Source organism: Erythrolamprus reginae, chromosome 9, assembly GCF_031021105.1.
Source record: "Erythrolamprus reginae isolate rEryReg1 chromosome 9, rEryReg1.hap1, whole genome shotgun sequence".
Taxonomy (NCBI): domain Eukaryota; kingdom Metazoa; phylum Chordata; class Lepidosauria; order Squamata; family Dipsadidae; genus Erythrolamprus; species Erythrolamprus reginae.
Genome location: NC_091958.1, coordinates 9,371,414 through 9,515,592, shown reverse-complemented (window position 1 = coordinate 9,515,592; position 144,179 = coordinate 9,371,414).

Sequence of the window (144,179 nt, the reverse complement as noted above, 5' to 3'; positions counted from 1 at the left end):
AGCATGTAACAATCCAATACTAAAACAACTAAAAACCCTTATTGTAAAACCAAACATACACACAAACATACCATGCATAAATTGTAAAGGCCTAGGGAGAAGGAATATCTCAGTTCCCCCATGCCTGAAGGCAGAGGTGGGTTTTAAGGAGCTTACGAAAGGCGAGGAGGAATAGGACTGCCCCCATCCTCCTTGCCTTTCATAAACTTTTGAAAACTCATCTATGTCGCCAGGTATAGAGGAATTGATATATCCTTAGCTGCCTTTGATTTTATGGATGGTGTGTTTGGGTTGTATGACTGTTTTAATAGGGGTTTTTTAAAGACTGTTTTAACATTGGATTTGTGTTCTGTCGGGCTCTCTGGTAGACTCCTCCCGAAAATTCACAGGTACAAATTTCAGACACACACACGTTTGAAAATTCAAAACAATGTTCTTTATACCGAAAATGCAAATAAACGAAGCACTCTTTTTGTATAGCAAAGAGCACTCGTCTCCAAACAAACTGGTAATTTGTACAAGTCCCTTATCAGTCCTGTGATACTTAGCTTGTAGCTGTGAGGCAATTCACAGTCCTTCTTCTTTCACAAAGTGAAACACACTTTGTTCTGGTTTAGTTTCAAAGCGGGGAAAAATCAGCATACAAAGGTCGAAGTCAGCAAGGCAGTGACAAAACACAATGATCAGATAATCCTCCACAATGGCCAAACCCACAGGCTGCTCTTTATAGTAATTACCACAGCCCCATCCAACCACAGGTGGCCTCATTTTCTTTGATAATAATCTCTCAGTTGTTGCTGCCTATGCATCGCTCTCCGCATGAGTGGCTGTATCATTAACTCTTGTTCCGAATCCAAGGAGGAGAGAGATAATTGATCTCCTTCTGAGCTGTCTGCCACACTCTCCTCCTCCCTGTCACTCATGTCTTCTTGGTCAGAGGAGCCTTCATCATCAGATTCCACCAGGAGCAAAACAGGCCTGCGGCATGTGGATGTCTCCCCCACATCCACAGTCCTTGGGGCAGGAGCTGGGGCAGAGCTAACCACAACACAAAGTAGCACTTGAAAAGAAAATAAGAGGAAGGAAGAGAGCTTAAGGACAGCCCAGTGGGACTCTAAATAATAAAATAATAAAGACGATTTTTGCATACTTTTATGAATATTCTCTGTCACTTACTACTCATGCCCTGGTAATGACATCAAGTCTCAAGCTTGTTGGAAGAAGTAAAGCACCTCCAGCAAAAATTAAATTGAAAGGCACTAAAAGACTGTGACGAAAAGCCGAATAATTCTTGGCACTAATTTCACTCCTGATGTTATTCTCCCTCCACAGTATTCTGCGAGTATTTTTATTGATTGAATTCCTTTGTTTAGTAATTTGATTTATCCTCCTCTCAATACTCAAGGCAATGCCAAGATTTTAAAAATGTAAAAAATTAAAATAACTGAAAACCTCAACAGTTCAACTCCATGAATTCCAATGATGGTTAAAACTAAAGCTAATTTTAATTAGCAATTATATTCCTGGTAGAAAAAAGCATCTGGATAGAGTGGCTAAGAGATGAGGGGAGAAAAGCTTAGACATAACTCAATAAAGAGAATAGTCCAGAATAGTCCAGGACATAGGAGAAGGGCAGGCAAGAATATCTGCAAAGTATGATTTCAAAAGTCATGATGGCAGTGGGAAGGTGCAATATAAGTTCTGTCTGTTGCTATGGGTGTCACATGTGACATCTTGACACACAAAACACAGGCAGAGCTCTGATCACACTATTGACATCTGCCATCATGACTTATATTGGATGATTTTCTACAGACAACCCTAAATGCAGGAGAAAACTGTCTGTTACCTTAAAGCTTCTCCTCCTCCTCCTTCTCCTCCTCGTCTTCTTCTTCTTCCTCCTCCTCTTCTTCTTCTTCCTCTTCTTCTTCTTTTTCCTCTTCCTCTTCCTCCTCCTCTTCTTCTTCTTCTTCTTCCTCCTCCTCTTCTTCTTCTTCTTCCCCTCCTCTTCCTCAACCTTCACCCCCTCCTTCTACTCCACCTCCTCCTCCTTCACCTTCTCCTCCTCCTCTTCCTCCTCCTCCTCTATCTCTCTCCTCTTCTCCTCCTTCTCTTATCTTCCTCCTTTTCCTTCACCTTCACCTTTCTTCCTCCCTCTTCCTCCTCATCTGCCTCCTCCTCCCTCTCCCTCTTCTTCCTCTCCTCTTCTCCTTTTCCAATTCCTTCACCTTCCCCCCCTCCCTCCCTCCCTCCCTCTTCTTCTCCTTCTTTCCTTATCCTCCTCCTCCCACCACCACCACCACCACTACCAAAATTTTAATGGCAGAATGCCTTCCAATAAGAAAAGTGGTCAAGCCTTAAATTCTTGAGAATTCTTTAGTTCAATACAAATCCTTTAAACCAGTGTTTCTCAACCTTGGCGATTTGAAGATATCTGGACTTCAACTCCCAGAATTCCCCAGCCAGCATTTGCTGGCTGGGGAATTCTGGAAGTTGAAGTCCAAATATCTCCAAGTTGCCAAGGTTGGGAAACACTGCTTTAAACGATCCCCAAGTAAGCAACCTGCTCACAAATAATAACTTTTCCTAGGTGTTTGGTTTCTCGCACCTAGCAGGCTCCTCTTACACCACTTTAGACTTCCAAACACTTTTAAGGGGGAGCCTCAAGCAAAGTATGTTAGATTTAGATTTAGATTAGATTAGATTAGATTTATTGGATTTATATGCCGCCCCTCTCCGCAAACTCGGGGCGGCTCACAACAATAATAAAAAACAGTACATAATAACAAATCCAATGCCCACCAATCTAATTACAATTTAAAATTAGTAATTTCATAAAACAATCCCAATATATATAAAAAACAGGCACACAGTCAATCAATCAACAAAACAACATGGGCAAGGGGGAGGTGTTTTAGTTCCCCCATGCCTGACGGCAGAGGTGGGTCTTAAGGAGTTTACGAAAGGCAGGGAGGGTGGGAGCAATCCTAATCTCAGGGGGGAGCTGGTTCCAGAGGGTCGGGGCCCCCACAGAGAAGGCTCTTCCCCTGGGTCCCGCCAGATGACATTGTTTAGTCGACGGGGACCCGAAGAAGGCCGACTCTGTGGGACCTAACCGGTCGCTGGGATTCGTGCGGCAGGAGGCGGTCCCGAAGATATTCTGGTCCGGTGCCATGAAGGGCTTTATAGGTCATAACCAACACTTTGAATTGTGACTTGTTACAGTAGTCAGGATCCAATATCACCAGAGCAGGAATAGCCCCCACCCAACTGGCTCTTCCTCCTGTCATTCCAGGCCCAGGGATATGAAAGCTCTCCTCCCGCAGCCTCTGTATGTAGAATCAGTGGTGGCTCTCCAAGGCTGTCGATGTGCCGTTTCAAGCGAACGAAGTCCCACTCTAAACAAGCTGGACCTTGTCTGGGTATAATTCCAGCTCGTGCTTCCCTATTGAGTCCATGATCGATGGCAGCCCATGCTCTGTCACGCAATAGTTTCAGCTGCTTTTCTTCTTCTCCCCAATCCATCAATCGGGCACGATAGCCTGTGATTTACGGCACGTATCATTTCCAACCCATCCCTGTACATCTTTTTAAGAGGCCAAAGGAACAGGTCCATTGGTGGTGGGGGATCTATGTTGCCATTTCATGCCTCCGCTAACAAAAGGGTATTTGCATTATTTACACTTAGCTGAAGTCTCATCCATTACGGCTTTTGTTTCTGAAATGGCACTTTCATGTTGCAGCGTTGCTTGAAGAATTGACAGATGAAAACAGATGCACTTGTTCTGCATTAAGCCAAGCGGGGTGGGGGGAGAAGAGGACTTGCCAGCAAGTGAAACAGATGAATGGCTTCTGAAATGGAGAAAGAAGGCAGTTCATTACCAAAGACAGATTAAGGAAACGACTCCTTTCATCGCATATTTGCTACTGCAAATCCTGATTCTAGCTTGATATTTTAGATCTTGGGTACGTTCTTGTCCGTGGATAGCAATAGCCCTTGGATTTATATGCAATGATGGGCTGCCAAATTTTTTACTGCCACACTCTGGGCGTGGCTTATTGTGTGGGTGTGACTTGGTGGTCATGTGATTGGGTAGGAGTGGCTTACCGGCCATGTGACCAGGTGGGAGTGGCTTGACAATCATGTGATTGTGGTGGCTTAAAGGTCATGTGTAGTGATGGGCGAACCTAACCCGCACAATTCGGGTCCATATCGAATTTTGCAGTGTTCCATATGCCGAACACGAACCCAAAATCTTTTCAAACTTCAAACTTCAAAGTTTGGGGTCGTGTTCAGCATTCAGAGCTTTGATGTCACCGGCAGGTTGCTAAGGATGCCAAGGTGATCACTTCCTGGATTCCATGGAATCCAGGAAGTGATCACCTTGGCTTCCTTAGCAACCTGCCGGTGATGTCAAAGCTCCGCCCCCGGAATCTCTTCGTAGTAGGGATTCCCCGTTCAGGTTCGAGCTTGGGTTCGGTTCGGGTTCGGCCGAATTTTGCCTAAAGTTCGTCCGAACTTGCTGAACCCGAACACCGTTGGGTTTGCCCATCACTAGTCATGTGACTGGGTGGGAGTGGTTTTCAAACCAAGGTATGTTTTCTTTTTTTCTTTTTTATTTAAAAATAATATTCATTAAGTTTCTACATATAAAAAACAATCTAAACAAACAAAACATACAAAGGAAAAACTGAAAGAAAATAGGCAGACAAATCAGTTTATAAACTTATAGAACATATAAAGTGTTCATTTTCAGGGGTGTTTGATATATGCACATAGATAGTTATTTGCTTATCATCAATTAATATTTTCTTTCACTACATACATATATTTGTTTGTTATATAGAACGGTGTTTCCCAACCTTGGCAACTTGAAGGTATCTGGACTTCAACTGCTGGCTGGGGAATTCTGGGAATTGAAGTCCAAATACCTTCAAGTTGCCAAGGTTGGGAAACACTGATATAGAAGACATATTTTGTCAACCATATTGTTGACTATCACTATTAAGTGACCTAATATTAAGTATTTGTATCTAGTGTGTGGAATTGTGTGTTTGTTTTCTTTAGTTCTGTATTCATTTTGGGTATTTCTGAGGAAGATACAAATTCGTTTTTAGGGGTTTTATTTCCATCGATTTATGGTGCAGTGTTTCTATATTTTCACATGACCTTTAAGCCACCCCTGGTCCCATGATCGCCAAGCCACTCCCTCCTGGCCACATGGCCGGCAAGCCATACCCACAAAATAAGCCACACCCACAGTACAGTAGTAAAAATATGTGCAGCCCCTCACTGGCTATAATATTTTGTTCCGGACCAGAATTGATGATTGTTTTTATTAATTGTTTTACTGGGATTTTAATTGTTGCATACTTTTTATCATTGTATGCCACCCACAATCCATCAGGAGTTGGGCAGCCTATAAATTCAATAAAACTTAAACTTAAATCCACCTTCAGCCTATTGTGGGTTTCCTTATATTATTTTTACCGGTGGTGTCGAATCTTTTCTAGGCCACATGTCGCAACTCGGTCGACTTCTCTTTCCTTAAATTGGATACAAAACTGATAAAAAGAGACAGTGGAGAATTTTCGAGGCACATCACACGATCAAGAGCCTACTTTTCTCCGAGGAATTCAAGGTGATATTCATTAAATGCCCTCCTCCCTTTTTCTTCTCTCTCCAGGACACACTTATGAAGAAGGTTGGGTTGAAGGTCTTGCCTAGTTCAATGAGCCTGGATGGGGGGAAAGTAGCGTTGAACTCAGTCTTGGGTCCTTAAGGCATCACATCAGCTGATAACAACAATTCATGCTAAATGTGCGAATTGCAACACATCTACTAGATAAATAGTCAAAGCAATAGAAACTGCAGTTTAATGTTTCCAAATGTAAAATAATGCACTTGGGGAAAAGGAATCCTCAATCTGAGTATTGTATTGGCAGTTCTGTGTTAGCAAAAACTTCAGAAGAGAAGGATTTAGGGATAGGGATTTCCGACAGTCTCAAAATGGGTGAACAGTGCAGTCAGGCAGTAGGGAAAGCAAGTAGGATGCTTGGCTGCATAGCTAGAGGTATAACAAGCAGGAAGAGGGAGATTATGATCCCGCTATATAGAGTGCTGGTGAGACCCCATTTGGAATACTGTGTTCAGTTCTGGAGACCTCACCTACAAAAAGATATTGACAAAATTGAACGGGTCGAAAGACGGGCTACAAGAATGGTAGAAGGTCTTAAGCATAAAACGTATCAGGAAAGACTTCATGAACTCAATCTGTATAGTCTGGAGGACAGAAGGAAAAGGGGGGACATGATCGAAATATTTAAATATGTTAAAGGGTTAAATAAGGTCCAGGAGGGAAGTGTTTTTAATAGGAAAGTGAACACAAGAACAAGGGGACACAATCTGAAGTTAGTTGGGGGAAAGATCAAAAGCAACGTGAGAAAATATTATTTTACTGAAAGAGTAGTAGATCCTTGGAACAAACTTCCAGCAGACGTGGTAGATAAATTCACAGTAACTGAATTTAAACATGCCTGGGATAAACATATATCCATCCTAAGATAAAATACAGAAAATAGTATAAGGGCAGACTAGATGGACCATGAGGTCTTTTTCTGCCGTCAGATTTCTATGTTTTCTATGTTTCTATCTAACTGAACCGCCGATAAAACTCAATTTTATTGAGAAGTGTCATTCAATTCCGAGACATCCAGACTCCTGAGAATGGTGCAGAATTCCTTTGATGAAGAAATGCAGACTGTTAATGGGGCATTTAATGTGGCCTTGGATCACACGTTCAAGTGTCTTAGAAACCAATCCACCATCAGTTTTTTTCCTTCCCCCTCACCCTTATAAATGTGTCTACCATCCACACCTATGTGTTGTAAGGACAGATTCTGAATTAAAGCCATAACTCAGATATGGGGGGGGGACACAAAAGATTAATTTAGGGAAACATCGTTAGAGCATCCAGTCTTAATTTCTTTGCCTTTTTCTTTCCTTTCATCCTTGGGAAAAGAAAGAAGGTTCAAGTTCAACAGCTGTTAACAGAGCCAAGGTTAGAGTGCAGCACTGCAGGCTACTTCCACTAACTGCTAGCTGTAGTTCAGCAGTTCAAATCTCACCACCGGTTGACTCAGTCTTCCATCCTTCCAAGGTGGGTAAAATGAGGACCCAGATTTATTTATTTATTTATTTATTTATTTATTTATTTATTTATTTATTTATTTATTTATTTATTTATTTATTTATTTATTTATTTATTTATTTATTTATTTATTTATTCATTCATTCATTCATTCATTCATTCATTCATTCATTCATTCATTTATTAGATTTGTATGCCACCCCTCTCCGGAGACTCGAAGTGGCTCACAACAACAAAACAGCACAAATCCAATGGTTAAAACAATTTAAAACCCTTAATATAAAAAACAATCATACATATCATACAAACCATACATAAAGCGGAAATGGCCCAGGGGAATCAATTCCCCCATGCCTGATGACAGAGGTGGGTTTTAAGGAGTTTACGAAAGGCAAGGAGGGTGGGGGCAATCCTAATCTCCGGGGGGAGTTGATTCCAGAGGGTCGGGGCTGCCACAGAGAAGGCTCTTCCCCTGGGTCCTGCCAGACGACATTGTTTAGTCAACGGGACCCGGAGAAGGCCAACTCTGTGGGACCTAACCGGTCGCTGGGATTCGTGCGGAAGAAAGTGGTCCTGGAGATATTCTAGTCCGATGCCATGAAGGGCTTTATAGGTCATAACCAACACTTTGAATTGTGACCGGAAACTGATCAACAACCAATGCAGACTGCGGAGTGTTGGTGTAACATGGGCATACCTTGGGAAGCCCCTGATTGTTCTCGCAGCTGCATTCTGCACAATCTGAAGTTTCCGAACAGTCTTCAAAGGTAGCCCCGTGTAGAGAGCAGATTAGAAACATAGAAACATAGAAACATAGAAGTCTGACGGCAGAAAAAGACCTCATGGTCCATCTAGTCTGCCCTTATACTATTTTCTGTATTTTATCTTAGGATGGATATATGTTTATCCCAGGCATGTTTAAATTCAGTTACTGTGGATTTATCTACCACGTCTGCTGGAAGTTTGTTCCAAGGATCTACTACTCTTTCAGTAAAATAATATTTTCTCATGTTGCTTTTGATCTTTCCCCCAACTAACTTCAGATTGTGTCCCCTTGTTCTTGTGTTCACTTTCCTATTAAAAACACTTCCCTCCTGGACCTTATTTAACCCTTTAATATATTTAAATGTTTCGATCATGTCCCCCCTTTTCCTTCTGTCCTCCAGACTATACAGATTGAGTTCATTAAGTCTTTCCTGATACGTTTTATGCTTAAGACCTTCCACCATTCTTGTAGCCCGTCTTTGGACCCGTTCAATTTTGTCAATATCTTTTTGTAGGTGAGGTCTCCAGAACTGAACACAGTATTCCAAATGTGGTCTCACCAGCGCTATATATAAGGGGATCACAATCTCCCTCTTCCTGCTTGTTATACCTCTAGTTATGCAGCCAAGCATCCTACTTGCTTTCCCTACCGCCTGACTGCACTGTTCACCCATTTTGAGACTGTCAGAAATCACTACCCCTAAATCCTTTTCTTCTGAAGTATTTGCCAACACTGAACTGCCAATACAATACTCAGATTGAGGATTCCTTTTCCCCAAGTGCATTATTTTACATTTGGAAACATTAAACTGCAATTTCCATTGCTTAGACCATTTATCTAGTAAAGCTAAATCATTTACCATATTACAGACGCCTCCAGGAATATCAACCCTATTGCACACTTTAGAGTCATCGGCAAATAGGCAAACCTTCCCTACCAAATTGTTGGGGGCAATAGGCTGATTCTTTAAACTGCTTAGAGAGGGCTGTAAAAGCACTATGAAGCGGTATATAAATTAAAATGCTATTGCTATTGCTATTCTGCTTTCGCAGGGTGGGCACGGCGATATTGAGTGTAGCCTAGTCGGCCTCGTGCACCATGGGTCTTAGATTTTCATGGGAATGAAGAGACAAGATATAGAACGGTTCAGCACTTTTATTGTAGGGAAGAATTAACAGGCACAGAACTGGCTGTGAGCAGCAGGGAAGCCTCTTTTAATGGCTTCCCTGCAATCTAGCCAGCCAGTCACAGTCGTTTAAATCTGCTGCCAATCAGCAAAACTTTGTCAGGAATGCGGGTGTAAATTTTGCATTTCTTCAGACAGATAGCATAACTGCAGCAGTGTTTCAAAATGGCATCTGTAAGTGATGTACGTTGCAAGCAGAGTGTCGTCATTGAATTTTTCACTGCAGAGAAATAGGGAACATTCAAGGACATTTGAGTACAGTTTATGGAGAATGTGCAGTCGACAGAAGTACGGTTAGTCACTGGGCACAGAGGGAGAGGCTATTTTGAAGGTGGTTTGGCAGAGCTCCAAAGCTTTGTGACCAGAACAAGGAGTAGTACCGGCAGGGCATACATGCCCTTGTGTCTCACTGGAGGAAAGCCATAGAATGGGATGAAGATTACGTGGAAAAATAGGGAGTATAGAAAACACATCATTCTTTCTTGTGTGTAAGTTTCATTGTCTTCAATAAATAATACCCTCAAAACGTCGCTACAGAGCACTGCACACCAAGACAACTAGACACAAGAACAGTTTTTTTCCGAACACCATCACTCCACTAAACAAATAATTCCCTCAACACTGTCAGACTTTCTACTAAATCTGCACTTCTATTCTACTAGTTTTTCTCATCATTCCTTTCACCCATTTCCTCCCATGTTGACTGTATGACTGTAACTTGTTGCTTATGTCCTAAGATTTTTATTAATATTGCTTCTTCATTGCTTATTTGACCCCTATGACAATCATTAAGTGTCGTACCACATGATTCTTGACAAATGTATATTTTATTTTATGTACGCTGAGAGCATATGCACCAAGACAAATTCCTTGTGTGTCCAATCACACTTGGCCAATAAAATTCTATTCTATTCTATAACTGTTGAAGAAAAAAAATGTGGTGCATTACTTTCTGGGCGACCCTCATACAACGGCATTGGGAAAAAAGGAGACTTATGACCAATTTTTACACTTACAACAAGCATGGTCACATGATCAAAATCCAGCCGCTTGGTGACTGGCATGTATTTATGATGTTTGCAGCACTCCAGGGTCACGTGATCCCCCAGCCAGCCTGTGACAAGCAAAGTCAATGGGAAAAACTGGATTTGCTTATCAACCGCACCGTTCACTGAGCAACGGCAGTGATTGGCTCAATGGAACAGTAGTACAGGGGTCATAAAGCAAGGCAAAATATGCCAATCATGTTCTTTCCTCTGCTTGCCTTTTTAGAAAATCCAAACAACTGCTAGAGGGCAGCAAAGAAAATTTTCTGCATTTAGAAGAAACAAAAATTAAGGAGGAAGACAGCATGAGTTACTCCTGAAGACTTGCAGTGCTGTGCAGGTTTGTATTTTCTTTTGATAGCTGAGGGCACATCGATGTTGCAGTAGATTGGATGTTGGTTTAAGCTACTAAATTCAGCCCTCAAGCCTCTCTTTTGTCTGGTTTCTCAGGCAGACTGTTTGCTCTCTGAGACGGAAGGAGACAGGTGTGTTGTGTTATATTGCTTGCCTTATTCTCTCCCGCCACCAAATCGTAACAGTGTGAAGAAGACGGATGGGGACAATAACAGAATCACAGAGTTGGGAGGGAGTTGGGAGGTCTTCTAGTCCAACCCTCCTACTCAAGCAAGAGAACCCTATTCCGCTTCAGACAAACAGCCAATTTTTTGTTAAAAGCCTTGAGTTATGGTGCACTCACAACTTTCCACTGATTAATTGTTCTCACTCTCAGGAAATTTCTCTTTAGTCCTATGTTGCTATACATGTTCGCCCTAGAACAAGGACAGAAGCACCAGCCTGAAGATGACGAGTGGGACCTCGTCGAAACGTCACCAGAAATTTCTGAATCCTACACGGGAAGAAACCCGAATATACCAAGACCGTCATATATACATACATACATGTATACATACATACATACATACATACATACATACATACATATATATGCTGAAGGGATTGGATACTGTAGCCTAGAGGATAATTCTCTGCCTTACAAGGCAAAGGTTGCAGGTTCAAGTCCCAGTGGGTATGGCTAGCTGATGAGGCCAAAATAAGGCCGAAATCTATCCTAGTCTCCCTTAATTTTCAAATTCAGCAAAAAAAACATGTGACATATATATATATATATACATATATATATATATATATATATATATATATATATATATATATATATATATATATATATGGGTGGGTGTGTGTGTGTATGTTTTCATAGATTTTCACGGGTATATATATATATACATACCGTACATACATACATACATACATACATACATGCATACATACATATATGAATCTGAATGAATGAAATATTCTCATTGAATATTTCACTTGAACAATAGCATGTGAAATTGACTGTCAATCAGTGTTGCTTCCTAAGTGGACAGTTTGATTTCAAAGATGTTTGATTTACTTGAAGTTATATTCTGTATTTTGAGTGTTCCCTTTATTTTTTTGAGCAATGTGTATATACATGTGTGTGTGTAACATATTTTTGCTGATAATGAAAAGGAAGGGAGACTAGTAAAGATCTATTTTGAGCTTATTATGCTCTCATTAGTTAGCCATACCCTTACCAGGATTTGAACCTAGAGCTTTAACCCCTAGACCACAGGCTCTCCTCTCAGCTTGTATGTATGTATGGTTCAAAGAAGGCACCATTCAAAGAATGTTTGAAACTAGCCATGAATATACATAAGGCTATCATTTTTCCCATCGATGTAGGATAAACACGGATGCCCTGCGGAGAACAGAATAGCTGGGCGCCCTGTTTGGATTCAACGTTCAATGTTAAAAAAAAAAACCTAGGTTTGGAAAGTTCACTGTGCAGTGCTCCAACCTGAAATGAGGCTTTATTTTTATTATTTAGATTTGTATGCCGCCCCTCTCCGCTTGATGCACCCCCAGGTGAATTTCCAAAAGCACTAAACCAAGTTGTGTGATAAAATTAAAAAGTGACATTTTCTCATCAGAGCCTCCCTGCGTATGGCCCCAAAAGCTGATGGGGGCATGATCTATAGCCTCAGGTGTTACAAAGGAAGAAACAGTCGTAAAAAGTGGAGGAAAGAAACCCGCATCGGGCGATTAAATAGCGGTAGGGCAGTTCTTTCACGGGAATCAACAAAGGATTACAATGTAGAAAGCAAAAGGCCTTTGAATTGAGCAGGGTGCTTCTTTGGCATTACTGATAAGCAGAAACGAAGGGAGGGGCAGGAGGGGAAATGGTGCTGCTAAGGCGGCTGCCAAGGGAGGCTAGATATTTTTAATAGGGAGGAGGAGGGAAGAGGATTTTTCCCACCATTGCTGGGTTAGCAATACTGCAAAAAGTTTCCTCCCACACAAACACACACACACACACAGAGAAAGAAAGAGAATTTTGGATAGAACAAAAGACAAATAAAATTGCAAATAGGAGGAGAAAGTTGGTGTTCCCTCACTGAAGGATTTCAAGAAGAGATTGGACAGCCGTTTTCCCAGAATGATATAGGTCAGTGATGATGATGATGATGATGATGATGATGATGATGATGATGATGATGATAATAATAATAATAATAATAATATTGCAAGTGAAGCAGACAGTGGAAGAAGAGAAGCATGCATTAGCTAACTATGTGAAGGAGAGCAAAGAGTCAGCGTTGTTGGAGGTCAACAATAGGAAGCTTCTCAAGGTGAAGCAAACTAAGGACCAGTACAGAAAAACTGTAACTCAATGTCGTATGGAGAAGATTGAAGGCAAAGTGGATAAAGAAAAGACCTGGTCATGGCTTACAAGCGGAACAATCAAAAAGGAGACAGAAGGACTAATACTGGCGGCACAAGAACAGGCCATTGTTTCTTTACAGAGTCTGCACTTTGGGTGGTCTGTTGATTTTTCAATTCTGGCTTTCACAGCATTTGCTGATATAGGTTGCAGGTTCAAGTCCCAGTGGGGTATGGCTAGCTGATGAGGCCAAAATAAGGCCGAAATATATCTATCCTAGTCTCCCTTAATTTTGAAATTCAGCGAAAACAAAAAACAAAAAAACATGTGACATATATGTGTGTGTGTGTGTGTGTGTGTGTGACATTCCTTCAATATACCAGGGTGACATAAATATATATTCAAAAGCAATATAAAATTGTAGAAGTTGAAATAACAAGCACCTCCCCTCTCTTACAGTCTCCATCCTTCTCCCTTCATTAAGTTTTACGGTCAAAAGGATACCAGTTCTAGCCCTGAAATTTGACCAGGAGAGATGCTTCATAAATCCCACCTCCCTTTCCAGATGTCTGGCTTGCATGCCGGTAGAAAGAGGCCTCTCGTTGTTAGAGAGACATGCACTCGACACGCTGTTTGATCTCATCTTGCAGAAGCTCAATTTTTTCTTCTTCTTCTTCTTTCTCGCATTCGTGGCGGCAGAAGCTCGGAGGGTCTCCTTCCCAAGCCTGGCTCCGTTTTGACTGCTGCTAACCTTTAATTGAAAGCCAGAACTGCTGCTTCCCTCCTTTAGGATATAAGTGACAGCTTCATTCTGGTCCCAGCTGGCACGTTGAGCTGTACGCGGAAACACTTGCTCGTTTTTACTCTCCAGACAAAAAAGAAATCCATGCTCGATGGAAAGGATGGCACTCTCATCTCTCTGTCTCTCTCTTTCTCTGTTTCTCTCTGTTTCTCTGTTTCTCTCTCTCCCTCTCTTTCTGTTTCTCTCTCTCCCTCTCTTTCTCTCTGCCTCTTTCTTTCTCTCTCTCTCTCTCCGTCTTTCTTTCTCTCTCTCTTCTTTCTCTCTGTCTCTCTCTTTCTCATTCTCTCTCTCTCTCTGTGTCTTTCTCTTTGTCTCTCTCTCCCTCTCTTTCTCTCTGTCTCTCTCTTTCTTTCTCTCTCTCTCTCTCTCCGTCTTTCTGTCTCTCTCTCTGTCTTTCTCTCTATCTCTCTCTTTCTCATTCTCTCTCTCTCTATGTGTGTCTTTCTCTTTGTCTCTCTCTCTCTTTCTCTCTCTGTCTCTCTTTCTGTGTGTCTGTGTCAGCGTTCTAAATAGCATCTGAGAAATAAAACAAGTCCCAGTCCAATTCTCTCAATCAGGGCTCGATTTATTAACAGAACCATGTTAGCTACACCATTGTCATTCCGATTCTGAGTACTTCCCAGAATCCCACCTAAGTTAAGGTTCATCTTACATCCCCCACACCCACAAATGCATCACGAGAGCCAATCTGTGTGCAGGGGCTTATCAACTTCCTCTTCTCTTCAGTTGAGGCAGAATAAATGGCTTGGAGAAAGGAATCTTTGGTTGTGTCTAGTAACTTTCCCCTCTGACTACTCACTACCCCTCCCATCCCCCCTTGTGTTGTGTCAGGCTGAACTCCACATGAAGACTTCGTCCTGACAGTCTGTCTATCTCTCTCTCTGTCTCTCTCTTTGCTGGAAGGGGCAAAAGCAAGCTTAAGCATTGATGCCTTGTCAAGCCTAGACTTTGCCAAGAGGCTCACCAAACAACTAAGAAGTCATAAAAGAGGAATTCAAACACGACAGAAATATCACCAGGCTCTGAGAAGCCACATCTCTGAGGTTCAGCAGCTTGTTTTTGCCACGAGCTAGATTTCCTCTCTTAAGTGACATGACCTGATGGAGAAAATATGGATCCTTTGGGTTAGGCAGGAGATAGAGACGTAACAATGAATACTGCCTCTATCTTTATGTAAAGATACAGTGATAGAACAATGCATAATTTTTTTCCTTTTACTCCTTTGAAAACTAGGGAGAGGTTTTCCATACTGTCCCTCCTTCTGTGGGCTGAGATATCTTTACATAAAGTTTGTCTAGTCTGGAGTTTTTCATCCTGTCTCATGAGGTCATTCCCACATACCACCACAGGAAATAAATTCCATCATTCTATCATCTATCTATCTATCTATCTATCCATCCATCCTTCCTTCCTTCTTTCCTTCCATCCATCCATCCATCCATCCATCCATCCCCGAGTCTTCGGAGAGGGGCAGCATACAAATCTAATAAATTATTATTATTATTATTATTATTATTATTATTATTATTATTATTATTATCCATCCATCCATCCATCCATCCATCCATCCATCCATCCTTCCTTCCTTCCTTCCTTCCTTCCTTCCATCCATCCATATCTATCTATCTATCTATCTATCTATCTATCTATCTATCTATCTATCTATCTATCTATCTAATCTACCCACCCACCCACCCATCCATCATTTGCCATCCATTATCCATCCACCCAACAATCTGGGTCCCCATTTTACCTACCTCGGAAGGATGGAAGGCTTTGGAGCCGGTGGTGAGATTTGAACTGCTGAACTACAACTAGCTGTTAGCTGAAGTAGCCTGCAATGCTGCACTCTAACCACTGCACTACCCCACCTCAGGGGGAAAGGGCAAACTAGTTCCAAAATCTTCCCAAGAAAACTTCAGGAACTTGTCCAGACAATCACTTGCAATCCTTGGAATCTTATCCTTTTCAATAATAAATATTACTAATCAAAGCTTTGAGAGGTTTGTTCTTTAGATCATAGACTGTTGTCCATGGACCAGACATCTACAAGAGAAGGACATTTTTGAAATTTGGCACCCGGTGTGTCTTATTACTATCCTATTCTGCCCTCCACAAAGAATTGCCTTAGAGCTAGGTATGGAATGAAATACTGAAGCGAGGGACCATCTAAGCGTAGAAAATAGATCCATATTTAACAATAGATAGGATCAGATAAAAATGGGGCAATTAAAATGCTTTGGTACTGGTGGGCATTTCAACTCTGATGTTTCTCCACAAGCTTTAGATTTACAGACATATAAAAACGCCTCTGCTTATAATATCCTGCTGTCCAAGTAATCAAACATTTTGCCTCCGTCTAAGAGGCATTTTAAATCAGAGTCAAGGGTTTGGAGACAGAAAGTCTGGTCAGTTGGAAGAATCTAAAGCTTTATTTCTAAGCGCGATAATGAATTTGCTGAAAACAAAAAATAAAATATTTTGTAGTAGATTTTTTTTTAGTTTCTTTATCATCTAGGTACATAAAATAAAAAGTGTAAGTTTTCCAAAGACCTCAAAAACAAGAGTAATTATTTTAAAAGCTGGGTTATCAGCAGAATTGGAGATTATATAAGTAGAGTATTTTCTTTATCAAATATTTTTCCTGCAATTAATAGGGCTTAAAGGCACTTAATATTTGCTGGTTCAAATTTAGTCCACTGAACGCATTTAAGATAAAATTTAGACTTATATGCCACCCCATATGGCACTCTCTGAGTAGTTCACAAATGTTGTCCTATTGCCCTCAACTATCTCCGTCCACATTTTATCGACTTAGGAAGGATGGAAGGATGAGTCAACCTTGAGCCAGTGAGGATCGAACGCCTGGCAGTGAGTAGAATTAGCCTGTATTCTAACTATTGTGCCACCATGGCTCAGTTCCTGATTGGTTCAAAGAAAACTCAGCCATCCATCCTTCTAAGTTGGGTAAAATGAAGACCCAGATTGCTGAGTATGTTTTTCCTATCAAAGTAAAAGAGGTTGAATATGTATAATTTTAGAAGAGCTGTCCATGTGTGTGTTTGTTTGTGTGTGTGTGTGTGTGTACTATACAGTTTATATAGTAGATAATGTATATTTTTGTGTGCCTGTGTGTAATGTGTATGCACACATGTGGCACATATACATAGAAATAAATAGTATATTTTGGATGTTTAGTAATAGTAAATACATAGGGAAATTGTATCTCTTTGAGGCGAGGAGAGGCCAGGGACCCTAACCCTAACCCTTGACATGAGTGACATCATGTTGGCCACCTTTAAGCCAGTCACATGACCTTTAACCCACCCCCGGTCACATGATCATCAAGTCACTCCCACCTGGTCACATGGCCAGCAAGCCACGCCTACAAAATAAGCCACACCCACAGTGTAGTAGTAGGTTCATCATCTCTAGTCTAAGGAAAGGGCAGATGGTACAAAAATCTCAGAAGAGAAGGATTTAGGGCTAGTGATTTCTGACAGTCTCAAAATGGGTGAACAGTGCGGTCAGGCAGTAGGGAAAGCAAGTAGGATGCTTGGCTGCATAGCTAGAGGTATAACAAGCAGGAAGAGGGAGAGTGATCCCACTGTATAGAGCGCTGGTGAGACCCCATTTGGAATACTGTGCTCAGTTCTGGAGACTTCACCTTCAAAAAGAGATTGACAAAATTGAACGGGTCCAAAGACGGGCAACAAGAATGGTGGAAGGTCTTAAGCATAAAACGTATCAGGAAAGACTTCATGAACTCAATCTGTATAGTCTGGAGGACAGAAGGAAAAGGGGGACCATGATCGAAACATTTAAATATGTTAAAGGGTTAAATGAGGTTCAGGGGGGAAGTGTTTTTAATAGGAAAGTGAACACAAGAACAAGGGGGCACAATCTGAAGTTGGGGGAAAGATCAGAAGCAACATGAGAAAATATTACTTTACTGAAAGAGTAGTAGATCCTTGGAACAAACTTCCAGCAGACGTGGTTGGTAAATCCACAGTAACTGAATTGAAACATGCCTGGGATAAACATATATCCATCCTAAGATAAAATACAGAAAATAGTATAAGGGCAGACTAGATGGATCATGAGGTCTTTTTCTGCCGTCAATCTTCTATGTTTCCATGTTTCTTTCTATGTTTCTATTATTATTATTATTATTATTATTATTATTATTATTATTATTATTATTATATTTTTTCTTATTTAATTTCATTTGGATTCCTGCATCTGAAAACACGATCAACCCCTTTATGCCATTTAGAAATGTGTCTATTTTAAGTTAACGGACTCAGTTTTTTTGCAACCTTAACATTTGTTAGCCAGCTTTTAATTGGCTCAAAACATTGCACCATTTATATTCCAGGAATAGAGGTGTTTCTTGCTTCCCTTCAACGCATTCTGGTTGGTGGAAAGATTACTGATGACTTTTGAACTGAATATAACTGAGAGGCAGTTGTCCTTCTCTCACCATCAGTTCAGGTGAGAATATTCGGATTGTTATTGTTTGCAAATTACACCTAAATGAATGTTTCATAGATAGCCTTTTCTTACTTTTGACGTGTTTCCAACACTTTCTTCCTATGCGGGGTTCATTATAGATTGATCCTCCACTCAATTTCCATTTTTTTTAAAGCTTGGAAATCTTTTAGCAATTAATACTCCCTATTTATTTATTTGATGGGCGAATGAGAAAGACAAAGGATCGGCGCTCGAAAATAAATAGCTTTTGCACGACTCTCTTATGTCAATGTATTTTTTCCCTATGTTAATTGTGTTTTTCATATACTGCGATGGTCCATTACTTTCTCCAAAAGTGTTGATTTCAGTACATAAAGTAATTTGTCTCAAGAGAAGAATCAATTTCCAAAGGCCTATTTTGTTTAAACTGTACTCTGTGAAAAAACAGAGTTTTTTGTTTGGGTTTTTATTTGCTTCTTTTGAATCCTTGGGGAAAACAATAGCCCACATCCTATCAAAATATGACTTCAGCAATAGAGTGATCAACATGTGGAATACACTACCTGACTCTTTGGTTTCTTCCCCAAACCCCAAAATCTTTAACCTTAGATTGCCCCAGAAGCGGAGTAAAGACGCTGAGACATATTGTGGATTAAATAAGGGTCATTTTATTAAATTAACATAAATTTAAATAACGTAACTTTAAATACGTAAATTTAAATATTTAAATTCAACCTAACTAAGGACCTGCAGAGGCCAAAACTAACGGGGCGGAAATTCCTACCAGAAACTTCCTTGGCAACATTGGGCAAAAACTCCTTGCTGAACCAGGTGAAGGTAGCCACCTTCACCTGGATTCAAGCCACGCCCCTTCGGCGTGTGGGAGGAGTTCAACCTCCAATCCCCATGGGAAATTGGATCCGGTGATTCCCATGGACATCCTCTCTCCAATCCCCGACGTTGTTCCAACCTCTAGTTCCTGGAGAGAGGCAGTCCATCACCCTTTAAAGGATGCCCAAAGGAGCATGCGCAGTCGCTTCTAATTGCCCATTTCCGCCCCTAACCTGCCAAACCCCAGTGACCAAAGGGAGGCCTTTTCTAACATCTAAATGCACCGCACCTCCTAACCAATGCAGTCCGCACCGTCAGTGTGGAATAGGTGAAAAAACGGCCGCCTCTAAAGGGGAGGCCGCAAAAAATTCCTATTCGGCCCCGAGGCGACCTCCTTAGGACACACTGTTATTAGCGGAGGGTGGGCGGGTGTTCACTTCAGCAGAAACGAAAGCAAGGAGGAGGTCCTGTTCAGATCGCCCTTAAATAGGGCAATCCAGGACCTCCCCCAGCAACCAGCAGGCGACGTGCCGACCTGGCGCGCTGCCAAAAGCCGAACTTCCGGGTTTTTCGGAACCCGGAAGTTCAGGGCTCTGTAGAGCCGCCCACAGCGTCCCCCTGCTCTGGGGGCAATTTTGGCCGGCGGTTTAAGCCGCCAGTCGTGCATTTGCCTACAGTTGACATCTCCCCTTTTCTAAGAGGTTTGTAAGGGGCGTACATAAGCGCACCATTGTGCCAACCATCCCTGTCCTACTGTCCTATTGTTTTCTTATTTTATCTATTATCTAATACATGCTTGACTGACTAACTGAATGAATGAATGAATGAATGAATGAACGAATGAGGTGGCTGGATGGAGTCACTGAAGCAGTCAATATGAGCTTAAATGGTCTCCAGGGGATGGTAGAGGACAGAAAGGCCGGGAGGAACATTGTCCATGAGGTTACAATGGGTTGGACATGATTTCTTGACTAACAACAACAACAACAATTTGGGAGGAGAGCTTGTAAGTAGACACCATTTCAATGCTTTGCCTCTAAATGGACTCCTCTAATTTTCCAACTTTTGGTTGACTTTCTCTGATACATTACCACTTCCTTTCTAAATTTGATCGTTTAATTGTGCCTGATTATTAAAGGACTCCTCAGTGACTGGCCGTTTTCAAGTAGTGGTTAGAGTTTCTACCGTTCTGTGACTCCAGACAGCAGCCAAGTGGTGATTAACCCTCTGATCCTAGTTGAACTCACTTCGGTAGGCCAGGGTGGCACTTAAAATGAAGGACAATCAAAAAGAGGCTAAGTGGAAAAGTGACGCGTAAAAGTTCAGAGTTGCAGTGGGCTTTGCAGAAAAGTGTCTTCGGTGGTGTGCGAGGCTGTTAAATTGGAATTTTCTATCTCATGTCCCTGTTGTGAACACTGAACATCAATCTAGGAAGGACAAAGCATCTTCGAAGAAAATTCTCCATACCCCTTCAGGATCAGACCTTAACCTTAATTCTCCTATTCAAAAGCTCAAACTCAATGTAGATATGAGTCTACATCACATACTGTTTTTTAAAAAACACCCTGCTCAAAAAAAAATAAAGGGAACACTCAAAGAACACACCCTAGATCTGAATGAATGAAATATTCTCATTGAATACTTTGTTCTGCACAAAGTTGAATGTGCACGACAACATGTGGAATTGATTGTCAATCAGTGTCGCTTCCTAAGTGGAGTTTGATTTCACAGAAAGTTTGATTTACTAGGAGTTATATTGTGTTGTTGAAGTATTCCCTTTATTTTTTTGAGCAGTATATTTCTTTTGGCTCATATGGGGATCACACTAAGTTTAGTTCCTCTTCCTTCCTTCTGTGAAATGATACATACACCATAACCATGCAAAAGATGTTTGATCATTATTGGGGGGAAGAAATATACAGCGAGTGATTGTTCAATTTGTAAAAGATAAGAACCACCCATAAAAAGAGCCATGGTGGCACAGTGGTTAGAGTGCAGTACCGCCAGCTACCTCTGCTGATCACCTGTTGCCAGCAGTTTGGAATCTCAGTAGGCTCAAAGGTTGACTCAGCCTTCCATCATAGAATCATAGAGTTGGAAGGCATCTTGAGGGTCATCGGGTCCAACCCCCTGCTTAATGCAGGATACATTAAACCATCCCAGAAAGATCACTGTCCAGTCTCTGTTTGAAGACCTCCAGTGAAGGCGAGCCCACCACCTCCTGTGGCAAACTGTTCCACTGGTTTGTCACCCTTACTGTTAGAAAGTTTTTTTCTGATATCTAATCTAAATCTACTCCCTTGCAGTTTCATTCCATTTTTTCTAATCCTTCCATATTTTACAACTACATCGTCTCCAAACTGATTTAACTGTTGTTCATAAAATCATACATAATAATGTACTCCCTGTCAGTGATTACTTCATCTTTAACAACAACAACACAAGAGCACGTGATAGATACAAACTGAATGTAAATCGCTCCAAACTTGACTGCAGAAAATACGATTTCAGCAATAGAGTGGTCACAGTCCTTAAGTACTTAGCTAGTAGCTGTGAAGAAACATCACAGCCCTCCTTCTTCCCACGAAGTGAAACACACACAGACTTTACTCTGCTTTGGTATCAAAGGCATGAAAAATCCACAAACAAAGTTCAGACACAGCGAGGCACGATCCTGAAGAACTGCGGTCAGATAATCTTCCACAACGGCCAAACTAGCATGCTGCTATTTATATCAGCAGCTCTAATTACTGGAGCCCCACACAAACACAGGTGGCCTCTCTTATCTCCTGTAATATGTCCTCAATTGGTCTCTTCGATGCATAAGTCTGCGCCTGCGTGGGTCTAACACTTCGTCATCCGAATCGACCGAAGATAATGGTGATTGGCTTCCTGGGCTGTGTGCCAAGCCCCCCTCTTCCAAGTCACCCCCACCTTCTTATTCGACCGAGGAAACTGCACTCCCTGACTCTGCCGGCAACAAAACAGGCCTAGGACATGTTGACGTTTCCCCTGCCTCCACCTCCACATTCCCTGTTCCGTCGGGCTCTCTGGTAGAATCCTCCCAAAAATTCACAGGTACAAATTTCAGACACACACACGTTTGAAAATTCAAAACAATGTTCTTTATAATGAAAATTCACTTAAACCAAGCCCTCTTTTGGTATAGCAAAGAGCACTCGTCTCCAAACAAACTGGTAATTTGTACAAGTCCCTCATCAGTCCTGTGATACTTAGCTTGCAGCTGTCAGGCAATTCACAGTCCTTCTTCTTTCACAAAGTGAAACACACTTTGCCCTGGTTTAGTTTCAAAGCAGGGAAAAATCAGCACACAAAAGGTCAAAGTCAGTAAAGCAGTCACGAAACACAACGATCAGATAATCCTCCACAATGGCCAAACCCACAGGCTGCTATTCATAGCAGCCTCACTAATGACCACAGCCCCACCCAACCACAGGTGGCCTCATTTTCTTTGATAATAATATCTCAGTTGTTGTTGCCTATGCATCGCTCTCCTCATGCGTGGCTGTATCATTAACTCTTGTTCTGAATCCCAGGAGGAGCTAGATAATTGATCTCCTTCTGAGCTGTCTGCCCCACTCTCCCCCTCCCTGTCACTCATGTCTTCTTGGTCAGAGGAGCCTTCATCATCAGATTCCACCGGGGGCAAAACAGGCCTGCAGCATGTGGATGTCTCCCCCACATCCACAGTCCTTGGGGCAGGAGCTGGGCCAGAGCTAACCACAACAAAAAAATGCTTTTGGATTCAGGAGAGTAATTAACAGCCTGGAGCACAAATCTCTGAAACCCAAAACATCATTTCAGGTCAACATAAGCTGATTCAAAGTGATATTGATCTCTGGGCATTGAATCTTTCGCTTAGCACTTTCCTGTTACTGCTCTGGGCCCTTCTCATTTTTAAACCTATAGTTGCATAATCTTAATTCCCATCAGTAAACAGATAAGTATGTAGGATAGGCCGTTGCTGGGAATAATAATAACCATTATTTCTTACTTGTAAAGCAGGTTAACAGATCCCTTGCAATTCATTTTGTTACACTACCCTCTGCAAGGTTGTGTTGTAAACTCATGTAAAATAATGCACTTGGGGAAAAGGAATCCTCAATCTGAGTATTGTATTGGCAGTTCTGTGTTAGCAAAAACTTCAGAAAAGAAGGATTTAGGGGTAGTGATTTCTGACAGTCTCAAAATGGGGTGAACAGTGCAGTCAAACAGTAGGGAAAACAAGTAGGATGTTTGGCTGCATAGCTAGAGGTATAACAAGCAGGAAGAGGGAAATTATGATCCCACTATATAGAATGCTGGTGAGACCACATTTGGAATACTGTGTTCAGTTGTGGAGACCTCACCTACAAAAAGATATGGATAAAATTGAACGGGTCCAAAGACGGGCTACAAGAATGGTGGAAGGTCTTAAGCATAAAACGTATCAGGAAAGACTTAATGAACTCAATCTGTATAGTCTGGAGGACAGAAGGAAAAGGGGGGACATGATCGAAACATTTAAATATATTAAAGGGTTAAATAAGGTCCAGGAGGGAAGTGTTTTTAATAGGGAAGTGAACACAAGAACAAGGGGACACAATCTGAAGTTAGTTGGGGGAAAGATCAAAAGCAACATGAGAAAATATTATTTTACTGAAAGAGTAGTAGATCCTTGGAACAAACTTCCAGCAGACGTGGTAGATAAATCCACAGTAACTGAATTTAAACATGCCTGGGATAAACATATATCCATCCTAAGATAAAGTACAGAAAATAGTATAAGGGCAGACTAGATGGACCAAGAGGTCTTTTTCTGCCGTCAGACTTCTATATTTCTATGAGTGGTTATTTCAGCTCGTGGGGCCTTCAGAGCAGAAATGATCTCCCAAAAGAAGCAGCCAAGGCAGGACCTAATGAGAGATGGTCAGAACATCCTGAAGATATCATTTTTTAAAAATTACAGTAGAAGAAGATGGCAAAAAACCTGGGTATATAATGGTTGTCAAATAAATTAATTCTTGTCCAGCCCAGCCCAAGAATGGCATAGAACAATCCAGCCAAATCCAAATCTTTATTTGCTGATACCCAATAGACAGAATCTTGCCAGAATAAAGAAATTCTTCTCGCGCCTTAATGGATATACTCTGGCAGGTTGTAGGGAGTGGCAAACCTCCAAGAAAAGAAAAAGGCATTCGTACTAAAATAATAAATAAAAATAGTTTTCTCCGAATGCCATCACTCTGCTAAACAAATAATTCCCTCAACACTGTCAAACTATTTACTAAATCTGCAGTGCTATTACTACTAGTCTTTTCTCATCATTCCTTTCACCCATTCCCTCCCACTCAGGAATGTATGACTGTAATAATAATAATAATAATAATAATAATAATAATAATAATAATAATAATAATAATTTATTAGATTTGTATGCCGCCCCTCTCCGAAGACTTGGGGCGGCTCACAACAATAGTAAAAGACAATATAACAGTAAGACAAATCTAATATTAAAAGAAAAAGATATATAAAACCCCAACAATTAAAAAAATATCCAACACATACATACCAAACATAAAATATAAAAGCCTGGGGGAGATGTCTCAGTTCCCCCATGCCTGGCGATATAGGTGGGTCTTGAGTAATTTGCAAAAGACAAGGAGGGAGGGGTCTGTTCTAATTTCTGGGGGGAGTTGATTCCAGAGGGCCCGGGCCTCCACAGAGAAGGCTCTTCCACTGGGGCCCGCCAGATGACATTGTTTGGTCGACGGGACCCGGAGAAGGCCAACTCTGTGGGACCTTATCGGCCGCTGGGATTCGTGCGATAGAAGGCAGTTCTGGAGGTATTCTGGTCCAATGCCATGTAGGGCTTTAAAGGTCATTGCCAACACTTTGAATTGTGACCGGAAACTGATCGGCAGCCAGTGCAGACTGTAACTTGTTGCTTGTATCCTTAAGATTTTTATTAATATTGATTGTTTCCTCGTTGCTTATTTGACCCCTATGACAATCATTAAGTGTTGTACTTCATGATTCTTGACAAATGTATCTTTTCTTTGATGTACACGGAAAGCATCTGCACCAAAGACAAATTCCTTGTGTGTCCAATCACACTTGACCAATAAAGAATTCCATAGTATTCTATTCTATTCTATTCTATTCTATTCTATTCTGTTCTGTTCTGTTCTGTTCTGTTCTATTCTATTCTATTATCTAGAGCAGGGGTCTCCAACCGCCGGTCCGCGGACCGGCACCGGGCCGCTGGGGGTTTTCAGCCGGTCCGCGGCGCCAGGGCCCCCTCGGCCTTTCCGCGCTGCCCACCGCCCGCCCGATTTGCCCCCTCTGCTCCTCTGCCACCTCCTGCCTTTCACCGCAGCTCCTCCCGCACCCGGAACGCACGCCCTGCCCGCCTCACATTTGCCGAGAGGACTTTCGCCCCGGGCTCTCAGCAAGGGGGCTGCATGAGAGGCAGGGCCGGCGGAAGGTGATATTCAATGTCGGGGGCGCACGGGCGGTCTTGCGCGCGCTCCCTATCTCCCTGCTAGCCCACTCGGAATACTGTATTCAAAATAAGAAAAGCCTTCGCCGGCAAAGGCTTTTCTTATTTTGAATACGTATTCCGAGTGGGCTAGCAGGGAGATAGGGAGCGCGCGCAAGACCGCCCGTGCGCCCCCGACATTGAATATCACCTTCCGCCGGCCCCGCCTCTCATGCAAACCCCCTTGCTGAGAGCCCGGGGCGAAAGTCCTCTCGGCAAATGTGAGGCGGGCAGGGCGTGCGCGCGTCACCGCTGAGAAGAACGGAGAGAGAACGAGAGTGAGTGAAAGCAACAGACAGCAAGATAGAGAGAAAGTGAGAAAGAGAGAGTGAGAGAAAGGGGGGGAGAGAAAGAGATAGCAAGAGAGAGAGAACAAGAGAGAGAAAGAGCGTGAGAAACAAAACAAGAGAGAAAGAGAGAGAGAGAGAAAGCAAAAGAGACAGAAAGAAAACAAGAGAGAGAAAGTGAGAAGAAGAGAGAGAAAGAGGGGGAGAGAGAGAGAAAGAGAGAGGGGGGAGAGAGAGAAAGAGAGGGAGAAAGAGAGGGAAAGGGGGGAGAGATAGCAAGAGAGGGAGAGAGAAAGAGAGAGGGAAAGGGGGAGAGAGGGGGGAGAGAAAGAGGAGATAAAGGAAGAGGAGAGAGAGAAAGGAAGAGAAAGAAAGAAAGAGGGATAGAAAGAGAGAGAGAGTGAGAGATGCTCAGTGAGCCTTTCTTTGAAGTTGCCTTTCTTTCTTTCTTTCTTTCTTTCTTGCTCTTTTTCTTTCTCTCTTTTACCTTTCCTTCCTCTATTTCTTTTCTTTCTCCTTCCTACCTTCTTCCCTCCCTCCCTCCAGTCCTTCCTCTCTTACTCTCCCCTTTCATAAGTTTCCTTGCTTCCTTCCTCTGTTCCTGTCCCTTCCCTCTTTCCTTCTTTCTTCCTTCCTTCCTTCCTTTCCTCCCTTCCTTTCCTCCCTCCATTTCTTGCTTTCCTTTTCCTTCCTCCCTTCTTTCCTCCCTCATTCCCTTCTTTCACTCCTTCCTCTCTTACTCTCCCCTTTCACACCTTTCTTTGCTTCTTTGCACCCTTCTTCTGTTCCTGTACCTTCCCTCTTTCCTTCCTTCCTTCCCACCCTCCGTCCATTCATTCACCCATTCCTCTCTTGATCGCCCCTTTTACGGCGCCGCTGACAGCTAGCTCCCCCCCCCCCCACCGGGCCATGGAAAACTGGTCTAGTTGAAAGCCAGTCCCTGGTGCAAAAAAGGTTGGGGACCTCTGATCTAGAGCACATGTGTACATCTAAAAAAATACTTTTCCAAAGTCAACTTGCATATAAAAACCACTCTATGCATCAAGGTACATCTTTAAAAACCCAAGCCTTTCCTTATTTTCAGACTTTCTCTGCCCTGGTTTAACCGTTCCATGAACTTTAAATACATCCCCGATGGAGAGTGATTTCCCCGAAGGCATCTACATTTCATTTCCATAACAGCGATGCAAGTAACTTCAGACGTTTTGATCGGCCTTCTGGATTTCTATTTACAGCATCAAGCTTAGGCATCAAGGTGTGAATCGTCTTCAAAGGAAAGCAGAAAGTGTCGCATTGTAACTGTGTTATGTCGGATGCGCTCTTGTCCCTTGGCAAACATCCAGCGGAAAGTCCAAGGCTTCAAGGAACAAGACACAACAGTAGATTGAAATCTGCAGACGCAAAAAAAAAAAAATTGGAGAGGATAAAAAAAATGGTGAACTCGTGGGAATTAAAGATTATTTTTTAAAGCCGAGATTGTATGTTAAAAATAGAGATGTGACATGTCTACCAAACATGTCACATCTCACGTCTGGAGGAAAGACAGGTGGGTTTTCGTTCCACTTTGGAGAATCTGTTTTGCAGGAATATATTCTAGGTTCAATCCTTCTCTGCTCTTATGCTTGATAAACACCCTTCTTTGAAATTCTGGAGCCCTGAAGGGGCCATCAGCGTAAACTAGATGTGGATAATACTGCTGTCTCTGCATTGCCTGGAACTTGATTCTTTCGGTTATGAAGTCCAAGGATCTGCGCATGATGCCCGACATTAGGGAATATGATTTTAGATGTTTACTTTATCAAAATGAAAAGCAAGAGTAATGTATTAGAGTTAGGATTGTATTAGACTCCAAACTTCTTCACACGCTGAAGTGGATTGGCCAAAATTTAAAGACGACTGACTGACTGACTGACTGACTTATCGACTTATCTATCTATCTATCTATCTATCTATCTATCTATCTATCTATCTATCTATCTATCTATCTATCTATCTATCTATCTATCTATCTATCATCTATCTATCTATCATCTATCTCTCTATCTTCTATCTATCCATCTATCTTCTATCTATCTATCTATCTATCTATCTATCTATCTATCAATCATCTATCTATCTATCTATCTATCTATCTATCATCTATCTATCTATCATCTATCTCTCTATCTTCTATCTATCCATCTATCATCTATCTATCTATCATCTATCTCTCTATCTTCTATCTATCCATCTATCTTCTATCTATCTATCTATCTATCTATCTATCTATCTATCAATCATCTATCTATCTATCAATCATCTATCTATCTATCTATCTATCTATCATCTATCTATCTCCCTCTCTATCTTCTATCTATCCATCTATCTTCTATCTATCCATCCATCTATCTTCTATCTATCTATCTATCTATCTATCTATCCATCCATCCATCTACTATCTATCTATCTATCTATCTATCTATCTATCATCTATCTATCTATCTATCTCTATATCTTCTATCTATCCATCTATCTTCTATCTATCTATCTATTTATCATCTATTTATTTATCTATCTATCATCTATTTATCTATTTATCTATTTATCTATTTATTTATCTATTTATCTATTTATCTATTTATCTATTTATCTATTTATCTATTTATCTATTTATCTATTTATCTATTTATCTATTTATCTATTTATCTATTTATCTATCTATCTATCATCATCTATCTATCTACCTCTCTATCTCCTATCTATCCATCTATCTTCTATCTATCCATCTATCTTCTATCTATCTATCTATCTATCATCTATCTATCTATCTATCATCTATCTATCTATCTATCTATCTATCTATCTATCTATCTATTGGATATGCCACCCCTCTCCGAGGACTTGGGGCAGCTTACAACCTATCAAAACAATATACAATATAAATATCTAAAAATCCAATTAATTTAGCTAATTACTTTAAAACCCTAATAACATTAAAACAAACACTCATTCCCATTCGAACAACAACCGTACCCTCACTCGTTGGCCAGGGACCTAGAGTCTAATGGCCCCAAGCCTGGCAGCATGGATCAGTTTTTAGACTGTTACGGAAGGCGAGGAGGGTGGGAGCAGTACAAATCTCTGGGGGGAGCTGATTCCGGAGAGCCGGGGCCCCCATAGAGAAGGCTCTTCCCCTAGGACCTGCCAAGCGACATTGTATAGCTGATGGGATCTGGAGAAGGCCGACTCTGTGAGACCTAACCAGTCACTGGGACTCACACGGCAGCAGGTGGTCCTGCAAGTAATCTGGTCCAATGACATCAGTGATGGGCTCCTACAGGAACGGTCAGGAACGCAGTTCCGGTAGCAAAATTTGGAGCTTCACCCCAGAGCACCCAATTTGCATTGAAAGATATTGAAACAAAATGCATAAGCCACGCCCACAGTGTGGTAGTAAAAAATTTGGTAGCCCATCACTGGATGCCATGTATCTGATACCTGGGGGCATTTTCAAAAATTTCCTTTGATTTCAGAGAGTTTTCCAAGTCTCTAATGCAGAGATACCAAAAACTGGAATTTGTAAATCTGTTCAGTAGCTATGAATCCTCCCTCCCTCCCTCCTTCCCTCCCTTCCTTCATAAGGAAAACATACAGATAGGGGGTAAGACTTAAATCTCCCCCCACTTACTGTCAACTGTTAACAACTACTTCAGCTTTAACCGCAATAACACAAGAGCACACAACTCACAACCTAATATCAACTGCTCCAAACTTGACTATAAAAAATATGACTTTAGCAATCGAGTTGTTGAAGCGTGGAACTTATTACCAGATTCCGTGGTGTCAACCGCCAACCCCCAACATTTTTCCCTTAGACTTTCCATGGTTGACCTCTCCAGATTCCTTAGAGGTCAGTAAGGGGCGAGCATAAGTGCACTAGTGTGCCTTCCGTCCCCTGTCCAATTGTCCCTCCTATATTTTATGTATCTTTTCTCCCATCCATATATCCTTCCTCTACTCTTCATTGATGTATTCTAGTCTCATATCTCTTCTTCTATCCCTTCCCTGATATTTACTACCGTGTTTCCCCGAAAGTAAGACAGTGTCTTACTTTCTTTTTACCCCCAAAAGCCCCACTACGTCTTACTTTCAGGGTATGTCTTACATTGGAAAAAAATTGAAAGGATCCTTTCAGTGGCGCAGCAGCGAGGAGGCAAAGATTGGGGTTTTCCCCTTTGCGTGGGCGGCGGGGAAGACCCAGGGAAGGTTTCTTCGGCCGCCCAGCAGCTGATCTGCTTGGCAGCACGGCAGCAGCCCTGGCGGCGGTTCCCTCGGCAGCGTGGGTGGCAGGGAGAGGCTTGCGGCCGCCGAGCAGGTGGGAGAGCTCGGCGGCAAGGCACAAAGGATTTCCCTCGGTGCACACGTGGAGCCGCAGACGCGTGTCGGGGAAGCGTGTGTCTGGAGGGGAGGAGCTGCTCTGCGCAGTTGGGCAGCCCCACCTGCCTGTCGGAAAGGAGGCGGGGCGAAGGAGGGCGCAGCTCCCGCCGCTCGCCTCGGAGCCGGTCGGCCTCGCTGGCCGCTTGCAGCCGAGCCTCGGCAGGACTCGGTTGCTGGGACGAGCGCCTTCGCTGCAAGCCGCCGCCCGCTCGGCTCGCTTTGGACCAGCGCCGTCCCGCGCTGCCGAGGGAACCGCCGCCAGGGCTGCTGCCGCGCTGCCGAGCAGATCAGCTGCTGGGCGGCCAAAGAAACCTTCCCTGGGTCTTCCCGACGTCATCGGGCTCCCCCCCGGCAATACCCCCGTGTTTCCCCGAAAGTAAGACATATGTCTTACTTTTGGGGTATGGCTTATATTAGCCGACCCCCCTGAAACCCCCGATACGTCTTACAATCGGGGGTGTCTTACTATTGGGGAAACAGGGTACTACACGTTTTTATTCTCCTTAACTTTCAATTTGTATTGGACTAACTAACTAACTAACTAACTAACTAACTAACTAACTAAATAAATAAATAAATAAATAAACAAACAAACAAACAAACAAACAAACAAACTCTGAAGCTGGCCTGACTGAGGCCATCTTGGAGGCTTCGGTGTTGCGACTGTGGTGCTGAGGGATAGGGAGGCGGGAATAAAGATAGCTGGGGTTTTAGCCAAAGCAAAATAATGTCCCCTGAGAACCAAGGATATTCCCACAGGTGGCTGAAGGGAGGAGGAGTGAAGTTTCCAAGCAACTGGACACGATCTTGATAGCTCATAAATTATGCTTAGAGGTTCTGCTATGGCAGTGAAAAGCATTTTTAAGAAGTAGGCACATAATAATAATAATAATAATAATAATAATAATAATAATAATAATAATAATAATAATAAAGGTGCAACCCTCCTCAAAAAAGTTGCACACCCCTAAAGGCAGGAATTCTTCACAACTAATTATTTCTTTTCAACAAATGACTATCGCAAAGATCTATATTCTGACTCCTACGTTCTGCTTCAGTAGCTGGTTCATAATTGCCAAATAATAGGGTAAACCATGGAAACAAATAGCAACTCCAAGAATCCAGCTCACCAACCGCTTCTATTTGCAAAACGGGAAAGATCTTAGGTGTGATACCTTCTCAATGAATGAATGCCGCACAATCTTTCTTTATTTCTTCGCTTCCGATTTTTGTTCAGTTTTGAAAGAAGACAATTTGCTTTTGAATTTTTCTCCTGGAGGTTAAGAGCATTTCGCAGAAATTCTTCCAAGGCAAAATGAGTTGCCTTAGCAATGACAATGGGGAAATCTATCTGCATTCATATTTTTTTTTCACTTCTATTTTTTTCCCCCAGTTGCTGCACCCTTCCATGGTTTCCCAAATTTCGAATAAATCCTTGAGATGGAAGTCCTCTTGCAAAAGAGATTTCATCCTTCTCCTGAAGAAAAAAACCCCCAGAAGTTATTCACTCAAGTTCTCTACAAATTTGGTGGCCCTTTATTCCTGTCTCTAAAATCAACCTTACCTTGATCTTGATTTTTTTAATTCGGGCTTTACAGTTCCTTATTTTTCTATTTAGAAGGAAAAAAACCTGAATTTTGTAAATGTTGTGTTTGGGCCTGGGCCAGCCGTTGCTCCCACAGATGGGAGAGACGCGGCACAAAGTGAGTGCAAAAGCCTGGCTGACAGCCAGGAAGATGTGGCAGACAGCCAGGAAGACGTGGCAGACAGCCAGGAAGACGTGGCCACTGGTACGCAGGATTCAGCAGACAGCCCAGGGGATTTGGCATGCAGTCCCTCAGACAGTCTTTCGTCCTTGGATTCTTCTGCAGATCAATATATTGATCTGCGTAGCCGAAGAGCTATGCAAAGAAGGGATCGATTGAAGGAGTATTAGTCATCAGAGTAGCACCTGGGCTGGGTGTGGTTCTTATACTGAGGGCTGGGTGTGGTTCCCTTAATTAGGGCTAAAGGTATAAAAGGGAACAAAGGCACAAGGCAAACTGTGGCTGTTTATCTGTGTTATTTTGTGATTCCTGCTCTGAAGTTTCTGTTCCGTGCCTTTGGAGTTTTCAACCCAGCTTTTTCAGACAAGTGGGAGGTGAAAACTCTGGGACTTGCTGTTTGCTCCAAAGATTCAAAAGGACTCCTGAAACGTCTTTGCTCATTCCAGGTTGTCTTTGTTTGTTTTTTCCTGTGTTTTTGTATGCGGCTGAAGTAAGCCTTGCATTATCATTGTTTCCCGACACTAAGGACTGTTTTGAGTAACCCTTTTTTGTTTATTTAATACAAGTTTGCTGATTAGCAGAGCACGTGTGTGTTTGATTTCTTTTCCTTGGACTGTTACGCATTGCCTGAGCCTAGTCAGGCAGAACAGTAAATATACATTCGGGAAGAAAAATATTGCTTTTACTCTTGGAAGTAGCCCATAACACCTCCATCAATGTGATAAATGCAAATGATGTTCCATCTATCTGCTATTAATTCAACTTGTTTGAAATGTTCTTGAAATAACCTGGTGTAATTTACTTCTGTGGGTTAAATTTTGTTTTGGATAAAGACTCTGGACTGCCCCTCCCTACCAACACTTTTGAATGCAATTTTCTTATCCTTTGCATTTATTACATTTTGTGCCTGTTCTTCATTACCATTTTTTTAAATTTATACACTGCTAATGGACTTCCTCTGTGTGAAAACTGCCAAACAATCGTGTATAATGTTGCTATGCCCTACGAAGAAATTCTAGTGATGGATTCGCCCATAATCTGTAATCTGTCCTTTAAACTTTTAATCAGGAAATTGAAATGGGAGAGGCAAGGGATGATGGGAGTGAAGAGAAAGAGAGGAAGGTAACTCATATTATCCAAATAGGAGGAGAAAAACAATGGGTACATTCTGATTAGCACTGAAAATTAAAAACACAGGCTTAATAACAGTAACTTATGAGAGGGATCTTGGAATCTTATTTATTTTATTTTTACTTATTTATTTTGTCCAAAACACAATGAGGGTTTTAGTGGGTATATATATGGCAGTTGCAAACATTTTCACGGGTACAGGTATGATGGGTTTCTTCCCGTGTAGACATCTGGAAACCAGCCTTCAAACATATCCCAGCCATAGAAACTGAAACCAGACTCAGAACACACATTGCAAAACAATCAAGTAGCCTGCAAGCTCCAACTACTCAGGATATCACGCCTAATCTACAACCATTAACTAATCAGCATACCTCAGTTACATCAACGACCCCAGGTGTTACCCCACTGACTCACCAGGAAGTTTCTACACAGCAGGCAATTGCTGAGCCATCAAACCACACCCAGCCACCAGTATTTATAGAAGGAAGGCAGCTCAGGTCTCGCTGTGTTTGCCCTAGAACAAGGACAGAAACACCAGCCTGAAGATGATGAGTGGGACCTCGTCGAAACGTCGCCAGAAATTTCCAAAACCTACACGGGAAGAAACATATATATATATATATATATATATATATATATATATATATATATATATATATATATATATATATATATATATTTACAACATTTACAACAACACAAAGATTGGAACCTCAGCCTACATGCAAAATATTACACAGGGCAAAACCCGAACTCAGAACAATCTACATACATACACACACACACACATAGTAAAATACATGATGAAGGTTATAGAGGAGATACTCATAGTAAAATATGTCTAAGAAAGAATAGAAAAGAAGATATAGGAATAGAACATATCAATGAAAGAATAGAAGAGAAGATATAGGAATAGAAGAAAGGTATAGGTGATATAGGAGAGCAATAGGACAGGGGACGGAAGGCACTCTAGTGCACTTGTACTCGCCCCTTACTGACCTCTTAGGAATCTGGATAGGTCAACTGTAGATAATCTAAGGGTAAAGTGTTGGGGATTTGGGGGATGACACTATGGAGTCCGGTAATGAGTTCCATGCTTCGACAACTCGGTTACTGAAGTCGTATATTTTACAGTCAAGTTTGGAGCGGTTAATATTAAGTTTAAATCTGTTGTGTGCTCTTGTGTTGTTGTGGTTGAAGCTGAAGTAGTCGCCGACAGGCAGGACGTTGCAGCATATATCTTAGTGGACAACCAGTTAAATATGAGTCAGCAGTGTGTGGCAATGGCCAAAAAAGCTAATTAACAGAGAGAAACAATCAAGATCAATACCACTCTGTAAAGCCTTAGTAAGACCCCACTTAGAATATTACATGTTTTGGTCAACGCATCATTAAAAAACATGTTAAGACTCTAGAAAAATTGCTAAGAAGAGCAACCAGAAAGATTAAGGGACTGGAGGCTTAAACATTTGATGAACAGTTGTAGGAACTGAGCATGGCTGGTCTAGTGAAGAACAGGACCAGGAAGAGACATGATGGTGAGACCACACTTGGAGTACTGTGTACAGTTCTGGTCACCGCACCTCAAGGAGGATATAATGGAAATGGAAAAGGTGCAAAAAAGGGCAACAACTATGATCAAGGAAATGGAGCATCTCCCTTACGAAACTAGGTTGCAATGCCTTGGTCTCTTCAGCCTTGAAAGACGGCGTTTAAGGGGTGACTTGATCAAAGTGTATAAAATCACACATGGGATAGAAAAGGTGTATACAGAAAAAATATTTTCTCTATCACACAATACTAGGACAAGGGGACACTCCCTAAAGCTCATAGGTAAGAAAGTGAGGACAAATCAAGGGAAATATTTCTTCACCCAGAGGGTCCTTGGTTTATGGAATTCACTTCCAGAAGAGGTTGTGACAGCTGTCAGCCTTGATAGCTTCAAGGCAGGATTAGACAGATTCATGGATGCCAACTATATCAGTGATTACTGAAACAGATGTCCATGTGCCGCCTCTATGTTGGTTGAGGCAGGCAGGATTCCCTTGAGTACCATTTGTTGGGGGTCCAGGGAAAGGGAGGGTCTTGCCTTCTCTTTCTGCTCAAGATCCCCATGGACAATTGGTGGGCCACTGTGTGACACAGAATGCTGGACTCGATGGGCTTTGGCCTGATTCAGCATGGCTCTTCTGATGTTCTTATGTTCTTATAACATGTTCAATATTTGAGGGGCTGCCACAGAGAGAAGGGGGTCAAGCTATTTTCCAAGGTCAGACAAAGAATAATGGGTTAAAAGTAACCAAGGAGAGATTCAACCTAGAAATAAAGATAAATTTTCTGACAGAGGACAAGCCACCAATGGAACAGAAGTTGCCTTCAAAAGTTGTAGGAGCTTCATCACTGGAGGCTTTCAAGAAGAGATTGGGCTGTCATTTTATTATTTTATTTTATTTATTATTTAGATTTGTATGCCGCCCCTCTCCGCAGACTTGGGGCGGCTCACAGCAAGATACAACAATTCATGACAAATCCAAATATAATTTAAAATATTTAAAAAGAACCCCATTTTACTAACAAACACACACACAAACATACCATGCATAAATTGTACATGCCCGGGGGAGGTGTTTCAGTTCCCCCATGCCTGACGACAAAGGTGGGTTTTAAAGAGTTTATGGAAGGCGGGGAGAGTAGGGGCAGTTCTAATCTCTGGGGGGAGTTGGTTCCAGAGAGTCGGGGCCGCCACAGAGAAGGCTCTTCCCCTGGGGCCCGCCAACCGACATTGTTTAGTTGATGGGACCCGGAGAAGGCCCACTCTGTGGGACCTAATCGGTCGCTGGGATTCGTGCAGCAGGAGGCGGTCTCGGAGATATTCTGGTCCAGTGCCATGAAGGGCTTTAAAGGTCATAACCAACACTTTGAATTGTGACCGGAAATTGATCGGCAGCCAATGCAGACTGCGGAGTGTTGGTAAAACATGGGCATACCTGGGGAAGCCCATGACTGCTCTCGCAGCTGCATTCTGCACGATCTGAAGTTTCCGAACACTTTTCAAAGGTAGCCCCATGTAGAGAGCATTACAGTAGTCGAACCTCGAGGTGAGAAATGATGAAGGTTTTCAGAAATGATGTAGGTTTTCTTGCTTGGGCAGGCGTTTGGACCAGGTGACTTATAGTACAAGGTCTCTTCCAACTTTGTTAATCTGTTAAAATAAAGAGGACAAGAAAAATCTGACTATTACAAAATTTGGCATAAGTTCTATGAGTGGCTGGATAAAAGAATGCCATTGTAAATATTGTAACGTATATTAGATGGTACAAAACTACGCGAACTTTGTAAATAGTAATTAGTGATAGTTTATACTTTTTTCTTCCTTTCATTATTTCTTTTTATTACCTTTTCAGGGATCTACAAGACTCGCATTTAAATTTCTTAGACTTCTGAAAAGTATGGAGCAGCTTTTTTATGTTATGTGTTTTTGTATGTGTCTTTGTCTTGTCTTGGAATTAAAAATCAATTTTAATTTTTTTTAAAAAGAGGGCTTTGCAAATTAAAATATTTATTTATTTATTTATTGGATTTGTATGCCACCCCTCTCCGTAGACTCGGGGCGGCTAACAACAGTAACAAAAAACAGCATGTAAATCCAATACTAAAACAACTAAAAAACCCTTATTGTAAAACCAAACATACATACATACAAACATACCATGCATGAATTGTAAAGGCCTAGGGGGAAAGAATATCTCAGTTCCCCCATGCCTGATGGCAGAGGTGGGTTTATATTTTATTTTAAATATGCTTTTTATTTTAAAAAATGAAGGAAAACAGAAGGCATCAAACCTATATTGGGTATATGATAATCATCAAGTGCAATCCATTGTTCTAAAAAAAGAAAGTAAGCAAGCTCTATGGTAAATAATGGGATGAACAATATCTGACAAAACGGACTGCCTTCCCTAGTAATTTTTTCTCAGCTCAGCTAATATCTGAGCATTTGCAACCAGAACATGAAGGGAATGGTCGCTGCTTAGATATACACCGAAAGAGTGCGCAAGAATATACATTGTCTTCATTATCTGTTGAAAATTGCCAATCAGGCTGCAAGAAAAAAAAAATAATCTCTGAAATGAAATCCATTTAAGGAGGCAAATTTTGAAGGTCAACAGAAATTTTTTTAAAAAACATACTTGAAAAAAGAAAACATTAATTCTGTACAGCTAACAAAATCGTTTGAAGCAGCATGTTTTTCCCACATCCGTAGTAAATCCTGCTCTGTTGTGTTTCCCCAAGAACATTACATATTTTTGTGTATACATGTCTGTCTGTCTTTCTGCCCTGCTCTAAACCTTATCCCTTTCCTAACTTAAAACATCTCTCTGCACACATGCTCAAAATGTATAATATTTATTTTATTTTATTTATTTATTTATTTATTCATTTGTCCAATACACAAGTACATAGGAAGAAAATAGACATGAGATAATATAAAAAGAGTGAAAGTGAACTTAGAGGAGAGGAAATATGACAGGAAGAGAATATATAACATAGGTGAAAGAAAGGAAAGACAATTGGACAGGGGATGAAAGGCACACCAGTGCACTTATGTACACCCCTTACTGGCCTCTTAGGAATCTGGAGAGGTCAATCGTGGAGAGTCTGAGGGAGAAATGTTGGGGGTTAGGGGTTGACACAATTGAGTCCGGTAATGAGTTCCACGCTTTGATAACTCAATTGTTGAAATCATATTTTTTACAGTCAAGTTTGGCGCGGTTCGTATTGAGTTTGAATTTGTTGCGTGCTCTTGTGTTGTTGCAGTTGAAGCTGAAGTAGTCATTGACTGGTAGGACATTGCAGCATATGATCTTGTGGGCAATACTCAGATCATGTTTTAGATGGTGTAGTTCTAGGCTTTCTAGGCCTAGGATTGTAAGTCTATTTTCGTAGGATATTCTGTTTCGAGTGGAGGAGTGAAGGGCTCTTCTGGTGAAATATCTTTGGACATTTTCAAGGGTGTTGATGTCTGAGATGTGGTATGGGTTCCAGACAGATGAGCAGTAGTCTAGGATGGGTCTGGCAAAAGTTTTGTTGGCTCTTGTGAGTAGAGTGAGATTGCCTGAGCAGAAGCTATGTAGGATCAGGTTAACAACTCTAGAGGCTTTTTTGGTGATATTGTTGCAGTGGGCTTTAGCACTTAGGTCATTCGATATTAATATTCCAAGGTCTTTAACAGAATGTGGGTTAGCCATGAGAGGTTGTTTATTCAGTTCATATGTACGGTTAGGATTCTTTTTGCCAATTACCATAATGTATCTTTCAGTGCAACTAAAAAGGCTTTGTAAATGAACAAACACTATTTCTTGTTCTCCATGGCATGCTGGTCCCAGTCCAAATGATCAAGGTTGTCTGGTAATTGTCTCTGAAAACATTTAGAAACATTCCTGAGTTTAAATAATAAATGTTGTGGAAGCTGGCCAAGTGCGTCTCCATTTGCTTTACTGACCATTTGCCATTAAATGTCACCGTTTTTCAAGAAGCAAACCTGGTGATAAAGCAAATTCTACTCAAGCCAAAAGAGAGCACGGAATCTAGCCCAGGAAGCGTTTTCTTGAAATCAGACTATGCACGAGGAAAATCTGCATTCAAGCCAAAGCAAAAAATAAAGAGAAAGGTGTCCCTGTCTGTTATGGACCATCAGCCACCACTCTCTTTGGCAGATATTGTAGAGGCGTGGCAGTCAGGATCAGCATCAAAGCAACCTGAGAGCTCCGATGAGGAAGAGGGAATGGAGCTGGCATAGAAAGAGAGAGACAGAGGCAGAGCCTGGACCTTCTGTCAACTCCCAGATGGAGAGTCAACAGCTCCTAGGCCTGGAGGTGGCTGATGAGGAAGAGGAGGAACAGCTAGGTCCAGCGCTTGATGAGTGGGTGCATAGAAGGTGGAGGAGAGGAGAGTAGTGGAAATCTATGGGCCAGTCCTTGGGACAGCAGAGCCCTCCACTGCTAGCTCTGGGGATTAAAGGAAGGAGGCAGAGATTTATTCATATCCAGATATGCCCATCTCTCGTCAACACTCCGCGGCCTGCACTGGCTTCCGATCCATTTCCGGTCTCAATTCAAAGTGTTGGTTATGACCTATCAAGCCCTACATGGCATCGGAACAGAATACCTCTGGAACTGCCTTCTGCCGCACCAATCCCAGCGACCGATTAGGTCCCACAGAGTTGGCCTTCTCCGGGTTCCGACGATTAAACAATGTTGTCTGATGGGACCCAGGGGAAGAGTCTTCTCTGTAGCGGCCCCAGCCCTCTGGAATCAACTCCCCCCGGAGATCAGGACTGCCCACACTCTCCTTGCCTTTCGTAAACTTTTGAAAATCCACCTATGTTGCCAGGCATGGGGAAATTAGCACACCCCTTAGCTATTGAGGTTTAAGCATGGTTTGTTTGGTTTCTATGACTGTTTTTTATAATGGTTTTTAAACTGTTTTTAAATATTGGATTTGTATTCATTGTATTGTTTTCCTTGTTGTGAGCCGCTCCGAGTCCTCGGAGAGGGGCGGCATACAAATCTAATTAATAATAATAATAATAATAATAATAATAATAATAATAATAACAACAACAACAACAACAATAATAATAATTGGCACAGATGATCCACTGAAACTTGTGCCAGAACTACTATTTACCAGTGGCAAACAACTAGTGGGATCATAAGCCCGAAAAAGTGGTCGAAAATGAGCAAGCAAAACTACTGTGGGACTTCCGACTTCCGACTGACCGAGTTCTGAAGCATAACACACCAGACATCCTGATTGTGGAGAAAAAGAAAGTATGGATCATCGACATCGCAATCCCAGGGGACAGCAGAATTGAGGAGAAGCAGCTAGAGAAATTAGTGAAATACAAAGATCTAAAAATCGAGCTGCAACGACTCTGGCATAAGCCAGTGAAAGTGGTCCCAGTGGTACTTGGCATGCTGGGTGCAGTGCCAAAGGATCTCAGCGGACATTTGAAAACCATCGGAATTGACAAAATCTCCATCAGTCAATTGCAAAAGGCCACTTTACTGGGATCGGCAAACATAATTCGCTGCTACATCACGTAGTCCTAGGTGCTTGGGAAGCGCCCGACTGGTGATGAAATACGAAATCCAGCAAAGTGATCTTGTTTGCTGTGTTGTATTGACATAATAATAATAATAATAATAATAATAATAATAATAATAATAATAATAATAATAATAATAACAACAACTTGAGAGCATTGAGCATGGTTAAATGTTTGGCTGCATATCTCTGTCATAACCATTGTGGGTATCTATATTCAGGTGGTAGGGAAAGCAAGTAGGATGCTTGGCTGCATAGCTAGAGGTATAACAAGCAGGAAGAGGGAGATTATGATCCCGCTATATAGAATGCTGGTGAGACCACAATTGGAATACTGTGTTCAGTTCTGGAGACCTCACCTACAAAAAGAGATTGACAAAATTGAACGGTTCCAAAGACGGGCTACAAGAATGGTGGAAGGTCTTAAGCATAAAACGTATCAGAAAGACTTAATGAACTCAATCTGTATAGTCTGGAGGATAGAAGGGAAAGGGAGGGACATGATCGAAAGAATTTAAGAGGAAGGAGGGGACATTCGAACTTATATTAAAGGGTTAAATAAGGTCCAGGAGGGAAGTGTTTTTAATAGGAAAGTGAACACAAGAACAAGGGGACACAATCTGAAGTTAGTTGGGGGAAAGATCAAAAGCAACATGAGAAAATATTATTTTACTGAAAGAGTAGTAGATCCTTGGAAGAAACTTCCAGCAGACGTGGTCGATAAATCCACAGTAACTGAATTTAAACGTGCCTGGGATAAACATATATCCATCCTAAGATAAAATACAGAAAATAGTATAAGGGCAGACTAGATGGACCATGAGGTCTTTTTCTGCCGTCAGATTTCTATGTTTCTATGTTTCTATCTCTCCCCATTCCTCCAAAGCAGACGTTTAATTCACTTTCCAGCTCTGAAACATAGTCCATGTCTCAAATAAATATTCATCCTTGTTAGAACATTGTAAGAGGATTCTTTTTAATATTCAGAGTTACTCTCCTTGGGCACTGTAATTTAATGTGATGGCACTAGGAGGGGGGGGATGTACTGAGCTATCAATTGAGGGTCTTGCAAAGAAAAGATGCCACTCGTCCCGCTATCCTTTGAGGAGTTGTAATCTGTGATTAACCTTTCCGCTAAGCATGCTACAGCAATCAGACTATTTCTGTTTTGTGATGTAGCATTCTTCTCTTCCATAATTGCTGCCATCTTCTCAGTCTCTCCACGGATTCTGTAGTGGGTTGCAAGAACTGTACGCAGAAGCTATTGCTTGTAGCTGACACTGTGATTTATAGAGAGAAGAGTGGGCCAAATAGAAAAGGCAGTTTACACTGTTAAGGCTTGAAAAGTGCTTTACTCAAGTATGTCTTGTCAGTGTCAGGCTGACCACAGCCTGCTCCCTAGAAAAGAACAACCCTCGACTCTGTAGGTGTTAGAGAAAAGATACTCTTACTAGAGATGCTGAGTGCAGCATGAGCAAGGCAAGCTCTTAAGGAAATCGTACAGCAGTACCTCTACTTGCGAACTTAATTCGTTCAGTGACCAGGTTCTTATGTAGAAAAGTTTGTAAGAAGGAAAAAAAATTTCCCATAGGAATCAATGTAAAAGCAAATAATGTGTGCGATTGGGGAAATCACAGGTAGGGTGGAGGCCCTGTTTCCTCCCAAGAGATTACTAGAGAGGCCCCAAGAAGGCTTCTCCCTGCCTTTTCCGGCCCTGTTTCCTCCCAGGAGATTCCTAGAGAGACCCCACGGAGGCTTCTCCCCACTTTTTCTGGCCCTGTTTCCTCCCAGGCAATTCCTATAGAAGCCCCACGGAGGCTTCTCCCTGCCTTTTCCGGGCCTGTTTCCTCCCAGAAGATTCCTAGAGAGACCCCACAGAGGCTTCTCCCTGCCTTTTCCAGTTACAGTTTCGGAGGCTCGGGTTTGTAAACGAAAAATGGTTCTTGGGAAGAGGCAAAATAATCTTGAACACCCGGTTCTTATCTAGAAAAGTTTGTAATTAGAGGCATTTGTAGGTAGAGGTACCACTGTACATTGAAAGCAATCCCCACTATTCAAAGCCCTCCCCCTTGGTAGAAAAGTCCAATCAGATTCTGTTCTGATGTTTTGGGAACCTGGTGTCTCAGGCGCCACCGTAAATTCCTTTCCCAGGGCTGATGTCCTTGAAACTAAACTAGAGATGTCCTCTTTACTACTTTCTGCAGAATATTACTTTCTTGCTATTACTTTTACTTTGCTAATAGTTTAGATCAGGGGCGTCAAACTCATGTCATAATGGCAGCATCACATGATTTTTCCCCCTTCGCTAAACTGGGCGTGGCCATGGCCAGCACATAATGCAACTGGCCCATGGGCCACCAGTTTGACAGCCCTGATTTAGATTGTTTATCTGTTAAAATTGGAATAGTAATAATACAAATTAAACTATTGATAATTATATTTGCAAATGTTTATATAATATTTTTGTTGTGTTTAACAACACTACCATTTTTCTAATTCTATATCAAGAGTTTGGCTATGCTACAAAAAAATGAGCTCTCTTTCCAATACGTTCACCGTATCCTAGCAACCTAGCACTGGAACATTTGGGGGAGAAAAGTTCTCAAAATATATATTTTTAAATACCTTTTTTCCCCTTATTAAAAATGGATGCATCATCATGCAATATTCACATCCATGGCTCCGAAAGCCAAGAAAATCATATAGATTTTTCCTAAGCAACATGGATGTGATTCTTTTCAAAAAGCCGAGAAAATAATAAAGAAATAATTATGGCGTAGCAAAATGCTACACCAATATAAAACAGGAATAAAATTGTGGGGGGGTACAAAGGGATGATCCCTGTTGGGATAAATGGGGGATCTTTGGTGGGGAGACAAGGTGATATTCCATGCAGGCGGTCAGCCGTGAACCTTCCCAGGGAAGGAAGAGGCCCTGGACAATGCTGCAGGAAGACAGCTATAGCATTAGCAATAGCATTTAGATTTATTTATCCCTTCATAGTGTTTTTACAGTCCTCTCTAAGCAGTTTACAGAATCAGCATATTGCCCCCAACAATCTGGGTCCTCATTTTATCCACCTCAGAAGGAACAGTTTGACAGTATTGAGGGAATTATTTGTTTAGCAGAGTGATGGCATTTGGGGAAAAAACTGTTCTTGTCTCTAGTTGTCTTGGTGTGCAGTGCTCTGTAGTGACGCTTTGAGGGTAGGAGTTGAAACAGTTTGTGTCCAGGATGAGAGGGGTCTATAGATATTTTCACCACCCTCTTTTTGACTCGTGCAGTATACAGATCCTCAATGGAAGGCAGGTTTTCCCCAACAATCTGGGTCCTCATTTTACCCACCTCGGAAGGATGGGCCGGTGGTGAGATTTGAACTCTACTTGTGTTGTGGTTGAAGCTGAAGTAGTCCTTGACTTGGAGGTCTTCTAATTCAACCCTCTTCTCAGGCAAGGGACCCTATCCCAGTGATGGCGAACCTTTTACCCCTCGGGTGCTGAAAAAGCGCACGCATGTGCTATCGCATAATCCAATGCTTGGGGAGGGCAAAAACAGCTTCCCCACCCCCTGGTGGGTGCTCTGGAGGCCATAAACGGCCTGTTTCCCAACTTCTGGTGGACTCAGTTGGCCCGTGTTTCGCCCTCCCCAAGTTCCAAAGGCTTCCCTAGAGCCGGGGAGGGTAAAAATGCCCTCCCCCACCCTCCCCAAAGGCTCTCTGGAAGCCAAAAATGGTCTCCCAGAGCCTCTATGCCAGACAAAAATCAGCTGACCATGACACACATGTATGTTGGAGCTCAGCTAGGGCCAGCGGATATGGTACCACATGCCACCTGTGGCATAGGTTCGCCATCATTGCCTTATACCATTCCAGAAAAATGGCGGTCCAGTTTCTTCTCTAGTAATGGAGCACTCACAACTTCCAGAGGCAAGCCATTATACCAATTAATTGCTCTTGCTGACAAGAAATTTCTCCTTAATTTTAGGTTGGATCTCTCTTTAACGATCTTTCACTCATCACTTCTTGTTCTGCCCTCTGGTTTTCGGAAAATAGGTCTACCCAGTCTGCAACAGCCCCTCAATGTTGGAAGATGTTGGAAAGCAAGTAGAATGCTTGGCTGCATAGCTAGAGGTATAGCAAGCAGGAAGAGGGAGATTGTGATCCCGGTGTATAGAGTGCTGGTGAGACCACATTTAGAAATCTGTGTTCAGTTCTGGAGACCTCACCTACAAAAAGTTATTGATAAAATTGAACGGGTCCAAAGACGGGCTACAAGAATGGTGGAAGGTCTTAAGCATAAAACGTATCAGGAAAGACTTAATGAACTCAATCTGTATAGTCTGGAGGACAGAAGGGAAAGGGGGCACAATCTGAGGTGAGTTGGGGGAAAGATCAGAAGCAACGTGAGAAAATATTATTTTACTGAAAGAGTAATAGATGCTTGGAACCAACTTCCCACAGACGTGGTTGGTAAATCCACAGTAACTGAATTTAAACATGCCTGGGATAAACATATATCCATCCTAAGATAAAATGCAGGAAATAGTGTAAGGGCAGACTAGATGGACGAGGAGGTCTTTTTCTGCCGTCAATCTTCTATGTTTCTTTTTTTGAATATATTTTTAATTGTTTTTTTTTTAAAGACAAACAAAAACATAACATTAAACACTCAAGGAGCTACCATTGCTCCGCTTGTCATAGAAGTCTAACTAATACAAAAACCAAAAACCTAACTGTGGTCAGATCAATACAGAGATATCACACATATATATTACATACTTGTTAAATTTAACTCAATATTCTTATGTTAATTAAATTTCCTTATCTATAAAATATTTATTCAAAAAATAGAATATAGTAAATAACACATCTACCTTTATCATACAATGAACAAAAAGAAAAAAAGTACAAAAATTCTATGTTTATATTATTTTTAAACTGTTTAACTCTATCTTATAAAATTTCAAAATAATAAGTTCAAATAGTTCTAAATTCTTATTTCTTTAACTTTTAATACTATGTTTCAATGTTTCTAAGATGACTATCATGATATCTGTAGTCCTTCTTTTTGTTAGGCTAGACTTAGCCTAGTTTGCTCAATTGTCCATCATATGGTTTAGTCATCAGACCCGTTATCCTCTTTGTTGGTCTTTGATCTGTTCCAATCTTTTCTCCCGGAGCTCCAGAAAATAGTATGGAAATTTCTCTTCCTTTTGCCTTCACCACAACTCAGTGCAGTCAGGTTGCAGGAAATGCCTGGCCCCAAGTCATCCCAGGAGTTATAAAGCTAATAATAATGATAAATCCAGATTTCCTGCACTAAATTTTTACGGCTCGGGTGCATTGTGCAAACCTGCCAATTGTGGTTTATTGTTTTTTCTATACTCTCTCCAGTGACTGGCAGTTTTTCTGGCTTCCCATTCTTCAATTATAGTCCAAGGACAGAAGAAACCAGGAGAAAATTTATCCTGGGAGATTTTTCTTAAGAAAAATCTGACATCTCAAAATGGGTGAACAGTGTGGTCGGGCGGTAGGAAAAGCAAGTAGGATGCTTGGCTGCATAGCTAGAGGTATAACAAGCAGGAAGAGGGAGATTGTGATCCCCTTATATAGAGCGCTGGTGAGACCACATTTGGAATACTGTGTTCAGTTCTGGAGACCTCACCTACAAAAAGATATTGACAAAATTGAATGGATGTAAAGACGGGCTACAAGAATGGTGGAAGGTCTTAAGCATAAAACGTATCAGGAAAGACTTAATGAACTCAATCTGTATAGTCTGGAGGACAGAAGGAAAAGGGGGGACATGATCGAAACATTTAAATATGTTAAAGGGTTAAATAAGGTTCAGGAGGGAAGTGTTTTTAATAGGAAAGTGAACACAAGAACAAGGGGACACAATCTGAAGTTAGTTGGGGGAATGATCAAAGGCAACATGAGAAAATATTGTTTTACTGAAAGAGTAGTAGATCCTTGGAACAAACTTCCAGCAGACCTGGTTGGTAAATCCACAGTAACTGAATTTAAACATGCCTGGGATAAACATATATCCATTGTAAGATAAAATACAGGAAATATTATAAGGGCAGACTAGATGGACCATGAGGTCTTTTTCTGCCGTCAGACTTCTATTTTTCTATGTTTCTAAGTAGTGCTACTGTCACTGCTAAAGTTGAGTCTAATCTTTTGAGGGAGGGGCACAAATTTTTTTCCCCTGTTCTTTGGGGAAATTCATAGATAATCTCCATCCATTTTTCCTTCGATGAAGGATATCAGCAGTCCATTTGTACTACCACACTAGTTTTGGAATTATAGGATTATGGAATTGGGAAGTGCCATAGTTTCCCGAGAATAAAACACACTGGAGTATAAGGCGCACCTTAATTTGGGGAAGAAAAATGGGGAGGGAATCTATGTAGCAAATATTCATTTGGTTAGCGTCCTTAGTCTGGTCAGCTTCAGCACATTATTGTATCCCCTAGTTGTTCTGTCGGGCTTTCTGGTAGACTCCTCCCAAAAATTCACAGATACAAATTTCAGACACACACACGTTTGAAAATTCAAAACAATGTTCTTTATAATGAAAATTCACTTAAACTGAGCCCTCTTTTGGTATAGCAAAGAGCACTGGTCTCCAAACAAACTGGTAATTTGTACAAGTCCCTTATCAGGTCTGTGATACTTAGCTTGCAGCTGTGAGGCAATTCACAGTCCTTCTTCTTTTACAAAGTGAAACACACTTTGCTCTGGTTTAGTTTCAAAGCAGGGAAAAATCAGCACACAAAAGGTCAAAGTCAGTAAAGCAGTCATGAAACACAAGGATCAGATAATCCTCCACAATGGCCAAACCCACAGGCTGCTCTTTATAGCAGCCTCACTAATCACCACAGCCCCACCCAACCACAGGTGGCCTCATTTTCTTTGATAATAATCTCTCAGTTGTTGCTGCCTATGCATCGCTCTCCGCATGCATGGCTGTATCATTAACTCTTGTTCTGAATCCAAGGAGGAGCTAGATAATTGATCTCCTTCTGAGCTGTCTGCCACACTCTCCTCCTCTCTGTCACTCATGTCTTCTTGGTCAGAGGAGGCTTCATCATCAGATTCCACCGGGGGCAAAACAGGCCTTCAGCATGTGGATGTCTCCCCCACATCCATAGTCCTTGGGGCAGGAGCTGGGCCAGAGTTAACCACAACACTAGTTAGGGCTGAAAAAATATTTTTCAGAGGGAGTAGCGATGAAATCAAGCCTGCAAAGATTTAGGACTGGGAAAAAAACTTTGGAGGCAGTAGCAATGAAAGCAAACCTGCAAGGCAGGCAGATTATTAGCACCTCATTAGGGTTAAAAAAGAAAAGCTTCAAAAAACCTACATTCAGAGTATAAGACGCACCCAAATTTTCAGCCTCTTTTAGGGGGGGGAGCGTTCTGCCGGGCTCTCTGGTAGGAGCCTCCCGAAAATTCAAGGGTACAAATTTCAGACACACACACGTTTGAAAATTCAAAACAATGTTCTTTATCACAAAATTCAAAATAAACTAAGCACTCTTTTTGTATTGCAAAGAGCACTCGTCCCAAAACAGCCGGGTAGTCTGTACAATTTCCCTTAAGCAGTCATTAAGTAGGTAGCTAGCAGCTGTGAAGAAACTTCACACCCCTTCTTCTTCCAACGAAGTGAGACACACACACACACACACGTTGCTCTGCTTTGGTTTCAAAGGCGTGAAAAAATCAACAAACAAAGTCCAGAAAACAGCAACACAGGATTCCTGCAGAACTGCGATCAGATGCTCTTCCACAACGGCCAAACCCACATGCTGCTATTTATAGCAGCAGCCCTAATTACTGGAGGCACAGGTGGCCTCATTTTCTCTTGTAATAATCCTTCAGTTGTTGTCTCCTATGCATCACTCTACGCATGCGCGGATGTGTCATTAATTCTTGTTCAGAATCCAAGGATGATACAGATGATTGATCTCCTCCTGGGCTTTCTGCCAAACTCCCCTCTTCCCTGTCACTCATGCTTCCTTGGTCAGAGGAGGCTTCATCGGCGGATTTCATCAGGAGCAAAACAGGCCTGCGGCATGTGAATGTCTCCCCCACATCCACCTGCACATTCCTTGGGGCAGGAGCTGGGCCAGAGCTAACCACAACAGGAAGACACATCTTATTCTCCAAAAATACGATAATCACAAGGAATAGCTAATCCAATCCCTTGTAATGGGAAGGAAAACCAATTAAGTTATCCTCAAAACCATGCTCAAGTAGTAATTAAGCAGCCTCCTCTTTAAAAACGTCCAATTATTTTATGACCCACAACCATAAAGAGTTGGCATGAAGTGAATGAAAGATGCTACAAGATACCTTGAATGACCACTGAATTATATGTTGTGATTTTTGCAATCCTTCTGTCCTAGAATATATTTGACCTGTCCAGGTAGCTGTGACTGCTAGTGAAATACCATCCGTCTAGCACGACGATTCATTAAATAACTTTTGTCAGTTGTATACAAAGGATTCATAAAGGAGGGATTTATTTGCTAATGGATCAAGGTTCTCTTTTGAAGACCTACACTTTAAATCTAATTTATTTGGCAGGAAAGTTTATGTACATCTCTTTGCAGAGTAAATTGAGCATCTTTTTTCCCGGGCATAATAGGTAAGAGTACCTAACATTAGAGTTTAACGTTATAAATTGGGTCTGAGTAGAAGTATTGCTTTGTAAATATTGGATAAACATATGGTAGATGTTTTCCTGCTTTCCCTATTTGGCAAGATTAATGGGCTGCAGGAGACAATAACTCTGTTGTTCTTTTAGGTTTGCAAAATTAAATATCACCGCAACAAAATTTCTGCTGGCTGAAAATCAGTGCATCAGTGCAGCTCTGTAATGACAAAATTAGCCATGCTTTGTCCAATATTTATTGCTAAACAAATGCTGAGAGTGAGTTTCAGGAGCCGTCTCAAAATCCAAGTACTGCAATCTTACCACTCAGATTCATTCATCACAATGCAAGGAACCAAGTAACTTTCAACAGAAGGGATTACTGCTTTGGGAAGTCTAAGTGTCAAGCTTCATTTTAAAATAATAATAATAATAATAATAATAATAATAATAATAATAATAATAATATTTTATTATATTATATTATATTATTATAATGACAGTCTCAAAATGGGTGAGCAGTGTGGTCAGGTGGTAGGAAAGGCAAGTAGGATGCTTGGCTGCATAGCTAGAGGTATAACAAGCAGGAAGAGGGAGATTGTGATCCCCTTATACAGAGCGCTGGTGAGATCACATTTGGAGTACTGTGTTCAGTTCTGGAGACCTCACCTACAAAAAGATATTGACAAAATTGAACGGGTCCAAAGACGGGCTACAAGAATGGTGGAAGGTCTTAAGCATAAAACGTATCAGGAAAGACTTCATGAACTCAATCTGTATAGTCTGGAGGACAGAAGGAAAAGGGGGGACATGATCGAAACATTTAAATATGTTAAAGGGTTAAATAGGGTTCAGGAGGGAAGTGTTTTTAATAGGAAAGTGAACACAAGAACAAGGGGACACAATCTGAAGTTAGTTGGGGGAAAGATCAAAGGCAACATGAGAAAATATTATTTTACTGAAAGAGTAGTAGATCCTTGGAACAAACTTCCAGCAGACGTGGTTGGTAAATCCACAGTAACCGAATTTAAACATGCCTGGGATAAACATATATCCATTGTAAGATAAAATACAGGAAATAGTATTAGGGCAGACTAGATGGACCATGAGGTCTTTTTCTGCCGTCAGTCTTCTATGTTTCTATGTTTCTATAATAATAATAATAATAATAATAATAATAATAATAATAATAATAATAATAATAATAATTTATTAGATTTGTATGCCGTCCCTTTCCGAAGACTCAGGGCGGCTCACAGCAACGATAAAAACAATATTATAATGGCACAAATCTAATATTAAAAAACTAAAAACCCTATCATAATTAAAAACTAAACAGCACATACGTACCAAACATAAATTATAATAAGCCTGGGGGAAAGGTGTCTCAAATCCCCCGTGCCTGGCGGTATAGGTGGGTCTTAAGTAGTTTACGGAAGACAAGGAGGGTGGGAGCAGTTCTAATCTCTGGGGGGAGTTGATTCCAGAGGGCCGGGGCCATCACAGAGAATGACCAGGCTTGTAGTTATTGGTCAAAACTAAAAATAACTGAGTTGGGTTGGGTTGAATGCAATCAATCAATTAGAATAGAGTTGGAAGGGACCTTGGAGGTCTTCTAGTCCAGTGTTTCCCAACTTTGGCAACTTGAAGATATCTGGACTTCAACTCCCAGAATTCCCCAGCCAGAATTCGCGAAACATGAGCCTACTGGGCCTACCAGAAGTTGGGAAACAGGCCATTTCCGGCCTCCAGAGGACCTCTGGGGAGCAGAGGAAGCTGTTTTCGCCCTTCCCAGGCATTGAATTATGGGTGTGGGCACTCTCAAATGCGTAATAGCATGCGCCCACGATCTTTCGGCACCCGAGGAAAAAAAGGTTCGCCATCACTACCCTATACCATTTGAGTGATTTGATTGTTAACTACAATTAAAATGAAACCAATGATGATATGATTAAGAAGTGTGTTGTTACACATTATAGGTTATAAAAAGGAATCTGATTCCTGAACTGCAACCCATACAAATTTTTGTTACCAAGAACATGGGATGTCTCTGTCTATCTCTTCTTTCTGTTTGTCTGTCTGTTTCTCTCTCTCTCTCTCACAGACACACACACATACACACACACACACCAAATCTGTTGTGGTTAGCTCTGGCCCAGCTCCTGCCCCAAGGACTGTGGATGTGGGGGAGACATCCACATGCTGCAGGCCTGTTTTGCCCCCGGTGGAATATGATGATGAAGGCTCCTCTGACCAAGAAGACATGAGTGACAGGAAGGAAGAGAATGTGGCAGACAGCTCAGAAGGAGATCAATTATCTAGCTCCTCATTGGATTCAGAACAAGAGTTAATGATACAGCCACGCATGCGGAGAGCGATGCATAGGCAGCAACAACTGAGATATTATTATCAAAGAAAATGAAGCCCCCTGTGGTTGGGTGGGGCTGTGGTAATTAGTGAGGCTGCTATAAAGAGCAGCCTGTGGGTTTGGCCATTGTGGAGGATTATCCTTGTGTTTCGTGACTGCCTTGCTGACTTTGACCTTTTGTGTGCTGATTTTCCCCCGCTTTGAAACTAAACCAGAGCAAAGTGTGTTTCACTTTGTAAAAGAAGAAGGACTGTGAATTGCCTCACAGCTGCAAGCTAAGTATCTCAGCACTGATAAGGGACTTGTACAAATTACCAGTTTGTTTGGAGACGAGTGCTCTTTGCTATTCCAAAAGAGGGCTTAGGTTAAGTGAATTTTCATTATAAAGAACATTGTTTTGAATTTTCAAACGTGTGTGTGTCTGAAATTTGTACCTGTGAATTTTTGGGAGGATTCTACCAGAGAGCCCGACAGAACAAAATCTGTTCTCCTATCTGTGATCTTCAGAGGTGGAGAAGTTTGTGTTATGATAATCAAACATAATAAGACATTTGTACAATTTGGGATAATTGGATGATAATAAAACAAATTGCAGATGATTAAGAACCGGCTCCTTCTGACTTCAGATTTTGTGAGAAGATCGGTATGATTAAAGCCATCCTTCCCATCTCTTCCTCAAAATTTATTTGCATCCCAACTGAAGCTTTATTCTGGCAATCACAAGATTCTCAACCAAGGGAGTGAAATGTGATCATAATTCTGCACACACACACCATCCTCTTTCAGTTTGATACCTGGCCACACCAGCTGTTGTATCTGGGAATCACACCAACTCACTTGGAGGGCGCCAAGTTGGGGAAGAGTGAGCTACATGACAATGTCACAAGGTTTCACTTTTGCAAAGAAATGGTGCATATGGTGGACAGATGTCTAATAAATTAGTTAGCAACCAGCTATGCTGAATGACAATTATTGAATGCACGGTGTGTGCATGGGGGTGGCAATTATGTTTTGTTCAATTATTTATTTAAATTACATTTACATTTGTCCCAACATTTGAGATTGGGCCCATAGGTGGGATGGTAAGCACATGAAAGATTTTGCACTGATTTTTGCCATTACATCAAAGAGGGATACAATCAAGATCAAGTGAGGTACTAATACCACTCTATAAAGCCGTGGTAAGACCACACCTAGAATACTGAATCTGGTTTGGGTCAGCACACTATAAAAAAAGATGTTGAGTCTCAGAGAGGGGCGGCATAAAAATTCCGATAGATAGTGTTCTGCCGGCGTGTCTCAACCGCCCTTAATTAGAGGGTAATTAGTCCAGGAAGACACACACCACACGATAAAAGGAAAACCCAAAAGTTTTTATAAACAGAAAAACAGACACAGCTCCCTTTTTAAATGGCAAAGGGGTTTGCTGGTACACACAAGGCACAGGTACACACGAGGCACAAATCCCAGTGACCGATAAGGTCCCACAGAGTTGGCCTTCTCCGGGTCCAGTCGACTAAACAATGTCATCTGGCGGGCCCCAGGGGAAGACCCTTCTCTGTGGTGGCCCCGGCCCACTGGAATCAACTCCCCCCGGAGATTAGAACTGCCCCCACCCTCCTTGTCTTTCGTAAACTACTCAAGACCCACCTATACCGCCAGGCATGGGGGATTTGAGACACCTTTCCCCCAGGCTCTTTATATTTTATGTTTGGTATGTATGTGCTGTCTGGTTTTAATATGATAGGGTTTTATATATTTCTTTTTAATATTAGATTTGTTTCACTATAATATTGTTTTTTATCATTGTTGTGAACCACCACGAGTCTTCAGAGAGGGGCGACATACAAATCTAATAAATTATTATTATTATTAAATTATTATTCTTTTCTACTGTACTTTACTGTACTCTACGCTACTCTACTCTACGCTACTCTACTCTATGCTATGCTACACTACGCTACTCCACTCCACTCCACTCCATTCCATTCCATTCCATTCTATTCTTTCCACAAGAAGTATGTATGTGGGACGTATCATATTTATGGACATGCCTTCCTTTCTATACACCACACCAGAATGTTTAGTAATGGTGCAGTCTGATTTCAACAACAACCTCTAGAGTGTGACTAATTTAAGGGGGAAAAAACTAGCATCTTTTTGTTGACAGTTTGCTTGACTTATAGAAAGAACTGGTCTACAAGTGCAAGTAATGGTCATATTTCTTTTTCGCTATGATCCCTGAAGTCTGCCGAAGACTGAAGTAAGCTACATAAGAAAGAAGATATCTGTGCTGAATGTTTTATTTACCACTATGATAGATGCACTGCTGACTTTCCTCCGCTCTCACTCACGTTTTGGCTAAGGCGATGTATCACTAGGATACCCATGCAGGAGTTTCTCCCTTTCAAATTAATCCTTGGCTTTGTTAGTGTTCTGCCGGGCTCTCTGGTAGGAGCCTCCCGAAAATTCAAGGATACAAATTTCAGACACACACATGTTTGAAAATTAAAAACAATGTTCTTTATCACAAAAGTCAAAATAAACTGAGCACTCTTTTTGTATTGCAAAGAGCACTCGTCCCAAAACAACCGGGTAGTCTGTGCAATTACCCTTAATCAGTCTTTAAGTACTTAGCTAGCAGCTGTGAAGAAACTTCACACCCCTTCTTCTTCCACGAAGTGAAACACCCACACACTTTGCTCTGCGTTGGTTTCAAAGACATGAAAAATCAACAAACAAAGTCAAGGCACAATTCCTGAAGAACTGCGATCAGATACTCTTCCACAACGGCCAAACCCACAGGCTGCTATTTATAGCAGCAGCCCTAATTACTGGAGCCCCACCCAAACACAGGTGGCCTCTCTTATCTCCGGTAATATGTCCTTACTTGGTCTCTTCTACGCAAAACTCTGCGCTTGCGTGGGTCCAAGACGTCTTCATCCGAATCAATGGAAGATAATGGAGATTGACTGCCTGGGCTGTGTGCCAAGCCCCCCCTCTTCCGGTATAGAAGGCAGTATAGAATAGAATAGAATAGAGTAGAATAGAATAGAACAGAATAGAAGTTGGAAGGGACCTTGGAGGTCTTCTAGTCCAACCCCCTGCTTAGACAGGAAACCCTACACCATTTCAGACAAATGGATATCCAACATCTTATTAAAAACATCCACTGTTGGAGCATTCACAACTTCTGGAGGCAAGTTGTTCCACTGATTAATTGTTCTAACTGTCAGGAAATTTCTTCTTACTTCTATGTTGCTTCTATCTTTGATTAGTTTCCAACAATTGCTTCTTGTCCTGCCTTCAGGTGCTTTGGAGAATAGCTTGACTCCCTCTTCTTTGTGGCAACCCCTGAGATATTGGAACACTGCTAACATGTCTCCTCTGGTCCTTCTTTTCATCCAGTTCCTGCAACCTTTCTTCATATATTTTAGCCTCCAGACCCCTCATCATCTTTGTTGCTCTTCTCTGCATACTTTCTAGAGTCCACATCTTTTTTACATTGTGGTGACCAAAACCGGACGCAGTATCCAGTTGAATAAATTAAGTTAAATTACATTAAATTAAATTGAATTAAATTATTATCTTCCACTGCTCCTACTTTTTTAGCTTCAGGAAAGAAGCAAAGAACGTGCAGCTTTATATATACTGCTCACAAAAATAAAGGGAACACTCAAAGAACACACCCTAGATCTGAATGAATGAAATCAGGGGGTAGCCAATACCCTACAAGACAGGCTCAAATTACAGAAAGACCTAGACAGACTAACACAGTGGGCCCACACCAACAAAATGATGTTTAACATCGACAAGAGCAAAGTCCTTCACCTAGGCAGAAAGAAACCTGGACACACATACAACCTGGGAGAAACCCCTCTTAGCAGTAGCGACTGCGAAAGAGACCTCGGAGTCTTGGTGGACAATGAACTCAACATGAGCCAACAATGTGCAGCAGCAGCTAAAAAACCCAACACAATCCTAAGCTGCATCAACAGGAGAATACACTCCAAGATCAGGGAAGTCTTAATACCACTCTACTACGCCCTGGTCCGACCACACCTGGAGTACTGTATTCAGTTCTGGTCACCACACTTCAAAAGAGACATTGAAACTCTGGAGAAGGTGCAAAAAAGAGCAACCAAGATGATTAAGGGTCTGGAAACCAAGACTTACGAAGAGAGACTGAGGGAACTGGGCATGGATAGCCTAGAGAAAAGGAGGGCCAGAGCGGACATGATAGCAGTCTACAAGTATACGAGGGGATGTCACAGAGAGGAGGGGATCACTTTATTCTTCAGGGCACCAGAGGGCCAGACGAGGAACAACGGCTGGAAGCTGACCAAGGAGAGATTCAACATGGAGATAAGGAGGAACTTCCTGACGGTCAGAGCAATCAACCAATGGAACAACCTACCAGCGGACGTTGTGAACTCCAACACTCTGGACATTTTTAAGAGAAGTTTGAACTGCCACTTGACTGGTGTGCTATAGGGTTCCTGCTTGGGCAGGGGGTTGAACTCGATGGCCTTCATGGTCCCTTTCAACTCGAACAATCAATCAATCAATAAATAAATAAATAAATAAATAAATAAATATTCTCATTGAATACTTTGTTCTGTACAAAGTTGAATGTGCACAATAGCTAACAGCATTTGAAATTGAAGGTCAATCAGTGTTGCTTCCTAAGTGGACAGTTTGATTTCACGGAAGTTTGATTTACTTGGAATTACATTGCGTTGTTTAAGTGTTCCCTTTATTTTTTTTTTTGAGCAGTGTATAGAAATATATTGGATTCAATTCCCCTTAGCCTTGGCCAGCATAGCCTGTTAGCAGTCATATCAACCTGCTACTCTTTCCCATAAATCCTATTAATTGCCTATCCATAATGTTTATGGGAGTGGAATTTAAAGTCAACAAATTGTATATCGGAGCATTTAGCAACTTGTAATGATAATGGGAGGATATGGCCTTGGACAGTTAATTTTGATATTAAATGGATAATGTACAAAACATCCATTTTAGCTGTAAGCCGGAAACTCCATCTACCAAGGCCAAGCTGTCAGTGGTACTTCAACACTCTGGCCCCTTTTAATGGTACATGAGGAGGATGCTGGGTGCTAACCTTCCCCAGCTTGCTAACTTTCTCTCTCACTTTATCATCATCAAGAAATCCAATATAGGTCAAATTTCTGCCTGGCCATTTGTTTCAGGCCACATCTTGTATCCTTTGCAACATTGCTTGCATCCCAAAGACCAGGGTACAAGGAAAAGAGGGGAGGAGGGAGGGAGAGGGAGAATAGAGCTGGAAGGGAGGTTAGAGGTCCTCTAGTCCAGTGTTTCCCAACCTTGGCCACTTGAAGATAGTTGGACTTCAACTCCCAGAATTCTCCAGCCAGCATTCGCTGCTCTAGTCCAACCCCCAATCTATAGCAGTGATGGCGAACCTTTTTTGCCTCGGGTGCCGAGAGAGCATGGGGGAATGCTATCTTGCATGTCTGAGTGTCCACACCTATAATTCAATGCCTGGGGAGGCCAAATACAGCTTCCCCTACCCTACAGAGGCTGGAAACAGCCTGTTTCTCAACTTCTGGTAGGCCCAGTAGGCTCGTGTTTTGCCCTCCCCGGGCTTCTGTGGAGCCAGGGTAGGGTAAAAATGCCCTCCCCAACCTCCTGGAGCAGTGGTTCTCAACCTTTCTAAGGCCGCGACCCCTTAATACAGTTCCTTGTGTTGTGGTGACCCCCAACCATAAGTCTAGCGCCAATTGTCCCAACAGAGCTTTGAGCTGATTGGCAGGAAGGTCAGAGAGACACCCCCCAAACACCTGATTGGTCGGATTGTAAAAATATGTTCCAAGATGCCAGAATAGAAGCTTTTGTGCCTAATGCCAGGGAAATTTGTCTTTTCCCAGGGTCTCAGGCGACCCCCATGAAATGATCAATCGACCCCCAAAGGGGTCCCGACCACCAGGTTGAGAACCACTGCCCTGGAGGCTCTCTGGAAGCCAAAACGCCCTCCCAGAGCCTCTGTGAGAGCCAAAAATCAGCTGGCCAGCACACGTTGGAGTTGAGCTAGGGCAACGGCTCGCATGCCAGCAGATATGGCTCCATGTGCCACCTATGGCACCCATGCCATAGGTTCGCCATCACTGCCCTATACCATTTCAGACAGTCCAGCACCTGCAGCTTCTGAAGGCAAGCCATTCCATTGATTAATTGCTCTCACTGTTAGGAAATCTATCTTTAATTCTAGGTTGTCTCTGTCCTTGTTTCTTGTCTTGCCTTCTGGTGCTTTGGAAAATAAGCCGACCCCCTTTTCTTTGTGGAATTCCCTCAAATGCTAGAAGATTCCTATCATGTCACCTTTAGTCCTTTTTTTCTCTAGGTAGACATACCCGATTCCTGCTACCTTTCTTTATATGTTTTAGTCTACAGGCCTTTAGTCATTTTAGTTGTTCTTCTCTACACTTTTTTCCCCAAGGTCTCAATCAGAGGTGGGTCTCAGGAGGTTCTGACCAGTTCTGAAGAACTGGTAGCAGAAATTTTGAGTAGTCTGGAGAACCAGTGTTGGAAATTTTGAGTAGTCCAAAGAACCAGTAGTGGAAATTTTGACTAGTCCAGAGAACCAATAGTGGAAATTTTGAGTAGTCCAGAGAACCAGTAGTGGAAATTTTGAGTAGTCCAGAGAACCGGTAGCAGATATTTTGAGTAGTCCGGAGAACCGGTAGTGGAAATTTTGAGTAGTCCAGAGAACAGGTAGCAGATATTTTGAATAGTCCAGAGAACCTATAGGGGAAATTTTGAGTAGTCCAGAAAACCAGTAGTGGAAATTTTGAACAGTCTGGAGAACCGGTATTAGAAATTTTGAGTAGTCCAGAGAACAGGTAGTGGAAATTTTGAGTAGTGCAGAGAACCGGTAGCAGATATTTTGAGTAGTCCGGAGAACCGGTAGTGGAAATTTTGAGTATTTTGGAGAACTGGTAAATACCACCTCTGACTGGCCATTTCCCCATCTATTCTCTGCCTCCTGTGTCCCAGCTGATCGGGAGAAAATGGGGATTTTGCAGTATCCTTCCCCTGGAGTGTGGTGGGAATGGAGATTATGCAATATCCTTCCCCTGCCATGCTCACCAAGTCACAACCACAGAACTGGTAGTAAAAAATTTGAACCCCACCACTAGTCTCAATATCTTTTTGCAATGGGGTGATTAATCATTTTTGGAAATCTGTTGGTTTGGCACCAGGAAGTGCATACACTTCAAAACACCCAGGCCCACATTATTGAAACACAAGCTTATTTATTTTTTATTTATTTATTTATTTGTCCAATACACAATGAGGGTTTTAGTGGGTATATATCTATATACACATAATAAAATACATGATGAAGGTTATAGAGGAGATACTCATAGTAAAATATATCTAAGAAATAATAGAAAAGAAGATAAAGTAATAGAACATATCAATGAAAGAATAGAAGAAGAGATATAGGAATAGAAGAAAGGTACAGGAGATATAGGAGAGCAATAGGACAGGGGACGGAAGGCACTCTAGTGCACTTGTACTTGCCCCTTACTGACCTCTTAGGAATCTGGATAGGTCAACCATAGATAATCTAAGGGTCAAGTGTTGGGGGTTTGGGGATGACACTATGGAGTCCGGTAATGAGTTCCACGCTTCGACAACTCGGTTACTGAAGTCATATTTTTTACAGTCAAGTTTGGAGCGGTTAATATTAAGTTTAAATCTGTTGTGTGCTCTTGTGTTGTTGTGGTTGAAGCTGAAGTAGTCGCCGACAGGCAGGACGTTGCAGCATATGATCTTGTGGGCAATACTTAGATCTTGTTTAAGGCGTCTTAGTTCTAAACTTTCTAGGCCCAGGATTCAGTTCCCAATAATATAACCCGTGTCATAAAGCAGCTGTCCTGAGTCAAAGGATAACAACTAGGTTCCGGCACCTGGTTTATGGTCCCAAGTCCATTGATCGGTATACTTCCTTCCATATAAATAAACTATAACTCACTCCTCCAGGAAATGAAAATAAACATTCCCTTTTCAACCTATAGGATTTCGCTGTCGTATGCTGGCCGCCTCTGCAATTCCCAGCCCCTCGGGCATCTTGTGAGTGTTTTTATAAAGATCTCTTCTTGCAAACATCAAGAAATAATAGCGCGACTTATAATAATGCCATAAATCACCCGGCCGTTCTGCACCAGGAAATTCTGAGGAGGTCTATTTGCTTTCGAGCCTAAGGAAATGTGTGAATAATACCCATCAGCTAAGCTATCAGAGACGGGAAAGTATAGGGGCCAGGGGACAAACTGGCGCTTATAAACACGAGCATCGACTGTCATAAGCAGAATTTATTTCTGTGTTACACAGCTTTCCCAAATGCTGACAACAGCCTTCCAAGTTTCCACATGTTTTGCATTCATAAAGTTCCCCGTTCTGTGTCCCGTATCTCTTAGACCAGAGTTCCCCAAACTTTCTGTATAGAGTTCCCCAAACTCAATCTATATAGTCTGGAGGACAGAAGGAAAAGGGGGGACATGGTCGAAACATTTAAATATGTTAAAGGGTTAAATAAGGTTCAGGAGAGAAGTGTTTTTAATAGGAAAGTGAACACAAGAACAAGGGGGCACAGTCTGAAGTTAGTTGGGGGAAAGATCAAAAGCAAGGTGAGAAAATATTATTTTACTGAAAGAGTAGCAGATCCTTGGAACAAACTTCCAGCAGACGTGGTTGGTAAATCCACAGTAACTGAATTTAAACATGCCTGGGATAAACATATATCCATTGTAAGATAAAATACAGGAAATAGGGCAGACTAGATGGACCATGAGGTCTTTTTCTGCCGTCAGTCTTCTATGTTTCTATGTTTCTGGGATGGTGACCTGGAGTGGGGGAGGGTGGAAAAGGGAGGTGGTACTTGTGGGAAGGGCAGGGGTGTGCATGCGCATGAGAACACCAGTTGCTGGTGTGAATGGGGTCGAGAGCGCTCACATGAATGGGGCCAAGTGTTAGCAAAAACTTCAGAAGAGAAGGATTTAGGGGTAGTGATTTCTGACAGTCTCAAAATGGGTGAACGGTGTGGTCAGGCGGTAGGAAAAGCAAGTAGGATGCTTGGCTGCATAGCTAGAGGTATAACAAGCAGGAAGAGGGAGATTGTGATCCCGCTATATAGAATGCTGGTGAGACCACATTTGGAATACTGTGTTCAGTACTGGAGACCTCACCTACAAAAAAATATTGACAAAATTGAACGGGTTCAAAGATGGGCTACAAAAATCATGGAAGGTCTTAAGCATGAAACGTATCAGGAAAGACTTAATGAACTCAATCTGTATAGTCTGGAGGACAGAAGGAAAAGGGGGGACATGATCGAAACATTTAAATATGTTAAAGGGTTAAATAAGGTTCAGAAGGGAAGTGCTTTTAATAGGAAAGTGAACACAAGAACAAAGGGACACAATCTGAAGTTAGTTGGGGGAAAGATCAAAAGCAACATGAGAAAATATTTTACTGAAAGAGTAGTAGATCCTTGGAACAAACTTCCAGCAGACATGGTTGGTAAATCCACAGTAACTGAATTTAAAGATGCCTGGGATAAACATAGATCCATCCTAAGATAAAATACAGGAAATAGTATAAGGGCAGACTAGATGGACCATGACGTCTTTTTCTGCCGTCAGACTTCTATGTTTCTATGTGGCTAATGGTGGTTTGGGAGGAGTTAGAGTTCATTCACAAATGTAGAAATATTGCAAGGTGCCTCTCCCTAAGAAAAAGAAGATACAGATTGAGGTAGGGTTTGTTGTGCCTTAATATCACTGGAAATATAGAAGCTTCACAAGCCTATTTTTCAACACCATGGCATTGCCAGCTAATGGCCTAAAAAGCTTTCAGTGACCTCGGCTTGAAAGGTCACTATAACAGCAACACAAGTCATAGAGTCTTACATGGTTAATGAAAATTATTTGAGTCCATCCGAAGGAACACTGCCAAAATATGGTGTGTTCAAAGAAGGGATGACACAGAAAAATGTAAGTACTTATGAATAAATTATCTTAGATGGACCATGAGGTCTTTCTCTGCCGTCAATCTTCTATGTTTCTATGAGTGCACCTGCTTGTGCAACTGACACACTAAATGCCCACAACGCTCGCATGATTGGGGACCAAAGCACATTTATTTATTTATTTATTTATTTATTTATTTATTTATTTATTTATTTATTTATTTATTTATTTATTTATTTATTTATTTATTTATTTATTTATTTTATTTGTACGCCGCCCTTTCCGTAGACTCGGGGCAGCTCACAACACAATAAAACCAGTTCATGACAAATCTAATAATTCACAATCTAAAATTTCAAATAGTTCAAACCATTTTTAAGCAGACATACCTACAAACATACCATACATAAATTATATAGGCCTGGGAGAGATACCTCAATTCCCCCATGCCTGACGACAAAGGTGGGTTTTGAGGAGTTTACGAAAGGCAAGGAGGGTAGGGGCAGTTCTAATCTCTGGGGGGAGCTGGTTCCAGAGAGTCGGGGCTGCCACAGAGAAGGCTCTTCCCCTGGGGCCTGCCAACCGACATTGTTTAGTTGACAGGACCCGGAGAAGGCCAACTCTGTGGGACCTAATCGGTTGCTGGGATTCATGCGGCAGAAGGCGGTCCCGGAGATATTCTGGTCCGATGCCATGAAGGGCTTTATAGGTCATAACCAACACTTTGAATTGTGACCGGAAATTGATCGGCAACCAATGCAGACTGCGGAGTGTTGGTGTAACATGGGCATACCTGGGGAAGCCCATGACTGCTCTCGCAGCTGCATTCTGGAGTTTCTGAACACTTTTCAAAGGTAGCCCCATGTAGAGGGCGTTACAGTAGTCGAACCTTGAGGTGATGAGGGCATGAGTGACTGTGAGCAGTGACTCCCTGTCCAAATAGGGCCGCAACTGGTGCACCAGGCAACCTGGGCAAACGCCCCCCTCGCCACAGCTGAAAGATGGTTCTCTAATGTGAGCTGTCTATAGAGGAGGACGCCCAAGTTGCGGACCCTCTCTGAGGGGGTCCATAATTTCCCCCCCGGGTGATGGACGGACAGATGGAATTGTCCTTGGGAGGCAAAACCCACAGCCACTCCGTCTTATCCGGGTTGAGTTTGAGTCTGTTGACACCCATCCAGGCCCCAACAGCCTCCAGACACTGGCACATCACTTCCACTGCTTCATTGATTGGACATGGGGTGGAGATGTAAAGCTGGGTATCATCAGCGTACTGATGATACCTCACCCCATGCCATTCCATTCCATCCTATCCTATCCTATCCTATTCTATTCTGTCCTTATTCATTGTGGGTTTTGTGTTGGCAGGCAGAAGTTCATTCCAGGTGGAATGCAATTCTATACTGAAAATAAGACGTCACCTTCTTTCCAAGTGTATCAGAAGTCCCAGATTTCACTAAATTTATGTAAAACACCAGAGGTTCAAAGCAGGCTAAGCAATTTCAGGAAGATTTCTCAGGACACCCTTAGGTAGGTGCATTGAAATCTATTCAGATGTTTCAATGAAAATGAAGACCGTTTGACTGCAGCACTATTGTTGTGGCTCAGATCAATACAAATACTCCCCCTCTATTGCTTAAAGTGCCTGGGCATTTCTGAAACAATTACAAAATTCTCTCCCTCCCCCCCAAAAAAAATGAATAGATTTTTCAGGCTTGGCTTTTCTATCAGAATTGTTCACTTTAGAGCGCATCCTCCAATTATACTAAAGAAAATAGATTCTCTATCTTTTTCCCCCCTTTTCTTTTCCAATTGATGGAGAATAGATATCTGAATTTTCTATCTATCCAAGCTCATCATTTACAGAAAGACATGACAGCAAACCACAGGAACAGCAATCTCGTAAAGACATATTGACAAGGAACAGATAGCATGCCTTTTGTTATAGACAATAATAGCCAACCTGACAATCAGCTCTGCCAATTTAGCAATCTCGCCACATTTTAGGCGTCTTGAGCTGTGAAATGCTACCACTTCATTAGTCAGCCAGCTCTCAGCAATTTACACATGCTAAAAACACCAGTTACATCAGCTCAGTGGAAAGTGTAATTGGCCAGTCAACAAATAGTTGGGTTGTTCTTTTTTTAAAAAAAATTAAAAATCAAACTACCAATTTACCAGTTTGCAGATCTGTTCTTTCCTTAGCCTGGTGCATTAGCCTCTAGCTAGGAGCCTGTTCTAACCAACAAGGCCATGTTTGAAATAAAAACTGGCAAGCAACCTTTTAAAAAAAAATGTTTGCATTAAAAGAGTTTACATAGATAATAAAAAACGTATTTAAAGAAGGGGGTGGAAATATATGGCAAAGTAAATGTGTGAAAGAAAAGAAGAAAACAAAAAGAAGATAGAAAACAATTTTTAAAATAGAATGGAGGGAGGGAGATGATAGGAGTGTGTGTGTGTTTGAGAGAGAGAGAGATGATAGATAGGTAGGTAGGTAGGTAGGTAGAGATAGATAGGTAGGTAGGTAGGTAGGTAGGTAGGTAGAGATAGATAGATAGATAGATAGATAGATAGATAGATAGATAGATAGATAGATAGATAGATAGATAGATAGTCAGATAGGTAGATAGGTAGATAGGTAGATAGGTAGATAGGTAGATAGGTAGATAGATAGATAGATAGATAGATAGATAGATAGATAGATAGATAGATAGATGATAGATAGATAGATAGATAGATAGATAGATAGATAGATAGATAGATAGATAGATAGATAGATAGGGATATGGACAGACAAACAGGTAGACAGATAATTAGAAGTTAGATGATAGATGAGAGAGAGAGTAATAAATAGAAGATAGATAGATAAGACAGACAGACAGACAGATGATAGATAGACAGTAGGGAAACAGACAGATAGTTCGAAGTTAGATGATATTTATTTTATTTATTTATTTATTTATTGGATTTGTATGCCACCCCTCTCCGTAGACTTGGAGACTCTAATGATAGAGAGAGAGATAAATAGAAGATAGAAGTTAAATGATAGAGAGATGATAGAGAGAGAGAGAGATAAATAGAAGATGGGAGTTAGATGAGATCAGATAGATAGATAGATAGATAGATAGATAGATAGATAGATAGATAGATAGATAGATAGATAGATAGGGATGGATCGATCGATCGATCGATTGATAGATGGATAATTAGATAGATAGAGAAAGAGAGAAAGAGACAGAGAGAGACAGAGAGGAGAGAGAGGAGAGAAGGAAGGAGGGAGGGGGGGGAGTTATGGTTTTCATCGCCCTCTTCATTATATATACTGTATAATCGTAAACAAAACTCTCTCTCCCTCTCTCTCTCTCTCTCCCTCTCTCTCTCTCCAATCTCATCACAAGTATTCTTTTCCATCCCTCCCCACCTGGATAAAGGCTTCGGGAAGCAATAACGAAATGAGTATGTGTACCCAAGATAATAAGACCTTTAACCAGGAACTTATAAAGCCAATATATTTGTTTAGCTATTTCTACACCTCATGAAACAGTCAAGACATCAGCTGCCGTCTGGTATAAAAGCTTTTTTTTAAGGACAATGAAGCAATGGTGTGACAGAGGGAAAAGAATAGAGAGGGGAGGTCCCTGAGCATTTTTGGATGGCCCTTGTTATTATTGTGCCTTGCAGCAAATGTTACTGGCCAACGTCCTTTCAATTCTTGAATTGAAATTCCCATTCACAGCAGGGTTGGGATTGGGGGTTTGTTTTTCCATTTGAGCTGCTTTTGTTTTGTTTTTTTTGAACTACTTACTCAGATGAAGCCATCCGATTATGGAAGGGGATTCTCAATCCCTAACAAGAGCCCACAAGGGACCACAATATAATCTGCCCCCAAAGAATCACAGCAAAAACCTGAAATGGAGCCAAAAGAGAGAGCCAATTTGGTCCAGTGGTTAAGGTGCTGGTCTACAAATCAGGAGATTGGGAGTTCTAGTCCCTCTTTAGGCATGAAAGCCAGCTGGGTGGCGTTGGCCCAGTCTGTAGGAGACGGTGAGTTCTAGTCCCACCTTAGATGACTGGTACGTGTGTTATTGAAGTTTTAATTAGAATTTTAGATATTGCTTGTTTTTTTCCTTGACTTCTTTTTATTGTTATTGTAATTTTATACTGTTGTGCGCTGCCCTGAGTCTTTCGGGATTGGGTGGCATAGAAGTCAAATTAGATAGATAGATAGATAGATAGATAGATAGATAGATAGATAGATAGATAGATAGATAGATAGATAGATAGATAGATAGATAGATAGATAGATAGATAGATAGATAGATAGATAGATAGATGATAGACAGATAGAGATAGATGATGATGATAGATAGATAGATAGATAGATAGATAGATAGATAGATAGATAGATAGAGATAGAGATAGATGATAGATAGATAGATAGATAGGAAGGAAGGAAGGAAGGAAGAAAAAAGAAAGAAAGAAAGAAAGAAAGAAAGAAAGAAAGAAAGAAAGAAAGAAAGAAAAGCTGGCTGGGGGATTTTGGGCTAATTCCCAGGAGACGGTGAGTTTTAATCCAGTCTTGTCCAACACAAAAGCTATACAGTATTGGGGGACTTTGGCCCAGTAACTCCCTCTCAGCACAACTCAACTCACAGACATCTTGTGAGGAAAATAGGAGGAGGAAGGTTACCACCTGGAGTTACATATAAAGTAATAAAGGTGGTGAAAACATCTGATAAATAAAGAAATAACAGTGAAAGCTGTAAAGATTACTGCCGTGTCCTGCCAGAAACAAGGCAATTTAGAGAAATACTAGAAGATAGTATATTACTAAATAGTTATATTCTTTTGGTGTCTCTTCTGTTTTATAATATACTATCAGTCTGTTTAATATAAGATTTATTGGAATGGACTCAAGGGAAGGTTTAGAGCAGTGGTTCTCAACTTGGGGGTCTGGACCCCTTTGGGGGTTGAATGACCCTTTCACAGGGGTCGCCTAAGACCATGGGGAAAGACAAATTTTCCATAGTGTTAGGAACTAAAGCTTCTATTCTGGCGCCTTGGAACATATTTTTACAATCAGGCGTTTGCAATGGGGATTCCATCTGACTTTCCTGCCAATAAGATTAAAGCTCTGTTGGGAGAATTGGTGCTAGACTTATGGCTGGGGGCCACCACAAGATGAAGAACTGTTTTAAGGGGTCGCAGCATTAGAAAGATTGAGAATGACTGGTTTAGTGGGAGAAAGAGAAAGTAGTTGGAGAAAGGAAGAGGTGGAGTGGAGAGAGAGAGGAAGGGAGGAAGGAAGGAAGGAGGGAAGGAAGGAAGTAAATGAAGGAAGGAAGGAAGGAGGGAAGGAGCGAGGGAAGAGGAAGTAGTTGGGGAAAGGAAGAGGTGGAGTGGAGAGAGAGAGGAAGGGAGGAAGGAAGGAAGGAGGGAAGGAAGGAAGTAAATGAAGGAAGGAAGTAAAGGAAGGAAGGAAGGAGGGAAGGAAGGAGCGAGGGAAGGAAGGAAGGAAAGGAAAGAAGATGGAAGAGTTGGAGAGAGTGAGAGGGGAGTGAGAAAGAAAAAGAAGAATACAGACTGACAAACTTATTAATATGATAGAAGTGCAGATAAGGAAATAGAAGGAATTAGATAGAATTATATAACCATGTATGTTATTAATATTATTTTTTTAAAGGTATATGCATTGATCTACGGTATGGATGGATGGATGTGGAGTTAAAAAATAAAAAATATTGAAAACGAAAAAATAAAATAAATACTAAAAGAGGCTTTTCCAGGATGCTCCCAAACATCATGCAATGACATTTCCTCTCCTGAAGCTGACTGAGCAGTAGGTGGGGAAGTAACTCAAGCTGCCTGGCTAAACACCTGTTTCCATTATTCTGCAAATGGCTTGATTATTTTTTAAAAGCATCTCCTGCCTTTACATTTCAAAAGCGAACATTTTTTATTACACACCGGGATCCAGCTGTTGGTTATCAGCTGCCTGGTGGGGAGAGAAGGGGGGGTGTAATCGGCTTCTGTACCACCACCCCCCCTCTAAAGCCAGGATCACAAGCCTTAGAAAGCCACGATTTCTTTCCAGGGCGATTTATTAAAGAAGACATCACAGGCCCCAGTTCAGAAGAAACGCTGAACTCTGAGTCATCATTCAGAAAACGTAATGGGTGACTTGGCACATCGTGCAAAGACAAATAAACTTTATTAGGCTCAGCATAAGGTTGGGTGGGGGGAGCTGATAAAGTGACCTTATGAGAACAACTAAGAGTCATTGGCCTAAAATATATTAAAAACATAAATACACCACTGAAATTGAAAGGAAACAGTATTTTCCCTTCTCTCTGCTCCCTCTCTCTTCCCTCTCTCTCCATTTCCCTCTCTCTCCTTATCTCTCCCTCTTTTTCTCCCTCCCTCTCCTCCTTCCCTCTCCCTCTCTCTCTCCCTCCCTTCCTCTCCTTTCTTCCCTCTCCCTCTCTTTCCCTCCTTATCTTCCTCTCTGCCTCTCCCTGTCTCTCTCCCTCTCCTTCTCTCTCCCTCTTTCTCTCTCTCCCTCTTCCTCCTTCTCTCTCCCTCTCTCCCTTCTTGTCTTCCCCTCTCCCTCCCTCTCTCCCTGTCTCCTTCTCCTCTCTCCCTCTCTCTCTCCCTCATTCTCTCTCCATCCTTCACTCTCCCTTTCTCTCCCTCCCTCTCCCTCTTTTCCTCTCTCTCTCTCTCCCTCTCCCTGTCTCCACCTGGGAGTCCATCTGGCTGGAAGATGAATAGTTGTCTGCCACATCTATTCCTCTCCACCCTCTATCTTTTATCCCCAGAGGTAGGTGAGGCTTCGCTAGCAGTGGTAACTCTCCTGTCCCAAGGACCAGCCCATGGATTTCCACTGCTCTCCTCTCCTCTGCTTTCTGTGCAGCCGTGCATCAGGCACTGGACCCAGCCGTTCCTCCTCTTCTTCATCAGCCATCTCCAGTCCTGGGGGCTGTTGACTCTCCAACTGAGGGCTAACGTTCTGGTCACCACACTTCAAAAAAGTCATTGAAACTCTGGAGAAGGTGCAGAAAAGAGCAACCAAAATGATCAGGGGACTAGAAACCAAGACTTACGAAGAGAGACTGCGGGAACTGGGCATGGATAGCCTAGAGAAAAAGAGGGCCAGAGCGGACATGATAGCAGTCTACAGGTATACGAGGGGTTGCCACAGAGAGGAGGGGATCATTTTATTCTCCAGGGCACCGGATGGCCGGACGAGGAACAACGTCTGGAAGCTGACCAAGGAGAGATTCAACCTGGAAATAAGGAAGAACTTCCTGACGGTCAGAACGACCAACCAGTGGAACAACCTACCAGCGGACGTTGTGAACTCCAATACTCTGGACATTTTAAAGAGGAAATTGGACTGCCATTTGGCTGGGATGCTATAGGGTTCCTGCTTAGGCAGGGGGTTGGACTTGATGACCCGCATGGTCCCTTCCAACTCTAACAATAAATAAATAAATAAATAAATAAATAAATAAATAAATAAATAAATAAATAAATAAATAATAAATAAATAAATAAATAAATGAATGAATGAATGAATGAATGAATGAATGAATGAATAAATGAATAAATGAATAAATGAATAAATAAACGAATAAATAAATAAATAATAAATAAATAAATAAAATAAATGATCTGCCTCTTTCTCTCTCTCTCTTTCTTTCTGCCAGCACCATTTCCTCTCCCCCCCTCCCCTCCCCCCCCGAGCTCTCAGGTTGCTTTGAAGCTGACCCTGCCTCCCACACCACCTTCTCCTCGGATTCAGCTGCTGGAGGGGGACATAAAAAAAAATCCAGAGAGCTCCTTCAGACACATCTTCTTCTCCCTTGATTGTTTTTTTAAAAGCACTTCTATATTTATAATTCCCACCGCATCTCTCCGCAGTGGGCTATTGTGTGCATTTTTCTTTATTACAGGAAGAAAGTAAAGTGCTCGATTTGTTTTCCGAGTGGAGAAAAAAAAAGTGAACATTAAGGCAGCGCTTACAGATGGCTGAACAATTCAATGAGGGTAAAAAAAAAAAAAAAGCACGTCACCAGTGGTGTGTGTGTCTGTTTGTGTGTGCGAGAAAGGGAGGGAAAGAGGAGGACGTTCTGATAATTGCCACGCAAGCCATTCCGGTTCTTAAAAAATCGAGGCGATGGAGACAAATCATTGAACTGCAGCTTTTCCGTTCATAAGTAGACTCGGCGCTTAGTTATGACCTTTTTATCTTTTAGTCAGAATAATGAAACACCTGAAGCCCACATTCATACACCGAGACACTCACAATGGCTGAGACAGAGCGGCATTCAATGATTTAGGGGGGTTTCTTTTTTTTCTACCGAGGAAGCCTATAAAATTAGGGTATCTGTATTTGTCTAGAGTCAATTATTTAGATATCCTCACCTCCAGTACATAACAGACAGTTCGGAAGGGTGGATGAATCACTGTAGAAATGATCCATTGGTCTGAAGTAAGGAGGAGAAACAGAGAGCGCAAAGTGATCGATTTTTAGACGGAGTGGCTGTGGGTCTTGCCTCCCAAGGACAATTCCATCCGTCCGTCCATCACCCTGGGGGGGGGAATTATTGACCCCTTCAGAGAGGGTGCGCAACTTGGGCGTCCTCCTCGATCCACAGCTGACATTGGAACATCATCTTTCGGATGTGGCGAGGAGGGCGTTTGCCCAGGTTCGCCTGGTGCACCAGCTGCGGCCCCATTTGGCCAGGGAGTCATTGCTCAAAGTCGCTCATGCCCTCATCACCTCGAGGTTCGATTACTGCAATGCTCTCTACATGGGGCTACCTTTGAAAAGTGCTCGGAAACTCCAGATCGTGCAAAACGCGGCCGTGAGAGCCATCGTGGGGCTTCCCAGATTCTCACACGTATCTTCCACACTCCGTGGCCTGCATTGGCTACCAATCATTTTCCAGTCACAATTCAAAGTGTTGGTCATGACCTTTAAAGCCCTACATGGCATTGGACCAGAGTACCTCTGGAACCGCCTGCTACCGCACGAATCCCAGCAGCCAATAAGGTCACACAGAGTTGGCCTTCTCCGGGTCCTGTCATCTAAACAGTGTCATCTGGCAGGCCCCAGGGGAAGAGCCTTCTCTGTGGTGGCTCCGGACCTCTGGAATCAACTCCTCCCGGAGATTAGAACTGCCCCCACCCTCCTTGCCTTTCGTAAACTACATACGACCCACCTATACCGCCAGGCATGGGGGATTTGAGACATCTTCCCCCAGGCTCATTATAATTTATGTTTGATATGTATGTGCTGTTTGGTTTTTAATTATGATAGGGTTTTTAGTTATTCTTAATATTAGATTTGTGCCATTGTAATATTGTTTTTATCGTTGTTGTGAGCCGCCCCGAGTCTTTGGATAGGGGCGGCATACAAATCTAATAAATTGAATTGAATTGAATTAACTATTACTTATGATCACGATTGAGCTCAAAATTGCCATTGCAAAGCGAGGCAGTGGCTAAGTGAATTTGGTTGGCTCCACTTTATGACTTTTCCTGCTGCAGTTGTTAAATGAATTATGGCAGCTGTTCAGTTAGTAGCCGCGGTTTATTTATTTTATTTATTTATTCGATTTTTTTATTCAGTTGTTAAGGAATCTGGATTCCCATTGGATTTTGCTTGTCGGAAGGTCCAAAAAGGTGACCCTGATATCACTTTCAAGTGGTTCAAGGACATCTTGTGCCCACCCACCTGGGCGGAAACGGAAGGAGGACTGGCCAGGCTGGCACAATCTGAGTGGGCAATGTGACAAGTTTGTGGGTGGGGGATAGTAATAGTAATAGTAATAGTAATAGTAATAGTAATAGTAATAGTAATAGTAATAGTAATAGTAATAATTTATTTGATTTGTATACTGCCCATCTACGCAGACTCCGGCTGGCTCACAACAATAATAATAACAATATGACAATGTAACAAATCTAATATTTTTAAAAAAAACATATAAAAACCCGTCATTTAAAACCATACAACACAAGAATGCCATACATAAAACTATATAAACCTGGGGGAGAGATCTCAATTCCCCCATGCCTGGCGATACAGTTATGAAAGACAAGGAAGGTGGGGGCAGTTCTGATCTCTGGGGGGGAGTTGATTCCAGAATGCCGGGGCCACCACAGAGAAGGCTCTTCCCCTGGAGCCCACCAGACGACATTGTTTAGTCGACATTTGGGGATTTTTCAGATTCTAATTCAAAAAGTGGTTATGAATTAGTGGTAGGGCCTGATTTAGAGACAGAAGAAGTAGGAGACCAACCACAGGACATTTCTATGTGTTCAGATTCAAGTGAAGGAGAAGCAGATGCTAGATGGATAAATCCTTATTTCAGACGCTTGCGGAGCCGAAGAGAGCAAATGTCAGGGAAGAAATATTAAGGAGAGGAACAGGTTAACTACTTAAGTAATTAATTCGTCACGTCTGGCTGTCAGAGGAAGAGAGAGTTGAGTTGTCAATCTGCGTTAAGGAAAATTGAGGTTTCTTTCAAGCAGCTCTGGATGTAAGCATGCCATGTGTGCTGTTAATTGCAGTTTTTATGACTCTAGGCTAATTCTAACTAGCCATAAATCTTAGAATGACTTGTGGAATGTGTTAATGATTTTGACGTTGCCTTGCATTCCGAAGTTTAAGATAAGAGATTAGCGCTGATTCAGTGTGGAACAAAGGAAAGAAAAATAAAGATGGCGTGATATTTTACAAATATATGCATTTAGAATTCCTTTATTCCAATTACCAGTGGCCTTAGATGGAGATCAGAACAACAAGACAACGCACACGGAGAAATTCTAATTCATGGTTCAGAATACCAAAAAGTATAAATTTTCTTGCATCTTTGTGAACACAAGTATCCGTATAGGATGGATCCAAAAAATCGTAGACACCGGTGCTAACCCAAGCACATATTTATTCAAGCACACTCAGACATCTGCATGTCCCCAGACATAGCCCCTGTGTATTAAACCACTTCCAGGGAGTCTCGCATAGTCTCAATATCCACCTTATATGGAGGAGAAAATTGACACTTTGAAAGATAGCAAAAGATTGAAGTAGAAGCTCCCCAGGTTTTTCATCATCATGAAAATTGCATTGAGCTGCCAGAGGGACATAAAACATTTTTTCTTCTTTATGCATTGAAGGGAAGGTTTATTCTTATACCTGCTAGGGAAAAACAGTGAGCTAAGTGGATGGGGGGAAAAATAAAGCAGGGAGGAGGAGGAGGAGGAAGAGACTGGACCAGAGTACCTCCGGAACCGCCTGCTACCGCACGAATCCCAGCAACCGATAAGGTCCCACAGAGTTGGCCTTCTCCGGGTCCCATCGACTAAACAATGTCGTTTGGTGGGCCCCAGGGGAAGAGCCTTCTCTGTGGCAGCTCTGGCCCTCTGGAATCAACTCCCCCCGGAGATTAGAACTTCCCCCACCCTCCTTGTCTTTCGTAAGCTACTCAAGACCCACCTATACCGCGAGGCATGGGGGAACTGAGACACCTTTCCCCCAGGCTTTTATACTTTATGTTTGGTATGTATGTGTTGTTTGGTTTTAAATGATAGGGTTTTATATGTCTTTTTCTCTTTTAATATTAGATTTGTTCCACTGTAACGTTGTTTTATTATTGTTGTGAGCCACCCCGAGGCTTCAGAGAGGGGCGGCATACAAATCTAATAAATTATTATTATTATTATTATCAGTACAACACAGCAAACGAGATCACCATGCTGGATTTCGTATTTCATCACCAGTCGGGTGCTTCCCAAACACCTAGGACTGCGTGATGTAGCAGCGAATTATGTTTGCCGATCCCAGTAAAGCGGCCTTTTGCAATTGACCGATGGAGATTTTGTCAATTCCGGTGGTTTTCAAATGTCGGCTGAGATCCTTTGGCACTGCGCCCAGCGTGCCAAGTACCACTGGGACCACTTTCACTGGCTTATGCCAGAGTCGTTGCAGCTCGATTTTTAGATCTTCGTATTTCACTAATTTCTCTAGCTGCTTCTCCTCAATTCTGCTGTCTCCCGGGATTGCGATGTCGATGATCCATAGTTTCTTTTTCTCCACAATCAGGATGTCTGGTGTGTTATGCTTCAGAATTCAGTCAGTCTGAAGTCGGAAGTCCCACAGTAGTTTTGCTTGCTCATTTTTGACCACTTTTTCAGGCTTATGATCCCATTATTATTATTATTATTATTATTATTATTATTATTATTATTATTATTATTATTATTATTATTATTATTATTATTATGAAGAAGAGGTCATGAGACTTACAACACAAAATATAGAATAATAGAGTTGGAAGGGACCTTGGAGGTCTTCTAGTCCATCCCCCTGTTCAAGCAGGAGACCCTATACCAGTGAGGGTGAACCTTTTTTTCCATCAGGTGCCGAAAGAGTGCATCCACACACTATTGCACATGTGCGAGTGTCCACACCCATAATTCAATGCCTAGGGAGGGCGAAAACAGCTTCCGCTGCCCTCTGGTGGCCAGAAATGGCCTCTTTTCCAACTTCTGGTAGGCCCAGTAGGCTCATGTTTTGCCCTCCCCAGGCTCCAAAAGCTTCTCTGGAGCTGGGAGAAGTTAAAAATGTCCTCCTCCAGCCCCCTGAGGCTCTCTGGAAGCCAAAAACGCCCTCCCAGAGCCTCTGTGTGAGCCAAAAATCAGCTGGCCAGCACACACACAGGCACGTTGGAGCTGAGCTAGGGCAATGGCTCGTGTGCCAGCAGATATGGCTCGTGTGCCAGCAGATATGGCTCGTGTGCCAGCAGATATTTCTCCATGTGCCACCTGTGGCACCCATGCCATAGGTTCACCACCATTCTATTCTATTCTATTCTATTTCATTTTTCTGTCCGGAAAACATTCTTCAAAACACATTATTGGCACTGCTTTCAGTATTACAGGCTGCCTAGAGTCACTACGGAGTTGCTTGTGCTTCTAAATTGGATAGATTAATAAATAAATAAAACACTGGGACAAGCCAGATGTTGATAGCCAGATGTTCTGCCCTTTGAATGGGAAACAAAGTGCATTTATGCTAACACGGATTTAGGTAATGAATCGCTTACCTGGATTTTATGAATAAGTTACCCGAAGGGGCAACGTTGTCTGTTGGCAAGGTAAGGAAGTAGGCGGTGAACCAATGGGAAGAGATTTCAATCCACTCTATCGGCTAAGCACATAGAAATCAATAGTCATTCTAAATCTTACCAATAGAAAGAAAAAGAAAGACCAGCTCTTCATTTTTAATTAAGAATGTTTAATGAAAAGAACAATTTGGGGTGACATTATTATTATTATTATTATTATTATTATTATTATTATTATTATTATTATTATTATTTATTAGATTTGTATGCCGCCCCTCTCCGAAGACTCGGGGCGGCTAACAACAATATAAAAAGACAATGTAAACAAATCTAATATTAAAAACAATCTAAAAACCCCAATTTAAAAAACCGCTCATACATACAAGCATACCATGCATAAATTCTATAAGCCTAGGGGGAAGGGAAATTTCAATTCCCCCATGCCTGACAACAGAGGTGGGTTTTAAGTAACTTGTGAAAGGCAAGGAGGGTGGGGCCAACTCTGATATCTGGGGGGAGCTGGTTCCAGAGGGTCGGGGCCGCCACAGAGAAGGCTCTTCTCCTGGGTCCCGCCAAACGACATTGCTTAGTCGACAGGACCCGGAGAAGGCCAACTCTGTGGGACCTAACCAGTTGCTGGGATTCGTGCAGCAGAAGGCGGTCCCGGAGATATTCTGGTCCGAGGCCATGAAGGGCTTTATAGGTCATAACCAACATTTTGAATTGTGACCGGAAATTGATCGGCAACCAATGATATCAGTGTTCCAACATTTGAGGGAGTCAACCTATTCCACAATAAATATGTAAAAATAGTTGTGTAATAGAGTCTGTGCACAATAAGAATTGTAACACAGATTTGCTACACAAATGCCCAATGTTTTTAAATGTTTTTGTTTTGTGTATTATGTGTATATATGTTTATAAATAAAACTTTATATTAAAAAAGGAAGAGTTGTTAACCTAATCTTGAGAAGCTTGTTCTCCGGTAATATTGAAGTACAAACTAGCACAAACAAAACCTTTGCTAGACCAATTCTCAAATAAAACTCATCTGCCTGGAACCCATCACTATATATCAGACATTAATACAATTGACCAAGTCCAGAGGTATTTCATGAGCAAAGTCCTCCACTCCTCTACTTATAACAAAATAACTTATGCCACCAGGCTTGAAATTTTGGGATTAGCCAACTTACAACTTGTTCTGTCTGGGTTCCCCCAGACCTCAACACCAACTGGAAAAAACAGCCAGACACTCTGGTAAAAGCCAAAAGTATTTTATAGCTGGAAAAAATAAGCACAGAGGAAAACCTGTTCTTCCCAACAGACAGGCTATAATACGTTACAGCAGGGTCCTGATGTCCAGACAATACAGCAAGCTTCTTGCTGGCACCCCCCCCCCCCCCCCAAGGTTTCAATAGTCAAAGGCACAAACCAGGATTCCAAGACGCCAAAGTTCACAGCCAGGTCCCACGACTCTCAAAGATAAAACTCCACAAGCCAGGAAGGGTGGGTCTGCCTTTTAGCCTTTCCCAAGAGCACCACACCCAAACCCAGCTGTTGCCACTTTAATGCTGAAAGTATTTAGCCAATTGATTCCGTCTCTGAGTAGCTCTTCTTTGTCGCAGATCAATTATGGCTTGTGCATTTTCCTCTAAGGAATCCAGGCTGCTTGCTGGGGAGAGCTCCCCCTGGTGGGACTCTGGCTGTCCTCCCTCTTCTTCAGCCTGGGATTCCTCCTCCTCATCTGTCTGCACCTCCTGTTCCTCAGCCTCTCCCTCTGAGCTGGAAACCGACAGAAGGTCAGCCGTTCCCTGAGGGGCCTCAGACGGAACCACAACACAACTATGCCAACTAAGCCAACTTAGAACAGACTTCGGTCTGACTTTAAGCGTAGTACACAAAATTATCTGCTACAACATCCTACCTGTCAATGACTACTTCGGCTTCAACCGCAATAATACATGAGCACACAATAGATACAAACTCAATTGCAAAAACTCCAAACTCAATTGCAAAAAATACATCTTCAGCAACAGAGTAGGGTCAATGCATGGAAGCCACTATCCAATTCTGTGGTTTCTTCCCCAAACTTCCCAAACTTTAACTTTAGATTGTCTAATGTTGACCACACCCCATTCCTAAGAGGTCTGTAAGGGGTGTGCATAAGCACACCAGGGTGCTTACCATCTTTGGAGAGGGGCAGCATACAAGTCTAATAAATTATTATTAAATTATTATTATCCCTGTCTTACTGTCGCCATTTATTTGTATCCTTATCCTGTATTCATAATCGTGGTTATATTTATATCTGTTATCTTATACGCAGGGGTGGGCAGGAGGCAGGACCGGGTGGAACACAGTTCCACCGGCAGAAATGAAGCTGTGTGCCCAGGTCCAGCTGACTATCCCCCACGTCCCATCCTCTTCCTCCTCCTCGGAAAGTGGCAGGGAGACCAGCACCGGCAGGAGTTGCAGGGGGGCCATTTCCTTCCCCCTCTTTTCTCAACAGCTGATTGGCACCTGTTCGCCTAGCTACCCAGACTGAGGTGAGGGGGCAACCCAGGAAGGAGAGCGCGGGAAACGCGAAGCAAATTGTCACCCCAGAGAGTGACACTGGTGAGGTTGTAAGTCGAGGACTTGGAATAGAATAGAATAGAATTTTTATTGGCCAAGTGTGATTGGACACACAAGGAATTTGTCTTGGTGCATATGCTCTCAAGCGTACATAAAATAAAATATACATTTGTCAAGAATCATGTGGTACAACACTTAATGATTGTCATAGGGGTCAAATAAGCAATGAAGAAGCAATATTAATAAAAATCTTAGTATATAAGCAACAAGTTACAGTCATACAGTCAACATGGGAGGAAATGGGTGATAGGAATTATGAGAAAAACTAGTAGAATAGAAGTGCAGATTTAGTAGAAAGTCTGACAGTGTTGAGGGAATTATTTGTTTAGTACAGTGATGGCGTTCAGAAAAAAAACTGTTCTTGTGTCTAGTTGTCTTGGTGTGCAGCGCTCTGTAGCGACGTTTTGAGGGTAGGAGTTGAAACAATTTGTGTCCAGGATGTGAAGGGTCAGTAAATATTTTCCCCGCCCTCTTTTTGACTCGTGCGGTATACAGGTCCTCAATGGAAGGCAGGTTGGCAGCAATTGTTTTTTCTGCAGTTCTGATTATCCTCTGACATCTGTGTCAATCCTGTTGGGTTGCAGCACCAAACCAGACAGTTATAGAGGTGCAGATGACAGACTCAATGATTCCTTAACAGTTCACTTCAACGATGATGATCGTTCAAGCCACTCCCACCTGGTCACATGGCTGGAAAGCTACTCCTACCCAGTCACATGACCATCAAGCCACACCCACAAAATAAGCCACACCCGCAGTGTGGCAGTATGGCTGCCCATTACTGCTTATGCGTGTTTTCACAAATAAATAAAGTAAAATAAAATCACTAAAATAAACAATAAGAGTTCCCCCGGTAAGCCCAACTCAACTCTTACACTAATCTAAATGTGGTTCCGATGAATTGCAGAGCTTCCCAACGAGGAATGAGAGGTTGTAGGAGAGGATCCATATCTATCTTTCCTCCCCAAACAGACTGTTAAGAACACCTGAAGGGTATTAAATTGTATCTGTTCAACCATTAACATCTAACAGCAGCCCTAAGAGACAAGGAGTTGTGTCAAGTATTTTTAACATTTAGTGCCACTTAGTGGCTACAGAGGCAATTTTATGCAATTTTCTAGGATCTCACCTTTAGTCAGATTAATCCAGCATCAGTTTAATGGAAATTTACGTTTGTTAGAATTATTGGCGAAGTAACACTCAAAACAGACAAAGCAGAGAAAATTACGGCTCAGCCCGGAGGTTGAAAGAGAATGAATATCAACAAAAGAAGCAAACCAGCTACACTGCTTGCGGTACACATTACACAATGACATAAAATTGGGGGTTTTTTGTTGTTATATATAAACGACCTTTGTAATCATATGGTAGGCAGCTGCGTCCACTTTGCCTATGATATAAAACTATTTCACACCACAGATCAAAGCCCCAAAGCTCACTGTAATAATATTGCTAAAAAGGCATTAAGTTTTTGTCAACCTTATTTAACCCATTTGCTGGCTGGGGAATTCTGGGAGTTGAAGTCCAAATATCTTCAAGTTGCCAAGGCTGGGAAACACTGCTCTAGAGAACTAAATCAAAGTTTGGTGAAATAAAATATCGCCAATGGTACCAGGACTAACAGTTTGATGGGGCTTTAATTTTTCCCTTACAAGTCCCTATATTTTAATTCCCGTTAAGGTTAATGACTTACTGATTAACAACAGAGGAGACATTACCTTTGAATTATCCACGGCTATAGTGGGGATTTCAGGAATATCTTTGAAGAACCATCTTTTAAAAAGGAAAAATAAAAATTGCACGAGTATCATTCTGAAGCGGTGTTTCCAAAATGTCTTTGGCAGAGACGGTAGAATCAAAGTTATTTATCTCTGGAGTGTCTTTCATGGTATGTGTGTGGGTGAGAGAGAGAGAGAGAGAGAGACAGACAGACAGACAGACGGACGGACCGACGGACGGACAGAGACAAAGCTGGATGCAATATTCCAAGAGTGGTCTTACCAAGGCATTATAAAGTGATGTTAACACTTTACCCAATCTTGATTCTATTGTAAAAAATATAAAGAAAGTATATAAATAATAGAAAGATAGAAACAATAGAAAGATAAAAAATCTATTCTAACGTACTAAGAGTACTTTAGTTTATTTAGATCTCTTCTAGTTAAACAAGAAACCTCTCTCCTCTTATATACATTATTGTATCATACCTGCCTCTCTCTCTCTCTCTCTCTCACACACACACACACACACACACACACATATATATGAAAGACACAAAATGTCTTGGCAGAGATGGTAGAATCAAAGTTATTTATTTCTGGAGTGTCTTTCATATGTGTGTGTGTGTGAGAGAGAGAGAGAGAGAGAGAGAGACAGACAGACAGACAGACAGACAGACAGACAGACAGACAGACAGACAGACAGACAGACAGACAGACAGACAAACGTGTGCATTCCATTGGATTGATAACAGAACTTTGGGGTTTTTCCTGAGAGCATTGGAAAGAAACTGTCGTGAAAGCAGTTATTTTTTTTACTCCTCTCTGCTGATGTTCAAAGGCAGGTATGATATAAGAGGAGAGAGGTTTCTTGTTTAAATAGAAGAGATCTAAATAAACTAAAGTACTCTTAGTACGTTAGAATAGATTTTTTTCAATCTTTCTATTGTTTGTATCATTCTATTATTTATATACTTTCTTTATATTTTTACAATAGAATCAAGATTGGGTAAAGTGTTAACATCGCTTTATAATGCCTTGGTAAGACCACTCTTGGAATATTGCATCCAGCTTTGGTTCTCACAATATAAAAATAGACGTTGACACTCTAGAAAGAATGCAGCAAAGATGACTAAGGGACTGAAGACCAAAACATATAAAGAACGTTGCGGGAATTGGATATGTCTAGTTTAATGAAAAGAAAGACCAGGGATGACATGATAGCAGTCTTCCAATATCTCAGGGGTTGCCACAAAGAAGAGGGAGTCAGGCGATTCTCCAAAGCACCTAAAGACAGAACAAGAACCAATGGGTGGAAACTAATCAAGGAGAGAAGCAACTGAGAACTAAGGAGAAATTTCCTGAAAGTGATAAAAATTAATCAAGGGAATGGCTTGCCTCCACAAGTTGACTGCAGAAAATAAGACTTCAGCAATAGAGTGATCAACACCTGGAATTCAATATCTGACTCTTGTTTCTTCCCCCAAAACAAAATCTTCAACCTTAGATTGTCTACAGTTGACCTCTCCCCTTTTCTAAGAGGTCTGTAAGGGCCTTGTGTTTTTTTATCATTACTTTCTATGTTATGTTTATATAAACTACTATATAACTACTAGATAGATAGATAGATAGATAGATAGATAGATAGATAGATAGATAGATAGATGATTGATGATAAATAGATAGAAAGAAAGAAAGATAGATAGATAGATAGATGATTGATGATAGATAGATAGAAAGATAGATAGATAGATAGATAGATAGATAGATAGATAGATAGATAGATAGATAGATAGATAGATGATTGATGATAGATAGATAGATGATAGATAGATAGATAGATAGATAGATAGATAGATAGATAGATAGATAGATAGATAGATAGATGATTGATGATAGATAGATAGAAAGAAAGATAGATAGATAGATAGATAGATAGATAGATAGATAGATAGTTAGATAGATAGATAGATGATTGATGATAGATAGATAGAAAGAAAGAAAGATAGATAGATAGATAGATAGATAGATGATTGATGATAGGTAGGTAGGTAGATAGATAGATAGATAGATAGATAGATAGATAGATAGATAGATAGATAGATAGATAGTTAGATAGATAGATAGATGATTGATGATAGATAGATAGAAAGAAAGAAAGATAGATAGATGATTGATGATAGATGATTGATGATAGATAGATAGATAGATAGATAGATAGATAGATGATAGATAGATAGATAGATAGATAGATAGATAGATAGATAGATAGATAGATAGATAGATGATTGATGATAGATAGATAGATAGATAGATAGATAGATAGATGATAGATAGATAGATAGATAGATAGATAGATAGATAGATAGATAGATAGATAGATAGATGATTGATGATAGATAGATAGATAGATAGATAGATAGATAGATAGATAGATAGATAGATAGATAGATAGATAGATAGATAGATGATTGATGATAGATAGATAGATAGATAGATAGATGATTGATGATAGATAGATAGATAGATAGATAGATAGATAGATAGATAGATAGATAGATAGATAGATAGATAGATAGATAGATAGATAGATAGATAGATAACGTTGTGGGCGCTCCATCACTGGAGATTTTAAGAAGAAATTTGTCAGAAATGATAATAGGATAATAGGAGCAGAAGTCATCTAAAGTCTGTTCTAATTAAGTTATTCTGTTATTCTTTCAAACCAAGTCCGACTCCAAGATACTGTACTTTGTTCCATTTACTGGGTCACAATAAGAGCACAATTTGTCACTGCCTAATTGTAGGATATTGGTGGACCTTCCAATCTACCCTACAATCCTGGTAGTCTCCCTTCAAATCTGGTCTTGCTTAGCTTTTCCACTCAGTCAAGATTGACTCATTGTTGCTACCGACTTAGCAAAATGTTCGGAGTTTTCCCAAGCTGGAAATAAGAACCCTGCCCATAATGAATTGGAGATGAATGTTTGAGTCAGGGTTATTTATATATGGTAGTTATGCAGTGGGGAGAGTGTTTATCCCCTTTTTATTACTCGACTTCAAATTTATTGCAATTGTCCACGACAAGATATTTTGGGTGTGTTTAGTTGGAAATGTATGTATCTGGGTTTACAGCAAATACGTTAAGAAGGATTGGGTAGGAGTAAGAATGGCTTACAGTTGAATGGGTAAAGATCAAGACAGACAGTTGTAAGTAAAAGTACGGGGTTTCTTACTAACCAATTCCCGTTTTTGAAATTGCTTGTGGAAATGAAATTGGAAGCAACCATTTAAGGCCAATGAGTTGAGCAACCTGCTCAGTTCAGGAATCTAATTTAAAGCATTTTCTGCAGGGGGACATTTGGCCTTAAGTTGAATACATCCAATTATTCTTTTCCCCCCCACACCTCCAGTACTTAACTGCATTTGTTCTGATGAGATACTAACAACCATTCTATGAATTGGTTACACTTTGCGGGCATCCTTCCTATAAATACTCTGTCCATTTCTGACCAATGCAAGAATAAGGTACCTTCCTTTGGGTTAATTGTTACTAAGTGTTGTGGTTGGCTCTGGCCCAGCTCCTGCCCCAGGGAATGGGGAGGTGGATGCAGGGGAAACTTCAACAAGTCACAGGTCTGTGTTATTGCTGACAGAATCAATTCAGAGTTTAGTTTCCTTGGACGAAGAAGAAGGTGGGAGTGACTCGGCAGAGGAGGGCTTGGCACACAGCCAAGGCAGTCAATCTTCCTTATCTTCTATAGCTTCAGATGATGACATTTTGGACCCATGCAAGCGCGGAATTATGCTTAGAAGAGACCAAGTAAGAACATATTACAGGAAATAAGGAAGGCCACCTGTGTTTGGATGGGGCTCCAGTAATTAGGGCTGCTGCTTTAAATAGCAGCATGTGGGTTTGGCCGTTGTGGAAGAATATCTGTTGCAGTTTCATCAGGAATCTTGTGTGCTGGATTTTGTTGCTTTTTCACGCCTTTGAAATCAAAGCAGAGCAGTGTGTGTGTGTGTCTCCCTTCGTTGGAAGAAGAAGGGGTGTGAAGTTTCTCCCCAGTTGCGAGCTAAGTACTTAATGACTGCTTAAGGGAAATTGTACAGACTACCTGGTTGTTTTGGGAAGAGTGCTCTTTGCAATACAAAAAGAGTGCTTAGTTTATTTTGCCTTTTGTGATAAAGAACATTGTTTTGAATTTTCAAATGTGTGTGTGTCTGAAATTTGTATCTTTGAATTTTCGGGAGGCTCCTATCAGAGAGCCCGACAGAACACTAAGTAAATTGGTCTGCATGTCATCTGCACGTCATTTATCATTCCTGCCCTTTGATGAATTCAACGTCATTCAAAACTCTAGTCGACCTCCAGACCACTGGTGTTGGTCCAGTGAAGGGCTACATTTTTTTTTACTACCACACTGTGGCCGTGGCTTATTTTGTGGGTGTAGCTTGCTGGCCACGTGACCAGGTGGGAGTGGCTTGAAAATCATGCGACTGGGGTGGTGGCTTAAACGTCATGTGACTGGCTTAAAGGTGGCCAACTTGACGTCACTCACGTCAAGGGTTTGGGTTAGGGTGTTTGACCTCTCCTAACCTCAAAAAGATACAATTTCCCTATCTATTTACTATTGCTGAACATTCAAAATATACTATTTAATTCTATGTATATATGCCATATATGTACATACATGTTTCACACAGGCACACAAAAATATACATTATATAAACTACACATATATACGCACGCACAGCTCTTCTAAAATTATACACATTCAACCTCATTTACTGTAATAGGAAAAACATACCCGGAGCCCAGAAGGGAAAAAAGAAAAAAAATCAAACTTTTTCTACTGTTTCTGCATACCTGACCGTACCCGTAGGAGCCCATAACTGTGTTGGTCTATCAAGGGAGAAGGGGGAGAAGATAGTTGTCCATTTAGACTTCTGACACACAATTACTTATGGACAAATGCACAAAAAATGCACACAGAACTATGTTGTGGTTAGCTCTGGCCCAGTTCCTGCCCCAAGGACTGTGGATATGGGGGAGACATCCACATGCCGCAGGCCTGTTTTGCTCCCGGTGGAATCTGATGATGAAGGCTCCTCTGACCAAGAAGACATGAGTGACAGGGAGGAGGAGAGTGTGGCAGACAGCTCAGAAGGAGATCAATTATCTAGCTCCTCCTTGGATTCGGAACAAGAGTTCATTAACACAGCCACAAATGCAGAGAGCGATGCATAGGCAGCAACAACTGAGAGATTATTATCAAAGAAAATGAGGCCACCTGTGGTTGGGTGGGGTTGGGGTAATTAGTGAGGCTGCTATAAATAGCAGCCTGTGGGTTTGGTAATTTTGGAGGATTATCTGATCGTTGTGTTTCGTGACTGCTTTACTGACTTTGACCTTTTGTGTGCTGATTTTTCCCCACTTTGAAACTAAACCAGAGCAAAGGGTGTTTCACTTTGTGAAAGAAGAGGACTGTGAATTGCCTCACAGCTGCAATCTAAGTATCTCAGAACTGATAAGGGACTTGTACAAATTACCAGTTTGTTTGGAGACGAGTGCTCTTTGCTATAAAAAAAAGAGTGCTTTGTTTATTTGAATTTTCGTTATAAAGAAAATTGTTTTGAATTTTCAAACGTGTGTGTGTCTGAAATTTGTATCTGTGAATTTTCGGGAGGATTCTACTAGAGAGCTCGACAGAACAGAACTACATTGCAGAATTTAATGAAGCCACGCAGGTAAAAACACTGTGAAGTGGTATATAAGTCTACATGCTATTGCTATTTCTATGGAGCAGGGGGCTGGGCTAGAAAAACTCCAAGGTCTATTCCAGCTCTATTCTATTCTATCCGCTCTCTATACTTTAAATACCAATTGCATACATTTTCTGCAGGTGGGACTTTTTCTCCTTTTCACAAAGACCTTGTCATTATCTTTCCGAGATTTCTCAGGCAACAGGGCTCAATTTTGCAAAAGTTCAAAATGCTAACCCATGAGCTGTGACTCTGCAGTAGGTCAATACTAATGAAAAATTAATTGCCCTATGAATTATACATTTCACACACTCTCTTGCAGATCTGTTCTCAGAGTCACTTCCCTTCACATAATCCCTCTGATGTCAGCAGAACTGGGTGTTAAATGAATTGGTTTCAAGATTGCTGGTCTTGTACTTGCTTGTTCCAACCATTTTCCTTGGCTGCCTTGCTCAATTTTTTTTTCATATTCTTCTTAATTGCTTTACTAAATCCTGTCTAGTAAGACCAGTAATATTGTGGGGAGGTTTTCCATCTAATAATCCTCTCGACTTGCTACGGACTTCTAATAATTTGATGAATCGTTGTAACTTTTTAAAAAATAATTTTTCTATTCACTCTCTAATATCTTACACATAATGCTGAGTTCTGGCTTAGGATCAACGTTAAGTAGCAGTTTAATTTTTTTTAACAATGGATGTATGTATTTTCCTGAGCATACATAAATGTTTTATGTGCAGCATATTGTCTGGGTTGATTTGCTTATATAATAGTATATAATGTAATAATATATTAAACATAAAACATATATAGTTGTTGTGGTTGACTCTGGCCCAGCTCCTGCCCCAAGAAATGTGCAGGTAGATGTGGGGGAAACATCCACATGCCACAGATCTGTTTTGAATCTCCCGACGAAGTCTCCTCTGACGAAGGAAGCGTGAGTGGCAGGGAAGAGGGGAGTTTGGCAGGCAGCCCAGGAGGAGATCAATCATCCTTATCATCCCTGGATTCTGAACAAGAACTTATGACAGATCCACGCATGTGTAGAGTGATGCATAGGAGAGAACAACTGAAGGATTATTACAGGAGATGTGAGGCCACCTGTGGTTGGGTGGGGCTGCTGTAATTAGTGCAACAGATAAAAAGAACAGCGTGCTGGTTTAGCCTCGTGGCAGTTTATCTGATTCATAAGTTTCATCAAAATCGTGGTTTTTGCTGTTTCCCTGTTCAAGGCTGTGTGTGGACTTTCTGAACTTTGGAATTTGGACTCAATTTCCCAGTTACTGGGTGAGAAATTGGATTGCACTTAACCTGTGCCTTGTGTGTACCAGAAAATCCCTTTGTCATTTAAAAAGGGAGTTTTTTCTGCTTTTCTGTTGATAAAGACATTTGGTTTTCTTTCTATTGTGTGGTGTGTGTCTTTTTGGACTAATTGCCCTGTAATTACGGGCGGTTGGGACACGCTGGCAGAACAATAGTATAATTTCTAATTTCTACTTTTATTGCAATGTTTGATTGCAATAAAGGCACTTCCTTTAAAATACAAGTGGTTGGTGACTCAACTCAGGTCAGAGAGACCAAAATTAATTTGGACAAAAGCTAATTTCCGCCCCCCCTCTAAACTTTTTCTTAAAAGGAACTGACTATAAGGCTGCAAAAAAAAAACTGTAGCATTAGAGATGGCTTTAAAAGAATATCTCCTCTTTGTGGTTACTCTTGCACCCAACTTCATTTTCCCTGATGATTAAAGGCTACTTAACCCCAAACCGGCCATTCATCCATATTCAGACTCATATTTGGAGTGCTGTATGAATGCATCATAAATCAGACCCAATTCCTTTTGTCATTATGTAGAATAATTGTTTAGAAAATAATCCTAATGGAAGCCTTTTAAAAACCTATCGGCATTTGGAAAGGGCTATAGGATAATTATGAATTATGGCATGATTTAATTTTGGAAATGGGGAAGGAGTTTGTAGGTCATGGACATGAGGAAATTCATTGTTAAATATATTTGTTTAACTCGACCCATTAATTAAAAGAGAAAGCTTTATGTGATGATACCTTCACCTCCATAGAAGTCAAGTCCAAAGATCTTTTTTTTTTTAACCTCAGATTCTTCAGGCATGGTGTTGTTCTGTCTGGGTGCCCCCAGACTTCAACACCAACTGGAAAAAGCATCCAGACACGCTGGTAAAAGCAAAAGCACTTTATAGTTTGAAAAATAAACACAGAGAAAAACCTGTTCTTCCCAACAGGCAGGCTATGAGACTTCACAGCAGAGTCCTGATGGCCAGACAATACAGCAGACTTCTTGCTGGCACACCCACCACTGTAGAGAATAAGACCCACACCTTTTTCCCCCAAGGTTTCAGTATTCAAAGTCACAAACCAGAATTCCAAGACGCCAAAGATCACAGCCAGGTCCCAGGACTCCCAAAGATAATACTCCACAAGCCAGGAAGGCTGGGTCTGCCTTTTCAGCCTTTCCAGAGAGCACCACACCCAAACCCAGCTGTTGCCTCTTTAGTGCTGAAAGTACCTGGCTAATTGTCCCCTTCGTTGTGTTGCTGTTCTCTGCCGGAGATCGATTATTGCTTGTGCATTTTCATCTAAGGAATCCAGGCTGCTTGCTGGGGAGAGCTCCCTCTCAGGGGACTCTGGCTGTCCTCCCTCTCCCTCAGCCTGAGATTCCTCCTCCCCGTCTGCCTGAACCTCCTGTTCCTCATCCTCCCCCTCTGAGCAGGAAGCCGGCAGAGGATCAGCCGTTCCCTGAGGGGCCTCAGACGGAATCACAACAGGTGTAATTTTTTTTTCTCAGTTCCACCCGTTTACAATACTTTTGGAAAATCAACTCCATATAAACTCAAAAGCAAACCCATACATCCAAAGTTTGATCAAGGCACTTTAAGAATTTATTTATTTATTTATTTATTATTTAGATTTGTATGCCGCCCCTCTCCACAGACTCGGGGCGGCTCACAGCAGGATACAACAATTCATGACAAATCTAAATATAATTTAAAATATTTTTTTTAAAAAAACCATTTACTAAGCAAACATACACACAAACATACCATGCATAAATCGTACATGCCCGGGGGAGGTGATTCAGTTTCCCCATGCCTGACGACAAAGGTGGCTTTTAAGGAGTTTACGAAAGACAGGAGAGTAGGGGCAGTTCTAATCTCCGAGGGGAGTTGGTTCCAGAGAGTCGGGGCCACCACAGAGAAGGCTCTTCCTCTGGGGCCCGCCAACCGTCATTGTTTAGTTGACGGGACCCAGAGAAGGCCCACTCTGTGGGACCTAATCGGTTGCTGGGATTCGTGCGGCAGAAGGCGGTCTCGGAGATATTCTGGTCCAGTGCCATGAAGGGCTTTAAAGGTCATAACCAACACTTTGAATTGTGACCGGAAATTGATCGGCAGCCAATGCAGACTGCGGAGTGTTGGTGAAACATGGGCATACCTAGGTAAGCCCATGACTGCTCTCGCAGCTGCATTTTGTACGATCTGAAGTTTCCGAACACTTTTCAAAGGTAGCCCCATGTAGAGAGCATTACAGTAGTCGAACCTCGAGGTGATGAGGGCATGAGTGACTGTGAGCAATGAGTCCCGGTCCAGATAGGGCCGCAACTGGTGCACCAGGCGAACCTGGGCAAACGCCCCCCTCGCCACAGCTGAAAGATGGTTCTCTAATGTGAGCTGTGGATCGAGGAGGATGCCCAAGTTGTGGACCCCCTCCGAGGGGGTCAATAATTCCCCCCCCCAGGGTGATGGACGGACAGATGGGATTGTCCTTGGGAGGCAGAACCCACAGCCACTCCGTCTTATCCGGGTTGAGTTTGAGTCTGTTGACACCCATCCATATTTATTTTTTATTGATTTTTTAAAACACAACATAAAACAGGTGCTCTGTGAATAGTGCCCACCACCAGACAAGCATTCACACCCTATCACCAAATCGGGGGTGTTTCTGGTATATACCATTTTAACTCAAGAGCAAAATATCTGTTTACATATTATAGAGTGATTCCAATTTATTCCTTGTAGTTTGGTCTCGGATTCTACTCACCAAATAACATCTTACGTTGTCCCATCGTCCCATCAGTTGTCGCAAGTCAGTTTCATTAACCGAATTCACCCTTGGCACTTTTAAAAATGTTGCTTTCAAATGAGAAGAGAGGGCTCTTTGGAAAAGATTGAAAGCAAAAGGAGAAAGGAAAGGACATGGTTAGAGTTGCGGTGGCATATTTCATAAAAATAATTATAGTTCATAAAATCATATACCAAAATGTCCTACCTGTTAACGACTACTTCACCTTCAACCGCAACAACACACGAGCACGAAATCGATTTAAACTAAATGTCACCCGCTCCAAACTTGACTGCAAAAAATATGACTTCAGCAACAGAGTAATCAACACCTGGAATGCACTACACCTGATTCTGTGGTTTCTACTCCTAACCCCAAAGCCTTTAACCTTAGACTATCTACAATCGACCTCTCCCCGTTTCTAAGAGGTCTGTAAGGGGCGTGCATAAGTGCACCACTGTGCCTACCGTCCCTGTCCTATTGTCTTCTTTTGTTACTTTTTATCATTACTTATCTAATGTTTTATTTGTACAAATTATCACCCTATAATTGTTTGACAAAATAAATAAACAAACAAACAAACAAACAAACAGTGTTTAGAATGGAGTACTGCAGGCTATTTCTGCTGCCTGTCGGCTGCCTGCAATGTGACAGTTCGAATCTCACCAGGCTCAATGTTGACTCAGCCTTCCATCCTTTCGAGATGGGTGAAATGAGGACCCAGATTATTGTGGACAAGAGTCTGACTCTGTAAACTGCTTAGAGAGGGCTGTAAAGCTCTATGAAGCGGTATATAAGTGCTATCGCTATTGCTAGATAGTATCATCAACCCAGTCAGCATGATCTTGGGTACACTACTGGAGACAATGGAGGACACAGGGGGCCTAGCATACTATGGTCAATGGGTTGCGGAGAGTCGGGCATGATTTATTTATTTTATTTATTTATTTTGTCCAATACACAATGAGGGTTTTAGTGGGTATAAATCTATATACACATAGTAAATACATGATGAAGGTTATAGAGGAGATACTCATAGTAAAATATATCTAAGAAAGAATAGAAAAGAAGATATAGTAATAGAACAAATCAATGCAAGAATAGAAGAAGAGATATAGGAATAGAAGAAAGGTATAGGAGATATAGGAGAGCAATAGGACAGTGGACGGAAGGCACTGTAGTGCACTTGTACCCGCCCCTTATGATTTAGCAATTGAACTGCAACCACAAGAACTTATTTGGGAAACGCAAGGAGAAACTGTGAACTGTAATGATTTAAGAGAAAGATCTTAATTAACCTTCTACTGTGCTATTTTTCCCCCTTTGGCAGTTAAGAGAGCAACTATATTATACTTTCAAAACCTTTCTCAGTGTTACGGCTAGGGAGAAAAAATAATATACTTAGGAGGAAGATCGTTAATAGTCTGGGCACTTTGAAAAGGAACAGATACAAATACATTTTTGGAGGTGCCATCAAACCATGAATTGGCGTAGAAGTTAGAGCAGAAAAAATATGGACACAAAGGTCTATTCGACCACTAAAACATACTGCAGAATCTCAATAAAACCCATCTAAATCATGTGTTTAATGAAAAGACACCATGATGGAACAAAGAATATTAATATACTTAAAGATATGGAAACCATCTACTAGATCACTTTTAATTCTTGCTTCTTTCCCTTTCCAGGTTTATATCATGGAATATATTTTGCATGTGGAAGTTTACCTTAATTTTGAAAAACACTGAGAACCTTTTTTTTTTTCAAAAGACAGAAAATGCCATGATAAATCAAAGAAGGATGTCCTGATCTATATTTTTTACAGAGAGCTTTTCCTGTAAATATGCCCAAAGGATCTTTCCAGAGATCTGTCTTGTATCTCTTTTGATTTCATATCAGAAATAGTACTTTGCTGGTATCTTGGTGACCTCAGCAATCCTGTGCCATTGATGTTATCTGCAAGTTCTTTGTGTTGACTAGTTAGTTGGTTGGCTTCCATGTTGTTTTAGAAACATAGAAACATAGAAGATTGACGGCAGAAAAAGACCTCATGGTCCATCTAGTCTGCCCTTATACTATTTCTTGTATTTTATCTTAGGATGGATATATGTTTATCCCAGGCATGTTTAAATTCAGTTACTGTGGATTTACCAACCACATCTGCTGGAAGTTTGTTCCAAGCATCTACTACTCTTTCAGTAAAATAATATTTTACTGAATATAATAATGAATATTTTAGGGGGGGGGTTCCACCCCATACTAGGAAATGCTGAAGATGATACTGGACAAAATCAAGATTTAGTGGACAATTTTAAGGGGATTTAATTCATTCTTCACAGATTCTCCAAATTTGTGAAGTGCTTCATAAGGTGAAATGTTTTTTTCTTCTTATAAATGTTTTACCTTTAATTGCTGCCTAGGAGTGAAGAGCTGTGGTGGTGCATTGGTTAAAACGCAGTATTGCAAACTAATTCTGCTCACAGCCAGGAGTTCGATCCTGACCAGCTCAAGGTTGACTTAGCCTTCCATCCTTCCAAGGTCAGTAAAATAATGACCCAGATTGTTGGAGGAAATATGCTGACTTTTTAAACCGCTTAGAGAAGGTTATGAAGCACTGTGAAGTGGTATATAAGTCTAAGTGCTATTGCTAATGCTATCCAAGAAAGTCCTTTTTTGATAAACATTTTTTTCTAATAAATTGCTTTCTTTTATTGCAATTACAGGCCATGTTGAGTAATCTATTATGCACCGCAACTCATCTTTTATGTCCTTTCATGTCTATGTTTCATTATATTTTAAAATTAACATTCTCTCCCCGTCTTTTTTATTATAATTATCAATCTATCTTTGAGGTAAGATGCTTTGAGATGTAGAAGCAGGTGATTTTATTTCTTTTCTTATCACGGTAAAGTCAAGAGCCACATCTTCAAATTCAAAGAAGTATGGAATCTGAAACATAATTGCATTGTGATCACCTTCCATGCCTGTAAATCAATTCACTTGAAAATAAAGACCAAAAAATGTCCATTGCCAACTCTCTGTGGAAGAAGGAATGGAGGTGAAATACAATATATCTACTTTTTCTCTGCTTTCATCTTTGGGGATCAAATCACAAACAATGAAATATTAATTATCCCTGCAGAGTCTAGCTTTTGTGATGTAGCTCTTTTATTTAAAAATGCAGATATTATCTGCCCTTAATGTTGACATGGTTGGTTTCATAACATCTGTATTTAGGTTCCTCCTTTGTTCTGGGCTCATAAAACTGGATATTTTGCTGCTGCTGTTGTTGAAATATTAATCCTGAGAATTAGAAACTGGGCAAAATGAAATCATAGGCTAACTGAATAATAGAATAACATAGTTGGAAGGGACCTTGAAGGTCTTGTAGTCCAACCCTCTCCTCAGGCAGAAAATGCTATACCATTTCAGACAAATAATTGTCCTCTCTCTTCTTAAAAATCTCCAGTGATAGAGCACCTACAACTTCTGGAGGCAAGTTGTTCTATTGTTTGATTCTCAATGATAGGAAAATTTTTCCTTAATTCTGGGTTGGTTCTCTCCTTGATTATTTATTTATTTATTTATTTATTTATTTATTTATTCATTCATTCATTCATTCATTCATTCATTCATTCATTCATTCATTTATTGGATTTGTATGCCGCCCCTCTCCGAGGACTCGGGGCAGCTCAGAACAAATATAAAAACATAGTAGTACATCTAATCCAATTAATATAATAAAAAACCCTAAAAATCCTAAAATAATTTAAAACATTATCATTCACTCCATAAAACACACTAAAAAACACTTGTTGGTCAGGGGGAAAGATCTAATGACCCCAGGCCTGGCGACAAAGATGAGTCTTTAAACTTTTTCGGAAGGCAAGGAGAGTGGGAGGAGTGCGAATCTCCAGGGGGAGCTGATTGCAGAGCGCTGGGCCCCCCACAGAGAAGGCTCTTCCCCTAGGTCCCGCCAGTCGACATTGTCTGGCTGATGGGACCCTGAGGAGACCTTCTCTGTGGGACCTGACCGGATGCTGGGATTCGTGCAGCAGAAGGCAGTCTTGGAGGTAATCTGGTCCTATGCCATGAAGGGCTTTATAGGTCATAACCAACACTTTGAATTGTGTCCGGAAACCAATCGGCATCCAATGCGGTTATCTTCGCTTCCTACCCTCAGGTGCTTTGGAGAATAGGTTGATTCCCTCTTCTTTGTGGAAGCCCCTTAGATATTGGACATCATTATCATGTCACCCCAAGTCCTTCTTTTTATCAAACTAGACATACCCAGTGCATGGAATTGTTCTTCATATGGTTTAGCCTCCAGATCTCTAATCATCTTTGTTGCTCTTCTTTTCTAGAGTCCCACATCTTTTTTTATATCATGGTTGCAATATTCCAAGTGTGGTCTTACCAAGGCATTATAACAGTGGTACAAACTGGGGCTTTATAATTTTTTTGTTTTTTTAATGTTGTTTGTAGTTCAGTTATTGTAAATGGGCTATTTAAACTCATCCGCTGTTCTTCTGATAATTGAGGTAAATCTAATGAGTTTAGATATTTAAAAATCTCTTCCTCTTTTATGTCCTCTTTTTTATATAATTCTTTGCAAAATTCCTGTACTATTTTTGATTTTTCATCTATTTTGTATTTTATTGTTCCTTTATTATCTATTAATTTCTTTATTATTTTTGATTGTCTATTCTTTCTTAATTTATAAGCGAGCCACCTTCCTGTTTTATTAGCATGCTCAAAATACTATTGTTTGGCTCTTTTAATTTTTTCAGCTATTTGGTTTTGTTCTATAAGTTTTATTTTATGTCTAACTAGGTCCATTTTTCTTTTTATATCTCGGTCTCCCGAATTATGTTGTAGAACCACTTCTAATTGTTTGAGTTCTTTCTCAAGTTGTTCATATTCCATCTTTTTTTTCTTTCTTTCTTTTTTTTTTTTTTTGCAGAATGTAAATAAAATGAGGGAGGGAGGAAGAGGAGGTCCAAACTCACTGAATAATTGTACTGGAACTAATCTCAACTTTGTGATACAGAACGTAACAGCTTTCCACTAAGGCAAACATACTGGGGAAAAGGAGAAGAAGAAAAGAAAATTACATACAACATTTTTCTGAACTTTTTGAAAAGCTCCAGTAAGTCAATTCAGCAGCCCTGTACTTTCTGACAAGTATTTATCTGGTCTGATGTAGTGAGAAAGAATGATGGATACTTGATGGACATTGACCCAAGCGAGCATTTCAATGACTTCCCCAAATTACTTTCTGTTCTAGTGGAGATTATTCTGTATCGTTTCTAGGAGCGCCCAGTAAACCATCAAAGGAGAAGTCAAAGAAGAAATTGGATGCTGAGTTACTGTATTGTAATATTTCAAGTGGACGGTGTGAGTTTTTACAGCTCAGCTCAGCTCTTCCCATGGAGAGAAGGAAAGAACATTGACCCGTTCTCTTCACAATTACATCTAGCTGATACTTCACATGGCAATTCTTTGTATCTTTCTACTCAAAAGTAAGCTTCATAAAAGTGCCATCTAGTAACATAAGCATCTCAGTGAAGGACTATTTGGCATATTTTGTGGGTGTGCCTTGCTGGCCATGTGACCAGGTAGGCGTGGCTTGACAATCATGTGACCAGGGTGCCTGAAAGGTCATGTGACTGGCTTAAAGGTGGCCAACTTGACGTCACTCACTTCAAGGGTTTGGGTTAGGGTGCCTGGCCTCTCCTCAAAGAGATACAATTTCCCTATCTATTTACTATTACCAAACATCCAAAATATACTACTTTACTATTTAATTCTATGCATATATGCCATATGTGTACGTACATATTACACACAGGCACACAAAAATATACATTATCTACTATATTAAACTATATAAACACACACATGTACAGCTCTTCTAAAATGATACTCATTCAACCTCTTTTACTGTGCTGGGAAAAGCATACCTAGAGCCCAGAAGGGAAAAAAGAAAAAAAAACTTTTTCTACTGGTTCTGCATACCTGACGACACCTGTAGGAGCCCATCACTGAAGCATCTGTTCCTACACAATGATATTAAGGTAATGAACCACATCATGGGCAGTAGGTTAGAAGACTTCCAAGGTCCCTTCCAACCCTATTATTCTACGCTGTATTTATTTACTTATTTATCTATTTATTTATTTATTTTATTTATTTTACTTATTTATTTATCAGATTTAAATATTAGATTTGTTTACATTGTCTTATTATTGCTGTTAGCCTCCCCGAGTCTACGGAGAGGGGCAGCATATAAATCCAATCAATCAATCAATCAATGGAGTATTGCAGAGTGACTCTGCCAACTGCCAGCAGTTCGACGCTGACCAATTCATGGCTGACTCAGCCTTTTATCCCTCCATGGTGAGTAAAATGTGGACCCAGATTATTGGGGCCAATATTCTGACTCTGTAAAACGCTCAGAGTGGGCTGTAAAGCACTGTGAAGCAGTATATAAATCCAAGTGCAATTGCTAGTATATAAATCCAAGTGCAATGAAGACAGGGCTTCATTGCCACGGAATTCCCTTAAAAAGCCACCCGAAGGACTTTTGCCTCAAGGTTGTGAGAATCTCATCCTTCTCCAAGTTGATCAAAATGCAATTCACATGCTGGAAGGTAGTGAGAAGAAGAAGGGAAAAAAATATCAGGGGCGTTTAAATATTTCCTGCTAAAAGGCAATTACAACTTACGCCAAAGCCTTCTGCATTTCACTGGGAACCATCGTTAATCTTCATATTTTTTTTCAAGAAAGCCCTTTTTCATGTCATATGTGCAGAATTGGTATTTATTTATAGATGGGTGGATTATTATTTATTTATAGACGGGCTGGGCATCCTCTCGATTTCAACCTCAAAAAGGGCTCTTAAAAGGAAACGTTGTAAAAATGATCCGATATGAAGAACCATGGCAGGAATTGGGTATGTCTAGTTTAATGAAAAGAAGGACCAGGGGAGACACGATAGCAGTATTCCAATATCTCAGGGGTTGCCACAAAGAAGACGGACTCAAACTATCCTCCAAAACACCTGAGGGCATAGTTCCCTCTAAGCTGAGCAGTGAGCAATCGCTCACTTAAAAATCATCATCAACTCAGAGTTTTCCAAACCTGCCCAGAAGCCGAGAGGGAAAGAGTGAGAGGGAAGGAGAGAGAGAGGAAGAGAGGAAGAGAGAGAAACAGATAGAAAAAAGAGAGGAAGGAAAAGAGAAAGAAAAAGAATGGGAGTAAGGAAGAGAGAAAGAAAATCAAAATCTAGTTTGAAACTAGCTCAACTATTTAAGTGGCATTTTGATATTGATAGAGTTGCCCTAATATGAGCTCACTGTTATAGACACACAGTACAGTATTTTATTTTGAAATTCTCTGAGGCAAAACAGGGTGGGTTTTTTATTTGTTTGTTTGTTTATTTATTTATTATTTCTGTGCCCACCAGTCCCGAAGGGACTGCCGCTCAGACACTATACTTTTCCGCCCACCCCCCAAAAAAATTCTGAGGGTCTGTCTGAGGGTAGGACAAGAAGCAATGGGTGGAAACTAAACAAGGAGAGAAGCAACTTAGAACTAAGGAGAAAATTCCTGACACCCTTGAAAATGTCCAAAGATACTCCACCAGAAGAGCCCTTCACTCCTCCACTCAAAACAGAATACCCTACGAGACTAGACTTTCAATCCTGGGCCTAGAAAGCCTAGAACTAAGATGCCTTAAACATGATCTAAGTATTTCCCACAAGATCATGTGCTGCAACGTCCTGCCTGTCGGCGACTACTTCAGCTTCAACCACAACAACACAAGAGCACACAACAGATTTAAACTTAATATTAACTACTCAAAACTTGATTGTAAAAAATATGACTTCAGTAACCGAGTTGTCGAAGCATAGAACTCATTACCAGACTCCATAGTGTCATCCCCAAACCCCCAACACTTTATCCTTATGTTATCTACGGTTGACCTATCCAGATTCCTAAGAGGTCAGTAAGGGGCAAGTACAAGTGCACTAGAGTGCCTTCCGCCCCCTGTCCTATTGCTCTCCTATATCTTTCTTCTATTCCTATATCTCTTTTTCTATTCTTTCATTGATATATTTTACTATGAGTATCTCCTCTATAACCTTCATCATGTATTTTACTATCTGTGTGTGTGTGTGTGTGTGTGTGTGTGTGTGTGTGTGTGTGTGTGTTTTCGTAGATTTTCACGGGTATATGTATGTAGATTGTTCTGAGTTCGGGGCAAAACCCACTAAAACTCTCATTGTGTATTGGACAAAATAAATAAATAAAATGGAACAATTAACCAGTGGAACAACTTGCTTCCAGAAATTGTGAATGCTCCAACACTGGACACTTTTGATAAGATGTTATATAACCATTTGTCTGAAGTTGTGTAGGGTCTTCTGCCCAAGTAGGGGGTTGGACTAGAAGACCTCCAAGGTCCCTTCCAACTCTGTTATTCTAGACCCTTAGGTTGTCACGGAGGAATGCATGCAGCTTAGAAAGAGAAGTTTATTCCATGCTCTGGGTGTTATTATTCCTTTTAATTGCTGCATAAATCTGAGGGTAGCTTTATCCTAAGGGTGAAGTCTTGTATCCCTCTGTACCGAATTGCAAAGGGAAATATGAATTAAATTTCAACAGCATATGGGCATATTTTGCCTAGCTGCAAAGAAAAAAGGAAAGTAGAGGGAGTTTTGTAAGTTCATTGTTTTTTGTTGCCAAGACGAGCTGTGGTCCAATGACAATGAAGGTAAGCCGTCTACCTCTTGCCGATCTAGCCAACCAGGAAGAATTAACTCTGTTGTGGTGGCCGCTGGCAACAATTATGCAAATCTGGAGTGATAACGGAGGATCCCATCTGAAAGTTTATCACAGAAAGACGCGATCCACACAATATGTATAATTCAACCATCCACTTATCCTGTTATTACATCTCATGTTTGGATATGTCAGAGCACAGCAAACCAAGTTAAGGATCATGAGATAGATAGATGAGAGAGAGAGAGATAACAGGTGATGACAGATGATAGATAGATATCTGTTGGTTGATAGATAGATAGATAGATAGATAGATAGATAGATAGATAGATAGATAGATAGATAGAAAGATAGATAGATAGATAGATAGATAGATAGAGACAGACAGACAGACAGACAGACAGACAGACAGACAGACGATAGATATAGATGATAGATGAGACAGAGAGAGACAGAGAGACAGTTTTAAAGCAATTTCACAGGAAATTTTAATTTTAATTATAAGATCCTATGAAAACGTATGGAAGTTCGACTACTGTAATGCTCTCTACATGGGGCTACCTCTGAAAAGTGTTCGGAAACTTCAGATCGTGCAGAATGCAGCTGCGAGAGCAGTCATGGGCTTCCCTAGGTATGCCCATGTTTCACCATCACTCCGCAGTCTGCATTGGCTGCCAATCAGTTTCCGGTCACAATTCAAAGTGTTGGTTATGACCTTTAAAGCCCTTCATGGCATTGGACCAGAATATCTCCGAGACCGCCTCCTGCCGCACGAATCCCAGCGACCGATTAGGTCCCACAGAGTGGGCCTTCTCCGGGTCCCGTCAACTAAACAATGTCGGTTGGCGGGCCCCAGGGGAAGAGCCTTCTCTGTGGCGGCACCGGCCCTCTGGAACCAACTCCCCCCAGAGATTAGAACTGCCGCTACTCTTCCTGCCTTCCGTAATCTCCTTAAAACCCACCTTTGCCGTCAGGCATGGGGGAACTGAAACATCTCCCCCTGGGCATGTTTAATTTATATATGGTATGCTTGTGTGTATGTCTGTTAGTATATGGGGTCTTTCTTAAATCTTTAAATATTTTAAATTGTCAGATTATTTATGATTTGTTTCCACGTGTTGTGAGCCGCCCCGAGTCTTCGGAGAGGGGCGGCATACAAATCTAAGTAATAAATAAATAAATAAATAAATGAAAGGCTAGATCAAATTTATTGATTCTGAGAACTTCTGAGTCTGTCATAAGGAAGGAACTGAACTTAAATATTGATCAATTCAAAACTTGCTTTTTAGGGCACGGTGAAGATCTTTTAAAAAAAAGAACACTTTCCACAAAAATGATATTTTTTAGTTCTGAGTAATCTACGTAGAAGGGCAGTCATAAAAAGCCTATTACAGCAGGGCTCCAAGGGGGAAAAATAGAACTTACATCTGTGATACCTATGGATTTATCATTTGAACACATCTTTTGATCTCCCCAAAAAAAATTATTCGACAAGTCCCACTGACTTTCACAATACAGGAAGAGTAATTTGGTTTTTCTATTTTGCAGGTTTGCTTTGATGACCTATTGATCTACTCAAGTTGCTTCCTGAAACATCTGGGGCATATAGATATGGCCCTGAACTATCAGAGCAAAAATGGGATTAAAGCTGAAATTCTCCAAGTGACATTTTGCTCAGCAAAAGATCTGGAGGAAAATAAACAAGGCACTTTGCCTTCAACAAAGGCACTAGCACAAATCTGCCAAAGTTGATGATGAATTTCAGGGAGGCTTGGAGCTGTTCTGACTTGATTGGAAGAAAGGAAAAGGAGAGGGGAAGGGAGGGAAGGGAAGGGGGAAAGGAAGGGAGGGAGGGAGGAAGGAAGGGAGGAAGGGGAGGGAACAGAAAGGAAAGGAAGGAAAAGGAAAGGAAAGGAAAGGGGAGGGGGAGGGGAAAGAAAGGAAAGGAAAAGGGGAGGAAGGAAAGAAGGAAGGAAGGAAGGAGGGAGGGAGGCAAGGAAGAAAGGGGAAGGAAATGGAAAGAAAGAAAGAAAGGAGGAAGGAAGGAAGGAAGGAAGGAAGGAAGGAAGGAAGGAAGGAAGGAAGGAAGGAAGGAAGGAAGGGTGTTACGTGTGTGTAAAATTAAAGTCTGGATTAGCAAATCTTTCCTTCTGGTTGATCCAAAGAGGCAGGATAACAAACTAGAGAAATACAAGGAATTAAGCGATACCTGCTGAGCAAAAGCAAATGAGATGCAGAAAACATCTCCAACATCTCCAAGGCGTTGGAATTCCCCCACACATATCTAAACCAAATAATGGAGAAAGCCACTCCTCATCTAAATGATGCTGTGCTGGTTTTTCTTTTACATATTTGAAATGTGTTTAAAAAAAAATAGGGCCCATCTGTCGATACAGCAGGATCTTTTCTCTGGGAGCTAAGAGTTGAACCTTGGACCTTCTGGTGTAGAACAGCTGTTATGCTAAGGGAGCTTCTATTTCCATCCCAAAATGAGTACAGCACAATCTCTCTCTCAAGGTTTGCTCCTCTTAGCTACTTCTTCTCCCCTCTGTGTTCCAATGTGGTCTTTCCTCCGGTTGCACTGCTGTCAAGGAGTGTCAAGGAGCTATAAGCCCCCTCGCTCTACATTTCAACTCCTTTCCCCTTCTGAATTATTTTATTTTATTTATTTTGTTGAGTACGTATTGGTAGTATACAAAGAAATAGCACTGTTTATATACATGATACTGGTACTAATAAGAGAGAAGCATTAGGAGAGGGGATTGTAGGCACGCTGGTGCAGTTATGCACACCCCTTATTGACCTCTTAGGAGTTGGGTAAGGTCAACAGTGGATAGTCTAAGGGTAAAGTTTTGGGGGTTAGGTGATGAAACTACAGAGCCTGGTAGTGAGTTCCATGCATCAACTACTCGGTTACTAAAGTCGTATTTCCTGCAGTCGAGTTTAGAGCGGTTTACTTTGAGCTTGTATCTGTTGTGAGCTCTTGTGTTGTTGTGGTTGAAGCTGAAGTATTCATTGACAGGAAATACGTTGTAGCAGATGATTTTATGGGCTATGCTTAGGTCATGGTTAAGGCGACGTAGTTCTAAGCTTTCTAAACCTAGGATTGTAAGTCTAGTTGCGTAGGGTATTCTGTTGCGAGTGGAGGAGTGGAGGGCTCTTCTAGTAAAGTATCTATGGACATTTTCTAAAGTGTTTATGTCCGAAATGCATGCGGGTTCCAGACAGATGAGTGTATTCAAGGATTAGTCTGGCGAAAGTTTTGTATGCTCTGGTTAGTAGAATGATATTACCAGAGAAGAAGCTACCTAGGATTATGTTAAGAACTCTTGAAGCCTTTTTGGCAATGTTGTTGCAGTGGTCTTTGGCGCTTAGGACATTTGGTATGAATATTCCAAGGTCTTTTACAGAGTGAGGGTTGTCTGTAAGGTCTTGTTTATCCAGCTTGTGTTTGATGTTTGGATTCTTTTTGCCAATGTGCAAGAATTCTTAATTAAGAATGCAAGTGAGCGTACCGAGGTGTGTTTGCAGGGACATCACTTATGCATTTCATGCAGACTCTGTTTCAGAGGTTGCGTGTGTGAACTTTTGCTCCAATGGTCAGATTCCTGTAGCAACATTGTAGTTCACCTGGTGTTGTACTCAAAAGATTAACCCTGTGTACTGAATGATGTACAGCAGAGCGAAGGTGAACAGCTGGTTTTAATACGAAAACAGGGCATCTGTTAGGGAGAAACCAGTCAAACCCCAGGAGCAGAATTCATTCCACTAAACAAGATTGTGGGGAGGAAAGAAAATACTTATAGATCCCTGATGATGCAGCACCCAAAAGGTCGTTTGATTTCATGATACTAGCTATTATCTTAACTTTCTTGAAACTTTTCTTGCGGGTAGCCCTTCCTTCCTTCCTTCTGTCCTCTTCCTTCCTTCCTTCCTTCCTTCCTTCCTCTTTCTTGCTTTCCTTCATTCCTTCCTTTTTGTTTTTCTTCTTTCCTTCCTCTTTCTTTCTTTTCTTTCTTCCTTCCTTCTTTCCTTCCTCTTTCTTGCTTTCCTTCCTTCCCTTGGTGCATATGCACCAAAGACAAATCCTTCCTTCCTTCCTTCCTTCCTTCCTTCCTTCCTTCCTTCCTTCCTGTTCTGTCTGGGTGCCCCCAGACTTCAACACCAACTGGAAAAAGCAGCCAGACACGCTGGTAAAAGCAAAAGCACTTTATAGTTTGAAAAATAAACACAGAGAACAACCTGTTCTTCCCAACAGGCAGGCTATGAGACTTCACAGCAGAGTCCTGATGGCCAGACAATACAGCAGACTTCTTGCTGGCACACCCACCACTGTAGAGAATAAGACCCACACCTTTCCCCCCCAAGGTTTCAGTATTCAAAGTCACAAACCAGAATTCCAAGACGCCAAAGATCACAGCCAGGTCCCAGGACTCCCAAAGATAATACTCCACAAGCCAGGAAGGGTGGGTCTGCCTTTTCAGCCTTTCCAGAGAGCACCACACCCAAACCCAGCTGTTGCCTCTTTAGTGCTGAAAGTACCTGACTAATTGTCCCCTTCATTGTGTTGCTCTTCTCTGCCAGAGATCGATGATTGCTTGTGCATTTTCATCTAAGGAATCCAGGCTGCTTGATGGGGAGAGCTCCCCCTCGTGGGACTCTGGCTGTCCTCCCTCTCCCTCAGCCTGAGATTCCTCCTCCCCGTCTGCCTGAACCTCCTGTTCCTCATCCTCCCCCTCTGAGCAGGAAGCCGGAGAGGATCAGCCGTTCCCTGAGGGGCCTCAGATGGAATCACAACACTTCCTTCCTTCCTTCCTTCCTTCCTTCCTTCCTTCCTTCCTTCCTTCCTCTTTCTTGCTTTCCTTCCTTCCTTTTTTGCTTTTCTTATTTCCTTCCTCTTTCTTGCTTTCCTTCCTTCCTTCCTTCCTCTTTCTTGCTTTCCTTCCTTCCTTTTTTGCTTTCCTTCTTTCCTTCCTCTTTCTTGCTTTCCTTCCTTCCTTCCTTTTTTTGCTTTTCTTCTTTCCTTCCTCTTTCTTGCTTTCCTTCCTTCCTTCTTTCCTTCCTTCCTTCCTTCCTTCCTCTTTCTTGCTTTCCTTCCTTCCTTCTTTCCTTCCTTCCTTCCTTCATTCATTCATTCATTCCTCTTTCTTGCTTTTCTTCCTTCCTTCCTTCTTTCCTTCCTCTTTCTTCCTTTCCTTCCTTCCCTTGGTGCATATGCACCAAAGACAAATTCCTTGTGTATCCAATCACACTTGTCCAATAAAGAATTCTATTCTATTCTATTTAATTCAGTGGCAGGAAAAAGCTCTTTCAGAGCATTTTTTTTTCCTTTCAGTATTTTTTTTTTAAAATCCATTTACATTGCTCTCTGATGTGGCCCTGCCTGTGATTGATTTTATCTATTCTTGTGTAATCAACTCTAATTGACCATGAATCAGCATGATATCATCTTTGTGACAATAATATCTCTGATTAGATTGCATCCCCCACAAGATTTCCAGGAAGAAGAAACAATGTCCATCACAAATGATGCAGAAAGTTTTGAAAGAGAATTTTGAAAGGAACGCAGACCTCCATGAACCGTAATTATGGCGATATTGCTCAACTAATGGAAATATATTAAAAATATTCAGGGTGGCACAGGAACAGGGGTTTAAGTTTTGCAATTTTATTAATTAGACTTTTTTCTCCCCTTTGCCCTTTAGCTGTTGCCTCTAAATAGAAACTAATCCTTTCATAAATTAATTCCCTGGACTTTCTGTTCATCCTTTTTTTTTTTGCAAATTCTGACCTGCTCTTTTTACTCGCCCCTCACAAATTGCAAAACAAGTTAGGCGGGGGTTAATGGATGTCACACATCAAGAACAATTTACCATTTTTAGATTTTCCCCCCCCCTTATTATTTTTAGTTATATCAAGGCTTTCCAGGCGCTATAGAAATCATATTTTTTTGATGAAATTAAGTGCATAATTGATGTCAGTCTGGTCTCCAAGAAATTAATCAGTGTGATGCGAAAGCTGGTGTTGTTAGCTGTGAAGAAAGCGAAAAACTGAGAATGTGGAGCCATGGTTTTTATTTTTTTTTATTTTGGCTTTACTCTCGCTCCCATTTCTTTCTTTCTTTTAAATTGTCCTGCAAGTTAAAATTTTAATTTCAGTTTTTTAAGTTGAAGACACCGTTCCTCTTGTACCCTCTTTTGAAAATGCATGGTATTTGATGGAATAATATAATTATAATATGGGTCAGGGAACAATGGGACTAAGCATTTCCAAAGCAGCTAATTTTGCATTGTAATGTGCTTTCAAAGAAAATAAATAATAGTCTTTTTCAGAATAATTTTCCTGCATTTCAGGAGAAAGTCGCTTGACATTTCTTTTGCGCAAAAACAAGGGAACCAACCCACACACATATTTAACTATCGGAACTGGTGGGAGAGCTCAGGCCTGAAGAATAATAATCTTAACCATTTACGTTAACCCTGTTTCAATAGACAATCTTTTATTGAATGCAAAATACAAAAAATGAAAGCACCAAATGGAGGGAAACGAAAGAAAACTGAAATTGTTGAATTGTTGTAGGTTTGGAGAGAGTTCAAACAATTTGATTCCCAATCTGACTTGAAACTCTGGTTTTAAGCGTTAATTCAGACAGCTAGGAAAGATTCAAGAACATAATTCAATACAAAATAATAATGATAATTAAGAATAATTTATTAGATTTGTATGCCGCCCCTCTCCGAAGACTCGGAGCGGCTCACAACAGTAATAAACAATATACAAATTCAATATTTTAAAAACATCTAAAACCCATATCATTAAAAACCATACAACTCAGTCATACCATACATCAACCACAATAGCCTGGGGGTCTATCAATTACTCCATGCCTGGCGACATAGATGGGTTTTCAATAACGTATGAAAGGCAAGGAGGGTGGGGGCAGTATGAATCTCTGGAGGGAGCTGATTCCAGAGGGCCAGGGCCGCCACAGGGAAGGCTCTTCCCCTGGGGCCCACCAGATGACGTTGTTTAGTCAACAGGACCAGGAGAAAGCCAACTTTGTGGGACCTTATTGCCCGCTGGGATTCGTGTGTCAGAAGACGGTCCCAAAGGTATTCTGGTCAGATGAAAAATGGTCAATGGAAATCTCTTTCCATTGACCATTTTTCAGACTTATACCCATGGCAGCATCCCTGTGGTCACATGATCAAAATTGAGCCGCTTGGCAACTGACCCATATTTATTATTATTTATTATTTATTAGATTTATATGCTGCCACTCTCTGAGGATTCTGGGCGGCTTACAACATATAAAGAGATAGCATACATCGAGATATAATTAATTGTATTAAAAGTTACATTTAAAAACTTGGGGGGGAAACTCCTATTGAAATACACACATATCCCTCATTATACATTCATTGGCCAGGGGGCTAGAGTCTAATAACCCCAAGCTTGGCAGCATAGGTGAGTCTTCAGACTCTATTAGATGTGCAGAAATGGCTAAATTAACATTAGAATTAAGAGGCAATGAGGAATCTCAATTTTATAATTGCTGGAACCAATTTTACCATTGGCTTGACAAAAAAGAACCAACTCGCCAAACAAACTGTAAATTTCTAACTATGCAAAAGAAACTTACGTGGTGAAAGTCTAATGTATATAGAAGATAAAGTTAGTGTAAATAGTTAAGACTATTACTCGTGGCCATACTATACACTGTGGCCATATGTCCGAGGACAACCTGTATTTCCAGTTCCAGTGGGGAAGCAGAGAGGAGGGTGGACCTGCTGCTCCGCTGGCTACGGTAGATAACATCCAGAAATATAGGAATCTCTGGCTTAATTCAGTACAGGACTCCCTCAGAGAGGGTCTGCAACTTGGGCGTCCTCCTCGATCCACAGCTCACATTAGAGAAACATCTTTCAGCTGTGGCGAGGGGGGGCGTTTGCCCAGGTTCGCCTGGTGCGCCAGTTGTGACCCTATTTGGACCGGGAGTCACTGCTCACAGTCACTCACACCCTCATCACCTCTGTAATGCTCTCTACATGGGGCTACCTTTGAAAAGTGTTCGGAAACTTCAGATCGTGCAGAATGCAGCTGCGAGAGCTATCATGGGCTTTCCTAAATACGCCCATGTCACGCGAACACTCCGCAGTCTGCATTGGTTGCCGATCAGTTTCCGGTCACAATTCAAAGTGTTGGTTATGACCTATAAAGCCCTTCATGGCACCGGACCAGAATATCTCCGGGACCGCCTTCTGCCGCACGAATCCCAGCGACCAGTTAGGTCCCACAGAGTGGGCCTTCTCCGGGTCCCGTCAACTAAACAATGTCGTTTGGCGGGACCCAGGGAAGAGCCTTCTCTGTGGTGGCCCCTACCTTTTGGAACCAACTCCCCCCAGATATCAGAGTTGCCCCCACCCTCCTTGCCTTTCGTAAGCTCCTTAAAACCCACCTCTGTCGTCAGGCATAGGGGAATTGAGACTTTCCCTCCCCCTAGGCTTATAAAATTTATGCATGGTATGTCAGTATGTATGATTGGTTTCTAAATTGGGGTTTTAAATTAACTTAAATATTAGATATGTTTACATTGTATTATTATTGCTGTTAGCCGCCCCGAGTCTGCGGAGAGTGGCAGCATACAAATCTAATATATAAATAAACAAACAAAAAATAAATAAATAAATCTGGGTCCTCATTTTACCCACCTTGGAAGGATGGGAGCCTGAGTCAACCGGTGGTGAGATTTGAACTGCTGAACTACTGCTAGCAGTTAGCAGAAGTAGCCTGCAGTGCTGTACTCTAACCACTGTGCCACCCCGGCTCTGTTAACAGCCATTGAACTTGAACATTCTTTCTTTTCCCAGTATGTATGATTGGTTTCTAAATTGGGGTTTTAAATTAACTTAAATATTAGATTTGTTAACATTGTATTATTATTGCTGTTAGCCGCCCCGAGTCTGCGGAGAGGGGCGGCATACAAATCTGATTAATAAATAAATAAATAAAATAAATTTCAACTGCAAAGCTGCAATGCAAAATGCCACCAGACTCTGCAAAATTGATGAATGAGGCCCAGAGCGATTGTCTTCTGTTCAGGCACAATTCTTTTCATCAACGGTTTACATATCTCCTATTTGTGGAAAACCCTGGTGGGGGGAAAAAAACTATACGAGGAATTAAAGACACTGATTTGGCAACGGGGGTTTATTGGATATCATGAGACTGAGGCTCTTAGTCAAGCTGCATTAGATTTGGGTCTGAGCGATATATTTACCCATTTTTTTGCTACAGAAACAAAATGAAAAGTCACGGCTGAGCAAAGACAGTCAAGCAGCGGATTGGATTTCCAATCTCTCAAGAATATAGGATCAAGAAATCACGCTTGCAGTGGAAAAGACACCTGTCAGAAAAACTCTCTTTCTTCCTTGACATCAGTTTAATATGGCTGACATCTCCCCTCTCTCGATGGCGTAGGCCAGCCTGCTTAACAGCGCAGTGAGTCTGCGCATGCCTCGTGCCTACTTTTTCGGCTCGGCAATGTTTTCCTTCCCGATTGCTCTTTGGGTGGAGCGTAAATAGCTGCTTGTTTGTGGCGAGGGGGAAAGACATGCTCTCTACTCCATTTTTAGTCTTACTTAGAGTAATGCATAACCAGAACTAAAGTTGGGGAAAAGATTAGAAGTAACGTGAGAAAATATTTACTGAAAGAGTCATAGATGTTTGGAACAAACTTCCAGCAGACGTGGTTGGTCAATCCACAGTAACTGAATTTAAACATGCCAGGGATAAACATATATCCATTGTAAGATAGGAAAGTGAATACAAGAACAAGGGGACACAATCTGAAGTTAGTTGGGGGAAAGATCAAAAGCAGCGTGAGAAAATATTATTTTACTGAAAGAGTAGTAGATCCTTGGAACAAACTTCCAGCAGACGTGGTTGGTAAATCCACAGTAACTGAATTTAAACATGCCTGGGATAAACATATATCCATTGTAAGATAGGAAAGTGAATACAAGAACAAGGGGACACAATCTGAAGTTAGTTGGGGGAAAGATCAAAAGCAGCGTGAGAAAATATTATTTTACTGAAAGAGTAGTAGATCCTTGGAACAAACTTCCAGCAGACGTGGTTGGTAAATCCACAGTAACTGAATTTAAACATGCCTGGGATAAACATATATCCATTGTAAGATAAAATACAGGAAATAGTATAAGGGCTAGATGGACCATGAGGTCTTTTTCTGCCGTCAGTCTTCTATGTTCCTATGTTCCTATAAACATATATCTATCCTAAGATAAAATACAGGAAATAGTATAAGGGCAGACTATTATTATTATTATTATTATTATTATTATTATTATTAATGTCAATACAATACAGCAAACGAGATCACTATGCTGGATTTCGTATTTCATCACCAGTCGGGCGCTTCCCAAGCACCTAGGACTGCGTGATGTAGCAGCAAATTACATGTGCCGATCCCAGTAAAGCTGCCTTTTGCAATTGACAGATGGAGATTTTGTCAATTCCGATGGTTTTCAAATGTCTGCTGAGATCCTTTGGCACTGCGCCCAGCGTGCCAAGTACCACTGGGACCACTTTCACTGGCTTATGCCAGAGTTGTTGCAGCTCAATTTTTAGATATTATTATTATTATTATTATTATTATTATTTATTATTATTATTATTATTATTATTATTATTATTATTTATTAAATTTGTATGCCGCCCCTCTCCGACGACTCAGGGCAGCTCACAACAGCAAAACAGTACAAATCCAATAGTTAGTGGTGGGTGGGTGGGTGGGCGGGCGGGCAGGCAGGTAGGTAAGTAGACAGGCAGACAGATAGACAGACAGACGGACGGACGGACGGAAGGACAGACGGACGGACGGACAGACAGATAGATAGATAATTCTTTACCTATCAACATGAGAGTGAAGAATAAACCTGCCCTTTTTGTAGAGATTTGGATCCATTTGGTTCTAGTGATATTACGGTGCCCAGGTCTCCTTTCCATTTTTCTTTGGAACGAGTCAATCAAATAAAGACAAAATCAATTCCACATTCCCAATAAAAATGCCAAGAATTGTCCTTCAAAAAAAAAAAAAAACAGAAAAAAAAGAAGGCGTCTTTTAGTTGTGATCTACCTGCCAATGGGTAATTTTTGCTCTGAGAAGATGCCAGTCAAAATAGTTCTTAATGATTAGGTGGGATACGACCTCCACAAAGGACCCTGCTTTTGATGGGCAGCTTCAAACATGGGATATAAATCACAAAAGGTTTCATAGTCAACTGACACACAGCAGGAGCAGTTCTTTGGTAAGCCTGTGGAGATTTTCTCTTTATTCATAAGACAGCAAAGCCCCTTAATAGAAGGAAACATCTAGCCAAACTTTGGGCCAGCAATAAGCTTCAGGCATTATTCTTTTATATGAAGGGAAGCTTTTATAGCAATGCGCCTGTTCCAATACAATAAAAAGGAAGCAGAGCTAGGACCGCTGCCAAAAATAAATGAGGGAGAGATAACGTCATGTAGGGTTTTCTCAGCTCTCATCTTCTAGCTGGTCCACATTTCTTTCAAATTCTTTTTTTAAATTAGGGAAGAAATATCTACGTGCATTTTTTAGATTTTAGATGGATAACTTAATGGATAGATAGATAGAACATAGACGATGATGAATGATAGTTGATGGTGATAGAGAGATGATGGTAATAGATCAATAGATGATAATAGATAGTGGATGGGTGGTTGGATAGATAGATAGGTGGCCAGATTCTGGGCAGCAGCAGTGGACAAATATGTGTCTTCATCATAGTAGTAAACTGACTATAGACCTCACAGTTTATGGATTGTAATTTTAGTAGTATTGACCATGTATAATTGATAGACTGGATTTTATCATGGGACTTATCTGTTATATACCATTTTATCCTACAACTTTTGGCTGTGTATTTACTAAGTATTTTTATTTGTTTTGGTCTATGACTGTAATAATAAATTTGATTTGATATTAATATTTGATTTAATAGATAGATAGATAGATAGATAGATAGATAGATAGATAGATAGATAGATAGATAGATAGATATAGACAGACAGACTAGATATAAATGATAGATAGATAGATAGATATAGATAGATGATAGAGAGAAAGATGATAGATAGAGAGAGAGAGAGAAATGATAGATAGATAGATGATAGATAGATAGATAGATAGATAGATAGATAGAGACAGACAGACAGACAGACAGACAGACAGACAGACAGACAGACAGACAGACAGACAGACTAGATATATATGATTGATAGATAGATGATAGAGATAGATAGATAGATAGATAGATAGAGAGATAGAGAGATAGAGAGATAGAGAGAGACAGACAGACAAACAGACATACTAGATATAGATGATAGATAGATGATAGAGAGAGAGAGAGAGAGAGATGATAGAGAGAGAGAGAGATGATAGATAGATAGATAGATAGATAGATAGATAGATAGATAGATGGATGGATGGATGGATGGATGGATGGATGGATGGATGGATGGATGGATGGATGGATGTCAGAGAGATATGATAGAGAAAATCAGAATAAATACAATGGGTTTATAGTTATTTGGCATTCCACTTCAAATGAATGTGCCACCCCTTATGGTCAACATCCTAGAGCAAGGTGTGAATACAGCCTCATTTATATTTTCAGCCAATCCCCGAATGTTAGCATCGGGTCCACTTCAGAACACCAGGCATAAGATTCTCATAGGAACTGCATATACACTCATTTCTTATGGGCCTCTCAGTCTCACACCCATGATGCACAATTTAAAAAAAAACATGAATTAAGAAACTTTGAAGCTCGGGGTTTTGTTTTTTGCTATTTCACCCTGCAGATACCCCGTAATTACAGTAGATGTTTTAAAAGAATGAGCTTTGTAGAACGTAAAAGAAATGACATCACAGTTGACTTTACCAGCCAAGAACTAGTGAGCATTTAATATTTAGCAACTCTAATCTGTTGATGCCTCTGGCTCTTCGTCGGTCCGCAGGAGGCGGGCGAGCAATGACAAAACAACATTAAAGAGGACCAACCTCCTTGACGTCTGGTCCTCTTAAGCAGGAGAGATCAAGTCCACGGAGAAAGGGGAGGCATGTGGATGAATGAGAGCCCCATTGAGGTCATCTTGTTCGAGGACTCCCAAAGCCTCGGACTGAAACTAGCAAGGGCCAAGCGTTATCTTAGGAAAGGCACTCTGGCGTAATGGTAATTACATTTTCATGGGCCGGCTCCTTTCGGGGATGCTAAACACATTTTTAAAATGTCTTTTTTAAAAGCTTATAGAATAGAATAGGATAGGATAGGATAGGATAGGATAGGATAGAATAGGATAGAATAGAATAGAATTTTTATTGGCCAAGTGTGATTGGACACACAAGGAATTTGTCTTGGTGCAGATGCTCTCAGTGTACATAAAATAAAATATACATTTGTCAAGAATCATGTGGTACAACACTTAATGATTGTCATAGGGGTCAAATAAGCAATGAAGAAGCAATATTAATAAAAATCTTAGGATATACGCAACAAGTTACAGTCATACAGTCAACATGGGAGGAAATGGGTGAAAGGAATGATGAGAAAAACTAGTAGAATAGAAGTGCAGATTTAGTAGAAAGTCTGACAGTGTTGAGGGAATGATTTGTTTAGTAGAGTGATGGCGTTTGGAAAAAAACTGTTCTTGTGTCTAGTTGTCTTGGTGTGCAGTGCTCTGTAGCGACGTTTTGAGGGTAGGACTTGAAACAAATTGTGTCCAGGATGTGAGGGGTCAGTAAATATTTTCCCCGCCCTCTTTTTGACTCGTGCAGTATACAGGTCCTCAATGGAAGGCAGGTTGGCAGCAATTGTTACAATAGATTACAAATTAACACAGGGCGGATTCCTATTCCCGCTGCTACCACTGTGATGCGTTCTGGTGATTTTCTTTGCTTCCGCGCATGCGCAGAAGCGAAAACATGGTGGGACATGTGCGCCCACTCAAAGCTGTGCATGCTGCTCAATTTTTGCTACCGGTGCATACACAGAAGTGAAATCTTGGGCCAATAAGCGTGCATAGACCTGCGACAATCCCAGAGGGCGTATTGGTAGCGGCCAGGAAGTGGAATCCTCACCTGGTGTGCAGTATCCTTCCCCAGGAGAGGGGTGTAAAATGGGATTTTGCAGTATCCTTCCCCTGTCATGCCCACAGAACCAGTAGCAGTGATGGGCACCTGTGGGTACGATCAGGTACACAGAACCAGTAGAAAAATTTTGGTCAGGCACACAGAACCAGTAGGCTGCCAGCCACAGCCTTCTCTGTGGCAGCCCCGTTGCTCTGGAACCAACTACCCCCTGAGATCTGCACCATCCCCACCCTCCTGGCCTTCTGGAAAGCCCTAAAAACATGGCTTTGCTGGCAGACCTGGGGATGTTGAGCTATAACCAGAGATGGGCTCCTACGGGTATGGTCAGATACACAGAACGGTAGGAAAAAAAAATGATTTTTTTTTCTTTTTTACTTATTTATTTATTTTATTTATTTATTAAATTTGTATGCCACCCCTCTTCGCAGACACGGGGCGGCTCACAACAGCAACAGAAAAACAGTGTAAAATACAAATTCAATAATTAGAAAGCTAAAAACCCATAATTTAATAAAACATTCACACAACATACCATACATAAACAGTATAGGCCTGGGGAACATATTTCAATTCCCCCATGCCTGACGACAGAGGTGGGTCTTAAGGAGTTTGCGAAAGGCAAGGAGGGTGGGGGCTGTTCTAATATCAGAGGGAGCTGGTTCCAGAGGGTCAGGGCCGCCACAGAGAAGGCTCTTCCCCTGGGACCCGCCGAACGACATTGTTTGGTCGACGGGACCCGGAGAAGGCCAACTCTGTGGGACCTAATCGGTCGCTGGGATTTGTGCGGCAGGAGGCCTTTTTATCCTTCTGGGCTCTGAGTATGTTTTTCCCATTGCAGTTAATGAGGTTGAATGTGTATACTTTTAGAAGAGCTCTGTGTGTGTGTGTATGTGTACATATACATACAATTTATATAGTAGATACAGTAATGTATATTTTTGTGTGCCTGTGTGTAATATCTATGTACACATATGGCCTATATACATAGAATTAAAGAGTATATTTTGGGTGTTCAGTAATAGTAAATAGAGAGGGAAATTGTATCTCTTTGAGGCGAGGAGAGGCCAGGCACCCTAACCCTTGACGTGAGTGACATCACGTTGGCCACCTTTAAGCCAGTCACATGACCTTTAAGCCACCTCCCGGTCACATGATCGTCAAGCCACTCCCACCTGGTCACATGGCCAGCAAGCCACACCTGCAAAATAAGCCACGCCTGCAGTGTTGTGGTTAAAAAATGTTGCAGCCCTTCACTGGCTGGTCGTAAAAAAAAAATCAATCCCACCACCGATTCACACATCACCATAAACATTCAAGGGTTGGGCCAAGCCATCTTGGCAGTCAGATGTACCCATCTGTCTATCATCTGCCAATTCAGTGGGGAATTAGTGAGAGATAGGGAGCTGCTAATAAGGCAAAGTGTCAAGAAGAGACATTAATGTAAGTGTTGGCATGACAAGAAAAATACGTTACCGTGCGTAAAACTAATAGCATCTCCTTCCCGGCTCATTCATTTCCTTCTGCTGAGTTCCTTAAGGTAAAGTGAAATCTTGCAAAGCACTCAGCAGTAGGCATCGACAAATGTATGCAAATGTTAGCGTCTGTGCATAATGAAGTTTTCCACCTGTCTGAAGATAACGAACGGGGGGGTTTTGAAAAAAAAAATTTCTCCTTCTGCACACTTGTTTCCTCCAAATGCTGTTTGGGCCTCAACTTTCCTCTAGTTTGACGAAGTTAGGAAGACAAGAGAAATTTGAGAAAGAGAAAGTCAAAGCAGGAAGCAACGGGTGGAAACTCTCATTTCTCCATTCATTCTTTTCTATTATTATTATTTTTATTTATTTATTAGATTTGTATGCCGCCCCTCTCCGTAGACTCAGGGCGGCTCACAACACAATAAAACAGTTCATAACAAATCTAATAATTTACAATTTAAAATATTTTTAAAAACCCATTATTAAGCAGACATACATACAAACATACCATACATAAATTGTATAGGCCCGGGAGAAATATCTCAATTCCCCCATGCCTGACGACAAAGGTGGGTTTTGAGGAGTTTACGAAAGGCAAGGAGAGTAGGGGCAGTTCTAATCTCTGGGGGGAGCTGGTTCCAGAGAGTCGGGGCCACCACAGAGAAGGCTCTTCCCCTGGGGCCCACCAACCAACATTGTTTAGTTGACGGGATCCGGAGAAGGCTTTCCCCTTCCTTATTTCTGCAAATATATCTCCAGCTAGAAGAAACTACCGTACCCATAGGAGCCCATCACTGCATCAGAACCATCCCTTGACCTATAAAGCCCTACATGGCATCGGACCAGAATATCTCCAAGACCGCCTTCTGCCGCACGAATCCCAGCAGCCAATTAGGTCCCACAGAGTTGGCCTTCTCTGGGACCCGTCGACTAAACAATGTCGGCTGGCGGGACCCAGGGGAAGAGCCTTCTCTGTGGCGGCCCCAGCCCTCTGGAATCAACTCCCTCCAGAGATTTGAACAGCCCCCACCCTCCTCGCCTTCCGTAAAATGCTGAAGACCCAATCTTTGTCACCAGGCATGGGGATAATCATCACTTTTCCCCCTTTTTTTATTATGTTTTCGGCCTTACTGTATGATGGATTAGTTTGAATGTGTATGATTGTATAGATAGGGATTTTACTATGTTATTAATGTTTTTTAAATTGATTTACTTTCTCTACTATTGGATTTGTAATGTATTGTATTACTGTTATGTTGGGAGTCACCCCGAGTCTTCGGAGAGGGGCAGCATACAAATCTAATAAACTATAAACTATAATGACTTGCTGCTTGGGATGAATAATCAAATGGAATCCAGGCTAAAATTGATGTGATGGTCAACATTTTTTTTTAAGCCAGTGTTCTCCATTGCATCTGAAGGCATGTTCTTCAGAAGTATAGGGCAAGGGTCTCCAACCTTGGCAACTTTAAGACTTGTGGAGTTCTGGGAGCTTTGGGAGTTGAAGTCCACAAGTCTTAAAATTGCCAAGCTTGGAGAGACCCCTGGTAAAGGGTGTCAGACCTGGAAACCATCTTCATCATTGGATCTCCAGGCCTGCCACATTTAGGACTGTGGGAAACTGGTTGGGGGATTGTATGGAGCTGGGGAGATGTGCAGTCATCATAACATTCCTTTCTCTGAGAGTCAAGGCCACTCTACCCTGCACCTGAAGGGATGTGACTAGGAGGCACCTCCAGTTGGGATGGTGTATTGATTGGACCATGCGATGGACATGCAGGTGCTGAGGCAGGGGCTTGCGTTTTCTTTTGGGTGGGGAAAGCTTTTAGATTCGGATTTTCCAAGATGTGCCAATACGACCTCTCTAATAAAGTGGAACTGATCTCTGATATTGTAAACCGGTTATAGAGGGTTGTCAAGCACTTTTGCAGGCTAACTTACTGCTGACTGTCAGGAATTCGATTCTGACCAGCTGGAGGTCCACTCAACCTACCATCCTTTTGAGGTAAAATAAGGAACCAGGTGGTTGGAGGCAAGATTTATTTGTTTGTTTGTTTGTTTGTTTGTTTGTTTGTTTTTTGTTTGTTTGTTTGTTTGTTTGTTTAGCTTACAACATGTTAGCAATAGCACTTTTTTAACAGAGCCAGCCTATTGCCCCCACAATCCGGGTCCTCATTTTACCCACCTCGGAAGGATGGAAGGCTGAGTCAACCTTGAGCCGGTGACGAGATTTGAACCGCTGACTTACAGATCTACAGTCAGCTTCAGTGGCCTGCAGTACAGCACTCTACCTGCTGCGCCACCACGGCTCACCACGGCTCATTATGAAGTGGTAGAAAAGTCTACGTACTACTGTTATTTCACACTTCACAACGCTATGAATCCTAGCCTTACTATGTTATCATAGCTCTCTTTCCTTTGACATTTCTTTCTTTCTTTCTTTCTTTCTTTCTTTCTTTCTTTCTTTCTTTCATTTATTTAGTCCAATACACAATAATAAAAAATGAAGGTTATAGAGGATATAGTACAGAAGATACATGAGATATAGGAGAGACTATAGGACATGGGATGGAAGACATTCAAGTGCGCTTATGTACGCCCCTTACTGACCTCTTAGGAATCTGGAGAGGTCAACCATGGATAGTTTAAGGGTAAAGTGTTGGGGGTTAGGGGAGGATACTAGAGAGTCCGGTAATGAGTTCCATACTTTGATAACCCAATTACTAAAGTTCTATTTTTTACAGTCAAGTTTGGAGCGGTTAATATTAAGCTTGAATTTGTTGTGTGCTCTTGTGTTGTTGTGGTTGAAGCTAAAGTAGTCTTTGACCGGCAGGACATTGCAGCATATGATCTTGTGGGCAATACTTAGATCATGTTTAAGGCGTCATAATTCTAAGCTTTCAAGACCCAGGATTGTAAGTCTAGTTTCGTAGGGTATTCTGTTTCGGGTAGAGGAGTGAAGGGCTCTTTTGGTGAAGTATCTTTGGACATTTTTGAGGGTGTTAATGTCAGAAATGAGGTATGGGATTTTCTTCTCTGAAGAACGTTGTGGGAAATGGCCTTCTATTAGTCTGAGCAAGCATTTGGATAATAGGCCTTTCCCTTTTTGAAAACCATGTAGCATCCTTCATTTCTTCTCTGGAAATAAACCAGAAAAGCATTGCAACTCGTTCTCGTATGGCCTGCAACCAAACATCATTTTGTAAGCAAGTCATAAAGCAGGCAACAATCAGGAAGGCCCCTGAGAATACTGTGAAGAATGAAGACAAGAAACTCAATCCGTCTGAGCTCTGACTCAACAGAAAAGTGACCAGACTTCAATGATTATATTTCGGACACATTATGCAAATGTTCTCTTAACGCCAGGAAAAAGTTGGAAGGAAAGAGAAGTAAATGAGAAGCAAGTGAATGGACTCAATTATAGTTACAACCAGTGCAGCTATAAATACTTCAATGATGGACTCCTACAGGTATGGTCAGGTGCACAGAACCAGTAGAAAAAGTTTGGTCAAGTACACAGAACTAGTAGAAAAACTTTGGGTTTTTTTCTTTTTTTTCCCTTCTGGGCTCTGGGTATGTTTTTTCTATCGAAGTGTTGTGGTTAGCTCTGGCGCAGCTCCTGCCCCAAGGACTGTGGATGTGGCGGTGAGTATACAAAGCAGTCATACTGCTGAGTAATAGCTGCAACCTGATTGGGCTTGAATAGTATAAGAAGCAATGCACCTTTGCAGTGGGTGCGGTTGTTGTGGTTGGTGTGTTGGTTAGTTCTGGTCTTGTGGTTAGTCTCCTACCTTCTGTTGTGGTTAGTTCTGGCCCAGCTCCTGCCCCAAGGACTGTGGATGTGGGGGAGACATCCACATGCTGCAGGCCTGTTTTGCCCCCGGTGGAATCTGCTGATGAAGGCTCCTCTGACCAAGGAGACATGAGTGACAGGGAGGAGGAGAGTGTGGCAGACAGCTCAGAAGGAGATCAATTATCTAGCTCCTCCTTGGATTCAGAACAAGAGTTAATGATACAGCCATCCATGTGGAGAGCGATGCATAGGCAACAACAACTGAGAGATTATTATCAAAGAAAATGAGGCCACCTGTGGTTGGGTGGGGCTGTGGTAATTGGTGAGGCTTGTATAAATAGCAGCCTGTGGGTTTGGCCATTGTGGAGGATTATCTGATCGTTGTGTTTTGTGACTGCTTTACTGACTTTGACCTTTTGTGTGCTGATTTCCCCCCACTATGAAACTAAACCAGAGCAAAGTGTGTGTCACTTTGTGAAAGAAGAAGGACTGTGAATTGCCTCACAGCTGCAAGCTAAGTATCACAGAACTGATAAGGGACTTGTACAAATTACCAGTTTGTTTGGAGACGAGTGCTCTTTGCTATACCAAAAGAGGGCTTAGGTTAAGTGAATTGTCCTTTTAAAGAACATTGTTTTGAATTTTCAAACCTGTGTGTGTCTGAAATTTGTATCTGTGAATTTTTGGGAGGATTCTACCAGAGTGTCCGACAGAACATGAAGTAAATGAGGTTGAATGTGTATAGCAGTGGGGATTTGTCGCAAATGTGTGCCTTCATCATAGCGAGATATGTACATCTTTCGTATATTTACAATGGGTCAAATTTGGTTGGTCAGCCAAAAGTCATGAATTTGGTAAGTCATTGGTCTCCAGATGTCCAAGAATCTCAACAGCTAGCACATCTTTGTTGACTTGGGTGACGACCAACTTTGGATGGTCAATGAACTGCTGTAAGTCAAGGACTATATTTATCACCCAATTATCTGCTACTAGGATCAAAGAGATACTAAAATGTCTAGATTCTAGGAATCTGAAATGGTTCTTGGATGTTCTTTTAAAAAAATTATTATTATATTGATGGTCTTTGACTGTAATAAAGGTCTATTTATTTAATTTATACATGCATGTGTGTGTGTACATACAGTTTATATAGTAGATAATGTAATTTCTGTGTGTAATATGTATGTAGACATATGGCATATATACAGAGAATTAAATAGTATATTTGGGATGTTCAGTAATAGTAAATAGATAAGGAAATTGTATCTCTTTGAGGCGAAGAAAGGCCAGGCACCCTAACCCAAATCCTTGACATGAGTGACGTCAAGTTGGCCACTTTTAAACTAGTCACATGACCTTTAAGCCACCCACCCGGTCACATGATCATAAAGCCACTCCCACCTGGTCACATGGCCAGCAAGCTACACCCACAAAACAAGCCACGTCCACAGTGCGATAGTAAAGCTTTTTGAAGCCCTTCACTGCTGGATTCCATTTGGTTATCCATCCCAAGCAGCAAGGCATTATGGGATGGCTCTGGTAGGACCAGTCGGTGACAGGGTTGACGTTCCAATTCGAAGCTATTACAGTTACCCAAGTCTCCTCCACGAAAGACTGGAGACAACTCTTATAAACAGTAGGCAAGTTACTTGAAAATAGATTAATTTTGCTCCTTGAAATGCTGTCTCAAGCTGGATCAACATTAATTTTCTGGAAACTGCAGCCTCTTCTTTCTGAAAAGAGGTACAACAAGCAGGAAGAGGGAGATTATGATCCCGCTATATAGAGCGCTGGTGAGACCACATTTGGAGTACTGTGTTCAGTTCTGGAGACCTCACCTAGAAAAATATATTGACAAAATTGAACGGGTCCAAAGACGGGCTACAAGAATGGTGGAAGGTCTTAAGCCTAAAACGTATCAGGAAAGACTTCATGAACTCAATCTGTATAGTCTGGAGGACAGAAGGGAAAGGGGGGACATGATCGAAACATTTAAATATGTTAAAGGGTTAAATAAGGTCCAGGAGGGAAGTGTTTTTAATAGGAAAGTGAACACAAGAACAAGGGGACACAGTCTGAAGTTAGTTGGGGGAAAGATCAAAAGCAACGTGAGGAAATATTATTTCACTGAAACAGTAGTAGATGCTTGGAACAAACTTCCAGCAGACGTGGTTGGTAAATCCACAGTAACTGAATTTAAACATGCCTGGGATAAACATATATCCATCCTAAGATAAAACACAGGAAATAGTCTAAGGGCAGACTAGATGGACCATGAGGTCTTTTTCTGCCGTCAGTCTTCTATGTTTCTATGTTTAAAAGAAATAGCAATGTTTCTTGCCTTTCTGGAACTCCTTTGAAGTCAAAAGGAATTGGAAGTTTGAATGCTCCAGGACCCAAGCAGGTCAGGGTTGCCCTTGATCTTCACATTGCCCTTTTCATTTTTCTCCCAGAGATGGTAACCCCATGTGATATGTATCTTGCAGTAACCAAGCCTGAAGGTGACTAGTATATTTTTGTTTCAGAACCAATTTGCATTTCGATGCCATTTAGGAAATATTTTTAGCCCAGACATGTTTATCGTTTGACCTTGCATGCGACCGAGCTGTCTGCTTCCCACACATCACAATCTAGAGGCAGCAAAAAAAGCAAGGCACCCAAAAACAAGCAGTAATAATAATAATAATGATAATAATAAAGGGAGAGAAAGAAAGAACCACAGATAATAAGTGTTCCATTCCAAAGACAACAGTCAAATCAAACCAATAGGACTCAGTCATTATGAATATGTATTTATGTACACCGGTGGGGATATTAATTATTTGAATGTTTTCTTAGGAATAACAAGTTGAAATTCATCACCTGCCCCCGGTATGTCATACATATTAACAAAGACAAATTTAAAACTCATTTGAATATTTTGCAATTTTGCTTTTAAGAAGGCTTTTGTTTCAGAGATAATGGCATGAGGGGAGGAGGGAAGAGGGCAAATCACAGCAATGACAAAGAGAATTAAAAAAAAACATTTTTTTTTTACTCCTAAGCCATGGCAAGAGGGCCATTTCAGATTTCAAGAGAAGCCAAGACATGTCAAAGGATTTGATGTAAGGGAGAAGGTCATCAAGATTTGCTCTTACAGAGAGTCACAATTAAATGTCAACCAACTCTCAGCCTACGCACTGGCTGATGACACTCACACACACACATATACAAACACACATCCCTACAGATCAGATTTCAACAGCTGCCTTAATGACCAGCACAAAAAGACGAGCAAGAAAGGGCAATAGTCCAAAGAGAATTGATTTTAGCCTTGAACTTTTTGTATCTTTGCAACAGGAAAGAAAGAAAGAAAGAAAGAAAGAAAGAAAGAAAGAAAGAAAGAAAGAAAGAAAGAAAGAAAGAAAGAAAGAAAGTCTTTCAAACTATAGGGAAGGAAAGCAAGAAAGCAAGGAAGAGAAAGGAAGGAAGGAAGGAAGGAAGGAAGGAAGGAAGGAAGGAAGGAAGGAAGGAAGGAAGGAAAAGCTATCTGTAAGGAAAGTTTCCAGAAAGTTAAGATAATAGCTAGTATCATGCAATCAAAGGACCTTTGAGGTGCTGCATCATCAGGGATCTACAAGTACTTGTAGACTCTTAAACACAGAGATTTTCTTTTTTTCTCCATAATCTTGTTTAGCGGAATGAATTCTTCTCCTGGGGGTTGATTGTTTTCTCCCTAACAGATGCCCTATTTCCGTATTAAAATTAGCTGTTCACCTTCGCTCTGCTGTACATCATTCAGTACACAGGATCAATCTTTCTGAGTACAACACCAGGTGAACTACAATGTTGCTACAGGAATCTGACCATCGGAGCAAAAGTTCACAAACACAACCTCTGAGGCAGAGTCTGCATGAAATATATAAGAGAAAGAAAGAAAGAGAGAGAGAGAGAGAAGAAAGAAACAAAGAAAGAAAGGAAAGAAAGAAAGAAAGGAAAGAAGGAAGAAAAAAGAAAGAAAGGAAAGAAAGAAAGAAAGAAAGAAAGAAAGAAAGGAAAGAAAGAAAGGAAAGAAAGAAAGAAAGAAAGAAAGAAAGAAAGAAAGAAAGAAAGAAAGAAAGAAAGAAAGATATCTCTCAGTTTGGAATTGGCTCAGGGCCCTGGTGACTTCGGAGCAGGGGTGTTGGTAGGGAACTTCTGTATCAAAAGCTGGAGATGGTACTGCAGGCCACTGAAGCTGACTGTAGATCTGAAGGTTAGCGGTTCAAATCTCATCATCGGCTCAATGTTGACTCAGCCTTCCATCCTTCCGAGGTGGGTAAAATGAGGACCCGGATTGTGGGGGCAATAGCCTGGCTCTATTAAGGAGTGCTATTGCTAACATGTTGTAAGCCGCCCTGAGTCTAAGGAGAAGGGCGGCATAAAAATTGAATAGATAGATAGATAGATAGATAGATAGATAGATAGATAGATAGATAGATAGATAGATAGATAGATAGATAGATGATAGATAGATAGATAGATAGATAGATAGATAGATAGATAGATAGATGATAGATAGATAGATAGATAGATAGATAGATAGATAGATAGATAGATAGATAGATAGATAGATAAAAGTTCAATTTTGTTCTTATTTCCATGTCTAGCCTACACTTACAGAAATTCCTGGTGATTTTTCTAACCCCCAGATTCTTAGATAGAAAGAAATCTCCATCCAGCTATAAAGCTTACTATACATAGGCCTTTAATAACTGGCTGGGTTTGTATACATTATTAAACTAATAGCTTGTTTAGTTTGTACACATGACTAGGCTTGCCTGAGATATAAACCACATTTATGCACTATGCCATAAAGCGATGGCACTATGCATGTTTGGACACAGCTTTGAAACTTAAACAAAGATCAGAAATAATGATTATGGGGCCAAGAAACCCTCCATTTTTTCCCTTATTAATTCTTACTAAAATGCATGAAGGGAATTTTGTTTTAGAATTTCTTGTAATGGGGAGAAGTATTTTGGAAGAATTCTTACTGGTGCAGCACCAGGGTTATTTCACTGATAGAAACATAGAAGATTGACGGCAGAAAAAGACCTCATGGTCCATCTAGTTTGCCCTTATACTATTTCCTGCATTTTATCTTAGGATGGATATATTTTTATCCCAGGCATGCTTAAATTCAGTTACTATGGATTTACCAACCACGTATGCTGGAAGTTTGTTCCAAGGATCTACTACTCTTTCAGTAAAATATTATTTTCTCATGTTGCTTTTGATCTTTCCCCAAACTAACTTCAGATTGTGTCCCCTTGTTCTTGTGTTCACTTTCCTATTAAAAACACTTCCCTCCTGAACCTTATGTAACCCTTTAACATATTTAAATGTTTCTATCATGTCCCCCCTTTTCCTTCTGTCCTCCAGACTATACAGATTGAGTTCATTAAGTTTTTCCTGATATGTTTTGTGCTTAAGACCTTCCATGATTTTTGTGGCCCGTCTTTGGACCCGTTCAATTTTGTCAATATCTTTTTGTAGGTGAGGTCTCCAGAACTGAACACACTGATTTTTATACATGTTATAAGCTAGCTGAGTTTTTGCGTTTTTTCATTGTTTGTGGGTTTCTCTTAAGTTCCGAGGGAAGACACGATAGCAGACTTTTTTCCAAGGTGGGACCTGCAAAATGAATAGCACAATTGATTTTCCCAAAAGATCCAGTTAAGTTCTTTCAATTTGCCCATGGAAAAGGAAGCTTAGAAGGGATCAGTTTTATTCCTGATATGTCTGAAAGTAACAGATGGTCACAGCCAAAAGAGAAATTCGGAACTATATGCTAAGATCCTAGGTAGACTTCAAGACAAGAAAGCCATTTCTTTCTCCCAAACCATTTATAACTTTGAAAGGCAAGACGCATTTTGAACTTGGCTCAGAAACAAAGGAGTGAGGCCTGAACAGATTAAAATGAATAGATTATTTCCTTTTAGTTGATTAATTTATTCCCCATCCTCAGAGTAGGTTTGACTAGAGAGAGTCTCTGGTCATTGAGGGTCTGTTTGGAGAGCTCAAGAAAAGAAAATGTCACCACTTCAAATGACCGATGTTTCAATGGTTGACAATTCATACAGCCAAGAAATCCTTCCTGATCCCCAAGTCTACTATCCCAGCTGCCTTCCGAATCCAGGGGGGATTTATAGGATCATCTTCAAAAGCATGCCCAGCCTAACTTGTATCCTCTTTAGCACCATCTATCTGATTGACAGTGTTGACAGATTGTCTCCACCCTACATCAATTGAGGGAAGTATCTAGAGTCAGATCCAGGAACAGCTTTATGGCAAGAACAAATATTCTTGAGAGGTACCCAGGTGTGGATATTATCCCTGTACCTGTACCCTGAGGAAAATTGAATTAAAAGATGGAGAAAGGAGACCCTCAAGAAAAGAATAACATTAAATAAATATAAATAAATAAATACTTTATGGTCATTGTATGAATATAGAAACATAGAAGACTGATGGCAGAAAAAGACCTCATGGTCCATCTAGTCTGCCCTTATACTATTTCTTGTATTTTATCTTAGGATGGATCTATGTTTATTTCAGGCATGTTTAAATTCAGTTACTGTGGATTTACCAACCATGTCTGCTGGAAGTTTGTTCCAAGCATCTACTACTCTTTCAGTAAAATAATATTTTCTCATCTTGCTTTTGATCTTTCCCCGAACTAACTTCAGATTGTGTCCCCTTGTTCTTGTGTTCACTTTCCTATTAAAAACACTTCCCTCCTGGACCTTATTTAACCCTTTGACATATTTATATGTTTCGATCATGTCCCCCCTTTTCTTTCTGTCCTCCAGACTATACAGATTGAGTTCATGAAGTCTTTCCTGATACGTTTTATGCTTAAGACCTTCCACCATTCTTGTAGCCCGTCTTTGGACCCATTCAATTTTGTCAATATCTTTTTGTAGGTGAGGTCTCCAGAACTGAACACAGTATCCTAAATGGGGTCTCACCAGCGCTCTATACAGCGGGATCACAATCTCCCTCTCCCTGCTTGTTATACCTGTAGCTATGCAGCCAAGCATCCTACTTGCACAGTACACAGTATACCCATCCAACGAAATTCACATGATGCCTAAAGACCAGTCCAAACACACATAGCAATCCCACAAAAAACATGCCCCACATACCCACTAATTCCCCATGTGTTGTTCCTCACACCCCCCCCAAGTGTTGTACCACATGATTTTTGACAAATGTAGAATAGAATAGAATAGAATAGAATAGAATTTTTATTGGCCAAGTGTGATTGGACACACAAGGAATTTGTCTTGGTGCAGATGCTCTCAGCGTACATAAAATAAAATATACATTTGTCAAGAGTCATGTGGTACAACACTTAATGGTTGTCATAGGGGTCAAATAAGCAATGAAGAAGCAATATTAATAACAATCTTAGGATATAAGCAACAAGTTACAGTCATACAGTCAACATGGGAGGAAATGGGTGAAAGGAATGATGAGAAAAACTAGTAGAAATAGAAGTGCAGATTTAGTAGAAAGTCTGACAGTGTTGAGGGAATTATTTGTTTAGTAGAGTGATGGCGTTCGGAAAAAAACTGTTCTTGTGTCTAGTTGTCTTGGTGTGCAGTGCTCTGTAGCGACGTTTTGAGGGTAGGACTTGAAACAATTTGTGTCCAGGATGTGAGGGGTCAGTAAATATTTTCCCCGCCCTCTTTTTGACTCATGCAGTATACAGGTCCTCAATGGAAGGCAGGTTGGCAGCAATTGTTTTTTCTGCAGTTCTGATTCTCCTCTGAAGTCTGTGTCGGTCCTGTTGGGTTGCAGCACCAAACCAGACAGTTATAGAGGTGCAGATGACAGACTCAATGATTCCTCTGTAGAACTGTATCAGCAGCTCCTTGGGCAGTTTGAGCTTCCTGAGCTGGCGCAGAAAGAACATTCTTTGTATCTTTTTTCTTTTATGTACACTGAGAGCATATGCGCCAAAGACAAATTCCTTGTGTGTCCAATCACACTTGGCCAATACAGAATTCTATAAGCACCTCTCTTCATGTGCTTTCAACTTAGGGTTTTTGTTATGCAAAGCATGTGCCCTCTTTGCAGCAATGCTCTTCTCCTGCTATCCTTCCTTTCATCTCTCTTCTCTGTTTGGCTTTTGCCAACTTTGAAATGTAGAGCATAAATCCCTCAAGGTAGAGGCCTATTGCTTTCGTTGACGTCGCTCTGCAAATGCACCACGTGGGTACCAATTTATGTGATCTCCGAAAATAAAAATAACCGATTCAGTCGCAGGCCTCTTTCGGATATGCAGCAAGAAACCCGCAACTATGCCTTTAAGTGCGCATTTACTAAAGAAGCGAGGAGGTGGAGATTTCAATACCATTTCCATTTGCGGCTATTATTCCCTTTAGTCAAACTCTAAATGAGGGAATCAGAAAGACAAGTGTTCATCAAGCAAAGATCACGCTTTGACATTTCTCTAACTGCTTTGCTGAATTTGACAACCTTTAGAGGCTCTGCCGCAGACGATGTAGCCATATAATAAGTATCGAACAAGGGACGCTAAAACTCACACGGCAGTTTATTTCAATCAATATTTCTCCCTCCCTCGCTGACTTTATCTTTGGATGCTGAAGGGTCTGGTGTTGCGTTCGTCTTGAGCGTCTTCTGACGTGAGCAGCATTTTATAAACGTAGGCATTTGGCAACGAGGATTCTCTCGGCCAACACAGATGTGCCAGCTCGATGGAGACTGATTCATTTTATTCTTCCACCCAAAACATGACCTACAGGCTGCTATTTTGATCTAACTGTAGAGTCTAGCCTTTCAAGATGTACACTTGTATGGCAGATAAAAAGCATCCAAACCCAGTGTTCTGCCAGCCTGTTTCAACCGCCCGTAATTACAGGGTAATTAGTCCAGGAAGACACACACCACACGATAAAAGGAAAACCCAAAAGTTTTTATAAACAAAAAAACAGAAACAGCTCCCTTTTTAAATGTCAAAGGGATTTTCTGGTACACACAAGGCACAGGTGAAATGCAATCCAATTGCTCACCCAATAACTGGGAAATTGAGTCCAATTCTAAAGTCCAGAGAGTCCACACACATAATCCTGAACAGCAAAAAACCATGATCTTGATGAAACAATGAATCAGATGAACTGCCATGAGGCTAACACACCAGGCTGCACTTTTATCTGTAGCACTAATTACAGCAGCCCCACCCAACCACAGGTGGCCTCATTTTCTCTTGTAATAATCCTTCGGTTGTCGTCTCCTATGCATCACTCTACGCATGCATGGATGTGTCATTAATTCTTGTTCAGAATCCAGGGATGATACAGATGATTGATCTCCTCCTGGGCTGTCTGCCAAACTCCCCTCTTCCCTGTCACTCATGCTTCCTTGGTCAGGGGAGACAGATTCTACTGGAAGCAAAACAGGCCTGCGGCATGTGGATGTCTCCCCCACATCCACCTCCACATTGCTTGGGGCAGGAGCTGGGCCAGAGCTAACCACAACACCCACCAAATCAATATGGTTCTCTTACCCCGAAAACAATTGCACATCCAGTTATGAGGCTGAGCAACTTTGCTTATAATTGCCATATTTTTCAGACTATATGACGCAGCGGAGTATAAGACGCACCTTAGTTTTGGTGGAGGAAAATAAGAAAAAAGCTGATTGGTGGGTGGATCAGCCTTACGGAATGCCCACAATCAGCTGTTTCCAGAGGTGAATTTTAGCAGCAGGTTCATTGGTTGTGAGCTCTGCGCCTTACTTTTTTCTTCTGCTTCTCAAACCTACATTTCAAAGGCTTTTTTTCCTCTGAAGTTCTGTTTCAGAAACTTTTTTTCTCTGAATAAAGCCTCAATTTCTGAGGCTTTATTCAGCTTCTGAAACTTCCATACCCAGATTTTCACCTTCCTTTTGGGGGAGGAAAGGTGTATCTTATACTCTGAAAAATACGGTACATGGACTGTGTATATATGTTTATTTCTCTTCTGTCATATTGTCATTTTACGCTAAATAATAATCATTCTCTCTCTGTCTCTCAGTCTCTCTGTTTGTCTCTCTCTGTCTCTCTATCTCTCCATCTCTCTCTCTCTCTCTCTCTCTCTCTATCTCTCTATCTCTCTATCTCTCTATCTATCTCTCTCTCTATCTCTCTATCTCTCTATCTCTCTATCTCTCTATCTCTCTATCTCTCTATCTCTCTATCTCTCTATCTCTCTATCTCTCTATCTCTCTATCTCTCTATCTCTCTATCTCTCTATCTCTCTATCTCTCTATCTCTCTATCTCTCTATCTCTCTATCTCTCTATCTCTCTATCTCTCTATCTCTCTATCTCTCTATCTCTCTATCTCTCTATCTCTCTATCTCTCTATCTCTCTATCTCTCTATCTCTCTATCTCTCTATCTCTCTATCTCTCTATCTCTCTCTATATCTATCTATCTATCTATCTATCTATCTATCTATCTATCTATCTATCGATCGATTTGTTTCTTTCCTAATCTTCTTTCTCTGCATTCCTCTCCAAATAACTAGGGACCTGGTGTCACATTAACAATAAAAAAAGTTTTTTAAAATATCAGATCAAAGCAACCTTAATGATCACTGAAGAATAAATGATGGATGAGTTAATTTAGAACTGAGACCCACAGACTTCAAAAACTCTTCATTAGGCAGAGGTTCTACCCTGAAGAAACACTGCACGGGTAACTCCGCCACATTTTTCCCGGAGAGAACAAGAAATTCTTCTTTACTATATAGTACTCCCCCAATTAAATTATCTCTTGGCTACAATCCTAGGCTTGAGAGAGCGGGGAATGTCTCGGAATCTGTCAAGTAGGGATCTGGATTTGAATCCAAAATGTTCTGAGCCACAGTTCCCAAAGTTTTTTCCTATGAAGTCACACAGCTATGGCTGACGGGAACTGTTGTACATACTCTTGATCAGTTGGAGGATGATGAAGATATTGAGGACTCGGATTCAGATAGTGTTTATGAAGTAGTGGGTTACAGGTAGTAGAACAGGTGGGAGGCCAGCCACAGGATGGGGCTATGAGTTCAGGATCTAGTGAGGGAGAATCAGACGCTCGCTGGGTTAATCCTAAATTCAGAAGGATTCAGAAACGTAGAGAGCAAAGGTCTGGAAGAAGGTATTAAGGAGAGGAATGGGTTAAATATTGTAGTGAGGTAATTGGCACGTCAGGGGGCTAGTGGAGAAGAAGGGTGGAGTTTCAACGTTGCCGAACAGAAATATGGAGGGGGTTTTCACTACGCTAAAGTAAGCCGAAGTATTTTGTATTGTATTTAGGCAGAGTGGCTGTTTTTTATAGCTATGTAGTTAGAAAATAAATCTTGTCTAAGTTAAGCAGGAGAAAGAATGTGAGGAATGCAGCTAGAAGAGAGAAAACGGACTGATTGATGTCGGAAATATGTTGAAGTACAAGAGAGCAGAGAAATAAATGGAATAGCTTTATTCATGAAATGATGCATTTAATGACAGTTATTTGTAATTACTAAACTTCTACCAGAAACCAGAACAGGAACCAAAATTTCAAATTTCTGGTAAGCACTTGGGTGTCATTCCTGCCTCCTCGGTATTGGATCTTCAGACCTGCCATATCATGTGAGAAACTGGGAGGGGAGATTGTGTGAATGGGGAGATATAGTCTAAATAACATTCCTTTCTCCAAGAGTCAAGGTCACTCTGCCCTGGACCTGGAGGGGTGTGCCTGGAGGCATCGCCAATCAGGAGTGTGCATTGGACTAGACAATGTGGTAGACATGTGGGTGCTGGGGCAGGGACTTGAACTTTCTTTTGGGTGTGGAAAACTGGAGGTTTTCAACTTTGGGTTTCCCCAGATGTGCCAATATGACATATCTGATAAAATGAAACTTTGAAGAAACTCAAGCCTCCGAATTATGTTTTGTTGAGGGTATTACTTGGAACCCTGACATTAACCCTGACATTAACTGCTCCGGTAATCTCACACTACTAACCAGAGCATACAAAATTTTCGCCAGACCAATCCTTGAATACAGCTCATCTGTCTGGAACCCGTACTGCATTTTGGACATAAACACTCTAGAAAATGTCCAGAGATACTTTACTAGAAGAGCCCTCCACTCCTCCACTCGCAACAGAATACCCTATGCAACTAGACTTACAATCCTAGGTTTAGAAAGCTTAGAACTACATTGCCTTAAACATGGCCATAAAATTATTTGCATAAAATTATATCCTTCCTGTCAATGACTACTTCAGCTTCAACCACAACAACACAAGAGCTCACAACAGATACAAACTTAAAGTAAACCGCTCTAAACTCGACTGCAGGAAATGCGACTTCAGTAACCGAGTATTTGATGCATGGAACTCACTACCAGACTCTGTAGTATCATCACCTAACCCCCAAAACCTAACCCTTAGACTATCCACTGTTGACCTCTCCTGATTCCTAAGAGATAAGTAAGGGCCGCCCCTGTCCTACTGTTTCTCTTTTACTAGTATCTTGTGTATAAATATTATTATATCTTTGTATACCACCAATACATACTTGACAAAATAAACAAATACATAAATAAAATAAATAAACCCAAATCTCGTTTAAAAACTTTACCAGCTCCCCCAAGCTCCAGGATGCTGTCTGAGGTCCTGAACCCTGAATGACAACCTGAAACTGTGCAACACGATGGCTCAGGGAAAGTGGACACACAAATAATTCCCTCAACACTGTCAGACTTTCTACTAAATCTGCACTTCTATTCTACTAGTTTTTCTCATCATTCCTTTCACCCATTTCCTCCCATGTTGACTGTATGACTGTAACTTGTTGCTTATATCCTAAGATTTTTATTAATATTTATTTATTTATTTATTTATTTATTTATTTATCTATTTATTTATTAGATTTGTATGCCGCCCCTTTCCATAGACTCGGGGCGGCTCACAACACAATAAAACAATTCATGACAAATCTAATAATTTACAATTTAAAATTTAAAATAGTTAAGAAAACCCCATTTTTAAACAGACATACCTACAAACATACCATACATAAATTATATAGGCCCGGGGGAGATATCTCAATTCACCCATGCCTGACGACAAAGGTGAGTTTTGAGGAGTTTACGAAAGGCAAGGAGGGTAGGGGCAGTTCTAATCTCTGGGGGGAGCTGGTTCCAGAGAGCCAGAGCAGCCACAGGGAAGGGGCCCCTGGGGCCCGCCAACCGACATTGTTTAGTTGACGGGACCCGGAGAATATTGCTTCTTCATTGCTTATTTCACCCCTATGACAATCATTAAGTGTTGTACCACATGATTCTTGACAAATGTATATTTTATTTTAGGTACGCTGAGAGCATATGCACCAAGACAAATTCCTTGTGTGTCCAATCACACTTGGCCAATAAAAATTCTATTCTATTCTAGGTACCTGGGACAAGGAACACAATTCCTCCTTTTGCCCATATCTCAGGTCTCAAACCCAGGTTGTCATCTCCCCAAGTTCAGCTTCTTTAACCGCTGAGCCATCGCATTCCCTCCTCCATAATTAAAGGTATGCTAATGGCTAATTATAACAGATGATGATTTTCATACTTTCATCTTTTCATTATGTCTCTCTCAGTGACCTTCCTTAACATCAATTGGCTTGAGACCGGCCAACTTTTCCTGTTTTATTAGTTCCCTCGCCAGCTCAGAGTCTCTCCCCGTCCATCTTCCGCGACAATAAAATCCGAGGACAGTCCACATCTGTTGCAGCAAAAGGAGACCGCAAGAGGTGTTGAATGCTAACTAATTAGCTTTGATGAACAGGAGGTAATTTTCTTTCCCTTTTTTTTCCCTTTCCTTTTCACCCTCTCTTTTTTTTAGATATGCATTGTTGTTCCCGGATCCCCCAACCAGAATAATGACTAATCGCTTAATCAGTGAAGGATTTAATACCAAAAATGGTCACATTATAGTTAGGCGCAATCAGTTTACCAAGGCTTAAGCATTTTCATGGTCACATACCGTGCTACAAATTAGAGTTACTTTTCTGTATAAAAGTAATCAAAAATGTCTTGGTTTGATTAATGTAGCTCCATCGCAGCAAGATTGAGTTGAGGAGAATGGAAAGCATTTGGCCCAGTCAAAAACGAATGAACAACATACAATCTCCATTAATGAAGTAGCCAACGATTTGAATTGTATTAAAAAGCATAGGTGCTTTGAATTGAATTGGTTTCTTATTTCTGTTCCTCCATCCTCTTCTATGTCCATCATTCAAAGTGAGATATCAAATCTGATAATGCATTGTAGAGATCCATTATCTTGTAGAGATAATAATAATAATAATAATAATAATAATAATAATAATAATAATAATAATAGCAATCCCAGGAGACAGCAGAATTGAGGAGAAGCAGCTAGAGAAATTAGTGAAATACGAAGATCTAAAAATCGAGCTGCAACGACTCTGGCATAAGCCAGTGAAAGTGGTCCCAGTGGTACTTGGCACGCTGGGCGCAGTGCCAAAGGATCTTAGCGGACATTTGAAAACCATCGGAATTGACAAAATCTCCATCTGTCAATTGCAAAAGGCCACTTTACTGGGATCGGCAAACATAATTCGCCGCTACATCACGCAGTCCTAGGTGCTTGGGAAGCGCCCGACTGGTGATGAAATACGAAATCCAGCATAGTGATCTCGTTTGCTGTGTTGTACTGACATAATAATAATAATAATAATAATAATAATAATAATAATAATAATAATAATAATAATAATAATATAGAAATCAGAAGAAACCAAAAAGGAAAGAAATACAAACTTCATTTGCATTTAATTTTACTAAGCTTAGCTGGTATTGTGAGTGATCCACAACCAGGCCAGTTAGTCACAGATTCTGAGGAAGAAGAACTGGATCCATCTTAGTACCCTAGGCCAGAGGTAGGCAAAGTTGGCTCTTCTATGACTTGTGGACTTCATCTCCCAGAATTCCTGAGCCAATCATGCTAGCTCAGGAATTCTGGGAGTTGAAGTCCACATATCATAGAAGAGCCATTTTTGCCTACCCCTGCCCTAGGCCAATGTCTTGACAACTGAGTCAGTTAGTGAGAGTGAGGGAGAGTTGGACCCTCCAGAGACTATAAAAACCCCAATGATGGTAATATCTGAGTCAGAGCAGGAGGGAGACATGGGAGATCAGAAGCCCCTATTAGGTGCCCAGGTCAGAAAGACAAAAGCAGACAGGAATATCTTTATGGGGAAAAGCTCAGAAAGTGAGTCTATGAAAGAAATCTAGACAGTCATTACCTCTAGAAACAGTTGGCCACACCCAGTCTATATATAAGGGAGGGTTTCAAGGTAAAGAGGTGGAGTTTCAACATTCGTCATGATGGAGGACTCAGATCCGGAGTTCCAGAACTGCCGTGCTGAGAAACTGTTGTGGCTCCTTTAAGAGTCATGCAGAGATGCCGATGAATAAGGGGGAAAAAAACCTGGAGATCTGTAAGGGTATGTGATGATTTACAGACCTTATCTCAAGGAAGAATATGCTAATTAGCTCTGCCTCTCGGCTGCCAGCCATTTGTTATCTCTTGGCCAAGTTGAGTGGGGCCTCTACCAATCTGAACTGAGAAATCTGCTCCTGTTTGTACAAAACTTCTTTTTTTAACTATATAAAAGTGTTTGAATAGAATCCGTTGCTCATGGGGGCTTCTTTATTCCAGTCCAGTAGGCCCAAAGCAGTAGAGAAATCGTAACCACCAACTTATTACTACCTGACTTATGAACCCTACTCATGAAAGGCATTTAGTTATTTCATTTACCCTTTTTTAAAAAAAAATCATTAATAAAACAAAATGCGTGTGTACAAGAGACACACAGAGAGGAGATTATTCTATAGCAACCATCCTAAAAGGATTAGCAGCCACAGACAAATGTATTGAAAAAATAACCCCATGAAATTAGCCTTCCATCATGATTCTTTTCATAATTTTCGCCTGAATAATGAGAGACTGGAAACAGTAGGAATTTGGTTTGCCACCTCTGATCGAGCAACATTTAATTTTTCATTCGAGTCATATGTGATGTTGCCAATGATGAATGAATATTGTCTGGATGGTAACTCCAAGAGGGCCTATAGTTATTTAGCCCCACTGAATAATATTATGGGAATCTCCTTGTGGATGTTAATTTTTCAATAAAATGTGTCTTATATTTGAAGAATGACAAGCAAAGGTATTAGATTTGTTAATGTTTGTTCAAAACAGAAGTATCCCTGCTGGGCTTCGGTAATCACTCTCTGAGAACATGAAGCATCATTCTGTTGTGGAGAAATTAAAATAGACATGTCAAAGAGACCCACTAGGGCAGGGGTAGGCAAAGTTGGCTCTTCTATGACATGTGGACTTCAACTCCCAGAATTCCTGAGCTAGCATGATTGGCTCAGGAGTTCTGGGAGTTGAAGTCCACAAGTCATAGAAGAGCCAACATTGTCTACCCCTGCGGTAATGCCCTACCTCAGAAGTCTGCTGTAATTAGTGCTACAGATAAAAGTGCAACCTGGTGTTTTAGCCTCATGGCAGTTTATCTGATCGTGTTTTTTTGCTGTTCAGGATTGTGTGTGTGGACTTCTGGACTTTAGAATTGGACTCAATTTCCCAGTTATTGGGTGAGCAATTGGATTGCATTTAACCTGTGCCTTGTGTGTACCAGAAAATCCCTTTGACATTTAAAAAGGGAGCTGTTTCTGTTTTTCTGTTTATAAAAACTTTTGGTTTTTCCTTTTATCGTGTGGTGTGTGTCTTCCTGGACTAATTACCCTGTAATTACGGGTGGTTGAGACATGCCGGCAGAACACACAGTAACGTATTTAAATATGATTTTGGATATAATACTCTGTAGCCGGTAGGACTGAGTCCCAATCATTCAAAAACTACAATGGAGCAGCAAATATTCACACAACCACAGTAGGAACTATGACTTCCGTTACCGTTGCTTTGATACATCTTCTGGTCATCCACACAGCAAAAATACAGAACTTAGCTGCCTAGTTTTGCATTGAGTTAGATGTAGTTTTCACCGACTTTTGTATTATTAAACCCCCTCTTTCATCAGAGGGAGGGGGGGAGAAACCAAGTGGAAAGGAGGCAGAAATGGAACAGTTAGCAAATACTTTATTCCTTTCTTTTCTATCTAAGCCAGAAATAACTTGTTGGTCTTTCTTCCCAGGGAAAAGTACAGAAATTAGAAGTGAATGCCGATGCCAAAATTGCATTCCCACTTTTGATAAAAGTGCCTGCCAACTTGGTGCACCTGCCTAAAGTACATTATGCTCATGATCAGGAACTGGAGCTAATCCATTGTTTAATCCCATCTAGTTGAGAATTAAAAAGTGGAAACAAAATTATTAATTAAAAGGCAGTGGAGCAGCTATAATTTAATAACTCTAAGCCCCAAAGAAAGCCCAAAGGAAAACGAAAAATTATTGCTACAACTTAAGCTTCTGAATTGTTGGTTATATCCATGTAATATTTAGGATTGTTTCTTCAAACTGGGATGCTCCAAGCACCTTGAGATTTCAACAATTTAATCATTATCGTCATCAACATTCCTTTTTAAAACAACCATGAGGTTTGGTGGCTTTTATCAAAGCTGGTAGCTTATGTCACAGTTAATAAGAATGAAGCATACTCATAAATTATATTTATGTACACAACCTGTCTCAAATTGAACATAGCAACTCCAATATCACTTTGCCATGGAATATAATTCTGGCCCTGTATACAATTTCTAGTTTCTAAATATTACATGGATATAACCAACAATTCAGAAACAAAAATTGTAGCACTTAGGACATGCACTATTTTTTTTGTTTTCCTGGGATGATACAGACGATTGATCTCCTCCTGGGCTGTCTGCCAAACTCCCCTCTTCCCTGTCACTCACGCTTCCTCGGTCAGAGGAGACTTCGTCGGCAGATTCTACTGGAAGCAAAACAGGCCTGCAGCATGTGGATGTCTCCCCCACATCCACCTCCACATTCCTTGGGGCAGGAGCTGGGCCAGAGCTAACCACAACAAAGAACAAAGCAAATTTCCCAGACTGGAGCAGTTTGTACGTTCATTCTCTCTCCTCTTTCTTTTGAGATGACATTTAGTAGGCCGCCATAACATGATTCGCCATTCAGCCTCCCACGCTGCCTCCCATCAGCAATATCTCCATCTCAAAGCTATTTTGGTCTTAGATGGCTTCCTTTTATTGCATGCCCATGCACGGAGGATGAGAGACAGAAAACTCAACTGATCCTGATGTATCCTCTTCCCCCACACCCCTCCATTTTTTCATCTCAAGCTGCTAGCAAAGGAACAGGCTGGATTGTCTGTTTGATCCTTGGGGGGGAAAAGAAAATGCTTTTTTAAAAGAAAAGAAAAAGAACGGGGTGGGGGAAGGGCCGTAGCCAAAGCTGCCTTAACATTATTCTTTTCTTCGCATTGCTTCCCCACTTTTGCGAGCTCTGCTTCACATTTTGCAAAGAATTGCAAATTCCACTTCAACAAACGCCTCTCTTGCTTTGCCTCAATTAACGCCGGCCACCAAGCCTTCTTAAAATTCTCCTCCAGATAAAGCAAGCGTTTAAAGTATCAGACTGTGTAAAATCCATTAGGGTTCATTTTTTTCAGGGTGGGGTTGTCCCTCAAAGACTCTACTGTAGGTAATTTCACACAGCTCTTTCAGGGCACTAAAAGGGTTCGATTTCTGGCAGTGGAAGGAGCCTACACCCATAGGAGTGCCATTCAATCCCAAAGTGCCCGCACATAAATTATACTCAGCCCACACCGCAGTCTTTGTGCAATGGAATATGACTACCTCTTGCCGCAGTTTCCCAAAGGATTTCTCCCAATTCTGAATTGTTTAGCTCCCATCTCTCATTTCTTTCTTCCCAGGTTGACACAGGAGCAACCTAAAGCTGATACAAACTCAGCCACAACCACCCCCTTTTTAAAAAAATGTCAGGCATAAATATTTCTTTGGCATAAAGCAAAGATAATATTGGGCTCAGCCTTTTTTCTTAATTCTCAATAATTCTTTTAAAAAATAATGATAAAAATAAAATTATAACCTGAAGATTTTTCTTTTTAAAGGCTGAGGGGTAAAAAAAAAACTGGACAGAAAATTTGGAACGTTGTTATTATATCATGTTGAGTGTTGCAGGAATCCTATAGGTCTGTGATGGTATTGTTTTCTTCTTGATTGTTGGCCTGCTGTTAATATTGGAGTTAATCTATGTTTATTTGAGACCACCTTCTGCCGCGTGAATCCCAGCGACCAATCAGGTCCCACAGAGTCCCTAGTGTTTTGGGATGTGGTTTGGTCCAGAGTGGTCACTGTCTCCTAGTTGTTGGTTAAGCCAGTTAATATGTTAAGAAATTTAAAAACCTTCATCATATCTGTTGTGGTTCAGCCTGAGTCAGAGCAAAGACCAGCTGCGTCTCCGCTGGCTCCATGCCTGAGGGAGGCTGAGAGCGAAGAGGAGAGTTCTTGGCAGCCAGACAGGGGAGATTACAGTCAGGAATGTGACGAGGAAGAAAGGCCTGGGAGCCCTGGGGAAGGGCTCTCGCAAGCAAGTAGCTTGGATTCTTTGGAGTCTTTGGAGTCATTGGACGACGACGCACAAGCTATCATTAGTATGTGACAGAGACACATAGATCAAAGGAGGCAGCAACTGAAGAGATATTATCCGCGTTGAATGAGGAACACCTGGGGGTTGGGTGTGGTCCTCATTAGCAGGGAAGGGTTTATAAGGCATGAGAACCATTCCAGCAGCGTGGAGTGTTATCACAGTGGAGTTGGAGTTATCTGCCTTTTCTCTCAGCGTTTTGTTCCTGGCTCATGGCCCAGCAGTCTTGAAGACCCGTGGGAGGTTTGTGCCTGTTAGCAACAGCCTCGTTTGTCATCAAGGATCCTGTGTTTTTGTATGAACAATTGCCTTCGTGTATCTATTTGGAGTTCCAGTGTTTTCCTGACTTGTAAGGACATTTTCTGTTGGCTTCTTTTCTCTTTACCATTATAAAACTGTGTTTGGATTCTACCGGTGTGTCTGGCTTATCTTTTTGGGTTGGTCATAGCTTCCAGAGTGACCCAGACAGAACAATATCTTCTGATGGTTAGTTGGTGTCCATGGATGTCTTCTGCCACTCTTCTGCCTGTTTGTCTTACATAGTGTCTTGCACCAGGAAAACTAGGAGATCCATACATGGGAATAAAGATTTATTGTAAGATTAAACTATCTGAAAGAATCTGAACTACTAACAGCCAAGGGAAATTAGCAGGAGATAAGAGTAGAAGGAATTCAAGTTGGGCGGGACTTAGATCTCTTGCGAGTGTGAAGGGACTCATGACTAATGACAAATTTGACTCCCCCTTCAGTCTGATCATCTCCAACATGTTATGGCTGTCGCAATCATTACACTGTTTGTAGTAGCTGACTTCTGTTTCTTTCTTCATGGATAAGATGAATGTATCCAATTTTGTTCCCACCTCTACTAATATAGTCCATTGAAAAATGTGTTCCAAACAGCTTGGGCCAAGTAGTTTATCAGGATTGTCTGATCCCTATCAGGCAATTAAAGGCAAATCTATTGACTTATGATTTATGGGGTCTTTTATGAGCTTTATAATTACTCAAATAAAGATAATGGAGGTTCGGAGAGCTGAAAAATAATGACTCTGATATAAGTAGTTATTAATGAATAATAAAAGGGCATCAATTAAGGATCAAGGAGTTAAATGGTGCAGACATTCATTTTATTGTAAGTTTCTAATTTTGATTATTAGGTCAATGGGGCAGCAGGAAAACCCGCTTGGCACAGAAACAATAGTTACAAGTTTGACTCAAACACATCGCCTGGGTGAGTGTGTATACAGACTTATGGGAAGAGTTCCTTCAATTGATGATTCAAGTTAAGGGTCTTCTCAGCCCTTTAGATCCTCATCCATACATTGCTCTTGGAAAGGGTTGGCAACATGACCACTCTGCCCTACAAAGACAATTCAATTGAAAAAAAATGTATGTTTCTATGTAGGGAATTTACTTGTCAAATTCCCTACATAGAAATATAGAAGACTGGTGGCAGAAAAAGACCTCATGGTCCATCTAGTCTGCCCTTACACTATTTCCTGTATTTTATCTTAGGATGGATATATGTTTATCCCAGGCATGTTTTAAATTCAGTCACTGTGGATTTACCAACCACGTCTGCTGGAAGTTTGTTCCAAGCAACTGCTACTCTTTCAGTAAAATAATATTTTCTCATGTTGCTTCTGATCTTTCCCCCACCTAACCTCAGATTCTGCCCCCTTGTTCTTGTGTTTGCTTTCCTATTAAAAACACTTCCCTCCTGAACCTTATTTAACCCTTTAAAATATTTAAATGTTTCAATCATGTCCCCCTTTTCCTCAATACAGATTGAGTTCATTAAGTCTTTATGCTTAAGACCTTCCACCCTTTTTGTAGCCCATCTTTGGATCCGTTCAATTTTATCCATATCTTTTTGCAGGTGAGGTCTCCAGAACTGGACATAGTATTCCAAATGTGGTCTCAACAGCGCTCTATACAGCGGGATCACAATCTCCCTCTTCCTGCTTGTTATACCTCTAGCTATGCATCCAAGCATTCTACTTGCTTTCCCTACCACCTGACTGCACTGTTCACCCATTTTGAGACTGTCAGAAATCACTACCCCTAACTCCTTCTCTTCTGCAGCTTTTGCTAATACAGAACTGCCAATACAATACTCAGATCAAGGATTCCTTTTCCCCAAGTTCATTATTTTACATTTGGAAACATTAAACTGCAGTTTCCATTGCTTTGACCACTTATCAAGTAAAGCTAAATCATTTGCCATATTACAGACCCTCCAGGATTATCACACTTTATAGTCATTGGCAAATAGGCAAACCTTCCCTACCAAACCTCCCCCTATGTCACTCACAAACATATTAAAAGGAATAGGACCCAGAACAGACCCTTGTGGCACACCGCTTGTAACCACTCTCTGCACAGAATACATCCTCCAAAGGGAAAGGAAGAAGAATGCTTGGGGGTCATGGTAGAGGAAAGGGTCTGCATTATACCCATAAAACAATTTGTCCATTGGACTCGCCGAATCAGCATACATTATACCATGAAGAAAATGATTAAAGCAAGTTAGCATTTTGTCAGGCAAAGTAATTATGTTATGATGCTTTTCACCCACATAGATACTTCCCTTGCCGAATGCATTCATCTTGTTGACAGTATGTCTATACGCGCTGGATGGAAGCACGTTTTATGGAGTTGATGCAATTCATTCCGTCTTCAAGAGACTCTTGAACTTCAGCTGGTTGTTTCATTCTGGTTGGGTTTTTTTTCCCTGTCAGCGGGATGGATTTGGCCGTGACATAAAATTAAATTTGTCTGCAGGATCAGTGGTCAAAATGTGTCAGGACACAGACTGCAGGAGCAAATTAAAAAGACATTCAACATTGGTTCACATAGACCTTGTTTAATCATATTTGGGGAATACACTGCAATGCCACTTAGTTCACCGATGACGCTAGTTCACAATTTACTCGTGTTGAGTAAGATACAATTCTTTGAATTCCCACTTGATACAAAACCATAAACCATGATTTGTGCCTAGAGTGGCTTCAGCAGAGAGACAGACAGCGTATCAATTTGGTAAATAAAGTTTCAAACTATAATTCAAGGGCTTGGAGAGTGCATGGGTAAGTGAAGCTGAAACATTTAAAAGAAAAATATGAGGGATTAAAGCCAAAAGTGGGTGGGAATTTTTATTTTCTTTCTGGTTTCTCCCTTTCCTTCTGATATCCATCTTTTTCTCAGTTACTTTCTTTTTCATCCCTTCTTCTCTTTCTTTCTCTCTCTCTCTCTCTCCCTCTCTCTTTTTCTTTTTGTCTCTTTCTCTCTTTCCTTCTCTCTCTCTTTCCCTCTCCATCTCTCCTGTCCTCTCTCGCTTCCTCCCTCCCTCCCTCATCTCTCTTTCTCTCTCCCTCTCTTTCTCTTTGTGTCTCTTTCTCTTCCCCACTCTCTTTCCCTTTCTTTCTCTCTCCCTCTCCCTCTCTCTCTTTCATTCTCCTTAGTGGCCCATTGTAAGGGATCTTCATAGGAGGCTAAATCGGTCATTTGCAAGAAAGCTTTTAAAACTGAACTGCAAGTTGAAAATTGTGTTCCTTTGTTTCCAACAGAACCTAAGGAATCTTCCTTGCAGATTTTCTACCTCTGGATTTCTGACACGGGATGGGAGCTCAGATTAAGTGGTCTATTAAGGCCTCTCCTGCTCAAACACAGATCATTCCAAACAGCCCTTGGGAAAGATATTTACAAACCGTTCATGCAATTTTAGGTTTGTTCTTCCTTTTCTTCACTTGGCTGGTTTCAAATATTTCCCTATAATTAACTTTGTCACAGACCTTCAATAATATGAATTACGTCCTTAACTAATAAATAAAATAAGCATGAACATCCAAAGGTGATGGAAGCTAAGTATTTAAGTGCTATGAGAAGACCTAAATTGGTTGACTTTATGGGATGATGAATACTTTTATTTTATTCTTTTAAAATGATATGAAGTGCTCCCTGGCAGCACCCATACTGAGAGTTTTCGGTGTCTTCTCTGTAATTTAGGAAACTAGAAGTGAGAAAAATATTTTCCACTTTCTTGGATTTTAAAGATCTAAATGGATTAGCAGACTGCTTTAAAGTTATTTACTTTTACTGCGTGCCTACAATGTAGCTATTAAATATGAAAAGCAGTTGGAACAAGAGATAGCTGTGAATTCTAATTCAGCCTCACAAACTTGATAAAATACACACGGATTCAATCGGGTTTTTGAGTTAAGCCACAAAATATCTCTCTTTCTCTACTTGAATGCACAAATAAGTTGTGTTTATTTTGTCTTCTGTTTGGGTTTTTTTTCCACCTCTCCAATCCTTCCCATTTGCTTTATGAATTTAGCAAAATTCATAGGATCATAAATTCATGGGGATCATAAAGTTGGGAAAGGTCCTTTCAGTTTAAAATCTTGCTCGGTTCAAGAATTCAAATTATAACTTTTGCAACAGATAGCTGCCTCCCCCAAATCAATGCATGTTCCTTTGCAAAGAGATGAACATTGGTTTAGAACAGGGGTCAGCAACCCACAGCTCTGGAGCTTCATGTGGCTCTTTCTGTGGCTCCCTGTTGCTCAAAATATGAGTCACAATTGCCAATATGCAACACCCACCGACGTGCAATGTATTAAGCTTTTCAACCGCTGGTAGGCTAACCATGGATAAATCCGAGAAAAGAAAAGTTTCAGAAGAAAACAGAACCTTTAATTCAACTAAGTCTCATTGGATAATCAACTAAACATGAGCCAACAATGTGCAGCAGCAGCCAAAAAAGTCAATACAATCCTAAGCTGCATCAACAGGGAAATACACTCCAAGACCAGGGAAGTCTTAATACCACTCTACTATGCCCTGGTCAGACCACACCTGGAGTACTGTATTCAGTTCTGGTCACCACACTTCAAAGGAGACATTGAAACTCTGGAGAAGGTGCAGAAAAGAGCAACCAAAATGATCAGGGGTCTAGAAACCAAGACTTATGAAGAGAGACTGTGGGAGCTGGGCATGGATAGCCTAGAGAAAAGGAGGGCCAGAGCGGACATGGTAGCAGTCTACAGCTATATGAGGGGTTGCCACAGAGAGGAGGGGATCACTTTATTCTCCAGGGCACCGGAGGGCCTGACGAGGAACAATGGCTGGAAGCTGACCAAGGAGAGATTCAACCTGGAAATAAGGAAGAACTTCCTGATGGTCAGAACGATCAACCAGTGGAACAACCTACCAACGGACGTTGTGAACTCCAATACTCTGGTCATTTTTAAGAGGAAATTGGCTGCCATTTGGCTAGGATGCTATAGGGTTCCTGCTTAGGCAGGGGATTGGACTTGATGACCCGCATGGTCCCTTCCAACTCTAACAATAAATAAATAAACTACATATGCTAGTTTTGTGGCAGCTCAGAAAATAGTCGGGCACAGGAAGAATTTTGTGACTCCTGGTGTTTTCTTTTCTGTGGGAAAGAGGTTCAAATGGCTCTCTGAGTTGCTTGACCTTTGTGGGAAATCTAATCCCTCATATTATGTATCCATAATTCCCACCAATAAGTCAACTTCATTTTGTGGCGCATGAAGATTGGAGGCTGAGCAGACTTGTATGGATGAGATAACAGAGATTAAGATGTTCTTGATGAGCAGGAACATCAGGTTTCTATAGACCTCAGCAACAGCTCAATTGGCTGTGTAAACATGAGATTTCTTACTAAGGTCAGCCTTCGTAACCGACCGTTTTAATGAAAACTCATCTTAACAGCAGAGTCATTAGTTTTATCGGATGATCTGACCATCTGGTTGGCAGAGGGTTTGTGTAAGTAGGACCATATGCTACTTGTTACTCTGTCATTGGAGCAATTATGACAAAAGATAGACCACGTGCATGGCTCAGCCGCAGCCGAGACATACTCTCCTCCAATCGCTTAGAAGAGCCTCCCAGTATCAAACACGTTCCAGTAATCAAATTCCTGGTAGTATGGACAGGTTCAAAATTCATCTGAAGTGTTCATACCATTTTATAAGGCCTGAGGATAGAACAAGATCCCCTTATATAGAGCGCTGGTGAGATCACATTTGGAATACTGCGTTCAGTTCTGGAGACCTCACCTACAAAAAGATATTGACAAAATTGAACGGGTCCAAAGACGGGCTACAAGAATGGTGGAAGGTCTTAAGCATAAAACGTATCAGGAAAGACTTCATGAACTCCATCTGTATAGTCTGGAGGACAGAAGGAAAAGGGGGGACATGATCGAAACATTTAAATATGTTAAAGGGTTAAATAAGGTCCAGGAGGGAAGTGTTTTTAATAGGAAAGTGAACACAAGAACAAGGGGACACAATCCGAAGTTAGTTGGAGGAAAGATCAAAGGCAACATGAGAAAATATTATTTTACTGAAAGAGTAGTAGATCCTTGGAACAAACTTCCAGCAGACGTGGTTGGTAAATCCACAGTAACTGAATTTAAACATGCCTGGGATAAACATATATCCATTGTAAGATAAAATACAGGAAATAGTATAAGGGCAGACTAGATGGACCATGAGGTCTTTTTCTGCCGTCAGACTTCTATGTTTCTATGTTTCTAAGATGCAATGGGTGGAAGCTGAACAAGGATAGACTTTTTGGCTGCAGAATATTTTCTGCCCTGTGTCCCTCCACTGTTGAAACATAGAAACGTAGAAGATTGATGGCAGAGAAATGGTCCATCTGGTCTGCCCCTATACTATGGCCTCAAATCAGCCGACGGTCAGGAAGCTGATCATAAGATGCTTGTGTTAATCAGGCTCTGCGCTGTTTACTACAAGGAGGCAAATTGCTGGTAGGCAGAGGCCAAAGGGTGGGGTGGCTGGGTGGGGCTACATTCGGTGTATAAGATGCATCCAAAATTACAAAGGAAATGGCAGTATTAGTTAAAAGAAACAAGATGGGAGAATTTAGAGAAATAAAAGAAGCAGTGATAGAAAGCGCTCAGGTGGTAATAATCATAGGTTGGAAGGATGCGACAAAATGGACAATGCAAAACTGTTATGGTGGATCATATTCAATTTGAGATTATGGACAAGAGGATGAATTCGGCCAATGAAACTGATCTGCAGGAACTGATGAGACAATGGGACAAGGTAAGAGGATATATGGTCAGTAGAATTCGAGACCAAGCTATAAGGAATAAATTGAAATCACTTTATGAAGAGTGTTCGGAAACTTCAGATCGTGCAGAATGCAGCTGCGAGAGCAATCATGGGCTTTCCCAAATATGCCCATGTCACTCCAACACTCCGCGGTCTGCATTGGTTGCTGATCAGTTTCCGGTCACAATTCAAAGTGTTGGTCATTACCTATAAAGCCCTTCATGGCACCGGACCAGGATATCTGCGAGACCGCCTTCTGCCACATGAATCCCAGCGGCCGGTTAGGTCCCACAGAGTTGGTCTTCTCCAGGTCCCGTCGACTAAACAATGTTGTCTGGTGGGACCCAGGGGAAGACCCTTCTCTGTGGCGGCTCCGACCCTCTGGAATCAGCTCCCTCCAGAGATTAGAATGGCCCCTACCCTCCTTGCCTTTCGTAAACTCCTTAAAACCCACCTCTGCCGTCAAGCGTCGGGGAACTGAGACATCTCCCCCTGCCAATGTAGTTTTTTGTG